A 144,179-nucleotide genomic window follows, 5' to 3' on the forward strand; every position below is an offset into this window, starting at 1 on the left:
CCCCTGGTGCCCTGCAACTGTTGTGACGATCATTTCGATTACATACGCACGTTATGAACCATTGATTAAAATATGCACGTGCGTGGTGATTGTGTTGGGCAGACAAAATGTTTGATAAAAACGCTAAAACTGGGTCAATTTCAATACTTTTTTTTCCCATTCTTCATGAAAGTCACTGTTGGCCTAGTCCACATTGTTTATTGAACAAAAATACAACAGAAGGTTTTGTAGATACAGTACTGAATTCTGCCATCCGGACACATGCAATTTGAAATATGATTATAGAATATAAAATATCAGGCCTAAAATGGTTATGCGGTTAAAATGCGATTAATTAGATACATTTTTTTAATTGCCTGACGGCACTAGAAATAACCTTTTTTGAAGTTTATTTGTGCTTCACTTACACTTATTTTGTCTCAACAGTTTGGATTGCAGTTCCGCTTCATCAGTTGCAACATTTAGCCTAACTGTATACACAAGTTTGCTAAACACCAATACCTTACTTGTTGTCATATCCATACACATGCACACACACAGAACTTCCTGGAATTGTTAGATGGAACATGAGATTTGAGGGAATACTTAACTTCTGAAAAATGCCTGGTCATACATGTAAATGTAAGTCCTGTGGCCTGTCATTCAAATCGCTTAAACGTTATGTTGACCATCAGTTACTTCATAGACATGAAGCAAACAAGCAATTCCCTTGTGGTGTGGCTGACTGCAAACATCAGTTTCTGAAGTATACTGCTTTGAAAACACATATGTACCGTGACCACAGGACCATCTCTGCTTCACAAAGAAATTATATAGGATGTTCATTCAAATGCGAGGCCGCAAGTTGTCAGGAGCAATATACTAATCTCAGGGATGTCATTGCACATCTGAAATTGCATATATTGAAAAAAGAGACAGTAAAATGTCCATTTGCAAATTGTGACAAAACCTATAAAGTAAAATCATCATTCACTAGCCATATCGCACGGTTGCATATGAATCAAACAGAGTTGTTTGTAACCCCTGGCCCTACACAATCGCAGTCTACTCAGGATTCCGCTGAGGTGCAAAGGGATTTAGATGAAAGTCATGTAGCAAGTTCATCTGACGACATGCCAGATGACACTGAAATGAGAGCCCTGTATCAAAAAAATCTATGCCTTTTTTACATGCGTCTGCAGGCTAAATGCCTCATTCCATCATCAACAATACAGATTATTGTTGAAGAAATTGACAGTTTGAATGATACGTGTCATCGGTACACTAAGAAGGAATTCAAAAAGTTAATGGGAGCTAAAACAAACTTGTCTGAGACTGATATTGACAGTGTTTTGAGTATTTTGGGAGAAGCAGATTTGCATTCGCTGTGCAGCTCTCACCTTTCCACTGGGCACAGAAGAAAGATGTTCTTCCAAAAGAACTTTTCATATGTGCACCCACAGGCTATTTATCTTGGCACAGACGAGAATAGAAGGGAGTGCTATGCACAATATATCCCACTTCAGGATACTTTACGATCCATGTTAAAAGACCCAGTTGTGTGGCAACAGTGTGTGAAGCCACAAAATAATGCTGCTTCTACTAATGTGTTCACTGATATTTGCGATGGATCTGTTTTCAAGTCCAACGACTTATTCATGGAGCCAGGTATAAGCTTAAAGCTTATCTTGTACCAGGATGCATTTGAGGTAGTGAACCCTCTTGGATCATCAAAGAAGAAGCACAAAATTGTAGGAGTTTACTTTACACTTGCCAACTTCGAGGCCATCTATCGTTCTAGTGTTGACAACTTGCAGCTTTTGCTTCTGTGTCCTGAGAGGTACTTTAAGTACTTTGCACATGAAAAGTTGTTTGCACGGATGCTGTCAGATATTAGAGAACTTGAGAGGCATGGACTGATCACTTCATCTGGCCAGGTGGTGCGGGCAACAGTCGTATGTATTCTTGGGGGACAATTTAGGCTCTCACTCGATCGGTGGCTTTACTGAGAATTTCAGTACTGCAAGTCACTGCTGCAGGTATTGCTTAGTCCCTACAAATAAAATGGACAACCCGACAGACCGGTTTCCGGTAAGAACAGTTGAGACCTACAAGGAAGCACTGCGACAACTACAGGACTCTGAGGCAACACATGTAAAGGGACTCAAGTTTGACTCTGTTTTCAACTCTCTTAAGTATTTCCATGTATGCCAGCCAGGGCTCCCACCATGCATAGGCCATGACTTGTTTGAAGGCGTAGTAGCCTATGACCTTACCCTTTACTTGAGGTATTTTGTAAAGGTGAAGAAATGGTTCACATACACACAGCTGAACCGACGAATCGCACAGTTCAAATATGTGGGTTCTGATGCTGGTTCTGCTCCTTGTGAAGTAAGTATAAGTGGTATGAAGATTGGTGGTCAGGCGGCTGAGAATTGGTGTCTTTTGAGACTTCTACCAGTGATTATTGGGGATAAGATGTCGGATACTAAGGATCCAGTGTGGCAGTTACTGATCTTGCTGAAAGAGCTTTGTGAGTCGGTCTGTGCCCCCAAGATATCTGTACCTCAAATCTGTTTCCTCAATGTTCAGATTCAAGATTATCTTGAAACAAGGAAACAACTATTTCCCACAGAGAAACTCAAACCAAAACATCACTACCTCGTCCACTATCCCTCTTTGATCGTGAAACTTGGTCCGCTCATACGGTTGTGGACAATGAGGTTTGAGAGCAAACACTCATACTTCAAAAGATGCATAAGGAGGACACAGAACTTCAAAAATGTGTGTAAGACACTTGCAAACAATCATCAGCTGCTTCAGTCATATCTGAACTCCAGCTCTTTCTTTCCTGCAACTTTGCAAGTAAAAAACATGTTTCCTTACCACACTGACTTGTACAGTGACCAAGTGCGTGATGCGGTTAAAGCAAGCTCGCTCCCACATCCTGAGTTGGTGTCCACAGAAGTGCAGTGGAAGGGTACCCTGTATAGGAAAGGCTATTTTCTATGCATTAAGAATGAAGAGTCAGTGGAATTTGGACAAATTGAGCTCATTCTGATGAAGGAAAACAAGTGTGTGTACTTCCTGGTGATACCACACTCGTCATCCTATCTGGCAGAGTATGGCCTCTATAACCTTGGAGAAGCAGCTAGACAAATGGTTTGCATCAATGCTGAACAGTGTTTGGACTTTTATCCACTAGCTGCATATAGTCTATGTGGAATGACAGTCCTGTCCCTTAAACACAGTGTTCTGGATCAGTAGCTTACTGAATTCGCTACTGACGATATATGGGGTGGCTGATTAGTTGGGGAGGGGATGGGAATCTCAGTTATATTTGATCTTGATTCTTGGGAGTAATGATTCGATTCATAATTGATTGGGTACATACATTCTAAATTCTAAATTGCTGCACGAGGCATATATAACATGTAGTATAGGCATCCAAATCATTCTCATACACACACACACACACACACACACACACACACACACACACACACTGAGGACAGACTCAGGCAAAGTGGCAGGATAGGTGTCAGCAGTTGGGCGTTCAGTGTCTTCACACACTTCCACACACTGCAAGGAGGAGCTGGCATCAAACAGCTGTGCCCCTCAGCCAATGGCACCCCAGGTGAGCCAATAAAAACAGCCGTATTTATTTAGCATTGAACTACCATCCTAAACAGCTTTCATTACTGTTTTTTTTTTTTTTTTTTTTTATCTACTTTTTCTGCCCTTTCTGTGATTTTTCTCCCCATCCCAATTTACCTCTTGTGCCAATTCTCCCTCCCCTGTCCTGATTGTTGCTTGCATATGCCCCCCACTGGTCGGTTGTAGGGAGGATCGAAGCCTTGCATCACATGTCCCCTCTGATACATGTGGAGGCAGCCTGTCGCATCTTTTCACCTGCTAGCTTTTAGCTAAATCTGGGCTCAAGCTGTGTTTATCTTTCTTTGTAGTCATGGGTGACCTGGCCAGTTACATAAATGCCGTGCTTCCAGGCTCTGGACTACAACCTTTACTACTGGATTTACTTGACGGCCTCGGAGTGACTAGTGTGGACGATCTACAGTTTTTGCAACCGCATGAACTTGAAGGTGTACTGAAGCCGGTGGAATCCAGAAAGTTACTTGCTCATGCCAAGCGTAAGTGAAACATTGACTGTCACTCTATTTGAGCATGTCTTAATTTTTATATAGTAGAGTGTATGTCAAACTGACTTTTGTTTAACAAAATGGGATTAATAAAGTATCTATCTTTAGGTTACAACCGCAGAGAATCGGAAGAAGATTCCAGTAGCCCGTCTACAGCCTTTCCTGCCAGTTCAGGCATTTTTTCTTCTAGCGGCAGTAAGTAAAACCATTGTGCACACTTTCCTTTCAAATGACAATACTTGAGAGGTCTGTTACGACCAGAAAGGAGATTGCACTGTGCTCATTACATAATTAGCTGCTGCCTTAATGAGGTACACATGGAATGAGTTCAAGTATTAGGGTTCTAATGGGTTCTCCTATTAAGGGGGGGGGGGGTAGGCTCCCAGATATACACAGTACATTTCACAGAGTAAATTTTACTCAAACTGAGTAAATTGTACTCAAACTGAGTACATTTTACTCAAACTGGTTTGGGTAAAATCTTACTCAGTTTGAGTCAAATGTACTCAGTTTGAGTAGAATTTACTCTGTGAAATGTACTGTGTACTTTTTTTTTTGTTATAACCTCTGCATTTGTCATGTCTCGATGGTAATCAATAAATTATGATGTCAAATCAAAATCCATAATGGATAAGGGGTCAGGGGAAGATTTACCTCCACCCAATCAAAACTCAAACCAGCAGGTTTAATTGGACGGCCTAGTTGTGCGTCAGAAGCCGAACCAGAATGCACCTATCATCATAATCTATTGATTACCATCGAGACATTATGACAAATGCAGAGATTATAATAAAAAGTACATAGAAATCTGGGAGCCTACCCCCCTTAAATACACTGATTTAAGCTTCAAATTTGAGTTTCATATTGTGGGCTCAATTTGTTGCCGTCTTCACTGTTAACATCCAACCATGGTCGCACTGAGTAGTGTACTTGCAGAGGTGGTGGTCCAAACAATATGATAATACTCCTCTGTGCCTGTTTTGAAAATAACGTTATCATTCACTACCATTTTGGACCCCTCTACAGACTTTCCCAACAACACTCCAGACAGAAATGCGGATGCGCTGTTTGACTCCTGCTCGCCTACAAGCTCCTTGTCACCTCCGTTCACGCCAAGACTATGCCCCATCACAAATAAACGTGCGTACATTTACCATGTATACTATTGGGGATGTTGAATTCAATTGGTAAATGGTCGGCCCAAAACTGTTCTTACTGACTATGTAAATGTGTTTAAAAAAAAATAAACACCTGTCATACAGAATGGCACTATTCTAAAATGGTTCAATGTATGTTAAAAAACAACACATGAATTGAAAGCAGACATTCTGAACTTTTACCTCATAGTTCATTGTTTCATTTAAAATATAAATGATATTGTCTCAGAGGCAAAACAACCAATCTCTCATATCTGTGCTAATTATGGCTTACTGTATTCCAGGTCTGCCGATGTCCTCATTGTCCTCCACCAATGAGTGCTCCATCAGCCGTGAGAAGGGAACAGCAGCACTGGACAATAACTGGCACTTCAGTTTCAAGATACAGTGGAACATCATGCCGTCGAATATACAAAAAATATTGGAGAATAAAGAGCGGCCAACGGCGAGGGATAGAAGAGAAATAGTCAGGTTGATTTCCGCAGAAATCCTGGTTGTCTGCAAACATCCTCAAAAGAAACATTTGAATGAAATTGCCCGCAAGATGGTACAAGAGTATCCTAAGTCATTCAAGGATGTGATTGAGGATCAAGTCATAGGTAGTGGCTACGATGCTCTAGCAAAACAACTACAATGCAGAGTGGACAACCACAAAAGGATAGGTCCACCAACGATGACTCCCAGCAGTGTTGACAAGGGAAAGACACGAAGGAAAATGTCTTATGGATGTGTGAACCCAGAACCTCAACTGCGTGCTGCAAATGACGAATCACAGAGGAAGATGAAAGAGGACCTACATAAAATGTTTGAGGAAAATGAGAAAGATGAGAAGAAAATAGAAGCATTGATGACTAACACGTTTGCCTCCCAGAGAAGAGATGTCCTAGATGAGAAAGACACACGGACTTTGAAAAAAGAATGGCCCTATCTTTTCAACACAACTGGCTTGAAGGCTCATTTCAATGAACTGACTGGGGTCCAGATAAATGAAGAATTCCAAGAGGCCATGAATGTAAAATACAAAAGAGTCCTGGGATTTTTCAAGTGTCTGCGCCCAGAAAGAGATAGTGTTGCAGGAAAACTCCAACCTCAAATCCAGGCTGCAGGTTGTGATGACTCCGTTGGGACTGTGTTACTGCTTTTAGCTCACTTCAAAGAAGACCAAAACAAGATGCTCATAAATGTTGACGATACCGATCTTGCAGCAGATGTGAACTCTCAGGATCTTCCCACAACCCCATGCATATTGCTGTGTGGTAAGTTAAGTAAAGGATAATGTATAGCTATACTCTGTCATTGTCGCAAAATAATTGACAGACACTGCGTTCTGGAACACCGAGGCACAGCCGAGGTGTTCTAAACCCAGTGAAGGTCAATTATTTTGCGACATTGACAGAGTATAGCTATACATTATCCCGCTTATTACATGGCTAACTTACTAACAATATACCTAATTAATTTTACACCATCGACAAGATGAGATCAAATGCAGACTCAGTTGTTCTGTGGCTCCTCTGTCATCGCCGGCACCCGGCAGGTGTGTGGACTTGATTGCACTGATGTAGTGCAGTTGTGCATAATGGTAATGCTTAGCTTTCGTGACTGCGATCAAAATGCTTGATTGCTTGATCACAGCGTGATCTCTCAGCGGCGAGGGTCTGCGTGGGAGAGACACGCCGCCCTCGTTGCTTCCTGATTCTACTGCGCAGGCGCACCAACCGACCTGTAGGAGTCGCTGTCCACAACGTCCAATCCCCACCCACCAGCTTCCCACCCCCTAATACTGCCAATTGTATTAGTATGAACAACCAGCCAAGCTGGTAGCAACGCCGAGAGCTGGGCTCGAACCCAGCATCTCCTGCATTGGTGGCGAACGCCTTGCCCACTGCGCCACCTAGCCGCCCGCATTTTGGCTAATGTTAAAACTTGTCAGCTCAGTTTTGTCTATTTTTCTGTGTGTGTGTGTGTGTGCGCGTGTGTCTGTCATACCTTCACAGGACAAAGCCCACTGACTGCATCTGTCTTCATGGTAGCAGTGGACCAGGTGGTGGTCAATGATGGAGTCTCAACGTTCACTGAAGCAGTCAATGCCATGTTCATGATCTATTATGCCCTCAACATCGACTATCCTGTAGAGCTGGGTGCAACAATGGAGTTTCTTCAAAGGTAATTGTATATTTTTTTCATCTTTTTATTCATTTACCAGCATAATGATTTTTTTTTTTTTTTTTTATCTTTTTCCCCCTCCATTTTCCTCCGATTTTCTCCCATCCCAATGTTAGTCGTATGCCAATTCCCAGTCCCTTCCTGGTCGCTGCGCACTTACCCCCCACAGTCAGATCATCTGGGAGAGTGGAGGCTACCACGTGCTTCCTCCGACACACGTCCAGCCAATCACCGCTTCTTTTCACCTGGCAGCGCGGATTCTCATCGAGAGGGCGTAGCGTGTGGGAGGATCACACTATCCCCCTCAAGTCCTATCCGCGCTTAGCAGGCGCCCCGACCGAACTGTAGGAGTCGCTGTTTACAACGACCCGGACCCACCCCGCCAGCTTCTCCCACCCTCTAATACAGCCAATTGTATTAGTGCAGACGGCCAGCCAAGCTGGTGACAACCCCGGAGCTGTGAGCTGGATTCGAGCTGGATTCGAACAGGCGAATCCAGCTCACAGCTCCGGGGTTGGTGACGAACGCAATCTCCGCTCGGCCACCTAACCGCAGCATAATGAACTTTTAATCATAAAGTCCTTGTAGCAGTTTGAGAGTGAATCAATGCAGTGCAGAAGGCAGGGCATGAGTGACAGAGCCCATTCTTTCAAACATTCATTGAGAGCAGCACACACATAGGCTATAGCAGTATCACGGTATGCAGCCAAGGCCCACCAATGTGAGAATGAACGGAATTGTGTAAATGTACACCATTTGATAACGATGTCAATCCTTTTATGTACCACTCCTCTACAGATGCATGTTCAAGATAAATCCGGACAAGGGCTCAAAAGTCCACAAACAAGGCAATAAGAAGTGTCTCGCAGTCAATCCCAAGGTCCTGTCACTCATATCGAAGATATCAGAGCATGACTGGCTGGAATGACTGGTGAGTTTGCTGTTAATTCATTTGATTACTTGTGATTTATTTCATGTCCCTTTTTTCAAAACTATTTGGCAGGTGATCGGATCAACCTCTATTCAGGTAAATCTAATTCTTTCCACCACAAGGTCGGGAGTAAAGCGAATACAGTTTCCACAGGAAAGAAAACCTTCAGTGCTGTTCTTTGCTCTTCCAATTAAGAAACTCATTTCATTTCAGATATAACTAATGTTAATAGCAGCATCTACGCTAACCTCCGCCATTGGTGTTTTGAAATGAACAGTTGCTTCTCACTGTTGTCACACCTAAACCACCTCTTCTCGTAGATTACAAACTTCTCTCTATGGAGATTTGCCAGAATGATGTGGGCAGTGAAACGTGAGCTCACAAGATCAGAATGGTCTCATGTCCAAATTCTGAAGATTTGGACATCAATCTGATGCAATTTCTTCTTTATTTCTCCATGAGGTTGATTGAAATAGTATTTCTGTTTGTGTGTATTACAGAGAATCCAGAGCCATCAGGACTAAAATGAAGCGAAACAAGATACAGCAGCACTGGAAGAAAGAGGATGAATAACATTCTTGTTTTCAGTTCAGTTAATTTTTATATTGGACACATGACAATGGTCATAAATCGCAAGTTTTACCAGCTGCTGTTGCAGCATTGTCCGAAAAGGGCTAGGGAGAAGCACTATATAGCTTGCCGGGCCTACGCCTGAAGACTCCCATTTTTTATACACATATATACCTGCACATATTCATACATGATACATATTCATACATGATGTTTATAGCATTGTTCTGTATATACTGTATACATACACATATACACACACGCATATATATTTATCCCATAAATACTGTATCATATTATAAATAATAAGCTGTACACCAACTGGGGTGCTCTTTGCCATGGATATGTATGTGTGTGTATGTATATATATATATATATATATATATATATATATATATATATATATATATATATATATATATATATATATATATATATATATATATATATATATATATATATATCCATCCATACACACATGGCAAAGAGCACCCCATAGTTGGTATACACAGCTTATTTACAATATGATTAATAAATTAGTGTTGGCATGTATATAAAGTGATATACAGTACATATACACATTATAGTATATTATGGTTGAGCACTTTGGTTCCGCACGGACGTTTACACTGTTATAGAATACAGCACTGACCATCACCAACCGTAACTTAGGGGTTAGAGTTAGAGGTGGTCTAGGTCTGGTTAGGGGTTAGAGTCAGAGGTGGTCTAGGTCTGGTTAATAGAGGCCATAACCAGACCTAGACCACCTCTAACTCTAACCCCTAACCAGACCTAGACCACCTCTAACTCTAACCACTAACCAGACCTCTTCCATGTGGCACTTTAACAGTACACTGACCTCAGAATGTATGTTTTTATGCAAGCAGATTACAATCAGTGTGTACTACTGTGTTTAGTTTACAGTATCATGTTGTTATAGAATAAACCGCTGCCAGCAGCAGCCCAGCACTGACCAATGACCATCACCAAACTTAACTTGGGGGATAGAGTAAGAGCCTAGGTGGTCTAGGTCTGGTTAGGGGTTAGAGTCAGAGAGGTGGTCTTGGTCTGGTTAGGGGTTAGAGTCAGAGGTGGTCTAGGTCTGGTTAATAGAGGCCATAACCAGACCTCTAGACCATCTCTAACTCTAACCTCTAACCAAACCTAGACCACCTCTAAATCTAACCCCTAACCAGACCTTCCATCACCATGTGGCACTTTACACAACAACCTCAAAATGTGATTTATCATTTTATGTTTATGCAAGCAGATTGCAATCAGATTGCTACTGTGTGTACTATACACTATTGTACTGTACTATTATCTACTCAAGTTCAACTACTACTGTGTTTGTTTGTTTACAAAACACAGTATCCTGTTAGTGTTGTTGACACTGTTACACTGGCTGCTGTTACTGTTATTTAATATTTTCAAATAAATCGCTGCCAGGTGAGCAAGGCCAGACATAATGTGACTGTCTTATTAAGTTATTTCTCCATTCACAGATCGACAGTGAGTGCTGCACCCTTCCTGTTTATTACTTGTGCCGCCGACTCAGATTCCCCTATAGGTTAAAAAATAAATACGCAATTTAAATCAGAATATGTTCCATGTTGACTATTTCTGACTTCTGCCAAGTTTTTTTCCATTGACTAAAAATAGACAAAAATGTCATCCGTTTACTAAAATGCTCAGACATTTTAGTTGACTAAAACTGACTAAACGAAAAAAATAAATGAAAATGACTAAATATGATAAACGAAAAAGGAGCACTTGACACATTACTAAGACTAAAACTAAAATGAAAATAGCTGCCAAAATGAACACTGGTTTACAGTGACATTCCATATAAATGTTGTGATTTCCATATAAAATGTTGTGCTAATAAATACCGCTCTCCTTCGAGACACCACCACCGACTCATCTCTCAGCACTATACAATATTATGCTAGATATAGTCGTTTCCTTTTCACCATTGGCAGATTATCATCCACATTGGAGAATAGAGCTTTTAAATGCTTATTTCTACTTTTGACACATTAACTGTACTGACTTTTACAAGGTATATCAACTGTATATATCAACTGTATGTACTCCAAATATACTGAGAAGAGTGCTTGCTTGTGGGTTGTTGAACTGGAGTGCAGCTGAGACCATGCAAAATGAATACTTAACCCATTTAGACATAAAACGCCTGCTAAAAACTCCTATTAAAACCTATGCAATTAGGGTTTTTTGGAAAGATTTTCAGAATTGTCAGTTAATAAAACCTTTTATATCAGCCTCTGGAGCAGATTGAAACATGAAATGAAAACCGATAGATTAGAACTTGGGCTTTTATTTGAACATCATTCATTTTCCCTAATGTGCATTGACATTTAAAAAAGAAAAATGTCTTGTCCAGATACTTTTAAAGGGATTTCAAATAATAGGTAATTTGAATGTAATTTTGAATTTGTATACAGCAGTTGGGCTGTAAAAAATACAGAGAATATATAGCAAATATATGTAAAAAAAAATTCACTGCTGAACTTTGTGTTCTGTCACTTAATTGAAGGAGTTTGATTGTAATCATTTTGGAAAAACCTGTAGAATAACAGTGTTTCACTGCTGAACGAAGTTCTGTCACTTAATTGAATGAGTTTGATTGTAATAATTATGGGGAAACCTGTAAAATAACAGTGTTTCACTGCTGAACGTTAGGTTATGACTATAACCAAGTTCTGTTAGTTAGGGGCGATGCTTGGCTTCGCCTTCTGCACTATCTCGCGTACGTGCACGCGTACTGAATAAACCACAAATGTACCTCTAATACCAGTATTAGTCTGACCACACCCCTCATCAGCTTACCTTCATAAGCAGGTGTGTGGTCACCTGCTCTCCTCCTTCCCAAGCTTTCACCACAAGGTGAGGTCAAGGGCTGCAGCGGCCGTCCGAAGCCAAGCATCGCCCCTAACTAACAGAACTTGGTTATAGTCATAACCTAACGTTCTGTATCGTTAGTGGCTTAGCTTGGCTTCGCCTTCTGCACAAGGGAGGCCAAGCGGAGCCACTTGGCTGACAAATACACCCCGCTGACAGCCCCCCAAAACCATCAGAACAGGGAGGGCCGAGCCCCCCCGACCCCCCCTAATGGAGGGTAGCCCCCCTATTAGGGACGTCACGGGAGGGCGACGGACCCGACCGTGCGAAGAGGCACTCAAGCAACTCAACGCACAGGGTGAGCAGACCGTGGCTTGACCCACGACTACACACACGCACAACCCGCATGCCACCCGGGAACGAACGGAGGAACAACCTCGTTACTGCCCCCAGAATCACGGGGTCAAGGGCAAACCCAACCCCGTGGCAAGGCCGTAGCAGCGGAGCACGAAGGAAGACCCAGACCCACCAAAAGGACTGGACTCCCTGGAATGGGGGCCCGGAGAAGTCCATGATGCCAGCATCAAGACCCCACCAGGTGGGCACGTAGTGCCCCGCCCCCCACATCGCCAGCGTATTCGGACAAAGGCCCCTCAGTTACTGCACCTGGTATTCCCAGGCGGAACCAACCAGGCCAGTAAGCCGAGCGGGCCCCGTCCCCCCAATAGTACACCGCCTGGCACACTGACCCTGCAGAATAGGCAGTCAGCATGGCCGTAAGCACACAAAAAAGGTTAACCAACGGAAGCAGGCAGCGCACCGGGGAAAAACCAGGCAACAGGCTGTTAACCCTAGCCTGGAGACTGCGGACGAGACAGGCGCCAGAGGGGACAGCTGAACACAGCCGCCCCGGCGGAAGGAGCGTAAGCTGGCGGCGTTGCATGACCAAGCCTCCATTTAACAACCCCCACCCAGAGGGGTCGAGGCAGAGAAGGCTGACACGATTGGCAGACGTCATGAACGTGCAGGGGCACCCTCAACCGGTGAACCCGGGAGTTGACACTGCTCCAACACACCAGGGAATCAACCACCTCGGTGTTACCCAATGCGGTGGTTGTTCCTATAACCCCTCAAGAAAAAACTCCAAAACACACCTGCGGGTATACACCGGCTATACCGCAGTACAAGTGTTTCAGTTTCCAAAAAGGGTTAACCCAGGCCTACGGGTCGCAAACATCACTTCGGACCGGGCCTGGCGGTACGGGAAGCACAGGGTCACCAGAGGAGGTCAAAAAACCACCCCCACAGGCCCCTCTTCGCCATGCGTGAGAGAGGAGCGAAAAACAATGGAGAACCAGCCCCTAAGCACACCGTACCTGGTATTCCCCGGCGGTCTCCCAACCAAGTACTAACCAGGACCAACCTGTGTAGCGGCCGAGATCCGACGAGATCGAGCGCGTACAGAATGGCATGGCTGTAAGCCATGACGACAGTGCTGAGTAAAAACATACCCAACCAGGGTCTCCATAGCGCTTAACCCTGTGACACCCAGACCGACCTGGCATTTTTCCCCCTGAAAAAAGCCCAAGTCCCTCAGGGTACCAGAACAGCAGATCTGCATCCCCGGCGGACAACGGGTTCAACTGATCTGGACCAGCGTGACCAGAACCAGTCCCGTGCCCTAACCACGCCGACATGCCCCAGGAGAAGGGCAGATATGCGTGTTGATCTTAACATGAAAAGAAGGCGCCACCCAGACGTCGGGACGAACCGCGCCTGGTGGCCCACCCCAAGGGCGTGAGACCCCACTACATATGTTCAGATCCATCCCGTCATCATCCCCCAGACATGAACGAGGATCCGTCGACAACCCACCCAGGTCATGGGATGTGGTCGCCGGAAGAGGAAAAACCCCCATCTCAGTTGCTTTATAAAAACGCTGTTTCAACCACAAGCAACTAAGGCGTGCCAGTCAATCGCCTGTTTACAGCGAGCTAGCACTATACGTGCGTCGGGACACACCCCCATCAATGAACAGGCTATTTAGACCTGTCATTGAATCCCCAAGGCGCCCAGGGGAACGACAAGAGGGGTGTGACACTCCCTAACTCCAACACTTCTGGAATAGAAAGAAGGAAGCATCAACAGTATGTATCCCAGTCTACACAGCCGGGGTAAAAAATGTTCACATTTTTACATCCCACCACCCTCCCATAGGAAAGAAACGGGGATCCCCAGAGAGACTTCCCACGCGAGCTGTACAGATTGAAAAGAATATATTGCACCTTGAGCCATGTAAAAAACTGGTTTTAGGGCCTCCGGGGAAGAGGCACCGAACCCATACACACTCAATAAACGAATTGAATCGAATATACATACAATAGAAAAGGACCCTTCTAGAGGGTCCACTCACTTTGACAATCTGAGGAGGAAGGCTCTGTACTCTGATGGAGGCTTCCTCACATGGATCACATGGAAGAAGGAGTCCGAACTCACAGAAGGCCTGAGTAGGCGCTTGGTGAGGAGGAGCCCTGACCACCCCCCCTGAAAACAGATCCATCACATGGACCTGAACAGCACACGGAAGTCCTACCAACAGAGACGCGCACGGTGACGTACTCTATGGCGGGGGAATTCCTGCGGTGCACACGCCCAATATACCAGGCCGTGGGACCAGGAACTCCCTCCCCCCCCCCCCCCCCCCCCCGTAACGTGCCGAACCGCCACGTGACGGGAACCTTGAAGGACAGGGGGTGTACCCCTGACCGACAGAACAATGGGGAGAGGAAAGGTTACCAGTTCACCCCTTTACGACCCCACACCCATGATACGACGTAACGACAAAAAGAGAATATGACACAGTCATAGTCAGCTCTATGAAGCGTTTCACAGCTCCACACAGCGCACGAGCTAACCTGCTATCTGATTTTTACTAAGGAAAAACACAGAAAAGAGAGGGCTCTAAGAACCCCGGTCCAACATACACATGTGCTTCTGTGGCCAGTACAACCCAGTTGTAGGTCACATGACACACACAACCCATCATCATCACAATGAGAGAATACATCATTCTTGATTAGTATCGACCACAGGCCTTGCTAAGCACACGACAGCAACCAAACCAATTTCCCTTTAGGAAATAAGTTTCTCCAGCAGATTTAGCACAACCTCAGCAATCAAGCTGAGAGTTACATCGTATCCCTACCACACAAAAGACACAATTAATGCACAACATGTCTGATAGGAGGTGATAAAGTCCCCAGGGAACCGGGGGGGGAAAAACACAATCCTCCTATTTCACCCTCAATACGGCCAGTTAAAACAGGAAAACCTGTTAATGTGTGAACTCACTGTCCATTGTCATTACAGTCTGAGAAAGAACATTCTTTTACTCACTCGTCACCAAGCATAGCTTCATAGGTTAGTTGCCTTAGTAGTGAGTACACGGTACACATAAACACCATGATGTTTCTCACACAACAACCAGATCAATACATCACGACCTGCACGGAGAAGCTACTGCCAGTGACAAAAACAGCTCACACACAACCCGCAACGTATCTCAAATGCATTGCAACAACACACGTTTTGGGAAAAAACACCGTCATTCACAATACATTTAGCAAGGTAAAACCAGAAGACGTGTTATGAGGGTCTGGCCAACCCCGTACCTGCCCGGAACGCAGATCAGCGAAGTGCAGTCATAAGCCACCGTAGAACACAGCCCTCTTTGTTGACGCAATCCCCGTCTAGGCTCAGGCAGGGTTGACGAACATCCCCTGTCAAGGATGACGTCGTGGTCAAGAGTGTAAAACATGTTAAAAATCAAAGCACGTTCAACAGAATAGCACCAAGCTAACGGCTGCTCCAACCGTTCGGGTGCTATCGCTTCCGCTCGCGAGACGCCGATCTACGACGCACGCGATCAGGAGCGAGCTCCCGGCGGCGCGCGAGAAGCCAAGCTACCCCGCGCCAGGCCACCGACCGGCTAACCGTAAGCTATGAACATGTAAACAATGACATAACACTCACCCAGACAGGCCGCCGTTCTGAACCCTCCTCACTTTTTAAGAGAAAAGAGAAAACAAGACGTCAACACCGCTTCACAACGGTGACATTAACACGTCCGGCGGAATCAGCACAGTACCAACTGGCCTGTATAGCTGACTTTGAACATGAATCTGCCGCTATCGCACATTACATGCACATATCCCCTCGTGAAGGAATACTCTCATTTGGATATGAAAGATGGGGTCTTAACACGGTGACAGAGAGAATCCACTCGTCCAGAACACACAGGGATCACCAGTGTCAATGGTCGCGGCCCACTAGTTAAAACTATAATGGTCGCCAGACCAAGGCCTTCTGTCGCCTAGACGGCTAAACAAAGGACCCTAGCCTGGGGCCGGTTTCCATAAACTTTGTCTAGTAGCCCCCATAGCACTAACAGACAAGTGGAGCCCGCCAGCAAACACTACTCACCCAACCTGGAACGCACCGCTCCTCACAACAGCGGCATGTCCGACAGTTCAGCTGCGGCCTGACAGGTTTCACCCCAACAAACACAGCAAGGAACTGCAGTTGAGAAGCATGCAGCGGCGTGCTCCCAATACGAAAACCGGTGGAGGGTTTGTAGAATGATCATCATCTTCTAGACACTCCAGTACGAAGACAATATCGCCGTATTTTCTCGAAAATAGTGAGAGAGAAAATAAAGACATGATGTCAACGTATCCTTGTTTCCCAAGCTGTTCCTAATCCAATTTCTTCCATCATGGTGTCAAGTGTGGGGATCTACCGAGGCACCTCTTCCTTGTGGTGAAAGCGAGAAGGAGGAGAGCAGGTGACCACACACCTGCTTATGAAGGTAAGCTGATGAGGGGTGTGGTCAGACTAATACTGGTATTAGAGGTACATTTGTGGTTTATTCAGTACGCGTGCACGTACGCGAGATAGTGCAGAAGGCGAAGCCAAGCTAAGCCACTAACGATACAGAACTTAAGTTATGTCACTTAATTGAAGGTGTTTCATCGTAAATGTAGGAAAAACCTGTGAAATAACAGTGTTTCACTGCTGAACTTTAAGTTCTGTCACTTAATTGAAGGAGTTTGATTGTAATCATTTTGGAAAAACCTGTAGAATAACAGTGTTTCACTGCTGAACGAAGTTCTGTCACTTAATTGAATGAGTTTGATTGTAATAATTATGGGGAAACCTGTAAAATAACAGTGTTTCACTGCTGAACTTAAGTTATGTCACTTAATTGAAGGTGTTTGATCGTAATAATTTAGGAAAATACTGTCAAATGACAGTATTTCACTGCTGAACTTTTAGTTATGTCACTTAATTGAAGGTGTTTCATCATAAATGTAGGAAAAACCTGCCAAATAACAGCGTTTCACTGCTGAACGAAGTTCTGTCACTTAATTGAAGGAGTTTGATTGTAATAATTATGGGGAAACCTGTAAAATAACAGTGTTTCACTGCTGAACTTAAGTTATGTCACTTAATTGAAGGTGTTTCATCGTAAATGTAGGAAAAACCTGTGAAATAACAGTGTTTCACTGCTGAACTTTAAGTTCTGTCACTTAATTGAAGGTGTTTGATCGTAATAATTTAGGAAAATACTGTCAAATGACAGTATTTCACTGCTGAACTTTTAGTTATGTCACTTAATTGAAGGTGTTTCATCATAAATGTAGGAAAAACCTGCCAAATAACAGCGTTTCACTGCTGAACGAAGTTCTGTCACTTAATTGAAGGAGTTTGATTGTAATAATTATGGGGAAACCTGTAAAATAACAGTGTTTCACTGCTGAACTTAAGTTATGTCACTTAATTGAAGGTGTTTCATCGTAAATGTAGGAAAAACCTGTGAAATAACAGTGTTTCACTGCTGAACTTTAAGTTCTGTCACTTAATTGAAGGAGTTTGATCGTAATAATTTAGGAAAATACTGTCAAATGACAGTATTTCACTGCTGAACTTTTAGTTATGTCACTTAATTGAAGGTGTTTCATCATAAATGTAGGAAAAACGATAGGTTATGACTATAACCAAGTTCTGTTAGTTAGGGGCGATGCTTGGCATCACACTGCACTATCTCACGTACGTGCACGCGCACTGAATAAACCACAAATATACCTCTAATACCAATATTAGTCTGACCACACCCCTCATCAGCTTACCTTCATAAGCAGGTGTGTGGTCACCTGCTCTCCTCCTTCCCAAGCTTTCACCACAAGGTGAGGACAAGGGCTGCAGCGGCCGTCTGATGCCAAGCATCGCCCCTAACTAACAGAACTTGGTTATAGTCATAACCTATCGTTCTGTATCGTTAGTGGCTTAGCTTGGCATCACACAGCACAAGGGAGGCCAAGCGGAGCCACTGGCTGACAAATACACCCCGCTGACAGCCCCCCCACAACCATCAGAACAGGGAGGGCCGAGCCCCCCCGACCCCCCCTAATGGCGGGTAGCCCCCCTATTAGGGACGTCACGGGAAGGCGACGGACCCGACCGTGCGAAGAGGCACTCAAGCACTCAACGCACAGGGTGAGCAGCCGTGGCTTGACCCCACGACTACACACACGCACAACCCGCATGCCACCCCGGAACGAACGGAGAAAAACCACCTCGTTACTGCCCCCAGAATCACGGGGTCAAGGGCCAACCCAACCCCGTGGCAAGGCCATAGCAGCGGAGCGCGAAGGAAGGCCCAGACCCACCAAGGACTGGGCTCCCTGAAATGGGGGCCCGGAGAAGTCCATGATGCCAGCATCAAGACCCCACCAGGGGGGCACCTAGTGACCCCGCCCCTCACATCGCCAGCGTATTCGGACAAAGGCCCCTCAGCCGAGCGGGCCCTGTCCCCCCCAACAGCACGCCGCCTGGAACACAAGCCCTGCAACAGGCAGACAGCATGGTCATAACATACAAGAGTTAACCAACGGAAACAGGCAGTGCACCGGGGAAGACCAGGCAACAGGTCGTCAACCCAAGCCTGGAAAAAACTGCGGACGAGGCAGGCGCCAGAAAGGACAGCTGAAACAGCCGCCCCGGCGGAAGGGGCGTATGCTGGCGTTGTCGCATAACCAAGCTTTCAACAGCACGTCAGAAGCGGGATCCGTAGACCACACGGCCCCTGACAGCTGCCCACAGAAAAGCCCATACGATCGGCAGACGTCATGAACGTGCAGGGGCACCCTCAACCGGAGAACCGGGAGTTGACACTGCAGCAACACACCAGAGAACCAACCACCCAGGCATTACCCCATGTAATGGTTGGTCCTATAACCCCTCAGGAAAAAAACCCGAAACGCACCTGCGGCACCGCCGCAGCCCGCGTTCCGGTTCCCAACAGGGCTATCCCGGGCCTACAGGTCAACGGGCATCACCCCGGACCGGGCCCGGCGATACGGGGAGCACAGGATCCCAAAGGAGGTTAACCCCACCCAACAGGCTCCTCAGCGCTAAAACGCAAGAGAAGAGCGTAATATGGAAGACCAGCCCCCAGCACCCCGCACTCGGTATTCCCAGGAGGTCACCCAACCAAGTACCAACCAAGACCAACCCGCACAGCAGCCGAGATCCGACGAGATCGGATGCGTACAGGTCGGCACGGCCATAAGCCACTATGACAGTGCAGAATACATCAAACAAGGGGTCCCATAACGCACAACCCTGTGACACCCGGATCGACCTAGCATTTTTCCCCCCTGAAAAAACCCTAAGTCCCTCAGGGTACCAGAACAGCAGATCTGCATCCCCAGCGGACAACGGGTGCACTGATCTGGACCAGCGCGACCAGAACCAGTCCCGTGCCCTAATCACGCCGACCTGCCAACCCCAGGAGAAGGGGCAGATATGCGCGTCTGATCCCAACATAAAAAGAAGGCGCCACCCAGACGTGTCGGTATGAACCGCGTCCGGCGGCCCACCCCTAGGGCGTGAGACCCTTCCCATATGCCCAGACCCATTCCGTCATCATCCCCTGACATGAACGGGAACCCATCGACAACACACAGGATGTCGGAAGAGGAAAAACCCCCATCCCAATTGCTCCATAAAAACGCTGTTTTACCAAAGCAAACGAGGCGCGCCAGTCAGCAACGGCCAAAGCACATCCTGAGCTAGCACTATGTGTGCGTTTGGACATACCCACATCAACAATAGGCCGTTTAGACCACCATATTGAATCCCCAAGACGCCCAGGGAAACGACAAGAGGGGCGAGATGCAATCAACTCCATGAATGAATGAATGAAAAAATATACCCAACAGACTGCAGTACAGGAATACATACAAAAAGATAAGGGGAGGCAGACCTGAGAAGACGTTAGTCTTGTTCCATCAGGGACCCTCATTTCATATCCATCAAGACACATTCAACTCTTTATAAAATAAAGAAAAGGCATCACATGTATGACCTAACTGCACAGCTGGGAGTAAAAAACCCTGTTTTTCACATGATTTTAATCCAGTCACTCTTTTTAATCAGAGTGTAAGACCAGATTCCCCCAGAAACACCTTCCCACATGAGACCACGGTCAAGAAAAAGATATGTAAACTGTGAGACACGTGACCAACAGACTCAAGTTTGACACAAAAACGAGCGCAGCAGGTTAAGTCCTGCGCTTTAACCTCGACATCTTTACGACACCAGCTCATGGAAGGCGTCGCCATAGCAACAACGCTATAACGGGCGGGGAAAACCCACCGGATCCTGTCATAACAGGAGTCGGTAGAATACCCCTCCCCCCCCCCCCCCCTCCCCCGTCAAGCACTGGCTTGGCCCTGACTGGCTCAGCAGAAAAGTCAACAAACCCTCTAAACCAATCAAGTGGGAAAAAGGAGGGGTTTATCCGACACCCCCTCCCGAAAAACACACCTTCTATCCCTACACACAGAAAACAACCGTAGCCATTTTGAAAACCTCCGGTAGAACAAAATATATAGCATAAGCTAATACAATGTTAGCTACCCACAAAGTGTAAAAGGGTTTACAACAAAACACAAGTCGCCTGTGCGTGAATCCCATACCCGCAGCCTATGCTACACATAGGAAGACGTTGAACGAGAGTAATGGCTAGGCCATGAAAAGTGTGTACGAGCATTACTGCAACTAACAACACAGCGTTGTGAACACATATACTTAGTTAAAGCAATGGAATACCACCAGTTCTAATTGCATGTGGAGCATCAAGCTAATAGAACCTATTACCGAGTGTAAGTTGCAGACCTTGCTTAAAAACTCGTAACACAACACAACTCATTCCCCCAACGTAACAGGGTAGATTCATAAAACACAACCCCACCACATGATTTGTATTGAAGAAACACACAGTTTGTTCGGCCAAACACAGTCCCCCTTATGTCAGGGAACTTTTTATTAATAAATAAATACGTGTTCAAGGCACAAAATCATAGAGGGGCCGGGGAGGGTGTAGAGGAGGGGACACAGAGGGGGAAAAGTCACTCTCAACGGCGCCTGCCACCTCGCGCCGCTCGAGTCTTGCCACCCCGGGGAGCCCCGGAGGGACGATAGGTAACAGTCTGCTGGACACGACGATCCCTACCGTCTCCTCCGGTCTGGGATGGGCCGGCGGTGGCCGAAGCGCCGCTTCTTCCCCTGGCCCTCTTGGCAGGGCCAGCAGTGGCGGTGGAGGCAGTGGTAGCGGCGACGGAGACAGCTCGACGTCGCGGAATCCTTCTGCCCCCACCGGCAAGGACGGGAGGCGGAAAATGGGGTTGGAGAATGGACCTCTCCTCTGCCATCTCTCTGCATGTTGAGGTCATCAATAGCAGGGCCTTCCCGAACAGGCCAGCGTCGGAGAGGGCGGCCGTCAGAAGAGGGGTTCTCTTCCGTTCCGGCACACGGGCCTGCTCCAGCCAAAGATGACGCTGGCCCAGGGTGGCCAGGGCGCGCACTTTCCCCATGGCTATGGCTAGCACCTGGGAGAGGTGCAGCACAGCTCCCGCAGCCTGGGTGATCTGATCGCACCTCACCTCGTTCAGATCCGCGCCGCCCGTCATTATCCCCGATACAAATCTAGCCAGGTGGGCGATGTTAGAGGCCGCAGCCAGCGACTGTGTACCGGCGATGAATGACTGGTCACCCCAATAAGCCAATCGCCTAGCCGACCTCCCCTGGAGGACCGGCTTGCATAGGGGCTCCCACACCATATCCGGACAGAGGAGCGCGGCCATCGTATTGTCAAGCCGAGGTACGCCCTCCCCCATACCTTTGACCAACCCCGACACCCGCGTAACTGGTACGTAGGCGGGAGTTAGTCCCATGATGTTGGAGACCGCCTGACCCCGACGAACATAGGCCCCCATCGATGGGAAAAATGGGTAGACAACGTCCACCCCTCTCACCGGGGGACGCTGCCAGGGATGGCCTATGAGGTCATCAGGGACAGGTGCAGGCAATGGCTGCGGCAGCGGCACACCGTTTGCAGCGGCGGCTACCGCCATGAGCTCGGGGAACAAGGCCCGCAGTTCCCCCTGCGGACCCTCCTCCACCGACCCCGCATCCCTCGCATACAGCAGGCTGCGACTGGTCAAGGAGCCACAATCCGATGCGGCTGACAGTAGGGCATCCTGTCGATGAGGCCAAGGTGGTTCCCCGACATCCTCGAACAAGGCGCCCCGTGGAGCCATTTCTCCCCCCTCCGGGGTCTCCGGAGGAGGGATACTCCCCTCCACGGGACCATCATACAAGAACCCGTCCGCCTCCTCCATGAAGTCTTCAGTTTCCATCAGAAATCCAGAGTCGGACGCGGCCTCGCTGGTCTCCAGCAATTCCCCAAACCCAGGCCGTTCGCGTCTGCACGCCACCATGTTACGACGTGAGCGAGCAGACGCAAAAAGTTTTCGTCGCAAATCCTCTGGCTCTAAGACAATCCCCCGTTCATCAACGGGCGATTCCCCAGAAACAGAGGAACCAGAGTCGAGATCAGGCCATCGCCGGAGCGACGGCACCGAACCCTCGGCTCGTCGGTGAGGAAAACTATCCACCGGCAGTCTCCCGGGCTGGGTCAGCAACCACGAGAGTGGCAACAGCCCAGCACCGGAACGCACGACGGAGGCGGGAATGGAGAATCGGTGGTGAAGAGTAGGTCTAGCGGGTCTACTCTCCGCGGAATACATTATGACCCAAACCTTTTTCTTATACAAACAAGTGAGAGAAGAAAAAGGTTAGGCACAATGTAAACCTAGTCACAACTCTTTTCAACTATCAACGACACGTCAAGTGGGGTACTACCGAGGCACTTCCTTGTGGTGAAAGCGAGAAGGAGGAGAGCAGGTGACCACACACCTGCTTATGAAGGTAAGCTGATGAGGGGTGTGGTCAGACTAATATTGGTATTAGAGGTATATTTGTGGTTTATTCAGTGCGCGTGCACGTACGTGAGATAGTGCAGTGTGATGCCAAGCTAAGCCACTAACGATACAGAACCTGCCAAATAACAGCGTTTCACTGCTGAACGAAGTTCTGTCACTTAATTGAAGGAGTTTGATTGTAATAATTATGGGGAAACCTGTAAAATAACAGTGTTTCACTGCTGAACTTAAGTTATGTCACTTAATTGAAGGTGTTTCATCGTAAATGTAGGAAAAACCTGTGAAATAACAGTGTTTCACTGCTGAACTTTAAGTTCTGTCACTTAATTGAAGGAGTTTGATCGTAATAATTTAGGAAAATACTGTCAAATGACAGTATTTCACTGCTGAACTTTTAGTTATGTCACTTAATTGAAGGTGTTTCATCATAAATGTAGGAAAAACCTGCCAAATAACAGTGTTTCACTGCTGAACGAAGTTCTGTCACTTAATTGAAGGAGTTTGATTGTAATAATTATGGGGAAACCTGTAAAATAACAGTGTTTCACTGCTGAACTTAAGTTATGTCACTTAATTGAAGGTGTTTCATCGTAAATGTAGGAAAAACCTGTGAAATAACAGTGTTTCACTGCTGAACTTTAAGTTCTGTCACTTAATTGAAGGAGTTTGATCGTAATAATTTAGGAAAATACTGTCAAATGACAGTATTTCACTGCTGAACTTTTAGTTATGTCACTTAATTGAAGGTGTTTCATCATAAATGTAGGAAAAACCTGCCAAATAACAGCGTTTCACTGCTGAACAAAGTTCTGTCACTTAATTGAAGGAGTTTGATTGTAATAATTATGGGGAAACCTGTAAAATAACAGTGTTTCACTGCTGAACTTAAGTTATGTCACTTAATTGAAGGTGTTTCATCGTAAATGTAGGAAAAACCTGTGAAATAACAGTGTTTCACTGCTGAACTTTAAGTTCTGTCACTTAATTGAAGGAGTTTGATCGTAATAATTTAGGAAAATACTGTCAAATGACAGTATTTCACTGCTGAACTTTTAGTTATGTCACTTAATTGAAGGTGTTTCATCATAAATGTAGGAAAAACCTGTGAAATAACAGTGTTTCACTGCTGAACTTTAAGTTCTGTCACTTTATTGAAGGAGTTTGATCGTATTTTTTTTAAATACTGAAAGTTGCCTTATTTTCACATTCAGTAAAATGATGAGTATCTTATGTGTTTTTACATACAATTCAATGTAATTTAACATTCAACACAATTAAGCAAATACATGTATTTAAAAAGAATTACCTGTAGAATAACTGAAGGTTTTTACTGTTTTTTAATTATATTATTCTCTTTTTTAACATTATTTAACATTACATTTAAAGTTTAACAGCAAAAAAACTGAAAGTTGCCTTATTTTCACATACAGTAAAATGATGTATATTCTAGGTGTTTTACATGTAATTTAACATTCAAGACAATTAAGCAATGGAATAATCCTGTAAAAAAAAGATAATTTCTTATTAAATCAATCTACAGATTACAACCTTTATTTAATGGTTAATATTTGTATTAAAGGTTATTTACTGTATTTTTATGGAATTTCCTGTATTTTTATGGGATTTACACTTAAAGTAGAAAAACAAAAGTAATCTGTAAAATAATACATTGAAAGTCCCGTAAAAATAATTTTTTTTTTAAGAGTGTAGGCTGGTAAAGATATGCCTCCTAAAACGGAACTACAGGAAGTACAGGCTACAGGCTTTCCGGTTTCAACAAAACAATTATAGAAACGTGAAGTGCAATATTTCCTCGTTTAAGCCACTGCAACGCCTTTGCCTGAAGAATTTACTACATGACCGGGACGATCTAGCTTGTTTGCCGACAGGATTCGGGAAAAGTTTGGTCCGTTCGGAGGCAGCTTCCAGGGGAAGTACATACACCGGAAATTCTACCCCATAGACACTTTCGGCAGTAGTTCTTTACCAGGCTTTATCTCACGGAGATAAAACTGGGAACGAGGTTATCATTGTCACTCATGGCGCCGATCCAGGCAAATTTTGCTCACAGTGACTGAAGTGCTCTGCCTTTACTTTTTGGCCACTCTGAGCACTTTAAGTTGTAAACCTGTCAGAAAGCTGCTGTCGCCATCACCACTGTGCCCGAGGATAGTTCTAGTCAATATTTGTGAGCATGCACTACTCTCTCCTATAAAGCTAGAAAATGAGAGAGAACCCTGTGATGTCACCAGGATGTAAAATATGGCCTTTATTCATAGACAATGAATGGGGCACTGACCATGTGGGTGTGTAAAATGTTCACGTGAGCTCTTGCACCCAAACAAGGTTTAAATCCTGGTTCAGATATTTTGGTAGGCAAATATATTAATCTCTTAGATTTCTGGCTTTAGGAGAGAGTGCTGCATGTAAAAAATAACTGACTGATCTGTCCCGGAATTCTTAAAATGGGTGTCATTCCCATTTAACTAAGTATAATCAAACAATTATTATCATCAGCATGTAGAAAAGGCAAGTGAACCAAATGGTAGCTTATAGCATACATTTATTTAGGAAGAAAGGTAATAGTACAGAAACAAAGTTAAATCTCAAAACGTACATAAACACACTGGGGCGGCATGGTGACGTAGTTCAATTCCCCCCCAATGGGATTAACAAAGGTACAACAACAACTATCGTGAAACAACAGGTAATCTGCTTTCTAAAATTCAACTCAAGCCTTAAAATGTCATTGATCATAATCAAAAACAAATGCATGTAGTTTGACGACAGCCATAAATTGAACTTTGCTCACACTCACAGAAAACATAAATCGATGTTAAAAATGTTTTTCCATCACAATTACTATTTATAACTTAGGTTCAATATCTGGTTCTTTTGGACATTGATATAAAAAAAAAGATATTGATATTATTGATATTTTGGACACTTGAACAAAAGCATATAAAAATACCACCAAAAAAGGTGTTTTCGCAATAAAGCTTTACATTTACAATACATTCATGGTGTAATACAAAGCATACAAATGATAATCTGGCAATAGGTTATTAAGCTTTTTCTGCATCCTCTTACCCCGCATCTTTCAACTCCTGTCAAACCCCTTCCATTGTGAACCTCAAGAAGTGTGTTGAGACAAAGCAATTTTAAAAGAGTAAATACATTCTTGTTATAGGCCACTCCCACTGCCACACCCCCTTTTTGCCAATTGGCATGAACAGTTAACAAGCTGTCCTTTGAGTCGACCAACCGTTCCACACAATCTTGTGCAAGTCTGTGAATCGATTTGGAAGTTATCTTTTTTGTGATAGGCTACTCCCATTGCCATGCCCCCAAAACACACACACACACACACACACACACACACACACACACACACACACACACACACACACACACACACACACACACACACACACACACACACACACACACACACACACACACACACACACACACACACACACACACACACACACACACACACACACAAGGCTGGCTGTGGCTACTGTACTGTATGTGCATCTTGCCCATATCAAAAGTAAAAAAATATATATGTATGCGTATATATGTTGTTCAGCCAATGGAAAATGTTTACAGAAAATACCAATACTGTTTCTAACTTCTGATTGGGTGAGCAGCCTACAGCCCGCCTCCAAAGTCGCCCACTCCCTACCCCCTCTTTTGTTTTGTTTTATACATTTACATTATATTTAGTCATTTAGCTGACACTTTTATCCGAAGAGACTTACAAGTTTTGTACAGCAAGTCAGCAGGAAGGGTACAACGCTTTTGTGGACCGGGCGACCAACCTACAGAGCTGTAGAGCTGCTGGTCGCAGTTAAAAAGTAGGCAGTTTCTCCAAATTTTTTTTTTATAGCTTTGTCCTATGCATGGGCATATGCCTATCCCATTGTCTCAATAACTCTAGGTCAAACTGAGCAAGGGGCGTGGTTCACTTTTGGATTTGTTTTGGATTCTGGGAGATGGATCCGAAATCTAAACAAGAGGTGCTTCCTTACATCGAATACAAATATTTCATCATGTTGGAAGAGTCTCTGTCTCTCTCTCTCTCTCTCTCTCTCTCTCTCTCTCTCTCTCTCTCTCTCTCTCTCTCTCTCTCTCTCTCTCTCTCTCTCTCTCTCTCTCTCTCCCCTCATACTTCCAAAGTGACAATGGGGTCTTTGCTAGTCTCCTCTGATGGCATCTTCTCAGTGGCGGGCTCTTTGGCTGTCCCCTCCTCTTTTTCATCTTCCAGTTTCTCCTCCTCTTTCGCCACATCAACCAACAGCGGAGTGATCTCCGCCGCCACCTGCTCGTTGACCATCTGGACGGAGTCGGTTCCCACGTCAACGGCCGCAGCTGCCTTCACGTCCCCGTTCTGAACTGGGAAGGCCTCCTCCAGAGCCTTGTACAGGTAGTGGTACTGCTCCTGTGAGGCACACACACACACACACACACACACACACACACACACACACACACACACACACACACACACACACACACACACACACACACACACACACACACACACACACACACACGTGCACATGCACACACACACACACGCACACACACAAACCCACACACACACACATATACACACACCCACACACACACACGCACACACACACACACACACACACACACACACACACACACACACACACACACACACACACACACACACACACACACACACACACACACACACACACACACACACACACACACACACACACACACACACACACACACACACACACACACACAAAATGTCCCTGTTCCAAATCAAATGAATCCTACAGATTCTGGTTTTAACCCAGTTCCGGGGTCAGAATGGTGGCCGGGGTGTCTAGTCTCACCAGGCTGGTAATGGTGTCCTGTCTCTCCTGGCGCAGGGCATTGCACACCTGGAACACGTCCACCAGCTTCTCCGTCTCTGCGCTGTCCAGCAGGTTCCACAAGGCGCAGAACACGCCGGACCGGGACGAGCCGTCACTGGGAGGAGAGGCGCGAACAAGGTCATTTCTTTAGGTCACAAATAATCCATGAAAAACATGGGAATCACCATTTTTCTTCATTTGAATAAAAAAAAATCTTCCAAAACAATCCGTTTAGCCATGTTTATTTCATGGTTTTAGTCATTGACAAATACCATTTACCTATTTTTACCATTATAATGCATTTCTATTGAATTTTATTTCTATTTTTATCATTGTAGTTTTTATTAAAGTAGGTTGTAGGTTTGTTTGTAAGTTTTATCATGGATGGGTGGCTGCACCTGCAATGGACCACGACTGGCGTGCTCCTGTCTGATTTGCTGTTGCCATAGTCGCAGGTTCGTTTGATGTTCTTGATCATGTCCGTCAAATCCTGAGGCTTCTCTGGGAGCTCTCGGCTCGTCCACTTCAGGAAGTGGAACTGTTTCACCAGGCGACTCTCTTTCCTCTGTGGGTGGAAGCGATAGTGTCATTACATAGTGCTGTGTAGCTCGACGGGGAGAGACGGGGAGGCAAGGTTCCAGATTCAAGATATTTATTTGTCATATGCACAGTTAAACAGTTTACACCGTACAATGAACATCTTACTTTGCTAGTCCCCCCTTCACACAAAATCACAAAATATAGACTTAAACTAGGATTACAATTTTAAGAAATTTTTTAATGCTAAAATAAAGAATAAAAAAAAATAAAAAAAATAACAGTAACATAACAGTAACAGTATTGCACATTTAGTTCACCGTGTAGTGGTAGAAAGGAAGTGCACTATGCATTGTTGCAAATAATGTAAGTGGAGGTGACAGTGACGTCACAGCAGCAGGTATGGGCAGGGTAATAGTAGAAAGAAAGACATAAATATAGGCAATACAATTAGATCTGAATATAAAAATATGAGAAAACAAAGGTGCAGATGAGGGTCTGTATGCCCTATATATATATAGGTAATACGAAAATGTAATATATACTATGAGTGTTACGTGTGGGGTGTGTTTGTACCCTGATCAGGTGTTCGCAGTATGTGATGTGTTATGTCTAGTTGTAGTTCCCTGTCCTGGTCTTGTAGTCCTTATCGTTTCCCTCCCAGGTGTATCCATTTGTAATCAACCCAGGTGTGTCTTGTCTCATCATCCCCTCCTGTATAACTGTCCTGTTCTCCCCTGTGTGAGATGCTGATCCTGTTTGTACAGTTCTGTGTTTTGTTTGTCGTTACTTTATGTTACTCTTCTTTTACAAAACCATGCTAAATATAAATTAAATATATTTTGTTGGTTACTTTGGCTACTGTCTCCTTATTATGTTACATTGACAAAGTCAACGAGCACTCCTTCAGTCAATGGTAACGTAATAATGAGTATGAGTAAAAGTAAACAGTATACACAAGGTGCAGTATACACAAGGTACCCTCACTGGCATGATATATGTCATACGTTGTAGTAGGTTTCGGTGGTTAAGAGTCAGACACACTTAGGGGCGGCTACGTGGCGTAGTGGGCAAGGCGCGCGCCACAAATGCGGAGACGCTGGGCTCGCCTGTTCGAGCCCAGCGCTCCACATTGCTTTCAGTTTAGCTGGTCGTTTATACTAATACACATTGGCCGTATTAGGGGGTAGGAAACTGATGGGTGGGGATCGGGCGTTGTGGACAGCGACTCCTACAGGTCGGTTGGTGCGCCTGCGCAGTAGAATCAGGAAGTGTCGGGGGCAGCGTGAGCCTCCCACGCGTTACTCCTCGCCACTGAGAGATCGAGCTGCGCAGGTGAAAAGATGCGACTGCTGTTACCTCAAGTACCGGAGGGGACTTGTGCTATGTATGACTTAGTCCACATTGCAGCCGGCTTGTGGGAGGCAAGAAACGGCGTTCGTGACAGGGGAGGGTTGAATTGGATGATACGAAATTGGGATGGGAGAAAAATATAGAAAATGGGAGAAAAAGTGGATAAAAAAAAAAAAGAGTCAGACACACTTAGTGGTCAGAATTGAACTGTCCTTAATTATTCCGAGGACCACCACAACCCCCCCCCCCCCCCCCCCCCTAGGATCCCTTGGGGTCCCAGACCCCACCTTGAGTTGCACAGTGCAGCAGTGTGTTCAGTTACCTTGGTATGATGTATCTGCATGGTGCGCACAGTGAACGTGGAGGATGTTTCTGTGTCTGTCACCTCCACCTCAATGTCCCCAAATGTCTTCTTCTCCGACCCCCAATAAGAAGAGCACGTCTCCTGCACACAGAGAAGGGTCACACGATTGGTGACAGGTGATGACAGGCCACATTTCTTCATGTGTTCAATATTTTTTATTCAACCTTTATTTACACATGGTAGGTTCGCTGCGCACGGATGCTCTATTTCCCTGTTTCACACTCTCACTGTTATATATAGATATTTAGTCATGATGAATACATTTATACAACATACAAAATTTGTATTATACATTTCTGTACACACTCTTTCTCTCTCTCTGCTTATAAGGTAACATTGATTGATTGATGTTTTTTTATTTTCGTGTCTTACATACAGATGTACTGTATGCCCAGCCCATATGGGCTTCCAAGACACATAAACAATAAGTATATAATAGTATACTTGACAATAAGTTATATAGACCAAGATGGCCACAAAAAAAATAAAATAAAAATAAACGTAATATAACAAGCTGTAATGTATGTAAACAAAGAAACAAGAGGAATTCATATACAATTATATATAGGATATAGTGTGTTTTGTCTCAAGTGCCATGCTTTCTCCAAAAATCCTGCAAAACTGAAAATCTCCACAAAAAAACAACTCAACATACAACTCTCAGACTGCCAAAACAAATCCGGATTTACAACTGTAACAAGGTTTATACAACGGCATGCAAATTTCTCGATTCTGATTGGCCATTTACACGTCTTTATTGGCAACAATCCACGGTCCTGGGCTCAGGACCCGCCCACAACCGAATCACATATCACTCCCCGGCTCACTCCGGGAGAAAACAAGATCGCGGACAACAAATGGTTATGTTGAAAGCACCATAACGACTAAATATGAAGCGATTCTGTCAAGGGGAATGTGTTAGTCCTTTAAACAATGTTGGATGATGTAATTGATGGGTCTTGAGTCAATCTAGAACAAAAGAAAAATCGCGGATTGATTGATTGATTAATTGATTGATTTAAATTTCTTCCTTCCTACTTTCTACTGACTGCAGCGTTCTCTCTCACACTGTCCGACGCTGGCGTACCCACAAACACACACACACACATACACACACACACACATACACACACACACGCACGCACACACTGTGACACACACACACACACACACACACTCCTGTCTGCAACAGCGGGGGAGTCAGACTGAGAGAGAAGCAGCGCTGTTTTAAGTGAGCATGGTCTATTGAATTGATTGATTGGTTGATTGCTAATTTTATTACTGTACCCCTGGTTTCCAACTGGTTAAGTTTAGGCTAAAAGAAATAAATAAAAAAAATAGGGCAAAGAAAACGTTTTTTTCCTATAGGGCAAAGAAAACATTTTAATTTGTTTTGCCTACTTTATATAGAAGCATCTAAGAATGAAGTTCTATGGAAAGTAGGTCTGCATTCCCTTAACAATTGTGTGTATTGAGCCGTACTGTATTGTACCCATTCTGCATCTGGTAATAACATTTTCAATCAATCATTCCAATAATACACAGTTGGATGTGTTAGTTGGTTGGATGCACTTCAAGCTGCTTCCACATGAGGCAACTTCTCTCAATCATTCCAATAATACACAGTTGGATGTGTTAGTTTGGTTGGATGCACTTCAAGCTGCTTCCACATGGAGGCAACTTGTCTTTTTTGTAGTTGTGGGAACTACTTTTTCTGGCGGATGGTTTTTTCAATAAATCTTCGATTAATGTGTGTTTATTGTATAGAAATAAGGTTGGATGAATCTGGCAGTTGTATAAAAGCTTTACATCACGCGCAGGAGTGGTTTGTGACCAATAAACCATGCCTAGGGGGGTCTAACGACCCTCGGCTGCGCCTCGGGCCTAACGACCACCCCTAGGCATGGTTTATTGGTCACAAACCACTCCTGCGCGTGATGTAATGCTTAAATATAAGCTAGCAGATGTTGAATACATTTTCCCTGATGCACCAGTAAACCTTCATAAAATGTAAACATTTTGTCTGGACATCTTTTATTCAAACATAAACCCACTGAATTCAGTTTTAATTGTATTTTGTCATTTCTCTTGATGTTTCTCCTACATTACACAAATGCACACCTGGGAGCTGCCCAGTACAACCAAAGTTTGCCACTGAACAGCTCCACTGGAGCAGTTGGAGGTTAAGTGCCTTGCTCAATGGCACTTCAGTGATTGAACGACGGGAGGGAGTTTTTCATTCACTTCTTCCGCCCTGATTTTTCCTGCCGCTCCGGGGGATCAAACCAACAACCTTTCAGTCACAACTCACAAGGCCACTTCACCTTTAGGCCACAGCTGATACACTACAGGTAAGTGGGTATGCATGTATGTATTAATATCTATGTATGTATGTATGTATGTATGTATGTATGTATGTATGTATGTATGTATGTATGTATGTATGTATGTATGTATGTATGTATGTATGTATGTATGTATGTATGTATGTATGTATGTATGTATGTATGTATGTATGTATGTATATACGTATGTATGTACTGTGAATATTACATTTGAGTGAGACAAGTTGTAATTTAACTTAGTAATTAGTAATTACTGTACTGTATTGGTAAAATACCGTTTTAGAGTAGTTTCTATGTACACTGTGTATTGTATGTATATAGGGGCGACAGTGGCTCAGGAGGTAGAGCAGTCGTCTGGCAATCCGGAGGTTCCCGGTTCGATTCCCGCTCCTCCCGTGTGTCAATGTGTCCTGGAGCAAGACACTTAACCCCTAATTGCTCCCGATGAGCAGGTTGGCACCTTGCATGGTCGCCTCCAGCGTCGGTGTGTGAATGCGTGTGAATGTGTGAGTGAATGGGTGAGATGTGACTGTGAGTAACAAATTGTAAAGCGCTTTGGATAAAATATATAAAAAAGCAGCCATTTACCATTGATGTACATTATGTATGCATGGTTGAATGCATGTACAATATGGATGTATATACTATGTATTCATACAGAGGATTAGGGTATATTTGTGTACAAGTCTCGGCAGTATTCCAAGCACCCACCATATCATCTTCACTGCAGTCAGACAGCATGACGATAGCTTTAGCTTTCTTCTGATAGACCATGTGCCAGAAGTCGTCTATGGTGTCTGGCAGAGGTCCCTGGGCTGCTATAAAACTGCGTGGACACCAGTAGCCCTGTGTGCGAAAGGCACATCACAAGTACATCTATTATTACACCGTACAGTACACAGATATAGTCTACATGGGCTATATTGTCAAGGTACAGTAGCGGTCTGACAGCAGCAGTAAAATATTTAGAATCTCTTTATTACAATGTATATTTGTACATAATGGGTTTCATTCACCAATGGACTTAAGACAACCTCTTCCCCCTGTGCGGTCCGTCGGCGGACCGCAAATGACATCATGTCATAAATCAATATCCCCAGACTGTTCTACAAAAGTATAGTTTTTTTTGTCAAACGTATTCAAGTATAAACATCATATAACCATGTCACAACAGCATTTATAATGTATATTATCATCAATATGTTAGTTTAGGAATAGGTTAAAGTGTTATTAGTTAGGAATTGTAATTTTTTATGTGGCCACAATTAAGAACACATTCTTATATACAAAAGCAGCCTGTCCAAAAAGCAAAGGCCTTTTGTGGGAAGGGGGGGTGGGAGGCTGTAACAAAAACAAGGTTATGTACATGCATACAAGTAAATAAAATACAAAATGACAGTAGCAATAGTGTACAAGGACAACAATAAATAAGGGAGAGAAAAAGAGAAAGGGAAAAAGAGAAAGGAAGAGTGAGAACCAGAGGGAGAGAAAGGGAGAGCGAGAACCAGAGAGGAGAGAGAGAAGAAAGGGGGAGAGGGAGGGAGGTACTGTAGGTGAGGAGGCTTAGGGGGCGGAGAGAATAGTCTCAGGGCTATGAGTGCGATTGGGAGGCAGTGATTGCAGATTTTGTTTAAAAGCAGTGAGCGATGTGAGGGCAGTGAGTTTAAGGGTGTTTTGTAATGTGTTCCAGTCAGATGCAGCAGCAAATCGGAAGGCGTTGCGTCCAGAAACCGTGCAGGCTTTGGGGATGGTGAGTTTGATGAAGTTGCTGGACCTTAGGTTGTAGTTAGAAGTGGAGACGTGCAGAAGGGAGGAGAGGTAGAGAGGTGTTTTACCAAGTATGGTTTTGTAAATTATTTGAAGCCAGTGAAGAAGCCTTCTGGTGTGAAGAGATGTCCAGTCCACCAGGTTATAAAGGTCACAGTGGTGAGTGGTGAAGGGTGCACTAGTGGCAAAACGGATGGCGGAATGATGGAGTATGTCGAGTTTTCTGAGGGCACGCTGGGATGCCATTCTATAGATGGTGTCGTCATAGTCGAATATAGGGAGGATGGTCATCTTGACAAAAGTGTGTTTGGCCGAGCGGGTGAAGGAAGCTTTGTTGCGGTACAGGAAGCTCAGACGAGCTTTGACTTTGGCCTGCAGGTGTCTAGCCAGAGGCCAAGGTATTTATAAGAGGTAACAAACTCTAGCTCGGAGCCGTCGGCACAGGTGATTTTAGGGGTGCTAGCAGTGTCATGCTTTCTGTCAAATAGCATACATTTAGTCTTCTTGGAGTTGAGAAGAAGGTCGAGACTGTGAAAGGACTGTTCAATAGAGGTAAGACTATTTTGAAGAGTGGATGCCGCAGAGTGGAGTGAAGGACCTGCTGAGTACAAGATGGTGTCGTCAGCATATAGATGGATCTGTGAATTTCCAGCAGCCTTGGCTACATCGTTGATGTAGATAGAGAACAGCAAGGGACCCAATATGGAGCCCTGAGGCACCCCTTTAAAGATGTTGACAGGGTCAGACAAGATGTTCTCCGTCTTCACCTGCTGAACACGATTAGCAAGGTAGCTGGCAAACCAACTGCAGGATTTTGAAGAAAGGCCAATGCTGGAGAGCCTCTGTAGGAGGATGGAATGGTTGACTGAGTCAAAGGCTTTAGCTAAATCAATAAAGGTGGCGTTGCAAACCAGCTTAGAGTCCAAGGAGGTGATGATGTCATTCAGGACCTTAAGGGTAGCTGTGATGCACCCGTGGCAAATCCGACAGCGATTAATTGCACAGATGTAGGATGAATAAAGCCTTTAAATATGAATTTTATTTACTTGACGTTGTTACTATTATTAGATACAGTTTACATTTTCTCTCAAGAACTAAACACATCACTTCAATAGTAATACTCAAACAAAGTTGTCAGAGAATACACGTGGCACCGCTGGTGGACAGGGTGCCCCTCAGCCCCGACGCGTACCCATGGCAACGTGGTCCAGGCGATGCTGGACAGCCAGGAGAGGGTCGCCAACAGCCTGGAGAGGTTCGCTAACAGCCAGTAGAGGACCGCCGTGGCGATGGAAGCTCTTGGGCCACCCTTGCCCAAATAAAACGCACAATTACTCTTATATATTTTATACCCAGTTTAATCACCTGTGCATTGTTACTATTGCACTTTACTGTTACATTACTGGTTAGATGCCAAACTTATTTTCGTTGTATTGTACTTGTGCTGTATGATGACAATACATTTGAATCTAATTGAATTGTGATCAGTCGCAAACCGCTTCCGTGCTACCTGTTGAATACGGGGGTCAGCATAGGAGAGATGCAATGTTGAGCCTCTCGCTTTCGTTTTGCACACAGCCCTCGCCTTATAAGGAGCTGGCGGGGCGTGTCTGTATGCAAATTGAGGTGTACGAGAACGCGCTTCCAGTTTATGAATGAGTGACGTACTTCATTCAAGAAGTTTGCAGCTGTGATCATTTTGGCAACTTAAGAGAACCTCTCCACGTGTTGATGAATCCAGGGGTAACTGTTGTAGCTTTTCTCTTACGAACTTCCAACGAGGTTATTTAAGAGGAAACTTATAACAATGTTGCTGAATGAGGTCCAATGTCTAAAGATATATATCTTGATGTATAGCATACATTTACATATTATTTTTGTTTCATAACTGTCAATTTGCAAGTTGTTTGAAAGATGAATAATGTTTAGTTATTTTTTTTATCAAATTTAGCGTTTTCTTTGTTTTTAGACAGATTAATGAATTATCGAAACAGTTGTTAGTTGAAGCACTACTAGACATTGCACCGCGATGCCACCTCCGAGTGACTTGGTGACAGTCAGAGAGTACCAGTATGTGTGAGGGATCACTCCCACCCCCCCACCCCCCCCCCCCCCCCTTCAGCCCTGTAACAACCCCAACCCACCCCCCCTCCTCCCGTACATGGTGCTGCCTAGGCCGGCTGCCAGTCTGTTTGCGGTGGTGAATACGCATATGTCTGTCTCAAGGCTAGCCCTACATGCGTCATCAAAGCGCATGTAGGTGTTTTTATGCTCTGTACCATTATTACTATCTAAACTGTAATAATTGTGGAATATTACTGTAATGAGCTGTATGTGTATGATCCAAGCGTCCTATGATCCTCATAGGACGCATAACAGAAAAAAGCATTCCATGTGAAGGTATTCTGTATTTTTGCATGTCAAATAATAAAGAAACTTGAAACTTGAACTTACCAGTATGGTAACGTACATCGATGTGGTGACAGTCAGAGAGTACCAGTATGGTAACGTACATCGATGTGGTGACAGTCAGAGAGTACCAGTATGGTAACGTACATCGATGTGGTGACAGTCAGAGAGTACCAGTATGGTAACGTACATCGATGTGGTGACAGTCAGAGAGTACCAGTATGGTAACGTACATCGATGTGGTGACAGTCAGAGAGTACGGGTAGGGTACCAGTAGGGTAACAGTAGGGTACCAGACAGTAGGGTAACAGTAGTGTACCAGTAGGGTAATAGTAGGGTAACAGTAGGGTAACAGTAGAGTAACAGTAGGGTAACGTTCATCGATGTAGTGACAGTCAGAGAGTATCAGTAGGGTAACGTACATCGATATGGGAAGCGTTGATGTATTTGGTGAACTCCTCATCCTTCTCCTTAGACGACTCGTCCTCATCCTTCTTGTGGTCGCTGTCATGGCTGCTGTCATCCAGCTTCACCAGTACGCGGTTGAAGTCATCTAAAAAAATAAAAACACACACACACACAAGAAGGAACAGACATCTCAATCTCAATAAGGTTAATTTGCACATAATTGAAACAACAAGAAAGCAATGGAGAGGATTAAAGAAGTGGGTGCAGGAAGATAAAGAAACAGAAAATGGCTTGTTGGGCGGCTCCCCTAAAATGCTAATGAAACTGACAATAATAACAGGGGAAACTAAAAATACATTTCCAGACAGCATTAGGGAATGAATAACACCTACAATAGAGCTACAAATATAGCTACAAATGGAGCTACAAATAGAGCTAAAATAGAGATACAATAGAACTACAAATAGAGCTACAAATAGAGTTACAATAGAGCTACATAAAGAGCTGCAATAGAGCTACAAAGAGAGCTACAAAAAGTGTTTGGGGAGAGACCCCCAGTAAAGAAGCTGGTGAGTGTGTCAAAAACAAAAGAAAACAAATGTCTGAAGTCGTTATTCATAAGGAATCCTTCCAGAACGGCCACTACTTTGCTTCCCAACAACACGGTCAAATAAAGAACTATCCATTTGACTCTCAAATCCACACTTCCTACCTGATTATTCTAAAAGGTTTACTACAATTTAAATAACATTATTTCCTACACTTTATTTACATATAGTTCCTGTGCAATGTTCTGATCTGCTACTCACAAGGGATGATAGATGAGACACGATTCTTCTTCCTGTTCTCCTCAGTGATCCCTGTGTTGAACGTCCTGCAGTTCTTATACATGGGAACTCTCTGTATGACAGAACAGAAATAAATAGTTTAGTGTATCCTTCTGTAGTGTGGTAGTGAAAGGGTTAACCTTCTGTAGTGTGGCAGTTAAAGGGTTAACCTTCTGTAGTGTGGTAGTGAAAGGGTTAACCTTATATAGTGTGATAGGGTTAACCGTCTATAGCGTGTTAGTGAAAGGGTTAACCTTCTGTAGTGTGGTAGTGAAAGGTTAACCGTCTGTAGTGTGATAGTTAAAGGGTTAACCTTCTGTAGTGTGATAGTTAAAGGGTTAACCTTCTATAGTGTGTTAGTGAAAGGTTAACGACAGGTTATGTATATAACCTAGTTATATGAGTACTGGCTAAGCGTCCCGCTCTTAAGCCATACCGAGATATACCTCATCTCATGTACCTAGTGTACTCCATCAACGAATAAAACCAATACACCCAGCACCTGCCAGGCCCCGCCCTACTGCCGTACTATATAGTAGTAGGCGTGGCCTCCACTCACTCTTCCTCGGAAAATCGTTTCCAAAGAAAAGTTTCCCCAAGGGAACTCAGGGCACGCTAAGAGCGGGACGCTTAGCCAGTACTCATATAACTAGGTTATATACATAACCTGTCGTTATATATTCGTACTGGCATCGCGTCCCGCTCTTAAGCCATACCGAGGTATGGGGTAGAGCGGACGCGAGGCCCGACAAATGCACCCCGAGGACCCGTAAGCCCACATCAGGGGGGAGGGGAGTCCCGTCACCCCATCCTTCCTAATGAAGAGGGTGCGGCAGTCAACTCCACCCGAGTGCGAACAAGAGGGAACTAGAACCTCTTGAACACACAGCACAGGCGGAACCACGTGTGACCCAACACATTGTGGCCCACACCCACACACTCCTGCTACCCCACCAAAGGACGGGAAGCAGGAGAAGCCACAGACCTCAGAACCGCCTGGGAGACAGAACCCCCGGTCATGTCCATGAGGTAAAACCTTAGGAAGGGACCCGGGGAGGACCATGAAGCTGCAGCACAGATGTCCTCCACCGAGGCCCCACCCAGCAGAGCGGCAGAGGCTGCCACCCCACGAGTGGAGTGCGCCCTGACGCCCCCAGGGGGAGCCAGCCCGGCCAACGTGTAGCAAAGGGCAATGCCCTCGCACAACCAATGGGACAGGCGCTGTTTCGACAGTGCCTTACCAGCACGAGAGCCACCGTAACAGACAAAAAGCTGATCGGTAGCCCTGAGGCCCTGAGTACGGCTGAGGTAAACCCCCAAAGCCCAGACCGGACATGACAGGTGAAGGCCCGCCTCCAACTCACTAGCGTGAGGAGGCGGATGAAACGCCTGAACCATAATATCCCTGGAGCGGAAAACACTTTTTTAGGCACGAAGGCTGGATTAGGCCGCAGAGTGGCACCGCTATCGGAACGAAAAGACAGGCACTCTGGCCGTACCGAGAGAGCACAAAGCACACCCACGCGTTTTAGCGGAGGTGATGGCCAGCAAGAACGCAGTCTTGAACCACAGCCGTCCCAACAGCGCTTGCTCAAGAGGCTCAAACGGGGCCAAGGACAACCGACCGAGGACCAATTGAAGATTCCAGCTCGGAGCCAAAAAGCGTTTCACCGGCTTAAGGCGTCGAACGCCAAGCAGGAAACGCTTCACAAGAGGGTGGCCTTACACCACTCTTGGAAAATATGCCACCTACCCGCGTAACCCGCGATAGTGGAGGGAGCATGCGCGTTCCGGATGGTACCAACCACAGAAGGATCCATCCTCTCCAGACTCACCCTCTCACCAGCCAACCCACCAGCAGCTGGCCCAGCACAGGGAAGTAACACAGAGACCCGTGCGCTTGAGAGAGGGCCCGCGATGACCAAGGAACAGGCCATGACGGGATACCAAGAGCTGGATCAGGACCGGAACCACACAGCTGCGCCCCGGTCCGGCGCAATCAGGATCAAGGACCTGCGCTCCTCAACGTACCCGCCCCAACAACTGACCTAACAGATGTATGGGGGAAAGAATCCCAGGCGGCACGGCATCGGTCCCAGACCTGCCTGACTATGTCCGGACGTAATCCCCACCCGTCAGGGTGAGGACCGCCCCGCGACATTACACCTGTACCCACATTCACCCTGCCGGGGATGTGGAGAGCCCTCAGGCCGCGCAGATGGAGAACGCCCATAGCCAGCCGCCCGGTGCAGATGGGGGGAGCGTACTCCTCCCTGTCTGTCGATATACGACACTGACGTCGTATTGTCCATCCTGATCAACACCGTTTGAGGACCAGAAGGACCGCTTTCAATACCAACACATTGAACGTAGCGCAGACCGGGCAGCATGGCTTGCCAGCTGCCCCCTACTGCGTTGGCCCGACGCGTCTCCAGCAAGGGAGGCGTCGGTGAAAAACGTGACGTGTGACAGCCTACTGCCCATGGGGACCCCCCTGGTGAGGACCCCAGGCCCTCCCCAGGGGCAAGGTCCCCCAGTACTGACACGGGAACCTTAGCCGCTTCCACTTGCCTCTCACCGGGTCTATTTCCATACTGGAAAACCCACCTCCGTAACCCCCTCCTGGGGTGAAGAGGAGGCCAAGAGGGACCACGGAATGAGCAGATACCATCATACCGAGCAGGCGTATCACGGACAGCGCCGTAACCGTCCTAGGACGGAACCTCCTGAGCGTGTCGACAACACGCTCTGAGAGGGATGCCCATAGCACTCCACCCGTTGACTGGGAAGAGGAGTACTCTACTTCCAGTCTACAGCAAACCCCAGGCTGGTAGGAACCTGCCTGGTACGAGACCTGACGATCCACCTTGACCGTCAAGGACCAGAACGTCGTCAGGGCAGAATACACTTCGTAACCCCTGACGATGCAGAGGCCCCAGTGCGGCCTCCACGCACTTGGTGAAGATGCGGGGAGCCAGAGAAAAGCCGAACGGCAGCCTCTGGTACACATACGCTAACCCTGCAAGGAAGCGTAGGTAAGCCCTAGGATGGAAGATCGGGGATGCGAATACGCATCCTACAGGTCTATGGAGGAGAACCAGACCCCCACGTGACAGTGTTCAACAGGTAGGAGACGATCCAAAAAATGCTGAACCTTCCCATGGGACAGGTCCAGCATGGGTCTGACACCCCCCCTCCCGATTTCTCAGGCACCAGAGAACACCGGGAGGAAAACGCCACGACGATGGCTTGCTTCGTCCACAGAGATTGGATCTCGTTGACCAGAGCTGTCACTGCTGGTGACCCTGACAATAGGGTCTGTACCAAACCCGAAAACGGGTGGGGTTGTGTAAATACAAGTCCCCGCCTCAGCGTTCTCTCCATCCACCTCGACATATGGTACCATGTGGCGCAGGTCCGCTAGGAACTGTAGATAGGCGGCCCGGTCCCACCCGCTGTGCGTAGCCAACCCTGGACCCGTGCGAGCAGAGCGTTCCGTGTCGGGACATCTGACCCTGACACTACCCACGAGGCAATCGCACCCAAGGGGGGAAGAAAGGGCCGGTTTGATACGGGGGAAGCTGACATCAGTTCTAGGTGACAAAAGCTCCCCCACTGAACACCCCTCCAGAACATGCTGAGGAGTTGTTCTGCAGCCGGACATGCAAGGTGTGAGGCCCCCATGGGTTCCTACACACCGTAGCCCTGCAGTGATATTACTACCACCCAAATCACGCGCGCCTGCGAGACCACTGCCAATCTTTCAGGAGTGGGAGGCACCAACATGATACCTGGCCTGGCAAAGGCGAGGTCGGGGAAGCCCGCACTGTGTGCCTCAAAAAGGTTTTGAGCCCCCCTGCTGACAACACTTATAGTTGACAGACGTAATACCAGGCTCAACCAACACAGCTTATGGTGTGGGAGCCGCTTGACAGCACAACATTCTCACGGACAGACCCAGGCTCAGCCATCAACTGGGTGTCAGCCCCTGTCCCCATGAGAAGCGAAAAGTGGGGCCGCACGCGCTTCAACGAAGGCACGCGGCCCGCAGCCAAAGGAAACAATCAGAGCCCCTTTTCCGCTGGTGTTGGGGGAGGGAGTGATCGGAGAGCGGGCTGCTTGCGGCAGGACGGCGACGGCTTGTATATTCCAAGCCGAGCTCATCCAACATGGCCGATCCCTCGGCCGCCAAGGCTGTCGGCCTTGTGGACACCTGTCGATTCAACGCCCAGGATACCTCTGGCGGGGGAAAACATGGCCGCCTGTCGAGGGCCTCGTCATCGCCGCTGACGAGGCCGTGCTCTCTCTTCTTCTGGCTGCGCGGTGTGAGGCGGTGTGGGGCCTAGGACAATACCGCCCGCGCTCCAGCGGAAGACCAAGATCCTCTGCGAAGAGGGGAGCCCTGAGCGGTTATAGCTTGCGGCTAGGTCAAAGCTAATAACGTCAACAACCAATGTGTTGACGTCGGCTGGCCCTCAAGGCCCCGCCACCAGACACAATTTTTTTATAGAAAAAACAGCAATTCGAAACACAGTTACTAATCGCTGCCAATTCCATACCGTGGCGGTACAGGCTTTAGCAGCCCACCAGCCACTCGCCGGGCCGACCCACCTCATGGCGTCGGCCGGGCGGGGCACTGTTTCAACATGTCAAAAGCAAAGGACTGATGCTAACACGGAGCACCAGTGGTGGTTGCAACCAGCAACCTCCACTGTGGTGTGCACCATGAAGGGGTTAATGAATAAATGAACTAACACCACGAATATACTGTAGAATGGGCAAGCCCATGCACACAACGTTAAGGGGTTGCGGACCAGAGAGAACCAGTCCCGCATTCATTCATAATATTCACAACAGCACACCAGCCCTAGACCTCAGCCCATTTACCCATGAAGGTAAACAAAGCCCCCCCTGCAATACTCCCCCAGTAGACATTGATTGACCGTCAGCATGAATGGTTGAGAGGAGGGAAGACTGTAGTATAGACCGACATCCCCGTAGCAGAGAGACAGAACAGAAACAGTAGCCCAATATAGCATAGCGTTAGCCGCGCGCTCCAGGATAACGGGGAAAACAACAACGTTTACCCAGATATCCCGCCGCTTGCGCCAATACACACTCGGTTGTCTCTCGGGACAACTCGAGCACATCACAAACGCCAGCATTGTCATGCCTAGTGACATCCCACAGCGGGGAACAGTAGAACATTGACCCAGCATTTATAGCATCTAGTATTAGCAGCGCGCTCCGAGACAGCCTGGGAAACCTCTTAGAGGGACGTTTACCCAAACATCCTGCCCCTGGCGCAAATATACAACTCACAACAAGCAGCATTTACTAACACCAGCGATAATGCCTAGTGGCGCAAGTCCTACCTTGTGCGAGGTAGCTCGATAGCTACACCTCACACGCTGTCCCTCTGTCTGCTGTCAACAAGACAAGGAGACTACAGAACTTGACACTGAAATGCATCAAAATGCATCCCGCTGCAGAGTCGCAGAACCGCCAGAACATGCCGCGAAGATTTCAGGGGTAGGCAAATCTTCGGTAAGCACTCAACCTAATTTCTCTAAACTTTTCATATCAACTAGTTGCATAGGGTGTCTCATGCATCCGCTATGATGGAAATGAAAAAAGAGGAAGAGTGAGTGGTGGCCACGCCTACTACTACTGTATATAGTACGGCAGTAGGGCGGGGCCTGGCAGGTGCTGGGTGTATTGGTTTTATTCGTTGATGGAGTACACTAGGTACATGAGATGAGGTATATCTCGGTATGGCTTAAGAGCGGGACGCGATGCCAGTACGAATATATAACTGTCTGTAGTGTGATAGTTAAAGGGTTAACCATCTATAGTGTGGCAGTGAAAGGGTTATGGAAAACTATCCTGGCAATGTGTTAATTTGCTGCACAGGAAAAACTAAATGAATGGGGATAGAAGGATAATATAAAAGAGGGAATATTACAGGGAAATAAAGAGAATAAAAAATTATCTGTTTTGATTTATGATATATGAAATAATAATTCCAACTATTAATTGACCAACTAATTGCAGGTGTGGCAGAGCAGCCACACCTTAAGCCTAGTATACAGTACTATAGTATATCATGTAAAATATATACTGTAGTATAGTTTCTATAAAATATAATATCTCCTTTGGCTGACTGATCTTTGGTTTCACATGCGGTCAGTCGGTCGGTTTATACTCTGCAAATGTAAACAAATTTCTCTCCGCAAAAACTACGTAGTGCACCTTTAAAGACCAAAGCTCTGACCTGAAACTCGTCATCCAGCCCCTTAAACTGTCTGAGCGCCCCCAGTGTGCTGTGCAGCTCGGAGAGCGGGATCTCAGTCTCCCCAAACCGGTTGTACTCTGACAGTGCCTGGTGGATCAGGATGTACTGGGCCTGTGTAAAGCCACGTGCACACCCAGAGGCGCACGCACATACACACACACGCACACGCACACACACATTTTCTTTTTACTTGATGTCACAATATATCTCAGCCAGGCCATTGTGTTGGCCGTTTTGCATCCCATCCAGTCCAGTAAGAATTCTGTTAAATTCATTTGGGGACCCAAATGGCATGACAGCAGTCCATAATCAGTGCAGAGTCACAATGAACATATAGGCATGAATACGTACATAAAACAGACCTATCACACTATACAGTTTACTTCACACGCACAGTTTCACACAGTTGCACTAACACACACACGCACGCACGCACGCACGCACGCACGCACGCACGCACGCACGCACGCACGCACGCACGCACGCACGCACGCACGCACGCACACACACACACACACACACACACACACACACACACACACACACACACACACACACACACACACACACACACACACACACACACACACACACACACACACACACACACACACACACACACACACACACACACACACACACACACATACACACACACAAACACACAAATCTACTCAATGATATTTTACCTCCACTTGTACCATGAAGCACCTCTGCCTACGGAGTTGGACTATGTAGCCATAGATGTCCACTCTTCCCTCCGTCTCCAGTGCTTCTATCATGGCATCGATGCTGATGTAAGTACCCGTCCTGCCCACTCCCGCACTGCATACATAACACCAACATGTTACCACATATTCATGGCAGAGACCTTTCAAAGGGGACACTACTGACCAAGTCATTCTCACTTTTATTTATTATTAACCGTTAAACAAATCATCATCATCTTTTTATCAGGGTGGGAGGGTGTCTTAGTCTAGTGGTGAGAACACAAGACCACAACCATTGTTAGTTTGACTCCCGATTGCTCTGTTTCTTTTGTTTCGTTTTCTTGCGACACCCACCAAAACAAAATGCTCAACACAAGGGAAGAAAGAGGTGCTGAACAATAAATACTTAGAATAAGATTTAGACTAATGTCTTTGAAAAAAACCTATACAGTACTTAGAAAACCTATTATACACATACCTGCAGTGGATGACTATGGGGCCACATACTGTACCTACAGTGGGTATCTATGGGTCCACATACCTGCAGTGGATGACTATGGGTCCACATACCTGCAGTGGATGACTATGGGTCCACATACCTACAGTGGGTATCTATGGGTCCACATACCTGCAGTGGATGACTATGGGTCCACATACCTGCAGTGGATGACCACATACTGTACCTACAGTGGGTATCTATGGGTCCACATACCTGCAGTGGATGACTATGGGTCCACATACCTACAGTGGGTATCTATGGGTCCACATACCTGCAGTGGATGACTATGGGTCCACATACCTGCAGTGGATGACTATGGGTCCACATACCTGCAGTGGATGACTATGGGTCCACATACCTGCAGTGGATGACTATGGGTCCACATACCTGCAGTGGATGACTATGGGTCCACATACCTGCAGTGGATGACTATGGGTCCACATACCTACAGTGGGTATCTATGGGTCCACATACCTGCAGTGGATGACTATGGGTCCACATACCTGCAGTGGATGACTATGGGTCCACATACCTGCAGTGGATGACTATGGGTCCACATACCTGCAGTGGATGACTATGGGTCCACATACCTGCAGTGGATGACTATGGGTCCACATACCTGCAGTGGATGACTATGGGTCCACATACCTGCAGTGGATGACTATGGGTCCACATACCTGCAGTGGATGACTATGGGTCCACATACCTGCAGTGGATGACTATGGGTCCACATACCTGCAGTGGATGACTATGGGTCCACATACCTACAGTGGGTATCTATGGGTCCACATACCTGCAGTGGATGACTATGGGTCCACATACCTGCAGTGGATGACTATGGGTCCACATACCTGCAGTGGATGACTATGGGTCCACATACCTGCAGTGGATGACTATGGGTCCACATACCTGCAGTGGATGACTATGGGTCCACATACCTGCAGTGGATGACTATGGGTCCACATACCTGCAGTGGATGACTATGGGTCCACATACCTGCAGTGGATGACTATGGGTCCACATACCTGCAGTGGATGACTATGGGGCCACATACCTGCAGTGGATGACTATGGGGCCACTGAAGAGGTTCTTGAAGGAGTTGACGCGGCGCCTGAGTTTGAGCAGCAGGTGAGGGTGTTCAGGCACACCGTGGTCCGGCCAGCTGGTGAACTGGATGTGGGTCACCTCCCTCTCTGTGCTCTTGTCTCTCTTCTGAACACACAGACAGACACACACACACACACACACACACCAAAGTACCTCAGATTGGATTAATCAACTGCTTTTGACATATCAAAAGATTTTCTATAAATAAAAATAATAGCCTAACTTGCTAATTATCTTTGAATGGGAGACAAGCATTTAGCATTTAGAGACTGTTTTTAAAAAGAGAAAATCCCCCGGGAGGGGGGTTATGAGTGACCCCCGACCCCCCCCCCCCCCCCTAGAGGGAGCATGTATTTCTAGATGGTAAGTACCTCTATAGACCACCGCAACACTTCCGGTATTGTGAAATCATGGGAGAGAGAGTGGGGGGAGAAAATTAATGAATGTGGATGAGAGCCTTGACATTAAGTGGTTGTAGCTACGGCTGTGGGGGGGGGGGGGGGGAGGGGCTGGAGACATGATCCAATAGACTTTTATACACCCGAGTCTCCTGAACACGGAGAGACCAATCCCAAATCGGTCAGCACTTTCTCAGCCGAGCTACAGTATAGTCACTTTTCCACACCCCCACAGAACATAGCTACAACCACTTAATGTCAAGGCTCTCATCCACATTCATACATTTTCTCCCCCCACTCTCTCCTCCATGAGCTCAATGTAACACGGAAGTGCAGTGGTCTATGATCGGCAATAACACTAACTCGCTCACGCATTCATTCAATTACGCAGTAATTCACTACTTAGCCACTCTGCCCCCTAGTGGCGTCCGGCAAGTATCAGCTTGCCATCATGACAACAACAATCACACCTCCATGTGTGCAAGACGGAGCCGACACAGGCCAGAGTCAGCACGGTATGAAGGCTCCTGCTGGAACACCACAACATTCTTTGACAGTTATAATCGCCTGTGGATGTATATGTACCGCTGTGCTGCGCTGGTCCCCGTCTGCAACCAGCAGTCATACGTTCAAGTTCAAGTTTTGTTTTATTTGTCACGTATAAAGTACATGTACATTACAGTGAAATGCTTTGTTCTGTATGAGCCCCCTGAGAATGTGTTCATACAGTAAAAAAGTAAAAAGAAGAATAAAGTCCCAACACAAATATACAATATACAAACTAAAGTACAACCTAAAGTACAATGAAGTAAAAATGCAGACAATGAGGTACAAAAATGCAAACATAAAAAAAGAATAATAATAATAATAATTAAATTAGGTATGGATGTAGTGCAAATCTTTTTGTAATAAATAGATCAAATATGGTGTAGTGTTAAAAGTGTTTAAAGTGACGTAACGTTACGCTTCGCATCTATAAAACTAGCGCATGTGTCCTTGTTGACCCGGGCAGAGACTCACGTTGGTGAGGCTGAGGCGGCGTATGATGTAGTCCGGACAATGGTCTTCTCCATTCAACTTCACCACAAACTCCTCAAAGATCTTTGCTTCTCGCTCAGGGCTTGGCCAGTATTGGTCACATTTGATGATCTAGTACAAGTTAGCAACAGTTTCTGTGAGATGATACTTATATATATATTATAATATAATAATAATAATAATAATAATAATAATAATAATAATAATAATAATAATAATAATAATAATAATAATAATAATAATAATAATAATAATAATAATAATAATAATAATAATAATAATAATAATATTATAATAATTTTGTTGTCTGAAGTGGAAGTAATTAACATTAAACATTTATCAACATAGCCTATGAAACGACTAAAACCTACTTGTGCGGAACAGGGTCCACCTAGCCAACGCCAGATTATACCTCATATCCAGAAGATATAAAACTGTATTGTTGTTCTCACCTTGTTCTCCTGACAACGCGTCACCATGACGATGATGGAAGACTGTTGCTCCCATATCATCCTCCAGAAGTCACTCGTGGTTTCCGGCAACGGCCCTATGATGCATGCCATATACACACACACACACACACACACACACACACACACACACACACACACACACACACACACACACACACACACACACACACACACACACACACACACACGCACGCACGCACACACACACACACACACACAGTCACACACACACACACACACACACACACACACACACACACACACACACACACACACACACACACACAGTCACCCCTTCCTGTGTACTTAAGTGTGAACAAAAGAGTGTACAAAGAATAAGATCATTGCTTTACCTTGAGCTGCGATGTACTCCTTACTTTCCTTGAATCCCTGTTATAAGAGAGTGAGAATCATTTTAGTTTCCGCAGCTGTGTTTTTGTCTGTGTTTAAAAAATATATTATAATAATAACTACAAGAGTGCACTCAGTAGATTGCAAATCTCCACCAGGAGGTAGTCTATGCCCGCTATCAGAAATGCCAGCCGAGGCCACAATGAGACTTAAAAAGGTCTCAATCAGGCGTTCCAGTGTCTCAATGAGTTAACTATACTAGAAGACGAAGGGCAACTTTCTCTGATCAGATCTTTGTGATCACGGTTAATGCGAAGACAAATATATGGCAAGAGTATGCAGGAAACATTGTTCCTTTAAACAGGAATGTGCAATAATTGTAATATTTAGTAGCTGACATAGCAACACTTGCTAAACAACAAAACAGTAAACATGATGTTAGACGCTTTGCATTGTGGGGTACAGTACCAGTCAAAAGTTTGAGTACACTAGGTGTCAAAAGGAAGCTAGGTTTTTTCATAATTATCTCCACTAGCTGGAAGCCTGGGGAGATTATATGTTTGGTCGTGTGTGTATCTGTCTGTTTGTCTGTCTAATAATAATAATAATGATAATAATGATAATAATAATGATAATAATAATAATAATAATAATAATAATAATAATAATAATAATAATAATAATAATAATAATAATAATAATAATAATTTAATAATAATAATAATAATAATAATAATAATAATAATAATAATAATAATAATATATAATAATAATAATAATAATAATAATAATAATAATAATAATAATAATAATAATAATAATAATAATAATAATAATAATAATAATAATAATAATAATAATAATAATAATAATAATAATAATAATAATAATAATAATAATAATAATAAATGGGACTTATATAGAGCTTTTCTAGAACTCAAAGTCACATTACACTAAGAGACAGTGGTAGTGAGACAAACAACAGACAAACGTGCGTGAGTCTCTCTGTCCTCAGCTAACCTTGCAAACTACAGGGCTGATTTGGATGAACCATTGCACATAGGCAGACAGTACAGTAGGCCAGGGACCTGGAATATCTGGAATCTTTTTCATATTGATCAACAAGTATTTTACTTGAATGCATTTCCATCGTTGTCCATTGAAATACATAATCAGTATGAAGTTATATCCTTTGACTGCAAGAGGGCGATACTACACACGTTTTCTGCTCAGCTCTCTGGCTCCTGTTTACTACATGGACATACGATAATAAACATATTGTCGTTGATATACTTATGCATTGCAAATATTTATAAATGAATTCATTTCCATCATTGTCCAAATAAGCCCCATCCCCTTTCATATCTCATGAATTGTTTGTCCTAGAGACTTATGGGAGGTGTCACTGAACTCAGTACAGACTACTATTTTCATTGGTCTAGGTTAACCACACCCCCATACTTAAGTGTGTAATAGTGTTATTAGGATTAGCATTAGCATGCTAACAATAGACATCAGTAAGAGTGATTCTGCCTGTGCCTCTTCGTCTTCGTTTACTCCAAAAATCTGTACCAAATCCGGACATCCGTGACCAAAATAATTTGAAAGAAAATTGGCTATAATTTTTTATTAGGTGTATACAGAGTATCACAAATAACAATAAATTAAGCTTGGCTGAACATTTATGAGGTATGCAGGGATGTAGTTATCAGAAAAGTAAACAGACTCTATTTTTTGCATAAGGAAACCATACCTTAGGGTGGCTACGTGGTGCAGTGGGCAAGGCGCTCACCACGAATACTGGAGACGCTGGGTTCACCTGTTCGAGCCCAGCGCTCCACATTGCTTTCAGTTTAGCTGGTCGTCCGTACTAATAGTATTAGGGGGTGGGAAACTGATGGGTGGGGATCGGGCGTTGTGGACAGCGACTCCTACAGGTCGGTTGGTGCGTCTGCGTAGTAGAATCAGGAAGCGATGGGGGCGGTGCCCCTCCAAAGCACAGATCCCTGACGCTGTTACCTCGAGTATCGGAGGGGACTCGTGCTATGTATGACTTAGTCCACATTGCAGCCGGCTTGTGGGAGGCAAGAAACAGCGTTCGAGACAGGGGAGGGTTGAATTGGATGATACGAAATTGGGATGGGAGAAAAATTGAAAATGGGAGAAAAAGTGGATAAAAAAAAATAAGGAAACCATACCTTTATGGCTGCGTTCATTGTCGTTTCCATGAAGACAGTGAATAAACAAGGCTGCACAGAAGCTGTGACATTTTATTATTTAACTTTTTTCTACAAATAGTTTGTTCTTATTTATAAAAGAGACTACAAATATGGGGAGAACAATAATATAGTCTTATTTATTATTATTATATTAATCTGAAATATTATTCAATATCTTAACTCATTGACCGCCACGCCCATATGACCAAATTAGGGCTACCATGCCACCGCTTTAATTAATGGGAGGAAAGGGAAATTTGCGAGTGCTTAAAATATATCTTAAATTATGGCTATGGGTCTAATACACCCGTCGCTTATCAATGACTTGCTTGCAGTCAACATGTACAAAACGGATTGTTTTTTCATCTGTACATTTCCGTTTTATACCGTTTTGAATACGAGTATAGTTTTGGAGATTTCTAGTAATTCCAGAGAAATACACGATAATAGCCCTTTAGTGGAATACATTTTTCGGCTGATTCATGAATCGTTTTCAAATAAACGCTAGATTATCGATAGTATATGTGTCCTTATGCATGATACAAAAGCGGGCTGTAAAATCGCTTATCCGTGCCTTGCTCAGCGCCAACGGCACGCACGCACGCACGCACACACACACACACACACACACACACACACACACACACACACACACACACACACACACACACACACACACACACACACACACACACACACACACACACACACACACACACACACACGCCGTGATCGCTATGAAAAAAACATCTGATTAACCCAATACTGGTAACATAGAGTCCTTACCTCACATCAGATGTTCTGCAAAAAGATTAATCCAATTCCTGATCGCCATTCCAAATATCGATCGTGTCCATTGATCCAACGTTATAGTCCAAAACACATAATCCACGCTGCTCCCAGTCCCCACAGTCAACGTGGTACAACGATACTGTATGCCCGAGAAGCAAAACCCGGACCGGACTTCTTTTTTTAATGCACAGTCCCAGCCAATCCAATCCAATGATGTGCAATACCATCCGGGAGACGATAGGCGGCGGTATTTGCCCTTTTGCAAGCTCAGACCCATTCCCAACAATAACATCAGGTTGGATGGATGAAAATGAATGGATATCGCTAATAAAATAAATAACGATTAAAACCCGATTGGCGCTGAACGGTTGGCTAGTTAACCCGACTATACTTGTGACTGGCATTGAATGAGTTAAGGTAAAATAATATGAGTTTAGTTTACTTCCTCTTTTGACAGTGGAACGCAAGTGGAACGTGATTTGATTAAAATCTGATTTGACTAGAACTAGAACCTTTCTAAATACTTGAAAATGTTACATACGTGGGAGTTTTGAACCCGGGTCTCCCACGTCATGGGCAACAGCACAGACCGCTATATCAAGAGGTGAATTCACTGCTTTGTAACATGTCTATGTGTCTTTTGGCGATGAGAGTGAGTTTAACTCATAGTAGCGCTACTCACCCCAGTCACTTCACAACATCTGAAGTCCTTTGTGACTGCGCTTCGCAGTACCATCCGTTACACTCACCCTCCTTAAACTGACTCCACTCCACCCAAGGCATCCGGGTCACGGCACCAATATAACGGTTGTGACATTGTCACCTTAAACTTCGATGCCCCGAGGGAGTTTCGAACCCGGGTCTCCCACGCTGCGGGCAACAGCACAGACCGCTATACCAAGAGGTGAATTCACTGCTTTATAACATGTCTATGTGTCTTTTGAGGATGAAAGTGAGTTTAACCCATAGCACCGATACTCACCCGAGTCACTTCACAACATCTGAAGTCTTTCGTGACTGTGCTTCACGGTACCATCCATTACATATATATATATATATACGGTATATATATACAGCACCATTGTACTGTACATGCTGTGACAGGGATTCTTTGCTTACATCAATGAAGCTGGCGTTGATGTAGTCACACCCTGGAGCTCCGTTCCCACTGGTCAGCTGCACTCTGGTAGAATCGTCTGGAACCACAGAAGAGACGAGGTTAAGCACAGAAGACACCTTTATGCCCTTCACACACGTGTGTGTGTGTGTGTGTGTGTGTGTGTGTGTGTGTGTGTGTGTGTGTGTGTGTGTGTGTGTGTGTGTGTGTGTGTGTGTGTGTGTGTGTGTGTGTGTGTGTGTGTGTGTGTGTGTGTGTGTATGTGTGTAGGTGTGTGTGTGTGTGTGTGTGTGTATGTGTGTGTGTGTGTGTGTTTGCATGTGTCTCCATTGCTTCCAGTTCTGTGAGTGCATGTGAATGGTCGAGGGGAAAATAATAATATTATATAGTATGGTATAGTCTCGGTGAACTACAAGCAGTCGTAGTGCTCTACCATCTGAATTTAATATTTTTTTGTCTTTATTTATTCTTTATTTAATCTTTCACTAGTGTGGTAGTGAAAGGTTAACCTTCTGTAGTGTGTGTGAAAGGTTAACCCTTTGTAGTGTGGTAGTGAAAGGTTAACCTTCTGTAGTGTGGTAATGAAAGGGTTAACCTTCTGTAGTGTGGTAGTGAAAGGGTTAACCTTCTGTAGTGTGGTAGTGAAAGGTTAACCTTCTGTAGTGTGGTAGTGAAAGCGTTAACCTTCTGTAGTGTGGTAGTGAAAGCGTTAACCTTCTGTAGTGTGGTAATGAAAGGGTTAACCTTCTGTAGTGTGGTAGTGAAAGGTTAACCTTCTTTTTTGTATCCACTTTTTCTCCTACTGTTTTTTCTGTGTTTTTTTCTCCCATCCCAATTTTTTGTCGTTATGCCAATTCCCCCCCTCCCCTTCCTGGTCGTTGCTCGCATGTGCCCCCCACTGGTCGGTCTAGGGAGCCCAGAAGTCTATCAGATGCTTCCTCCGAGACATAGGAGACAGCCAGCTGCATCTTTTCACCTGCCAGCGCGGACTCTCATTGGTGAGGTGTAACGTGTGGGAGGTCACACTACCCTCACCATCTCCCTCCCTCGCTGTGCAGGCGCCCTGACCGACCTGTAGGAGTCGCTGTTTACAACGACCAGAATACCACCCCACCGGCTTCCCTCCCACTGACTCTGCCAATTGAGCCAGTATGACGGCCGGCCAAGCCGGAGGCAACGCTGACAGCCGGATTCGATACCAGTGTCTCTCGCGTTGGTGACGAGCGCTTAGTCCGCTGCGCCACCCAGCCGCCCCGAAAGGTTAACCTTCTGTGTGGTAGTGAAAGGTTAACCTTCTGTAGTGTGGTAGTGAAATGTTAACCTTCTGTAGTGTGGTAGTGAAATGTTAACCTTCTGTAGTGTGGTAGTGAAAGCGTTAACCCTTTATAGTGTGGTAGTGAAAGCGTTAACGAAAGGTCAACCTTCTGTAGTGTGGTAGTGAAAGCGTTAACGAAAGGTTAACCTTCTGTAGTGTGATAGTGAAAGCGTTAACGAAAGGTTAACATTCTGTAGTGTGGCAGTGAAAGTGTTAACCCTTTGCAGTGTGGTAATGAAAGTGTTAACCCTTTGTAGTGTGGTAAGGGTTATATAGCGTACTTGCATCGCGTCCCGCTCTTGCCATACCGAGATATACCTCATCTCATGTACCTACTGTACACCATCAACAAAAAAACAAATACACCCACCACCTGCCAGGCCCCGCCCCTATAGAGGCGTACTATAAAGTACTAAGCGTGGTCACCACTCACTCTTCCTCTTTTTCGTTTCCATCATAGCGGTCGCAAGTCGCCCTATGTAACTAGTGCTATGAAAAGATTAGAGAAATTGCGTAATGTTGAATGCTTACCGGAGGTTTGCTTACCCCTGGAATCTTCGGGGCATGTTTCAGCGACACGTCGGGCCTATTCTGATGTTTCCTCGTCTGGTGGCAGCAGATCAAGGAGCAGCGTGCAAGGTTGGCTATCGAGCCGGCTTGTACACAGGTAGGCCCTGTGTCATCAGGCATTGATGTTGGTGTTAGTAATGCTGTGGAGTGTGTGTCGGCGCCAGGGGCGGGATGGCTTGGTGAACGTTCCACTGCAGTGGACGATTTCAGAGCGATCCTGGAGCATGCTGCTAACACTAATGCTACTAATGCTACTGCTAATGCGAATGCTAATGCTGAAATGGGTCGTTGTTCTAATATTCCCCGCCGTGGGACGTTGCCGCTTTTCCCTCCTCTTGCCCGGTTCATTAATGAAGGTCAGTCGGTAGCTAATGTGGGGGGTTTCGCTGAGTCTTATTTACCTTTTTTACGGGTAAAAGGGCGGACAACAGGGTGCAGGCCGGGTGTACCGTGGCTAAGTAGCCAGGTAGCTTTGATCCTGTGCCCCGGCGGGGATGAACGATGTCCCACCCGGCCGATGCTTGAGAGCGAATCGGCTCGGAGGGTGGCAGTATGGACGGATGAGTGGTATACTGCTGCAGGATGGTTTTTAGCGGCGGCCAGTGTTATGGCTCAGCTGTCTATTTTCCTATCCACATTGGCGTCGGGTAGTGGGGCTATGGGTCCAGCCGACATTATAAACATGTTGCATGTTTGTGGTGTTATAGAGATCTTGACTCAGTCGCAAGCTATAACTGTGGGGAGGATTAGGATGCTATCAACGTTGTTAATAGGCATGTCTGGTTGGAGCACTCTCCTCTTGGGGAAGAGGATAGGTTTTCTCTCCTCACGACTCCTTTTTCCACGGAAGGACTTTTTGGTCGTTCTGTGGAGGCGCAGGCGGTTGTTGATCTGGGTCCCACACCGCCTCACGCTGTGCAGCCAGAGGTTGGAGCATGGCCTCGTCAACGACTGTGGCGAGGCCCTCGACAGGCGGCCATGTTTCCCCCACCAGTGGTACCCTGGGCGGAGAGTCAACAGGGATCCACAAGGCCGACAGCCTTGGTGGCCGAGGGATCGGCCATTTTGGGTGTATTCGGCTTGGATCAAACAAGCCGTCGTCAATCTGCCGCAAGCAGCCCGCTCCCCGTTCAATCCTCTCTCTGTTACCCACGGAAGCGGGGCTCTGATCGTTTTCCTTTGGCTGCGGGCCGCGAACCTTCTTTGAAGCGCATGCGGCCCCACTTTTCACTTCTCATGGGGACAGGGGCTGACACCCAGTTGATGGCTGAGCCTGGGTCTGTCCGTGAGAATGTTGTGCTGTCGCGTGGCTCCTGCACCACACGTTGTGTGATGGGTGAGCCTGGTGTTACGGCTGCCACTAGTTACAGTGGTCAGCAGGGGGACTCGAGGCCTCTTCAGTTGAATGCATAGCAAGGGTTACCCCGGCCTCGCCTTCGCCAGGCAGGGTGTCACGCTGATGCCTCCCACTCCCGTGAGAGCGGCAGTCGTCTGCAAAGAAGAGGCAAGCGTGATTTGGGTGATAGCAATATCACTGCAGGGCTACGGAGTGTAGGAGCCCATGGGGTCTAGAGGGGTGTTCAGGGGGGGGGGGGGGGGTGTCAACCAGTTTGATGGCAGCTTCTCCCGTATCAAACCGGCCCTTTCTGTCGGGGTCCCCCCTTGGGTGCGTCGCACAGCGGGAGGGACCGGGCCAACTATATACTGTTCCTTGCGGCCCAGCGTCAGTTGACGGCGGGTGCGCTGTGGGATTATTTTCACATATGGCGACAAGAATGCCGTTTGGAGGGGTGGATAGAGAGAACGTTGAGGGAGGGGCTTGTTTTGCAGTTCGCACAACCCCACCCTCCGTTCTCAGGTTTGGTGCCGACCCTATTGTCAGGGTCAGATGCAGTGACAGCCCTGGCCGACGAGATCCAATCTCTGTTGGCGAAGCAGGCCGTAGTCGTGGTCCCGAGAGAGGACGCAATGTCAGGCGTCTACTCCCGTTATTTTCTGGTGCCCAAAAAAATTGGAGGGGTCAGACCTATATTGGATCTGTCCGCGTTCAATCGTCTGATTGTAGCGAGACCATTCAGAATGTTGACCGTCAAACTCCTGCTGCTTGCTGTCAGAAGGGGAGACTGGTTCACCTCCATAGACCTGAAGGATGCGTTTTTTCACATCCCGATTTTCCCTCCTCACAGGAAGTTCCTGCGGTTCCTGTTTCAGGGCGTAGCGTACGAGTACCAGAGGTTGCCGTTCGGCTATTCTCTGGCTCCCCGCACATTCACCAAGTGCGTAGCGACTGCGCTGGAGCCTCTACGTCATCGGGGAATACGGGTTCTATTCTATCTCGACGACATTCTACTCCTCAGCCGGTCGGAGGAGGTTGCCAGGTCTCATACCAGGCTGGTGGTGGAATTCCTCACCAGGCTGGGTTTTGCTGTGAACTGGAAGAAGAGTACGCCTCTTCCCAGTCAACAGGTGGAGTACTTGGGCTTGACGTTGAGGTCAAGGCCCATGATTTTAACCCTCTCGGAGCAACGGAGGGTGTCTATCCTACACGCGCTCTGGGGTTTCCATCTAGGAGGGATGGTCACGGCGCTGCAAGTGATGCGCCTGCTCGGTATGATGGCATCTGCTCACACGGTGGTTCCTCTTGGCCTCCTCTTCATGAGGAGGATACAGAGGTGGTTCTTCTCTATGGGAATAGATCCGGTGAGGGACAAATGGAAACGGTTGACGGTTCCTTTGTCGATATGGGGAGATCTCGCCCATTGGAAGAGGCTGGGTATCCTCACCATTGGGGTCCCCATGGGCAGCAGGCGCTCACACGTCACGGTCTTCACCGACGCCTCTCTCACGGGTTGGGGAGGGACGTGTCGGACCAACGCAGTGGGGGGCAGCTAGACGAAGGTCCATGCTGGCCCGTCTACCCTGCACATCAATGTGTTGGAATTGAAGGCGGTCCTCCTGGTCCTCAAACGGTTCGACCACCTGGTGGTAGGCGAGCACGTTCTGGTCAGAACGGACAGTATGACGGCAGCGGCGTATATCAACAGGCAGGGTGGGACTCGTTCCATCCGCCTGCACCGGGCGGCGGTCGAACTCTGGCTATGGGCATCTCGCAGGCTGCGCAGTCTGAGGGCGCTCCACATCCCTGGTATGGAGAATGTGGGCGCAGATATGATGTCTCGGGGGGGTCCTCGTCACGACGAGTGGGAACTCCGCCACGATATAGTCAGGCAGATCTGGGATCGCTTCGGGGAGGTTTGCGAGCCGACGTTCTCACAAGTGCCCATTGTGGTTCTCGGTCAGTCGGGCAGATCATCCCCCCTTGGGGGTGGATGCCTTCTCGATCTTTCCATGGCCGCCCGGCCTTCTGTACGCCTTTCCTCCTGTACAGCTGTTGAGTCAGCTGTTGGAGCGGATACGGAGGGAGCGCAGGACGGTGATCCTGGTCGTGCCGGACCGGGGCACGGCAGTGTGGTTCCCGGTCTTGATCCAGCTACTGGTCGCTCCGCCTTGGGTTATTCCTTGGTCGATGACGGCCCTCTCTCAGCAACACGGGTCGCTGTTTCAGTACCCAGTGTTGGGCCAACGTCTGATGGTGTGGCTGGTGGGAGGGTGAGTCTGGAGAGGATGGACCCTTCTGTGGTTGATACCATCCGGAATGCGCATGCTCCCTCCACTGTCGCGCTTTACGCGGACAGATGGCGTATGTTCCAAGAGTGGTGTAAGGCGGGGGGCCGGGACCCAGTCTCCTGCCCCCTGGATGCTGTCCTTGGTTACCTCCATTCTCTCCTTGATAGACTGTCGGCTTCGACGGTGAGGGTATATGCAGCAGCTATATCCTCCTATCATGAGGGATTTGAGGGGGATGTCTTGTTCAGCCACCCTCTTGTGAAGCGTTTCCTGCTTGGCGCTCGACGCGTTAAGCCGGTGCAACGCTCTTTGGCTCCGAGTTGGGATCTTCAATTGGTCCTCGGTCGGTTGTCCTTGGCCCCGTTTGAGCCTCTTGAGCAAGCGCCATTGGGACAGCTGTCGTTCAAGACCGCGTTCTTGCTGGCCGTCACCTCCGCTAAACGCGTGGGTGAGCTCTGTGCTCTTTCGGTACGTCCAGAGTCTTTTCGTTCCGATTGCGGTGCCACTCTGTGGCCTAATCCTGCCTTCGTGCCTAAGAATATCTGGAGTTCCTTCCGCTCCAGGGATATTGTGGTTCAGGCATTTCATCCGCCTCCTCACGTTAGTGAGTTGGAGGCGGGCCTTCACCTGTCATGTCCGGTCCGTGCTTTGGGAATTTACCTCAGCCGTACTCAGGGCCTCAGGGTTACCGATCAGCTTTTTGTCTGTCACAGTGGTTCTCGTGCCGGTAAGGCACTATCGAAACAGCGCCTGTCCCATTGGTTGTGCGAGGGCATTGCCCTCTGCTACACGTTGGCCGGGCTGGATCCCCCTGGGGGCGTCAGGACGCACTCCACTCGTGGGGTGGCAGCCTCTGCTGCTCTGCTGGGTGGGGCCTCGGTGGAGGACATCTGTGCTGCAGCTTCATGGTCTTCCCCGGGTCCCTTTGTAAGGTTTTACCTCATGGACATGACCGGGGGTTCTGTCTCCCAGGCGGTTCTGGGGTCTGTGGCCTCTCCTGCTTCCCGTCCTTTGGTAGGGTAGCAGGGGTGTGTGGGTATGGGCCACAGTGTGTTGGGTCACACGTGGTTCCGCCTGTGCTGTGTGTTCAAGGGGTTCTAGTTCCCTCTTGCTCTTGCTCGCACTCGGGTGGAGTTGACTGCGCCCCCCCTTCATTAGGAAGGATGGGGTGACGGGACTCTCCTTTCCCCTTGATGTGGGCTTACGGGTCCTCAGGGGCCTCGCGTCCGCTCTACCCCATATCTCGGTATGGCAAGAGCGGGACGCGATGCAAGTACGCTATATAACGATAGGTTATGTATATAACCTAGTTATATGAGTACTGGCTAAGCGTCCCGCTCTTAGCGGCCCTGAGTTCCCTTGGGGAATCTTTTCCTGGAAACGTTTTTTTCCGAGGAAGAGTGAGTGGTGACCACGCCTACTACTTTATAGTACGCCTTTATAGGGGCGGGGCCTGGCAGGTGGTGGGTGTATTTGTTTTTTCGTTGATGGTGTACAATAGGTACATGAGATGAGGTATATCTCGGTATGACAAGAGCGGGACGCTTAGCCAGTACTCATATAACTAGGTTATATACATAACCTATCGTTAAGCCTTGGAGACACGTTAAGGGGCAGCTAAACCTTAATTTATAATGGTGCAGAGAGTAAAAAAAAAAAAAAGTCAGATAATACAGGGAGGGATAATATTTACACTTGTAAAAAAAATAAGCTCAGAGTTCTACTCACAGGGCAGGATGTCCGAGTAGCGGTTCTTTTTCTCGTTGCAGGGTTTCTTGGCCTCTCTCACCGTGTTCCGGGTAAACACCTTGGGGATGCTCTGAATGCAGGAATAAACTGTGTGAGAGGGTCCGCCCTTCTTCTATAATGTGTTATATATATTTATATGTCAAAACAAAACAATTGAGTTTCTTTTAGTTTTATATAATGTCTTTTTATTTCTATATCCTATCTTTCCGAGGCACTAATACCTGGTCGGTATTGTTAACACATATAGAAATATAGTCCAAAAACTGTGTATTGTATCCTTAAAAAATTGCATTCTGCAAGACAAATAAATAAAAAATCAGATAGGATGTTTTGCTCTTTGGCCATCGATATATGTCAAAACGTTTTATATATATTTATATGTCTAAACAAAACAACTATATAGATGTTTTGTAAAAAAAAAAAAAAAAAGGAAAAGAAAAAGGAATGTGAGGCTGATAACATTTCTCTGTTGTAGACTGTAACCACAGTTAAGAGAACACAGCAAACATTTTGATTAGCCAGCGATTCCAAACAACGTCCTAAAGAGGCATCAACATTTTGTCAGATGTTGGGTTTTATACTAATGTTTCAACGCTTAGATAGATAGCTTATTCGATTTGTATTAGGTAATAAATAATCGTTGGCCTGGACTCAGGTCAGCCAGATGCTTGGCTTGCTGGGTAATTTAGTAAAGATGAGGCAGCTCACCAATAAATGAGCACATCCCATAACCTATTATCACAGACCCTTCTGTTCTCTGAACTGGATTTATGTTCTATATTCTGAGGCTATATGATTCATCACAGTCTCATCAGAAAACATAAATAATGTTATGGTTAGGGTTCGATCCCCAGCAGGAGAACTTAAATGTTTTCTGAAAACGTCAAAAAGTTAAAAAAAAATTTAAACGTATTTGTAGTACGTACACACACATTTTCGAAACCATATGTACATATATTACTTATGGCTATAACATAACATGACATTAGGGATGTCCGATATTATCGGCCGATATCGGCATAAAAATGTGATATCGGAAAATATCGGTATCGGTTTAAATTTTTTTTCTTTTCTTTTTTTTATACATTTATTTCACCTTTATTTACCCAGGCAAGCAAGTAAGAACAAATTATTATTTAATTTATTGTCAAAGTATGCATAATGTTGTGTTAATTACACGACAAGAGATAATTATGTAATGTTAATTACCTGAAATTATTCAGTTTTTTGGGGGGGGAAACCCTGCATATATCGGTATCGGTTGATATCGGTATCGGAAATTAAGAGTTGGACAATATCGGTATATCGGTATCGGTAAAAAAGCCAATATCGAGCATCCCTACATGACATACATTATGTAACTTTTTTCCTGTGGTTGATACCACAGTACAACTTTATTTACATTATTTGAAGTGCTGGATTTGTGGGCAGTTCAGTCCTCCAAATGAAATAAAGCGTTTGAATTCACCTGAAACTCAGCCCTTAATAGCCTTGCCTCATCAGCAAACTTCCTGTTGTAGGAGTCCAGCAGAACCTCAGCTGCAATTGGGTCGATATTCAACAGGTTCTCATCTTCACCTAGCCAATGAGAAACGGTTAGAAGAAACCTCTTAGGTTTCTGTGGCTTGACTATCCTTGTTTCTGTTTATTTTATGACGGCTGAATAAATAGTGATAAAGAGTGATATCATACAAGGAGAGGAAACAGCTTAAAAGTAAACAGAAATGAATACTGTCACTTATTCTGGTGGTGAACATGTCTACTCAAAGACGGTAAAGACCCCTATGCTAAAAGAAATAAGGAAGGTTATATTGACGTACTTGGATGTGTAATAAGGTTGACAATGTCATTGATGTTACTGTGGAGGAAAAAAAAGTTTAGTTTGTTGCGATATATATGTGGCTGGGCAGTAGTTGTTAAGAGAGACTAGAAAGTAGAGCATCATACAGTATGTAGTTGTAACTGTCACGTCTTTGAATGAAGTTTAACTTTGAATGTTCCGGAATCTCCATTGTTTCTATAAGGTAACAACGATTTTGACCATCCAACACGCCAACTTTTTGTGAAAATGAGCTTATTTGCCGTTTTCCCCATAGTCAGACAAGAAGATAGGTACCCTTCTCATCTCTGTGCGTGAAGTACAGAGAGAAAGACCCGCAGCACGCTAGCTAGTTTACACATTATGACTGGAAGTGGATGCAGACCATTAGCCTACCATCAAAAGTAATGAAATTCACTTTCCAGCAACTCCAAAACAGTCTTATTTACATGTTGTGACTTGTGTATTTACCACGTGTAGAAATAACAATGTAAAATGAGACGTTGTAATGTAAAGCAGATACATTGTCCTGACAATTTTCTTGACGAACAACCGCCGGCTGGGCGCAGTGATATGCTGCAGCACCTCTAAAGCCCTGTTGTAACTTCTGTCAACAAAACCAATGTGTAGCTAGCCTACAGGCAGGGGTGCGTTGGTCATGGGACGGGGTAGCAAGCCGTTCCACCGGGTCCGTGAGCAGGAGCGCGCACACGCACATGCGCGGATGTGCACGGGAGTGCACACAAGAATGCGCCGCACTCGACTGATGCGCCAACTCGCCAAGTACCCATGCACCTGGCTACTTTGCATAACAATAGCTCAGGTCGTCAGGTGTGTTCAAATACGTCCTCAGATACATTCATTAGACCTTACTGTAAATTGTACCTAAATTGTACCTCATCCCATTTCTGCATTGTACTGTATAGTATATAGTATATTGTATTGTAACTCAGTTACTTTTCTACTCTGCATTGTATATTGAACACTTTTGTCTACGTACTTGACTTCTATTTTATACTTATTATACTTATTTTATACTTATCTATTTTTATCTAGCACAATCTCTGGAGCAAAACAGAAAGAAGCATTTTATAAGTATTCTGTACTTTTGTATGACAACTAATAAAGAAACTTGAAACTTGAACTTGAACGAAAGGTTATCCTATAACCTAGTTATATGAATACTGGCAGAGCGTCTCGCTCTTTGCCATTATGAGATAACTCTTATCTCCTAGCACCTACTGTGCTCACAAACAAACAATTTGCACCCACATGCACGTGACCAGGCCACGCCCCCACGTCCTGCTATAAGACGCCGGACATGGTCACATTCTACCTTCCTCGGAAAAAAGTTTCCAACACTGAAAACCCAACCAAGGGACCCCAGGGCGCTAAGAGCGAGACGCTCTGCCAGTATTCATATAACTAGGTTATAGGATAACCTTTCGTTATATTATCATACTGGCCATCGCGTCTCGCTCTTTGCCATTATGAGATATGGGACAGAGCAGACGCGTGGCCCGGCAAGTGTACCCCCTGAGAGCCCATAAGCACCACTACCAGGGAGGAGGGGAGTCCCGTCCACCCGCCCGTCCTAACGAAGGGGGGGAGGCAGTCAACTCCACCAAAGTGCGGAAAAAGGGGGAACCAAAGACCCTGAAAACGCACAGTACAGGCGAGACCACGTGTGACACAGCACCCCGTGGCACACACCCACACACCCCTGCTAGCCCACCAAATGGCGGGATGCAGAGGAGGTCCCAGACCTCAGAACCGCCTGGGAAACAGAACCCCCAGTCATGTCCATGAGGTAAAACTTAACGAAGGGCCCCGGGGAGGACCAGGAGGCCGCAGCACAGATGTCCTCCACCGAGGCCCCCCCTAACAAGGCGGCACGAGTGGAGTGCACCCTGACACCCCCAGGGGGGACCTGTCCAGCCAACGTGTAGCAAAGGGCAATGCCCTCGCACAACCAATGTGACAGCCGCTGCTTGGACTGTGCCTTACCCACGCGAGGGCCACCGTAACAAACAAACAGTTGATCGGCAGCCCTGAGATCCTGCATCCGACCGAGGTAAACCCCCAATGCACGGACAGGACACGACAGATGAAGGCTCGCCTCTAACCCACTAGCATGAGGAGGCGGATGAAACGCCTGAATCACAATATCCCTGGAGCGAAAAGAGCTCCGGATATACTTTGGCACGAAGACTGGATTAGGCCTCAGAGTCGCACCGAGAGAGCACACAGCTCACCCACGCGCTTAGCGGAGGTGATAGCCAGCAGGAACGCAGTCTTGAAAGACAGCTGCTCCAATGGCGCCTGCTCAAGAGGCTCAAACGGGGCCTCCGACAACCGGCCCAGGACCAGTTGGAGGTCGCAACTCGGAGACAGAGAACGTTCCACCGGCTTGAGACGCCGAGCGCCAAGCAGGAAACTTTTCACAAGAGGGTGGCTGAACAACGTACCGCCCTCAAAACCCACATGACAAGATGATATAGCTGCGGCGTATACCCTCACCGTCAAGGCCAACAGTCTACCCAAGATAGACTGAAGGAAGGAAAGAACAGCGTCCAGGGGGCAGGACACCGGATCCCAGCCATTCACCTTACACCAAATCAAATCAAATCAAATTTATTTATAGGGCCCGACAACACACGTTAATGTCCCCATGGGCCGTACAGGTCTTCTTTAAACAAGTCAAGAAGAAAACATAACAATAAGTCAAGAACAGAACAAGAACACCATAAGGTCCAAACATTTTTAGATGAATGCAAATAAAAGAAAGAATGCAAGCACTCCCAGACATACCCCACGCGAAGGTAAGGAAAAACTCACTAAAACCTAACAATAGGGAAAAAAGCTCCACGGGCAGTGTGGAGGAGAGAAACCTTAGAAGGGCCATTCAAGGGGGGATCTCCCTTCTTAGATGTTGGTGATAATAGTGTTGCAGACGGACAGTTGGTAAGCATGCACTCATGTGTGTGGTGAAACACAGATGAGTGCATGCAATAGCAACTGTACATTTTGAAAGATTAAAGATAGAGCTAATAGCGATAGCAACTGAACATTTTGAAAGATTAAAGATAGAGTTGATAGCGGATCTATTTGAGGCACAGGGGCGGCGCAAAGAGGGTCACGTCCTCCCCGTCTTAGTCACGGGACATTCAACACTCCGGTCGTTGCTCAGGGACAGCCGGAGACAGGGAGATAGGGGGTGGCGCAGGGAGGGTCGCGAACTCCCCGACATCATCGCGGGACATCCGGCACTCCGGTCACCACTACGAGACCTCCGGAGACAGGGGGGCACGCAGAGGGGGTCGCAATCTCCCGGCCTTCGTCACGGGACGTCCAACACTCCAGGACAGCAAGTCATAGGGAGACAGGGAGACGGGACAGACGTTGAAAAGCACGTCACTTACCCGCGTAAACCGCGATAGTGGAGGGAGCGCGCTATCCAGACTCACCCCCTCAGCAGCCAAACATTCAGTGGCTGTCCCAGAACAGGGAACAGACACAGAGATCCGTGTGCCTGAGAGAGGGCCCACGGTAACCAAGGAACAGGCCACGGCGGGGCTACCAAGAGCTGGATCAGGACCGGGAACCATACAGCCATGCCCCGGTCCGGCGCGATCAGGATCAAGGTCCTGCGCTCCCGACGTATCCGCTCCAACAGCTGAGCTATCAGGTGTATGGGGGGGAACGTGTACAGAATCCCGGGCGGCCATGGATACATCGAGAAGGCATCCACCCCCAGGGGAGGATTGTCCCCCCGACTGACCGAGAACCATAAAGGGCACTGGTGAGACTGTCTGCTCGCAAACAGATCCACTGTGGCTTCCCCGAACCGGTCCCAGACCTGTCTGACTATGTCTGGACGTAGTCCCCACTCGTCGGGATGAGGACCGCCCCGCGACATCACATCCGCGCGCACATTCTCCTTGCCAGGGATGTGGAGCGCCCTCAGGCTGCGCAGATTGAGAGACGCCCATAGCCAGAGCTCGACCGCCGCCCGGTGCAGACAGACGGAGCGTACTCCACCCTGTCTGTTGATATACGACGAACCAAACCGCTTGAGGACCAGAAGGACCGCCTTCAACTCCAACACATTGATATGCAGTGCAGACCGGGTAGCATGGCACGTCCAGCTGCCCCCTACTGCGTTGGTCCGACACGTCCCCCCCCCATCCCGTGAGGGAGGTGTCGGTGAAGACCGTGACGTGTGACAGCCTGCAGCCCATGGAGCTCCTGCTGGTGAGGGTACCAGTCCTCCCCCAGTAGTTGAGATCCCCCAGTATTGACATGGGAACCTTCAGTCGTTTCCACTTGCCTCTCACCAGGTCTATTTTCATACTGGAAAACCACCTCTGTATCCTCCTCATGAAGAGGAGGCCAAGAGGGACCACAGAGTAAGCAGATGCCATCATACCGAGCAGGCGCATCACGGACAGCGCCGTAACCGTCCTGCCAGGACGGAGCCACCTGAGCGCGCCGAGAATATCTACTCGCCGTCGCTCTGAGAGGGTTGGCCTCATGGGCCTTGAGCTTTGAACCAAGCCCAAGTACTCCACCTGTTGACTGGGAAGAGGAGTACTCTTCTTCCAGTTCACAGCAAAACCCAGACTGGTGAGGAATTCCACCACCAGCCTGGTATGAGACCTGGCGACCTCCTCCGACCGGCTGAGGAGCAGAATGTTGTCGAGATAGAAAATAACTCGTATCCCCTGACGACGTAGAGGCTCCAGCGCGGTCTCTACGCACTTGGTGAATGTGCGAGGGGCCAGAGAATAGCCGAACGGCAGCCTCTGGTATTCGTACGCTACACCCTGAAAGAGGAAGGGAAGGAATTTTCTGTGAGGAGGGAAGATCGGGATGTGAAAGTACGCATCCTTCAGGTCTATGGAGGTGAACCAGTCCCCCACTCTGACGGAGCTTATCAGCTGTTTGACGGTCAACATCCTGAACCGCCTCGTCACAATCAGCCGATTGAACGCAGACAGATCCAGAATAGGTCTGACACCTCCCGATTTCTTGGGCCGTGGGAGGCACTAACGTGATACCCGGCCTGGCGAGGGCGGGGCTGGGGGAACTCGCGCTGCGACCCCCTGGGCCTCGAGTTCCCCCGCTGACAACCTTCGTCGTTGACAGACACAACACCAGGCTCACCAAACACAGACGCAGAACGTGTGGCATGGGAGCCGCTTGACAGCACAGCATTCTCACGGACAGAGCCAGGCCTAGCCAGTAACTGGGTGTCAGCCCCTGTCCCCATGAGAAGCGAAAGGTGGGGCTGCTTGCGCCTCATTGAAGGCATGCGGCCTGCAGCCAAAGGGAACAAATCAGAGCCCGTATCCCGCTGGTGTTGGGGGGGGGAGTGACCGGAGAGCGAGCTAGACACAGCTAGACGGCGACGTTTTTTTATGGCGTGCTCATCTAATGTAGCCGATCCCTCGGCCGCCAAGGCCGTCGGCCTTGCGATCACCTGTTTTCTTTGTGTCCAGGGTACCTCAGGCGGGGGAAACATGGCCGCTGGTTGAGGGCTTCGCCACAGTTGTTGGCAAGGCCGAGCCCTCACCTCTGGCTGTATGGTGCGAGGCGGTGTGGGGCCTAGGTCAAATACCGCCCGCGCTCCTGCGGAAAGACCAAAGAGTCCCTCTGTGGAGAGGGGAGCCCTGAGGAGAAGAAGTCTTTTGTCCTCCTCAAAGGAAGACTGCTCCAACCAAAGATGCCTGTGAATAAGAGTTGACAGCATCCTGGTCCTCCCTGCGGTTATAGCTTGCGACTGAGTTAAAAGCTCTATAACCCCAAAAACATGCGCAATGTTTTCGACGTCGGCTGGCCCTAAGGCCCCACTACCTGACACGATTGTGGACCGAAAAGCAGTCAACTGAGCAATGACAGTCGCCGCTAAATTCCGTCCTGCGGCGGTATAAACTTCATCAGCCCATACAGCCACCTGCTGGGCCGACTCGCCCTCTGGCGTCAGCTTCCGGGTGGGACACCGTTCAACCATGCCAGGGCAAAGGACCGATGCTACCTGGCTCTCAAGCCACGGCACACCTGCCTTGCGCCCTGTTGTCAGCCCATCCACCCATAAAAGGGGTAAATAAGCCTCAGCAAAACCCCCCACATTAGACACCGATTGACCTTCAGCAATGAACCGGTTAAGAGGAGGGAAGAGTGGTGACACCCCACGGCGAGGAACAAAGGAACAGTGACCCAGCATCGTAGCATTAGCATTAGCCGCACGTTCCAGGATAGCTGGGAAAACATCCAATTCAGAGTCATGACGACCATGTTTACACAAATATCCTGCCCCTCGCGCCAATACACAACTCGGCTGTCTCACGGGACAACGAGCAGTATCACAAATGCTAGCATTAATGCCTGGCAGCGCAGACCCTACCTGTGAGCGACGTAGCTCGACTACTAGCCGCCGCGTGACGTCCCTCGATCCGCTGTCACGAGATGAGGGAACCCCAGGACAGGTCCGATGTGCTGTTAGGATGTGCCGCGAAGATTCCAGGGGCTGGTGAACCTTTGGCGAAAACCCAACATTGTGTAATTTCTCCCTGCGTTTCATAACAACTAGTTCACGGAGTGCACTGCAACGTCCATGTTGGAAACAAAAAAAGAGGAAGGTAGAGTGTGACCATGTCTGGCGTCTTATAGCAGGACGCTGGGGCGTGGCCTAGTCACGTGCATGTGAGTGCAAATTGTTTGTTCGTGAGCACAGTAGGTGCTAGGAGATAAGAGTTATCTCAAGTTTCAAGTTTCTTTAATAGTTGAACTTGTCATACAGAAGTACAGAATACTTTTATACAAAATGCTTCTTACTGTTACGCTCCAGAGACTGTGCTAGACAAGATAAGTATGAAATAAAATAAAGTAGCATGTAAAAAGAAGTAAAAATAGAGGTCCCAGTGTTCAGTATAGACATATGTACAATGTTCGATGCAGACTAGAAGTAACTGAGTTACCATACAATATACAATATACTATGCAATATACTAATATACAATACTATATAGTGCAAAGCAGAAATGGGATGAGGTACAATTTAGGTACAATTTACAGTAAGGTGTACGAGTTGTAGTGCAAATCCTTTACCAATAAATATAAAGTGTGTTTAGGTGATCTAAAGTGTGGAGAGTGGGTGCTGCAGTGTGTTGTTTGTTTAAAGTGAGTGTGTGCGTGTGGATGTGTGTGCTGTGTGCATTTGATGGTTGTTGCATAGTGTTTATTGTTCGTTGAGCAGCCTGATGGCCTGGGGATAGAAGCTTCTTCTGAGTCTTTCTGTGCTCGCCTTGAGACTCCGGTATCGCTCATAATGGCAAAGAGCGAGCCGCGATGGCCAGTATGATAATATAACTTGAAACATTCACACAAAACTTGTGAATGAAATGTGTTACATTCCATTCCTAGAGGCAATTAGGCTGGTCTTTATTCTGTGTGTGCACGCGAGGGAACATTTATGCGCATCAGCGCGCAGGAGCCCGGGAGCGCGCAGGAGCCCGGGAGCGCGTGTGCTCATCATTAAAACACAGTGCAACCAGGTATGAAATCACCAACGCACCACTGCCTACAGGAGAACAACTGCTAATCATGGATGACTTTGTTAGAGAGGAAGGTGATGATGAATTCTGGACAAACAATGATCCAGAACCGTATCTAATTGAACCAGAATTTACAGAGGAGGAACTACAGGTTCTGGAAACGGAGCGGGCAAGAAGGGAGGATGAGGAACGGTTATTTCTAGTGGTAAATAGTACTAATGGTCCGAATCCACTCCCAGTCATTGTGTAAACTGTAAACATGAATTGATATTAATAACAAACGACTGGCCATTTTCTTGTGCTATAAGAAGGACAAGTGATCTTTACAGTGGCTTCTTCCAGTGCAGAACGTAGATCTTATAGAGAACGAAGAGGAGGGCCACAGAGGTGAGGAGGATGAGGAAAGACAGGATACCAATGACAGCGTGACGGTTATCTGTAAAAGCAGATATAAAATAAGGATGCAGGACAGGAGGTGTTAATGTTGAAATGGAAGTTAGTTACTCTGATTTGAGCTTTGGTAGGGACACTTAATATTGAATTCAATATAAAAAAAATAAAATAGCACAAATTTGAGCGAGCCATTAGGTCCCCCTATTGGGGGACCCTGCTGTAACCCTATCAAAACAGCAGTCAAATTGTATATTTTCAGCACTACGTTTGTTTATGATGATGAGTGTTATTGGCGAAATATGAGTTTAAAGAATTCTCTGTGCAACTGCATTGCATCGGAAACCGGCGGATATAGACGTGAGGAAATTACGGCGTCATTAGTGTTTGTAGTCCTAAGAGAGAGGAGACCCACGGCTTTCGAATTTCCTAAAACTACACTACCCAGCTCACACCAGCCCCTGTCAAACTTAGAGCCGTCTGGTGTGAATTTTTTTTCGTAATAATGAAACAAACGTAGTTCTGTGAATGTCTAGAAAAAAAACACGTCTCAATCTGATGAAAAATGGCGGAGCATCTTTCATTATAAAAAAGTTACTGTACAGTAGATTTCATTCACAGTCTTTGCTGCCCTGAAACGGGCGCCTGGTGGTACTAAATCCAGATTGAACTCTGCCGTTGGAAAGAGGTGATTTGGCCCGAGCCATAGATGTACTGTATGACTTGGCCACAATAAGGTAATTTATAGGCCTGATATTCTATATTTTATATTCATATTTGAAATTGCATGTGTCCGGATGGCAAAATTCTGTACTGTATCTACAAAACCCCCTGTAAATCATCTGCCCTTTATTAATTTGCTTAGATTTTTTGTACAATTGATCTCAAGAAGGTGCTGAATGAGCTGAATTTTTCATGTCATCTCCTTTGGTTCATTACAATCTACTCAAGCATAGTAACATACACAATATTTATGACACTGGGAATACATTCCCTGAGGTCCATAGATGTCCCTAGATACCAAGAAGATGCAAATGGACCTTGTAGAAGTGGAGCAATCCTTTTTAGGCAGATTTTCAGAAAATATGGCTATGGCTTAACAGGCGTTAATACTGCTTTTTGAGTTACAAAGAGCATCAGATGATCCTGGTGACATGTGCACTTTGCATCCAAAAAACCTTACCAATAGGTTCTTGATGCAGCTGTCAACGTACACTTTTGCAACAGATAAAAAGGCTCTGTTTTGCAAGACTGTGATTTTCACTCTGCAATTTCTTTAGTAGAGACAAATGGTGTTTCCGTGGCTTTAGTAGGGACATGTCCCCAGCGTCCCTATATAAAACTAGCTTTAGTAGAGACATGTCCCCAGCGTCCCTATATAAAACTAGCTTTAGTAGGGACATGTCCCCAGCGACCCTATATAAAACTAGCTTTAGTAGGGACATGTCCCCAGCGACCCTATATAAAACTAGCTTTAGTAGGGACATGTCCCCAGCGTCCCTATATAAAACTAGCTTTAGTAGGGACATGTCCCCAGCGACCCTATATAAAACTAGCTTTAGTAGGGACATGTCCCCAGCGTCCCTATATAAAACTAGCTTTAGTAGGGACATGTCCCCAGTGTCCCTATATAAAACTAGCTTTAGTAGGGACATGTCCCCAGCGTCCCTATATAAAACTAGCTTTAGTAGGGACATGTCCCCAGCGTCCCTATATAAAACTAGCTTTAGTAGGGACATGTCTCCAGCATCCCTATATAAAACTAGCTTTAGTAGGGACATGTCCCCAGCGTCCCTATATAAAACTAGCTTTAGTAGGGACATGTCCCCAGCGTCCCTATATAAAACTAGCTTTAGTAGGGACATGTCCCCAGCGTCCCTATATAAAACTAGCTTTAGTAGGGACATGTCCCCAGCGTCCCTATATAAAACTAGCTTTAGTAGGGACATGTCCCCAGCGTCCCTATATAAAACTAGCTTTAGTAGGGACATGTCCCCAGCGTCCCTATATAAAACTAGCTTTAGTAGGGACATGTCTCCAGCATCCCTATATAAAACTAGCTTTAGTAGGGACATGTCCCCAGCGTCCCTATATAAAACTATAGCTTTAGTAGGGACATGTCATTATTATCATCATCATCATCATCATCATCATCATCATCATCATCATCATCATCATCATCATCATCATCATCATCATTATTATTATTATTATTATTATTATTATTATTATTATGTCCCTAGCGTCCCTATATATAAAACTACACATATAAAATGTACTACTTGTGTCGTACAAGAAATGTACTACCTGAGAATAAATGTGTGAAAATGATGTATCTAATCAATGGGAGATTGGTTGTTATTGGTTACTGGTGTTATTTTATGTGTCTGTACTGTACATGCAAAATGTCCACGGTCGCCCCCCATTCCACTTGCTTGGCTCCTGACACTTTACTGTAGCTGCATTGTCTGTAAGGATCACTTGCAGGTCCCTAATGTTGCCAGGTTCTGTCAGAAACAAAGATGCCTTTAACATGCCATTCATACATTGGACTGGTTCCACAATATCTAATTAGCTCATGCAACTGATAGAACTCACGATTCAAACATGATAGAAATCTAACAAATTTAGCATCTTTTCTGGTCTGGATAGCAAACAAAGGTCATGGTGATATTTATTTTATTCAATTCATTTGTTTGTTAGCATGTTGGTCAAAAGTACATTGTCATGAAAGACATTCTTTCAATGACTTACTCCCAGCATCAGTCTTGATTGTTTTTGGAGTTGTTTTGGGAGGTTTAGGAACAGCCTTATTGTTGTAATATGGCTTTACTTCACACTCATATTTAGAGAAATATTCCAATCCAGAAACCAGGCAGACATCTTCCTCTGCTTCACCAGATCTTGCACCTGAATCTGGGGTTTGCAGAGAAAACATATTATAACAGCTCATTTGTTCCGTGTCTTAACAAACAAACAAACAGGAAGACCAAGAAAAGCAAGTTAGACTGAACAGTTCAAATGAAGACAAACAAAAAGGTTGAGTATGGTGATTTTGAGGTTAAAGGAGAATGTGGATTTACCGGGAGTAGCAGTAGGCACACAGTTGCATTTGTAGGAGTGCTTCTGGACTTCAGTGTCTCCACAGTTGCTACTGTTTGTAGTCCATTTCATTTCAATGGAGGTCCCGGTTGTTTCTTCATTTATTATGGTTGTTCTCACACCTGTTGGATACAACACCAGTGATCAGCCATTCAGATCTTCAGGACCACCCATTCATGTGACTTATGATAACAGTAGAAGAAATTATATTATATATTATATAGTGCTGTCAATAGATAAAAAGAAATGTACTAATTAATCTCACAATTTTCTGTAATTAATCTAGATTAAAAAATCGCATTTTTCTACTTAAGACCGAAGCTTGTAACAGATATTTACTTGAGTAAAATCTTGGAATTAATGTAAAATCAACACAAAGAAAGTACATTTAGATTCAAAAACTATTTTAATAGCTTTCTTTTAATACAGTTTCTCTCCTGTGAAATACAAATGTTCAACAAAACCATCAACATTGACTCAGCTAGACCTCTTTCTTATATCCGCGGCGCTAACAGAAATAAAAACAACCCAGGCCTATGTTAAAGTGCAGATTGGCTTGTATGAACTACCAGTAATATAAATCATATTAACAACAAAAATGTGTTCCATCTTCATGTCAGATGATTTTCAAAAAGGTGCATGAGTTAATGCAAAAAAAGAACAAGGAAAGATACTGCTGAAAGTTCAGAACGTTGGAAATCTTTCACTCCATAGATTAACACATCAAGTGGCGTTCAGCAGCGGGCCATGTGGGCCGTGAGAGCCAGCGCTCTGTTCAATGGGGATAAATGCCGGTTGTTGCAGTGCTAAACCTATATTAAATATTATAGCTATGGATCTAATAACAACGTCGATTGTCAGGTGGCGTAGCGGAGATTGTGCTTGTCACCAATGCAAGAGGCTGCGGTCTCGACTCCCGGAGAGTCAGCATTGCCTTGACTCGGGCTGATCGCTAATACTAACTCGTTTGGCTGAGTTAGGGGGAGGGGAGCCGTGGGTGGGTCCTGGGCGTTGTGGACAGCGACCCCTACAGTTCGGTCGGGGCGCCTGCTCAGCGAAGGTAGGATCTGGTGAGAGGTAGTGCGGCCTCCCACACGTTACACAATTTTTAATAATAATAATAATAATTTTTTCATCCATACATTTCAGTTTTATACCGTGGTGAATATGAGTAGTTTTAGAGTGATCCTGTGTAATCCCAGGAAACTCCGGTAAACAGCGCTTTACTGCATTTCATTATAAATCGTGCCATTTCTTGCCTGATTATTGAATCAATCTGAAATCAACGCTATATTATCGGTATTATGTTTCCTCATGCATGCATGAAATGGTGGGGGGGGGGGGGTCGTTTTCTATGCTTTGAGCACCACCAACGGCATACATTACACAGTATATTACAGACACACGCTGCGATCGCGGGGAAAAAAATATCGGATCAATGCAAGATTGATAATATATAGTCCTTACCTTGTCTATGATGTACTGCAAAAAGAATAATCCAATTATCTGATCACCATTCCAAATACAAATCGCGATCGTGTGTCCAGCATTATCCACCAAAGAAAATGAATGGGGGGGGGGTGGGGGGGGGGGGGTGGAGCCTCGTCGATGCATCTGTTGTAACCGCTTGTCTTGCTGGAGTGTTTAGACCCCACCTGCACGCTGCAGCTCGGCCCAGAAAACAAACTACATTGTTTCAAATGGAGTGCAATAGCGGCCGCAAGGCATTAGGCGGCGGTATCGGACCGTTGCGGTCTCAGACAGAGTGCCACTGAGTCCTACAGCATAGCAGGATTAATTATGAATGGAAATAGCGAATAAAAGAAATAACGACACAGATCTACGTTTCCGGCACTCAACCACTAGGCCACAGAAACTTAGATCTACGTTTTTGGCAATCAAAGTGTTAATCTAGATACTTTTTTTTTAACGCTTTAAATAATAAAAATGAATCTCCAAAATTAAAGGGGAACTATCTTACTATTCCTTTCACTATTTGGCCAATTTTACACAATTCCTGTGAGTCTATGGAACACATCTGTACGTTTTTCCCCCCAAAAAATTAATTGTTTTGTATTTCTAATCAAGTATTCTAAAGCAGCATTTTTCCACTTCAAGATTTCAAGCTGTTTTGGGCTGGGCTCCGCCCATAAGCGCAGCGTCACCCACAGTCTGCACTGGCAGACAGAGAGATATAGAGAGATTGAGGGGGATACTAATTCATTTCGCCGCAGGGGGGGGGGGGGGCATAATCCCACGGGACAATGCATTGGTAACTTGTTTCAAATGACAATATATACCCCTGTGAATATTATTGCACGGATCGGAATACGGGCGCGCGCGTGCGCAATGATATTTTGACAGTGATATGCGAGTGGAGAAGCTCCTGCCCCGCATGCGCGGTTGGGAGGTTGTGTGTAAATGTGTGTGTGTTTCCCCAAGAGAGAGAAGTTCAGGGGCGGCCGGGTAGCGCAGCGGACTAAGCGTCTGTCTACCACCACAAAGACAGTGGGATCGAATCCAGCTGTGGTGCCTCCGGCTTGGGTGACCGTCCATACTGACACAATTGGCAGTGTCAGCGGGTGGGAAGCCGGCGAGGGTGGGTCCTGGTTGTTGTAAAACAGCGACTCCTACAGTTCGGTCGGGGCGCCTGCACAGCAAGGGAATGATCTGGGAGAGGTAGTGTGATCCTTCCACGTGTTACACTCCCCCAGTGAGAGTCCGCGCTGCCAGGTGAAAAGAAGTGGGGATTGGCTACACATGTGTCAGAGGAAGCATGTGATAGTCTCCGCCCTCCCAGACCGACGGTAGGGGGCAGAGCACGCAACAACCAGGTAGGGGACTGGGAATTGGCATAATGACTAACATTGGGATGGGAGAAAAACGGAAAAAGGAGGGGGGAAAAGAGAAAGTAAAAAAAAAATAAAAAAAGAGAGAGAAGCTCCTGCCCCACACGCGGTCGGGAGGTTGTGTGTAAATGCGTGTGTGTTTCCCCAGAGAGCGAGCGAAGCTCCTGCCCCGCGCGCGGTCGGGAGGTTGTGTGTAAATGCGTGTGTGTTTCCCCGAGAGAGCGAAGCTCCTGCCCCGCGCGCGGTCGGGAGGTTGTGTGTAAATGCGTGTGTGTTTCCCCGAGAGAGCGAAGCTCCTGCCCCGCTCGCGGTCGGGAGGTTGTGTGTAAATGCGTGTGTGTTTCCCCAGAGAGCGAAGCTCCTGCCCCGCGCGCGGTCGGGAGGTTGTGTGTAAATGTGTGTGTGTTTCCCCGAGAGAGAGAAGCTCCTCCCCCGCGTGCGGTCGGGAGGTTGCGTGTAAATGCTCCGTGTCCCCCTCTCTATCTCTTTCTCTCCCTCTCTCTCTCTCCCTCTCTCCCTCTCTCTCGCTCGCTCGTTCTCTGCTGTCTCTGTCGGCACCCGCGCACGTCAACCCGTTTGAGGAAGTGTTCTGTTGTTGAGCGAATGGTTGCGCTACAACCATAGAGGGGGCATTATTATGCAGATGAGAATTGTTGGACGTCCAAGGTACGCTAAGTTTCAGATGACTCAGTTCAGTGAGGGAGAATATTGTGAGATGTGAATTGGAAAAATGTGCCAAAATGAGAATTAGAGACATAGACCCCATTAATATAAACCCAAATAGCTAGAAAACAATGCTAAACACTGAAAAAGGCCATTTATAAGATAGTTCCCCTTTAAAGCATTAACTTTGACAGCCCTAATATTATATAATTGCACTGAAAGACATCCACATTCTTGCTGATAAGCGATCATTGCTGTTGCATTTTTGCCCTGAATTGTCTTACTTTCCATTTATAAAATCCATGCTAAGTAACTACTGACGTAATCTTCTATTCATTCCAAACAAACTGCTGTTGCTGCTGGTGACATAAAACGCATCACTTCCTGAATGTGCCGTATGATTTTCCTGCCAATGTCCTGCCAGATGTTTAGGTGTTTAGAACAGCCAAGAACAACACATGTAAAAGTGTTTATGAACATAATGTGTATAGGTAGGATCACTATTGTGTTCTATCAACTGGTGATAGAGAGTGGCAAGATAGACATCTATTTATATGAAAGTGTTCAAGATGATTTACCACAGTCAATGTAAACTCGGACATCAGGAGTCGGGATGTTGTTGGGCTTCATTTGACCAGTGCATGTGTAGTTTGTGTAGGGTTCCAACTCCAATATCTTCAATATCGTATTGTTTTTACCAGGTTCTGACAGAGGCGGAAGAATGACAAAGTTAGTGATTCTACATCTACTGGTTTCTGTGAAGTTACTATTAACAGCTACCCTCCCCCTTACGAAAAGGTATCATGGTCATTTCCAAATAATATTATGGTATTTCCATCATCTGATATTACCATTGATATCATGGTTATACCATGGCATTTTTTATTGCAAAAGTTGTACCATGGTGATACATGACTTTTACCATGGTGGTAACATGGTCAATTATCTATACAGTGGCCGGTACCGCTACCGGTAAAACTTAAATTACTTTAAATTACTTATTTTTAAGGGCTTGAGGAAAATATATTTTTATGGGACATTTGGTGCTTCGGAATTCATATACTACATACATACAGTATGTACATCATACTACATACTGTTGGAGCTTACTGTTCAGTACAGGTACATGGAGTGCAGTATACAGTATGTGACATACAACATACTTGGAGGACCTGAGTTTGTAATAGCAGAAGAAGAAATAAATACAGTCACAGCTGTTTCCACTTGCTAGCTAATCAATCAGGTGGATATACTAAGTTTAGCAAGAAAACACACAAACAGTGTTTCAGTGGCATTTTTATGTTTGTTTGGAACAGCTTTGCTGACCCGGAATCAAAATGGCACTGAATATGACCTGGCGCAAATAATTGTGGGATTGAAACGATCATGTAGCACCCATCCACTCCATACTTCAAATGTTGGTGCATTTGGTTTGCAGACAAATCTCTGTCACACACATTATTTGCATACTAACAGATCACATACTAAAAATTGCATACTATATGTAGCGTGGAGAAATCAGAAGCAGCAATTGTAACTGCTAAGAAAAGTCCCTTATTCAATTACTTGAAAGTATACATTTTAGTCACGTTTTTCAAATTTCAATGTTAGACATTATTGAGAAGTCAAGTCCAATCTTTCCACTTACCCTTACAGGTGTAATCAATGGATAGATCTTCTTTACAGTCTTGTGGTTTATTTAACCATTTAATGTCAACAGGGAGTTGAGTGGGATATGACTGTTTTATTTCTCTTGGATCTAAGAAATCTATGAGGGCGGAAAGAAAACAATCCCAGTTGATTAGAAGTTGTTGAATTACTGAATTATAAAGTCAAATCAAGTCAAATTTATTTGTATAATCCTGTTCCACAAATACATGACTTCACAAGTGGGATTACAACCTACGTGGGATTCCACAAAGTGGGATTACAACATATGTGGGATTCCACAAATGGGATTACAACCTATGTGGGATTCCACAAATGGGATTACAACCTATGTGGGATTCCACAAATGGGATTACAACCTACAGTATGTGGGATTCCACAAATGGGATTACAACCTACAGTATGTGGGATTCCACAAATGGGATTACAACCTACGTGGGATTCCACAAGTGGGATATTATTATAACATCATGTATCCCATGGTGTTGCTGAATACCTTGTGTCTCCATCTCAACCTCTAGGCCCTGACTGCCTTAGTGCTGCCTGAGGAAGAACACTTGTTTGAAACACGTTGCTACAACTGCATGTCTATCTACAGCTATCTGTGTTCCTGGCTTCTTAGTGTCTGTTTGATTCTGTGCACAATAGCTATAACTATAGCTTTAATACATATTTTGCTGCATTGGGAATTCCTACTTCCCCATTGTCCTATTTCACAGTGACATCACTATGGCCCAATGATAATGATAATTACTTGCACAGCTCATTCAGGGTAATGTAAACCTTAATTTCAGGTGAAAACATGACAATAATCAATACTCAAAATACAAAACTCATACTAAAAGTTGTTAAGCGTCAGAGCTGTGATACGTACCTGGTGTGATGTCTCTAGTTAGATTAAATCCTGGACAGTTTCCGGCCAAGTTTATAGTCAAAACAGAGCAAATGTAATCGATACCCGGCTTGATACAGAACACTTGTCGATATGATTTGTTACTTTTGCAAGACAGGTGGACAGAAGTAGCATTTGTTGTGATATCCCAGTCACTAAAATAACAAACATGTGCAGGGTCTCCACATTTGACTTGATCAATTTCATCTTCCTCTGGAAGCACAAATGTAAGAAGAATATTAGTGACATTAAATGACTATTCCATTCCAAAATATAGTTTCTAACTTAATAAAGATAAAGAAAGAAGCCACATCATATAGAAATTGTGCTATTTTCTTTTACTTACTCATCTCATTGGTATCTATGTCCTCAGTGTGGATACAAGGACTACTGGTAGGTGTATCAATGAATGTCACATTGAGTTTGTAGGTGGTACATGGCTTCAGGAACTTCAGTAGCATTGGTTCAGAGGAATTTGATGGTAGTGCTGAATGATTAATATGTCTTGGCATGAAGACAGTTCCCTCACCAGTGAGCTCTACTGTGTATATACCATCAGAGACACTGGTGAGTTGCATCTGAAAGCCAAAGCTGGTTGGTGTAACAGTCCAAGCCTTAGGACCTGCATACAAAATAAAAATCAAGAATCACTACTTTGTTGATAAATTTTTTTTATCTACTTTTTCTCCCCATTTTCTATTTTTCTCCCATCCCAATTTCGTATTATCCAATTCTACCCCCCCCTGTCTCGAATGTTGCTAGACCATGCCTCCCACTGGTCGGCTGCAATGTGGACGAAGCCTTGCATCACGTGTCCCCTCCGGTACACGAGGAGGCAGCCGTCGCATCTTTTCACCTGCACAGCGCAATCTCTCAGTGGCGAGGAGTAACGCGTGGGAGGCTCACGCTGGCCCTGATACTTCCTGATTCTGCTGTACAGGCGCACCAACCGACCTGTAGGAGTCGCTGTCCACAACGTCCAATCCCCACCCACCGGCTTTCCCACCCCCTAATACTGCCAATTGTATTAGTATGAACGACCAGCCAAGCCGGAAGCAACGCCGAGAGCTGGGCTCGAACCCAGCATCTCCTGTGTTAGTGGTGAGCGCCTTGCCCACTGCGCCACTTAGCCGCCTTTGTTGATTCATTTGAATAACCTGGGAGGTTGTTCCAGAAGGCAGTAATACACAGTTAGCCGAAACACTGTGAAAACAATGTAGCTAAATCTGTATACGTGTATAGCATGTACATATTTCTATTAATCAGTCAAATTAACATTGAATTTTAGGTTGTGAAATGTCAATTAATTATAAATATCTATATAAATACAGTTGTTGTATGCCTTCTGGAATACCCCCTGCTTTCATTTTCACCCTCAAATCCCTTGGTTAAATCTGATAGTACAAAATGTATACATATATATTATTTTATTTTATATATACTGTATATTCTAAATATATTATTTTATATTTAGCCATATTAATTTTAGGCAGACTATATTCACACACGTACAGCATATTCTTGAAGAATCTGATTTGAAAATGAAAAATAAGAATGGCAACTGAGAATCCTGCCAGGTCTTTTCTACTGTACTTCAGTATATACAAATATTACTATGTAAAGAAACCTTGTAGATCATGTTATTATTATACAATCATTACATGTATAAAAAAAGAGAGCATGTTAATCTAACGTTTAGCTCACAAAAGGTCAATCCCTGTATCAGACTAAAGTCAATCTGAGAAAGATACATGTCTTCAATTAATCATAACGTTAATAAATTGGTAACTAGGGCAACAGTGGGTCACACTGCAATCATAGATGACTGCAATCCTAGATTGGGGTATTGTGTTATATGTATATGTATACTTTTCTGTTTTAATACCAGCAAGATAACATGTATACACAATGCAGGCTTTCTGTGTGAATCCATATCAAACACAATGCAGGCTTGCTGTGTGAATCCATATCAAACACAATGCAGGCTTTCTGTGTGAATCCATATCAAACACAATGCAGGCTTTCTGTGTGAATCCATATGAAAAGCATTCATTGAGGGAAAGAAAACGAGAAATCCATCAGATGGAATCTAATATTTACATAATTGTCTGTTAGTGTTGAAAATAAAGTTTAAACTCACACTGTGTTTTTTTTGTGCCTGGAGGATACAGTAAAACAAGAGATTAGAACACACCACCAAGTTTAATTACATTTACATTTAGTCATTTACCTGACGCTTTTATCCAAAGTGACTTACAAGTTCTGTACGACAAGTCAGCAGGAAGGGTACAATTCTATGTTATACACTTAATTTAAGCCAAGGAACACTTTAAATCATTTGCCTCAAGGCTATGAGTGTGGAGCAATTCTCTTTACAAACCAATGTAAAGTCAATGGGGTCAAGCTCCTGTCTGTACAAATGGAGGACAACTGAAATATACTCCACAGAGCACACACAGTAGATGTCAGTTGTCCTCTGTCAGCTTGTACAGACAGGAGCTCGACCCCATTGACTTTACATTGGTTTGTGGCCAAAGCTAGTATGAGGAACACCATGGATTGTGCTTAGAAAGGACTACCAATCAACAACATCATTTGTATAATAGGTCTAGGGTTCCAACAATCAGAACTATCCCTTTACTGTAAGGGTTGCTGCTCTGTGGTCAGCACCTCTGCAATTCTAGAGTGCGTTCTCTCTTTTACCCTCATTCAAGCACCATGCTCTACCCATAGAGCTATAGGAGATCACATTTACCAGTAGCCCGATGTTTTCATAGACATACTGTAGTCATATAACATCATATCAACATCACAACAGAGTAGACAAGTCACAACTCACAAGTGTGCCCTCATTCCTATGGAACCCGTTCTAGTGACTGACTGGTTCTTAAGTTCTTAAGTCACTCGAGTCTGCTTGGAACAGGGTGAATCTGCATTTTGCTATGAAGCCTCTATCTAGCTCATGGAATGAACTCCAACAGTCCTTAAAGCTTGAGATCCCCCCCTCTGTCGCAGAGTTTAAGACCTTGATCTCCAACCTTTGTCAATCAAGATGTTTTAATTGATTTGTTGTCCTTTCTCTTTGCCTCGTCTTGTTGTTTTATTGTTATGACCCCAATAGTTTTCTCAAGGTTCATGGTTCATCTATAAACTGTTGTTGGTTTGTACTACAAGGCAAATAATGCCCGCCTAAAATGCGCTGTCTAATTTTCAGACGTTCCATTCCAATAAATCTGTCAACATTATCTTATAGATCAGATCTTGATGAACATGCACTGTGAAAAGTCAGATGAGTAATGTACTGCATTTTAAGCAGGGCTCTAGACAAACTTTTCCACTAGTGGCTCTGGTGTGACCAACTTTCTCAGAAGGTGGCACCAACACAACATTTAGTCGCTTTTTTTTTTATTTACTGTGCAGTAGCTTTTACAGCACCTTAATTCAGGGCTTTATACTGTGAGTAAAATGGTTGCATATGCATGTGTTCATATTTGATTTAGTGGCACTAGTTTGAGTGGGGGAGAAACCACATATGGCGATGCAACTGTAATTCGACAACATCGGATGAAGTTTCTTGTAAATTTACGACTTTAATCTCAGAATTTTGTCCTGAAGTTTACCAAATGATAGAAAAGTTTAAATTGTGTTTAAAAGGTTTTTAACTAAGAATTCTTTGTTGAGCTTTGTACGCTTTGATTTTATTTTATCTAAAAGAAAATCTAAATAAAAAAACATGTTAATGGTGAAAACGCTTCTGTAATTATTGCTGCCAAGTGACGTCTCCACTCTGTTCATCTAATTGAACTAATCTCATTCTACTCCTCTAATACAACTCATATCATTCTACTAATCTCATTCTACTCATGTCATTCTATTCATCTAATTGAACTAATCACATTCTATATATCACACTCTATTCTATTCTGTACATCTCATTCTACTCAACACAGTCTATTCATCTCATCCTATTCATATAATTATTCTCATCTCATTCTATACATCTGACTGAAAAACAGAATATATAAATATTCATATATTCATCTCAATATTCTCATCTCATTCTACTTATTCTATACAATCGTATCCCATGCGTCCATTCATTTCAACCTACCCCTCCCTCATAGTGACCCGCGCTGAACACATAAACATGCATATCAATCTTGGACCAAATAGCATATCACAAAAGTACATTTGCATAACCACAACACAGTACAAATTAGATAGATGTGATCCAATCAAGTCGCCCATCATGGACCCAGCAGCATTCTCACAATACCGTTTGATGATGAAGGTGCAATGTTTGATGATGATTGTGAAGGTGAGGGTGATTGAGGTTTTGGCACCAATGTTGTTGTTGTTCTTGATGATGGTGTGGCTGTAATGATGAGACGGTAGGATGTGAGAGTGGAGGTTGCAGGTGGAGGTAGAGTAGGAGAGAGCCGATACAGGTAGGCCTGTATGTAGTAGAGTTGGCCTGCCTGAAGCCTAGTAAGCCTGATATCTCCCTTACAGGTAGGCCTGTATGTAGTAGAGTAGGCCTGCCTGAAGCCTAGTAAGCCTGATATCTCCCTTACAGGTAGGCCTGTATGTAGTAGAGTTGGCCTGCCTGAAGCCTAGTAAGCCTGATATCTCCCTTACAGGTAGGCCTGTATGTAGTAGAGTTGGCCTGCCTGAAGCCTAGTAAGCCTGATATCTCCCTTACAGGTAGGCCTGTATGTAGTAGAGTTGGCCTGCCTGAAGCCTAGTAAGCCTGATATCTCCCTTACAGGTAGGCCTGTATGTAGTAGAGTAGGCCTGCCTGAAGCCTAGTAAGCCTGATATCTCCCTTACAGGTAGGCCTGTATGTAGTAGAGTTGGCCTGCCTGAAGCCTAGTAAGCCTGATATCTCCCTTACAGGTAGGCCTGTATGTAGTAGAGTAGGCCTGCCTGAAGCCTAGTAAGCCTGATATCTCCCTTGATACACACACACAAGCACACACACACACACACACACACACACACACACACACACACACACACACACACACACACACACACACACACACACACACACACACACACACACACACACATACACACACACTCACCTTGATACACACCTTGATACACACACCTTGATACACACACACACACACACACACACCTTGATACACACTCCTTGATATACACATACAGTACACAACAGTGTATCACAGGACCTAGCATGTCCTACCATGCTCTGTAAAAACTCATGTACATATACCGATATGCCCTACTTTGATTACTTGTATTATTGCACAATGTCGTTCTATTGGATTCTTATTATATTCTTATTATTGTATTATGCACAATCGTTGCGGGCAAGACCCCCCGCATTTCATTGTATACTTGTATGCCGTGACAAATACAACTCTTGACTTGACTATACCTTGATACACACACCTTGATACACACAGGTTAACATTGGGGACAGGCTTCTGTTTTGTGAAATCCATTATACAATATAGAATTTCACATTTCAAAATTCCTGTAAATACCCTTTCCCCAAATTTCATAAAGTTGTGATTAGCTGGTGCCTTTTCATTCTTGGTGGGGGTAAGAAGCAGAGATTTGGGCACATCCAAAAGGGTCTGGATGTGCTGAAAATGACTAAATGTATGGATTATATTTATCAACATTAACATCTGTTAATAAGTTGTGTCTAATTGAATGGAACTTACCTGTGGTGCCTGTTTCCACACCTGGAAAAAGGAAAAAGCAGAAATAAATTTGTGAGTCATCCCATAATTTGAATAGGCGTATTTAAGCATTTTGGCAAGGAAGAAAGATATTAGAAGACCATGATATGAAATGGTTTTATTTTAAAAGGTTATATGCTATGACGTGAAATGGTTTTATTTAAAAATGTTATACACTATGACATGAAATGGTTTTATTTAAAAATGTTATATGCTATGACATGAAATGGTTTTATTTTGTATATGTTATTCCAAATTATTTTAAGTAACCAGAACGGAAATGAACTATGGTAGAACCTATAGTATTCCTTTAGTTTTTCCGTACATACTGTAGAGATATACCACAGAATACCTGTTTTTTGTTTTGTTTGTTTTTTACACAATATATTTCCTTTTAGAAATACTATAATGATTCACCATAATATTTCTATAGTGGTCCTATTTAGTGGAAAGACGAGATTTGCACTGGCATTGATTTTGATATAAAGCCATAATTGGAGAATGTCCAAACCTTTTTACAAACTACATTACTTCATTATTGGAATGGACCTCCGGACTCTATGGGACACAAACAAATGACTGTCTTACACTAAAAGCGCAGAGAGTTTATACTGAACTTGGTAGATCTGCCTTTGGTTTAGGGAACTTTATACTTCTACTCCACTACATTTCAAAGGGAATATTGTACTTTTTACATTTATCTGAACCAGTTACTAGTTACTTTGGGAAAAAAAGATTTTGCATAGAATACATGGCAGAAATATATGAAGATTATGTACTTTCGAATCTGAAGCCTATCAACTTCAAGAGGATGTAATCAGGGCACCCTAACTGGACCATGTACCACTTTAACATTAACCTTTAGACGTCAGTCGATGGAGGTTTGAACGCTCCCAAGCATTTGAATACACAAACGTCATGTAGAATGCATACTTTTACTTTAGATACTTAAGTACATTCAATTGCAAATACTTGAACTTGAGTACTCATTTATCTGGGTATTTCTACTTTTACTTAAGTAAAGGAACTGTGTACTTCTTCCACCACTGGGTAGAGGCTATAGTATGAAGGAAATGGTGTTGTTCACAGTGACGATTTTTCAGCAGAACTTCTGCTTGTGAGTGTGGTATAACCTGGTTGCCATGGCAACGTGGAGAGGAACGCCAACACTTGCTATTTCAGAGCCCTAACCACAGTTTCCTGCCTGGCGTGGAAATGCAGATCCAGACTTACAAAATAGGTTTGCTTTCAATTCTATCAGATCTCTGATAGAATTAACTTACATCCTCTAAAATGTAGGCTAACTGGTTTATGAGAACTCACAGAAGTGACAGAAATACATTTAAGGTAGCCAATAACTCACACCAACTTTCATATCAGTGATACCTTTGTAAGAGTCACACTGTTTAAATGATGGATGACTAATTTAGCAATACAAATATTCAAATACACAGTATGGTTTTTATAAACACCCAGACAAATATTGGTCTAAATGGTTTCACACAAAGAGAGAGAGAGAGAGAGAGAGAGAGAGAGAGAGAGAGAGAGAGAGAGAGAGAGAGAGAGAGAGAGAGAGAGAGAGAGAGAGAGAGAGAGAGAGAGAGAGAGAGAGAGAGAGAGATGGGCCGAGGGTATAAACAAAAGAGAGAAACAGAGAAAGAGAGATAAAGTGAGAAAGAGTGATAGATATAGCCAGGACAATTAGAGAGACAGTGCGAGTGAGAGAGATGTAGCCAGGATGAGAGCGAGACAGAGAGACAGACAGAGACAGAGACAGAGACAGAGAGAGACAGAGACAGAGACAGAGAGAGAGAGAGAGAGAGAGAGAGAGAGAGAGAGAGAGAGAGAGAGAGAGAGAGAGAGAGAGAGAGATGTACGCAGGATGCGTGAATGCTTTACCCAACCCAGTTGTGTTTCCGCGTCTCTGATTGGCCAGGTCATTTCTGGTCATGTGACATGTACACCCAATCGTGGGTCCGCGGAGATCCGTTCGACTATGAAGGCTCAAAGAGTCCAGTGGACCTCCGCAGAGTCCAGTCCGTGTACAGTCCGCTCGACTATGGGAGCACCTTTAGGCACTCTTTCGAAGTTGGTTAAGGTTAGCGTTTGTCTTAGAACATGGCGATAGAACGCCAGGTAGTTTGCAGGCTGTTAGACCCGGAAATAGGCGCAGAACTTGCTGTCCCACGATTGGCCAATGACCTGGCCAATCAGAGCGCAAAACTCGCACCCGGAAACACAACTGGGTTGGGTAAAGCATACACGCAGCCAGGATGAGAGAGGGGTGTGGCCAGTCATAGACTGAAGGTTAGATAGGTTGTGGGGGTGATCCCTGAACAGACAGGAAAGATGTGGTAGAAAATACTATAAGTGTTGTCTTGCATGATGTGCATTTAACCAAAGAGACCTCTGTGCGCTGAGACACACACAGCCGAGTATTGTATTGTATTACATAAACAGGGAATCAAATGTATCGGGGCCAAGCAGCACTGAACACTTAAGGGTACACATAGCACCTCCTTCTCCACGTGGCTAAGCTGCCAATAATAGCTGAGACAGAGCAATATTTGGCAATTTGTTTGGCTTTTCTTTTAGACATTGCAGCAATTCTCAGACCGGTCATGGTGCATTTGTGTACATGGCCAAGACTTCCGAACACAAGTACACTATATCTACACCTATACCCAAGGTCAGCCATCACACTGAGCAGTGGTTGGTATTTGATATACTTGTCCCGGAAGGCCTGGTCCATGTACAGATCAAAGGTACAGCCTACTTCTATGACCAGCACCTCTCTGTGGCTGGTGTCAACAAAAACAACGTCCGGTGTATTTGGTATGTTAGCAAAAACATCGTTGGTAAGGCCAAACCACTCTGGTTTCACTCTGGCATGTTTGTACATTGCTGCACTAGATGGTGATATGTTCCGTACCACATCAGACACAATGTCCACAATACGGTCACGACGAGCTATGTACAGGTGTTTGTATGCATCACATCCGTTTGTTATGTGTGCAATGGATTCTAGGTGTTGTGAATCCTGATGCTTTAAACAGAATGGACTGTGAGTTTGAGGATACCAAGTGGACAGATTGTATTGAGTGGGTAATACCTGCAGTCTTGCTTTGATGGTAAATTTTAAAACATCCTCACCAACAGCGGCGTTCGTATACACTGAGTGTGAGACTGAGTGGTCAGCAAACTCCAAACAAGCTATAGCTTTCCCTGTAGTCTGAGTCCACACCAGTGCTGCCTGATCTCAGACTGCTTCATGCTAAGCAGAACCCTCCTTGCAGAGTCTCTGTGCAGTTCGACAGTCTCTTCCAAGCTCTTTCACAACCAGATCAGCTCATACAGAGGAAATTAAAAACATATCTGGCAAAACGTACCACTGAGATAGGAAAAATAACAGAACATCTGGTAGAGTTGGCAAAAACAGACACACACACACAAACAAATAAACACACACACACACACACACATGTAATCCTTTTTTCAAAGAGAGCTTCTCACTTAAAGGGAGATTCCACTCAAATTAAGATTGTATACTACTGTATGCACATGGCCCAATACTGTCCAACCGTTTTTGTGAACAGGAACAAGAAGATGATGTCAACAATCATCTTGATGACACCACAGTTCTCAGTGGCTTTGAAAGAGTTGTTCATGTTGTTCATGATTGTTCTACACCATAAAAACTACATACATTAATTAATATATTTGTGTGGTATTCCTCTTGTGTGGTATACTCCTGGCTCTAACTGAGACCTGGATAACTCCCAATAACTCATCAACACCTGCAGCATTATCTACAAACTATAACTTCACTCACACACCTCGACCCTCCAGACGGGGTGGAGGCACTGGCCTCATGACATCTCCTTCATGGGCTTCAAACCTAACACAACTCCCAGAACTGTCACTCTCCTCCCTCGAATATCATGCAATATCTGTCTCTAATCCTTTCAATCTCACCATTGTTACACTCTATCGCCCTCCAGGTCCCCTCGATCACTTCATAGATGAGCTGGACATGCTTCTAAGCTCCTTACCGGAAGATGGTACCCCGCTCCTTCTATTGGGCGACTTCAACCTGCCTGACTCATCTCAGTCGGTCCCAGTGGTCTCCCTCCTACAACAATTTGACCTGACTCCCACTGCCATGCCTCCCACCCACAAAGCAGGCAACTCCTTGGATCTCATATTTTCCCGTAACTCCAGCATCATTAACACCACGGTAACTCCCCTACATGTATCTGACCATTCCTTCATATCCTTCTCACTAACTCTCATGCTTAACCGAAAGGTCTTCACCCCAACTCAAACCGTCTCACTCAGACGTAACCTGGCCTCCCTATCCCCCTCCACCCTCTCCTCTGACATAATATCCGCTCTACCTTTGAGTGACACCTTCTCTGCTCTCCCCACAGAGATGGCAACCTCCACCCTCCTCTCAGCCCTTGCAACCTCCTTTGACAAGCTCTGTCCCCTCGTTGAGAAACCTGCCCGCCGTTCCCCACCCAGTCCATGGCTGACGGATGCAGTGAGAGAACAAAGACAGGTCCTGAGAGCGGCTGAGAGGAAGTATAGAAAATCACGCCTCACTGCTGACATCGACACATATCACAACCTCTTGTTAACATTCTCCAAAACCATTACTAATGCCAAAGCTTCTTTCTTTCACCATAGGATCGAGGCCTCTGCCAAGAATCTTCGCAAACTGCATGCTACCATGTCCTCCCTCCTCACTCCCCCCCCACCCCCTCCTCCCTCATCTTTTTCTGCCGAAGACTTTGCGATCTTCTTTGAGGAAAAAGTGGAGAACATCCGCAGCTCCTTCTCCCAACCCCCACCCATTCCAAACGCTGAATCGAGAACCTCATCCTTCACTCTGTCATCTTTCTCTCCCATTACAGAAGCCGAGACCCTGACACTGGTAACGTCGAACCGTCCGACTACATGCCAGCTGGACCGGCTACCCTCCCCACTCCTCCAGACCATAGCACCGGACATCCTCCCATTCCTAACTGCAACCATCAACTCCTCACTCAACTCGGGGGTGGTCCCCACCTCCCTAAAACAAGCCAGAGTCACGCCCCTCATAAAAAAACCAACCCTGAACCCCACCGTCATAGCCAACTATCGTCCTGTCTCTCTTCTCTCCTTTCTTTCTAAAACACTTGAACGTGCTGTATCCAACCAACTTACTGCTTATCTCTTACAGAATGACCTCCTAGACCCCAATCAGTCTGGCTTCCGGACTGGCCATTCCACAGAAACGGCCCTCATTGCGGTCACAGAGGCACTTCACTTAGCAAAAGCGAAAGGCCTCTCCTCTGTCCTGATTCTCCTAGATCTATCTGCAGCCTTCGACACAGTCAACCATCAGATCCTCCTCGCGGCCCTCGCAGGAATGGGAGTGGCTGGATCTGCGCTGACATGGCTGACATCATACCTCAACGACCGCTCCTACCAAGTGTCATGGAGAGGGACTCTGTCGGCCACCCGCCCCCTCCGGACGGGTGTCCCCCAGGGCTCGGTCCTAGGACCCCTTCTCTTCTCCCTCTACACTAAATCACTGGGTAACATTATCACGTCTCATGGCCTCTCATATCATTGTTATGCCGATGATACTCAACTTTTCCTCTCCTTCCCTCCCTCAGATATCCACGTCTCTGAGCGGATCTCGGCCTGTCTGTCCGACATCTCCGCCTGGATGACGACCAACCACCTCAAACTGAACCTAAGCAAAACAGAATTGCTCCACCTGCCGGCCAAATCCTCCCCCCTGACCGACCTCTCCATCACAGTCGAGAATGCAGCTGTGACCGCGTCCCCGACCGCCAAGAACCTCGGTGTTGTCCTCGACGACCAGTTGAACTTCTCTGCTCACATCGCAGCGACAACCAGAACCTGCAGATTCCTCCTGAGCAACGTCAGAAGGATACGCCCCTTCCTGACAAAAGAAGCCACCCAACTCCTCATCCAATCAACAGTCATCTCCCGCCTCGACTACTGCAACGCACTGCTAGCTGGCCTCCCGGCCACTGCCACCAAGCCTCTTCAACTCATTCAAAACGCAGCGGCCCGCCTGATATCAAACCTACCGAAGCCGGCCCATGTCACCCCACTTCTTAGGGACCTGCACTGGCTCCCCATTGCTGCACGTATCCGCTTCAAGGCCCTCGACCTAGCATACCGTGCAGCAAAGGGAACCGCTCCCGCCTACCTCCGGTCAATGGTCTCTAACTACACACCCTCAAGACCCCTACGCTCTGCATCTTCTGGCCGCCTCAGACCTACTCCTATCCAAGCTCCCGGAGGGTCATCAAAGAGAAGCCGCCTATTCTCAGTCCTTGCCCCACAATGGTGGAATGAACTACCCATCCCAGTTAGGACAGCCGAATCCCGTCCAATCTTTCGCCGTCGACTAAAGACTCACTTCTTCAACCATTATCTGAAATGAAAAAAAAAAAAAAAAAAAATCTAACCCTGACTAACCTTACTGTCATGCACTTGTCCTAATAAACTAACCTACACTGTAACACGCAACACTTGATGAACATTGTTACTCAGCTGATAGAGTTGTACCCTTCTTGCTGTCTTGTCGTACAGAACTTGTAAGTCGCTTTGGATAAAAGCGTCAGCTAAATGACTAAATGTAAATGTAAATGTAAATGTATACAAAGTTTTTGCCATTTAGTGGATGTTTTTTACAGCACCATGTGAATGCATACATTTTCAGCCTGGGTGCAGCCCAGCCCAAACCCAAATCCTGACAGTGTTTGTGTCGTGCTCTACCCACTGAATCCCAATCTCTTTATTGCCAAGCAACACATGATACACACAGTACAATCTAACACATGATACACACAGTACAATCTAACACATGATACACGCAGTACAATCTAACACATGATACACACAGTACAATCTAACACATGATACACACAGTACAATCTAACACATGATACACGCAGTACAATCTAACACAGGGGTGGGCAATTATTTTCCCCAGGGGGCCGAATGAGCAACTGAAAATATGTTGGAGGGCCGGGCCAAAATTCCAAACTCAATTATGCATAATATACATTTTATTTCTATATAAAAAGCAGTAAATGGCATTGTGAGGTTAGCTTTCAAAAATATAATTTATTCAAATAGAATTTATTTCCAAAATGATAAACAAAATGTGAAACATTAATAACAACAGGCATTTTGAGTTTCATATACTATTGAAACAAGGATTTTCTTAGCTTTCTAAAGACATCACATCATCTTATAGCCAAAATAAACAAGACATGTCACTGAACTGTGTAAAGATAAGTGTCCCAGTTGTGTAGCCTTTTTTACTTTACATGCCTATATTAAACATTTAATGTTTTCAGAACTGTGCAAAAAAAAGAAAAAAAAAGATCAAGTGTCCCATTTCACTTGTTATATTTCCACATTTTAGTGTTCTTCAGTTCTTTTTTTTCATTCAGTGTGAGAAATCCAGTCTCTGTTGAGCTTTAACAAGTCCATCAAAGTCAGGTTGCATGTCTGAGGTGGAGATGCGAAGCACAGCTGCCAGATGTTCATCAGTGAGAGAGGATCTGTACCTGGACTTGGTAAACGTCATGACTGAGAATGTCTGTTCACATATGTAGGTGGATCCAAAGAGAACCAACATCTTCTGAGCATGACTCCTCATGTTTGGAAAGTTCTCCTCCTTGAGAGCAGAGTAGAACTCTAGCAGTGATGCTGACTTAAAGTGCTCTTTCAGTAGTGAATCAGACTGCAGGTCAATGAGTTCAAGCTGAACATCAGTGGGTGCACTATCAACACTGCAGGTAAAGGGAGAGGAAACCAGCTGCATTTCATCCTCAACCTTTTTGAAATCTTGAAAACGCCTTGAAAATTCATCATGCAGTGCTCCCAACATGGATGAGTACCTGTGCCGGTGATCAGCTGATGGTTTGACTTCTTTCAGGGTTTTCATGTGTTTGAGATTGTTGCTGCCTAGTTGCCTTGAAATTAATTGCAACTTTGTCATGAAGGCTTTCACATGGCTATGCATTTCATGAGCAAAAATGCCCTTGCCCTGCAGTTGTGTGTTCAGTAGGGATGGGTACCGTTCACATTTGAACTGATACGGTACCGGTACCTGTGAATCGATACCGGTACCCAACGGTACCTTTTTTCTGTACTTTAGTCTCTAAAATTTGTATCTACCTACCTCAGTTGTGAAAAAAGAAATCCAAACTTCAAATAACCACACTTTCGACCGTTTTCGGCTTGCCCCGACTGCTTTGTTGTTGAATCAAGTCAAATCCTAGGTAAGCGTATATTGTGCGTGTGAACGTTGACATGAAAAAAAAAAAAAAATGGGGGGGGGAAAGGGAAAAAAAAATTATTATCATGTAAACTTTCGCGGGCCGGTCAGAATCATCCCGCGGGCCGTACAATGCCCAGGTCTGATCTAAAACATGATACATGCAGTACAATCTAACACATGATACACGCAGTACAATCTAACACATGATACACACAGTACAATATAACACATGATACACTCTAACAAGTGTACTCTCAGAAAGGTACATGTGGGTAGAACACACTTTCAACATCATCATGGAGAAATATATTATATTCTTACTTGGGATAGCATATATACATTAGATAATGGGCTTTACATCACAACATACAGAGTTTGGACAGTACACAAACACCTGATCAACAGACATGGAGCTCAAAGTACCGTTGCTACAGTACCCTCCTCAACTTTGAAACTTTGAACGTTGCTTTTAGAGGATGCTTCTTTGTATGAAAACCTAAATTTTCATTTAGTTTTCACCGAATCAGACAACATATACACCTGATAATCCACACCATAGAAAGACAACAGGGAGGGCGGCTAGGTGGTGCAGTGGGCGAGGCGCTCACCACCAATGCAGGAGACGCTGGGTTCGAGCCCAGCTTTCCGCATCGCTATCAGCTTGGCTGGTCGTTCATACTAATACAATTGGCAGTATTAGGGGGTGGGAAGCTGATGGGTGGGGATCGGACGTTGTGGACAGCGACTCCTACAGGTCGGTTGGTGCGCCTGCACAGCAGAATCAGGAAGCGACGGGGGTGGCGTGCCCTCCAAACGCAGACCCCCGACGCTGAGAGATCGCGCTGTGCAGGTGAAAAGATGCGACTGCTGCTTCCTCGAGTACCGGAGGGGACACGTGATGTAAGGCTTAGTCCACATTGCAGCCGGCTTGTGGGAGGCATGGCCTAACAACGTTCAAGACAGGGGAGGGTAGAATTGGATGATATGAAATTGGGATGGGAGAAAAATAGAAAATGGGAGAAAAAAGTAGATAAAAAAAAAGACAACAGGGAGTCTTATCTCACAAAGCTTGTGGACCATGTATATCTCTCACGTCACGTCTCACCCTTAATGTGATGCTACAAAACCTTAGTCGTTCAACACTGTAGCCACTAAATACAGCATTGGAAGAGAACATGGGTAAAATGGGTATTTATTTGGGGTGGAATGGTTCACAAAATCTACGGTTCGGTTCGTATCACGGTCTTGGGGTCACGGTTTTCGGTTCGGTTCGGTATACGTTGTTTTTTATTTTAAAAAGATATAACACTCCAAAAATACCATACATCAGCATAAGATATATAGCCTAAAAATAATGCAACTTTTCAGTTATTCTCAAGGACGTACTGTAGTCATGCAAAAACTGAAAGAATGAGGCAGTTTGACATCAGGCACATCATTTTGACAGTGACCGGGTTAGAGCTAGGAGAGATTTTGGTACAGCAAGAGCATTGCTGATTTATACATGCTTCTCAATTATTTTGTAAAAAAAAGTTTACAGCAGTTTGCCTTAAATAATGTTTGACACACAAAGACCAAACTGAAAAATATAGGCAACATTTGTCAAAGTATTAACTTAGTGCAAACAAACAAAATAATTAAACCTTTCTATTTTTGTGGCCACATTATAGACAAAGGCCATCAACATAAAGTATGCATATGCTCAACCAGCACTAGACTTTCTTATCAAAAAGGAAAAGTCACTGTGTTATTTAAAATAAATAAATCATGTGTACTAAATATATATTTACTTTTCAATTGCATGAAACATTATGAAGTATTCTCTTATGCCACTTTTCACTGCATGGTACCTAATCGACTCGACTCGCTTTTGCTTTTTGAGTGTCTTGGTAGCCGTATTTGAAGTGACGTCACGCGAGGAAGTAAATAGTCAACAGTAACACTGCGTTGGAAGGAGAAGCCCTGATGATATAATATAAACCAACAGCCAATAAATGTGAAGTTATCTTTGAACCTCTGTTGTCAAGCCTCGTCAATATACCCCCCCTTCCCCACTAATGGAACTGGTGTCATGGAGTCACTTCGCTGTGAGCGTTTCCACGGTTAGCTCGCGGCTAATGCTAGTTAGCTTGCGGCTAATGTAACGTTAGCTACAATACACACATGCCCCGAACCGTGGAGGTCGTACCAAACGGTGTACGGTTCGAATGCGTACCGTTCCACCCCTAGTATTTATTGTATGTTTTAGTTAATTGCTTTGTTTTTTATTTGGTTTATCTATTTATTTATCATTTATCTATAGCATCTGTGAAAGTAGCTTACTTGCTGTATACTAAATCCTTGTTTTTATCTTTTGTATCGATCTATGCATTAATTGTTTTATGTATTATCTTGTGTGGACCCCAGGAAGACTAGCTGGGAGCCACGGCACCAGCTAATGGGGATCCTTAATAAAAACAAAAACAAAAACAAAAACAAAACATCAGATAAATATACATGCAAGTCTAAGGATACCATGAGGTACTATACCAAGAAATACCATGAGGTACTATACCAAGAGATACCATGAGGTACTGTACCAAGAGATACCATGAGGTCCTGTACCAAGAGATACCATGAGGTCCTGTACCAAGAGATACCATGAGGTCCTGTACCAAGAGATACCATGAGGTACTGTACCAAGAGATACCATGAGGTCCTGTACCAAGAGATACCATGTGGTACTGTACCAAGAGATACCACACATTAAAAAACATATTACTTTAACACATCCAGTGCCGTTCACCAGAGGTCGCTGTGGGGCATGAGTGCCAGCGCTTTGTTCAATGGGGATAAATGCCGGTGTTTGCAGTGCTAAAACAATATAAAATATTATAGCTATGGATCTAATAACATAGTCGATTGTCATTGAGTTTCTTCCGGTCGAGATGCAAAAAACAGATACTTTTTTCATCCATACATTTCCGTTTTATGCCGTGGTGAATATGAGTATAGTTTTAGAGTGATTCTGTGTAATCCCAGGAAACGCCGCGAAACAGCGTTTTACTGCATTTCACTATAAATCGTGCCATTCCTCGCCTGGATCAATAATAAATCTGAGATCAACGCTAGATTATCGGTATTATGTTTCATCATGGATGCATGAAGGGGGGGGGGGGGGGGGGGGCGCCCCTCCGTGGTTTGATCGCAACCAACGGGACACGGCCCACACACACACCGCAGACACACGCTCTGATCGCGGGGAAATAATTATCGGATCAACACAAGATTGATAATATATAGCCCTTACCTTGTCTATGATGTACTGCAAAAAGAATAATCCAATTATCTGATCGCCATTCCAAGTACTGATCGCGATCATGTTTCCAACGTAATCCAGCATTGAACATGAACTGGGGGGGGGGGGGTAGGGCCTCGTCGATGCAACTGTGGTAACCGCTTGTTTTGCCCGAGTGTTTAGACCCCGCCCCCACGCTGCAGCTCGGCCCAGACACCTTTACATACCATCATCTGTCTGGCCACACCCCCATCCGCTACCTACATAAGCAGGGGTGTGGCCATACATGGCTCAGGAGGTAGAGCAGTTGTCTGGCAATCCGGAGGTTCCCGGTTCGATTCCCGCTCCTCCTGGGCAGCGTGTCGATGTGTCCTTGAGCAGGACACTTAACCCCTAATTGCTCCCGATGAGCAGGTTGGCACCTTGCATGGTCGCCTCCGCCATCGGTGTGTGAGTGGGTAATATGTAAGTAACAAATTGTAAAGCGCTTTGGATCAGCTCCTTCTTCAATTTTCACCACGTCAAGTGCCTGCAACGTACCACACTTTGAAGTTTGCTGAATTTTTTGAAGAAAGTAGAAGATCAAGGAGCTACGTTGACATTATATCTTTGTTTTCTCTCTCACAATTTTAGAGAAAATACGGCGATAATGTCTTCGTCACTGGGGTGTCTGGAAGATGATGATCATTCTGACCTCCACCGGCTTTTTCGTATTAGGGGCTCGCGTCGCTGGTCTAATCCCCACCTGCAGTCCTCCAAGCTGCAGCTGGACAGGTATTACCTTCGGTTCTGCAGCTGGACTGTGCAGGAGGAGCGTCGGCTGTTGTGAGAAGCGAGCTACCTTTCTCTGGGTGAGTGATGATTTTGCGACGCGAGAGCCAGTTGTGTTGCTATGGGGGGATTAGCTGCACAATTTACGAAAGCCGGCCCCAGGCTAGTATCCTTTTTCTGCCTCTTATACGGCAGAGAGAGGGTCCTGGTTTGAAGCCCACGATAGTCAATCTAGTGGGCCATGACCAAGTTTCAAGTTTCAAGTTTCTTTAATAGTTGTCATATAGAAGTACAGAATACTTTTATACAAAATGCTTCTTACTGTTACGCTCCAGAGACTGTGCAAGACAAGATAAGTATGAAATAAAATAACATAGTAAAATTAGAAGTAAAAAAAATGAGGTCACAGTGTTCAGTTTAGACATATGTACAATGTTCGATGCAGAATAGACGTAACTGAGTTACCATATAATATACAATACTGTGCAGTGTACTAATATACAATACTATATAGTGCAAGGCAGAAATGGGATGAGGTGCAATTTAGGTACAATTTACAGTAGGTGTACGAGTTGTAGTGCAAATCCTTTATCAATAAATATAAAGTGTAAAGTGTGTTTGTGTGATCTAAAGTGTGGAGAGTGGGTGCTGCAGTGTGTTGTTTGTTTGAGTGAGTGTGTGCGTGTGGGTGTGTGTGCTGTGTGCATTTGATGGTTGTTGCATAGTGTTTATTGTTCGTTTAGCAGCCTGATCTGTGGTTAACGCCCGGGATCTTCGGACGAGTGGATTCTTCTCTGTCATGTGAAAGCCCCATCTTTCAAGTTGAAAGTTACCCTCACGAGGAAAAGTGGGTTTGGTGCATCGTTATCGGAAGCTCCACGCTCAAGTCGGCTGCAGCCTATGAGGGAATTGTGCTGACGCCGCTGTATATCTGTCAATCACCGTTCTGGAAACTGTGTTGATTTCTTTTTCTCTTCTCTCTTAGGATGAGAAGGGAGTCAGACGGCGGCTGTCTGAAGTGTTGGGTTTATTGTGTTCTCGTGTGCAGTTTCGGTGATAGCTGCTTAGCTTGCATGCTAGCTGGGTGAGCTAACTGTTAGCCAGTTAGCTGTTAGCTGCGGCGCTGGCTCGTTACGTTCACTAGGCCTGGAACGTTAGCTTGTTGCTACCAGTCGGCCTGAGTTGGCTGTTAGCTTATGCTACACCGTTGAACATTAGCCGCGAGAATAGCAGGCCTTAACACTCTGACTATGACGTCATCTTTGACAGAGGATGTAGTCGGGCCCTACACCGCGTTGCCCCGCCAGCGAGGACTTTCGTCAACATGGAGAGACCAGTGGTTGCAGTCCTCTCAGCCTGCGCTCATGGTGTAGGTAAGAGTCCTTCTGGACACTTAACGCCTCTTCCTTCCTTCCCTTCTAAATGTTTTGTAATAACGATGTTTTTTTTCCAAAACGTATGTTGCTTCACTACATTGGGGATACGACATGTGTTGTGTGTGAATTGTCTTGTCGCTGGTATAGTTTCTCTCTACCTAGAAAATCAGCGTTGTTTTTTACGTGAGTAAAAATGAACTGGTTTGGTTGTGATGAGTACTTGTGTGTTCATGTAACGTTAGTTAACGTGGTTGAGCTCACAACTAGTTGGGTTAATAACCCTGCAAAGCTATGCTTAGTGACATATGATCGAGGGGTGAGTCCTTCTCTCAGCCTGTGATGACAATAAACAGGGTAGGGCTGACCCCTATTAATCGATTAGTCGACTAATCGGTTGAAAGGGGCCGTAGTCGACTGGCCAACCTATTAGTCGAATATAAAAAAAAAAAAAAAAAAAAAAAAAACGTTTTTTTTCAAGAGAAAATAGGCCTAGAAGCGTGGCTAACGCTAATGGCACGCATACCAGAGGCTAACTGCCTAAGAAAACAGGCACAGAGGCACTGAAAGAGGAATTCACCCATCTAATGAACACACTAGACTAGACAAATATCAAGATGTATCCATCAGTGGACCAATTGCATGCTTTTACAGAGGACAAGAAGCCTTCAGTCGACTCCTTCAGACATTAAGCACCCCCACAGCCCAAATGGAATGAAAAAAAAAAAAAAAAAAAAAAAAAAAAAAAGGGAAACATTAAAAAATATTATACTTTTTTTTTTTTTTTTTTTTTTTTACGTCGACCAATAGTCGACTAACGGCAAATTTTGGCCAATCCTAGTCGACCATCCAAATCCTTAGTCGGGGACAGCCCTAAAACAGGGGTACCTGTTCAACCTAGTCGTATCAAGGGTAAGGTGGGGAGGGGTGATTCCCCCCGGTTCCCTGGGGCTTTCTCCCCTCCTCTCAAACATGTTTTGTTTACAATATATTGTTTCACTATGTTTGTGGGGATATGGTGTAATCCATCAGCTTCTGCTGGGGTTGTGCTCCTGCTTGGGAAAAGTTTTTTTCCTAGGGAAAAGATTGTTTTGGTCGCTATCATGTGGACTTAGCAAGGCCTGTGGCCAGTATTTAATCGAGGACTTGTGCCTTCTCTCGTTATGAAAAACGGCGTTCCTCTTTCGGTAGTGAGAGTGTACTTTTGCCTTTTTTGTTGTGATGGAGGGTTGTGTGTGTAGTTAAGATCCACAACTGAGTTAGGTGTTGGCCTATAGAAGTCACATGTGTAAGCTATGGTACCGGGGCTCTTAAGGGGGCCCTCTCTGGGTCTGTGTTTTAAAATTCAGATGGCAGGTTCACACATGAGTCTATGTGAAGCTGTTAAACGCTTCATGTAGCATGCTATGACTGGTGTCATGGCTCTACTTTGTCATTACATCAGGGGTGAGGGGTCATAAAGGGGTGAACTGGTAAAACCTTCCTCCCCTTTTTCTGATTGGTCAGGGGTTAAAACCCCCTGTCCTTCGGGCTTCCTGTCACGTTGCTGGATCAGCACGTTACAGGGTAGGGGGGGGGGGGGAGTTTCCTGGTCCCACGCCATATTGGGCGATGGACCACGGAAATTCCCCCGCCATAGAGTACGTCACTGGGCGCGTTTCTATTGGTAAGACTTCCGTGGGTTATTCAGGCTCCATGTTATGGACCTCTGTTACAGGGAGTTTCAGAGCCTCCTCCTCAGGGAGTTCATAGCCTCCTCCTCAGGGAGTTTCAGAGCCTCCTGTGAGTTCAGACCCTCCCTCCCAGTGAGGGAGCCTCCTCAGAGTTTCAGAGCCTCCTCCTCAGATTGTCAAGGTGAGTAGAACTTAAAAAGAAGTTCTGCTCTGTTGTATGTGTATTGAGCTTGATGCAACGCAGTAGAGACGTTTGTTCTTCTGCTCTGCTCCCTACTGGTAGTGTGTGTATTGGGTCAGAGCCTCCTCCTCAGGGTGTTTCAGAGTCTTCTCCTCAGGGAGTTCAGAGCCTCCTCAGTGAGTTCAGAGTCTCCCTCTCAGTGAGGGAGCCTCCTCAGAGTTTCAGAGCCTCCTCCTCGGAGAGTCCTAGTCCAATTGTTACATAGCTCAATGTTGCAATATGTCTTTTCAATCTATTGCTCACGTGGGAAGTCTCTCTGGGGGTTCCCCGTCCCCTCCTTTATGGAGCAGGTTGACGGGGTATTGTTTAGGGAGTTCCCTGACTCCTCGCCGGTAATGGTCTGTTGAGTCATGGTTTTCCCCCCGTCATAGGGTATGTCGCTCCCCGTCCCCTCTTTTATGGAGTATGGTTGACGGGGTGTTGTTTTTCCCTCAGCTGCGTCGTATGGGACCCGTGTCCGTATTTTTTTCTGTGAAAAAAGTGGCTTCTTGTCGTTCTCCCAGGCGGCTTGGAGGAACGGTATCTGGTGTCTTGTTAGACTATCCATTGATGTGTTTTGGGTCTCGACGTGTACATAGTGCTGGCCCTGGGTGCTTCTGATAGGAACCACGCATGGGCTTGCGCGCCTTGGTTGCTCATCATTGAAACAGCGTTTTTATGGGGCAACTGGGATGGAGTTTGTCTCTTCCAAGCGCCAGTTTACTAGGTTTGTCTCGACGAATTCTCGTTCATATCTGGGGGATGTTAATGGAATAGATCAAAGCATAGGTAGAGGGGTCTCACGCCCTTGGGGTGGGCCACCGAGCGCGGTACGAAAGGGACCGTCTGGGTGGAGCCCTCTATAATGTTTTGGATCGACACGCGTACCTACCCCCCTCCTAGTGTTGGGGATGTCGGCGTGATTAGGGCACGGGACTGATTCTGGTCGCGCCGGTCCAGGTCAGTTAACCCGTTGTCCGCCGGGTACACAGATCTGCTGTTCTGGTACCCTGAGGGACTTGTGCTTTTTTCGGGGGGGAAAATACCGGGTCGGCCCGGGTGTTGCAGGGTTTGACGTTATGGAGATGTTCGTGGTTGTGTTACTACGTATTACCCCTCACTGTTGCTTGGTCCACGTTGTGTTGTACCTTGCGCTGCGCTAATGGGTCTGGTCCTTCTCCATTCTTTTCGCCCCTCTCTTCTCCTGCTTAAGCATGGCTGGGAGGGGGCTGTTGAGGTGATTCTTATGGAACTCCTCTGGCATCCCTGTGTACGTCCCGGTCCACCGGGCCCGGTCCGAATTTGTTTCGTCGACCCGTAGGCCTGGGATAACCCCTTTTTGAAAACTGAAACACTTGTACTGCGGTATAGCCAGTGTATACCCGCAGTTGTGTTTTGGAGTTTTTTCTTGAGGGGTTATAGGAACAACAACCTCATGTTTGAACCAAGGGGGTGGTTGGTTCCCTGGTGTGTTGGTAGCGGAGTCAACTCTCGGGTTAGGCCGCTTGAGTGTGCCCCTGCACGTTTCATGACGTCTGCCAATCATGTCAGCCTTCTCTGCCTCGACCCCTCTAGAGAGTCTGGGGGTTTTTGTGGAGGCTGTGACATGGTGCGCAACAATGCCAGCATACACCCCTTCCGCCGGGGTGCTGTTTCAGCAGACCCCTTTGGCGCCTGTCTAGTCCGCAGTGCTCCAGGCTCAGGTCAAGTGCCTGTTGCCTGGATTGAGGGATCGACCTCTTCTGGGGGTCGTCTCCCCGGTGCGCTGCCTGCTCCCACTGTGGGTGTAGCCTCTTGAGTGCTTCGAGCTTATAGCCAAGCCGACCTGAACACGCCCGATCTCGTTCGATTTCGGAGGCTGTATAGGTTTAGGCCTGGGTTGTACTTGGATGGGTGACTGCCTGAGTATACCAGGTTCAGTGAGCTAGGTGGCGTGCTCTTGGATGGGCCCTGTCCAAATACGCTGGCGATGTGGGGGGCGGTGTCACTAGTGACCGCCTGGTGAGGTTTCGATGCTGTGGCGTTGTTGGCCTCACCAGGCCCCCTTTTTCCGGGGGGGTCCAGTCCCTTCTGGGTCTGGGTCTTCCTTTCGCGCTCCGCTGCTACGGCCTTGCCACGGGGTTGGGCTTTTGCTCTTGACCCCGTGTTTTTAGGGGTGGTAACGGGGGTTTGTTCCTTCCGTTTGTTCCCTAGTGGCATGCGGGTTGTGCGTTTGTGTAGTCGTGGGTACGCCCCACGGTCTGCTCACCCTGTGCGTTGAGTTGCTGAAGTCTCCTCTTCGCGCAGTCGGATCCGACTCCCTCCCGTCCTCCGCTAGGGAGGTTCGGGGGGCTCGGGTCCTCCCCGGTTCTGATGGTTGTGGGGGGCCTCAGCGGGTACATTTGTCGAGCCTCAGCTCTGCTCAGCTCCTGTGTTGCAATATGACGCTGAGCAGAGCTATGCGATATATAACGTACGGTTATGTATATAACCATAGTTATATGAGCATAGTGACGCTCAGCGTCGGACTCACTGAGGACCCCTTTATCTTGCCTTGTGGTGAAAGATTGGGAAGGAGCTGATGGTATGGCCACACCCCTGCTTATGTAGGTAGCGGATGGGGGTGTGGCCAGACAGATGATGGTATGTAAAGGTACATGTGAGAATTTATTTCAGTTCAATACTGGATATGGAGCGTCACTATGCTCATATAACTATGGTTATATACATAACCGTACGTTAACGACACCCAAAGTGTTAAAGGGGAACTATATTATAAATAGCCTTTTCCAGTGTTTAGCATTGTTTTCTAGCAATGTGGGGTTGTACCAACACTGTCTATGAGATGGCGCTGCTCCGACCGGCTGCCTCTCTGTTCGCTCCGTCGAGACTGTGTTTACTTTTGTTAATATTTATAGTTTTTAGAGTTTTGTTCGTACCAACTGTTGGTGCATTTAATGTATATGACCGTCAGTCACTCATAGACATTGGATTACGGGAAACTTACCAACTGGATTACTCACTGGATCAGCTTTCCGAACCGCATCAATGGCCTGAAGAAATTCTCCGGAGATTAGGACCAGATCCTTTGTTCCTAGACCCCAGGAACAGAGGAACCAGACGGCGAGGGAAGAGGGCTGGGATCCGTAACAGGCTGAGATCCAGACGCCACCGTACACCACTGCCCAGTATATTGCTAGCCAATGTACAATCAATTGACAATAAACTGGATGACATCCGAGCAAGGATTCAATATCAAAGAGACGTTAGGGACTGCAATGTCCTCTGCTTCACCGAAACATGGCTCACACCGGAGGTTCCAGACCACGCTATTCAACCAGCAGATCACTTCTTTATCCATCGCAAGGATCGGACATCAGCAGAGTCCGGTAAACAACGTGGAGGAGGTATTGCCTTCATGTTTAACAAAAATTGGAGCGATCCAACTAACGTGAAGGAATTATCCAACCACTGCTCCCCAGAACTGGAATATATAACCATCAAGTGTCATCCTTTCTTCCTCCCGAGGGAGTTAACGGCGATCGTCCTGGTCGGAGTGTATATTCCACCGCAAGCCAGCAACAAGGTTGCGCTCTCCAGACTCCACGACGAGGTAAATAGAATCCAAGTGGCGAATGTTAACGCCGCCATTTTAGTGCTGGGAGATTTCAATAGCGCCAATCTGAGAAAGGTATTGCCTGACTTCTATCAGCATGTGACTTGCAACACCAGAGGCGGTAACATCCTAGATCACTGTTACACGCAATTTAAAGGTGGCTACAAGGCTCATTCTGATAGTGGCTTTGGTAAGTCAGATCACGCGTCCATCTTTCTTTCACCAAAGTACAAACAGAGAATTAAAAGTACTCCCGTAGTCTCGCGAGAGGTGCAGAAATGGGATTTGACGTCAGAGGAGACGATCCGGTCAGTGTTTCACCACACAGACTGGAATGTGTTCCGCGACACAGATAACATTAATGTCTACACGGAGACAGTGCTGGACTATGTTTGTACTAGGGTGAAAGAAACAATCCCCACTACCAAAATGAAAGTTTACCCAAATCAAAAACCCTGGGTAGACAAATCCGTCCGTGAAGCTCTGAGAGAGCGCACCAAAGCATACAACGACGGCCTAGTGGCAGGCAACATGAATGACCACAAGGTGGCGCGATACAACGTAAGGAGGACAGTGTCAGAGGCCAAACGACGCTACAGGGATAAAATTGAACTCCAGTTTGAACAAGCTGACTCTAGAGCTATGTGGCAGGGGCTCAAAACGATGACAGACTACAAAGGCGCCTCCCTCAAACTGAACAGTGACATCTCCTTAGCAAATGACCTCAATACCTTCTATGCGAGGTTTGATGCTGGTAATAACAACACCAGCTCACAAGCCTCGGCAATGGGGGGGGGGGGGTCGGCTGCTGATGGAGGCGCAGTGTTCAGGGTAACAGAGCATGAGGTGAGGCGGACCTTTAAAAAAGTGAATATCAGGAAGGCAGCAGGTCCGGACGGCATCCCCGGCCGCGTCCTAAAAGTCTGTGCCGACCAACTGGCCCCAGTATTCACTGACATATTTAACCTGTCCTTAGAACAGGCTGTCATCCCCACCTGCCTGAAGAAGTCCACTATTATCCCTGTACCCAAAAAATCCAAGCCTGCTTGCCTCAACGACTACCGCCCTGTAGCTCTCACCTCCATAGCCATGAAGTGCTTTGAGAAGCTAGTAAAGGGCTACATCTGCTCCTCCCTCCCCATCAACATGGACCCCCTGCAATTTGCATACCGCCCCAACAGGTCCACGGAGGACGCCATATCCCATGTGCTGCACACAGCAGCATCACACCTGGACAAGAGGCAGGGGAACTATGTGAGAATGCTATTCATCGACTACAGCTCGGCATTCAATACCATAGTCCCCTCCATACTCATAGCCAAGCTCAGGGACCTGGGCTTGGGCTATGACCTCTGCCAGTGGGTCTTGGACTTCCTGACTGGCAGACCCCAGGTGGTGAGAGCAGGCAACTGCACCTCCTCATCCATCACCCTCAACATAGGGGCCCCCCAGGGCTGTGTTCTGAGTCCCCTCCTCTACTCCCTGTACACACACGACTGTGTGGCTCAGCGGAGTAGCAATACAATCATCAAATTTGCTGACGACACAGTGGTGGTGGGCCTGATCTCTGCCAACGACGAGAGGGCCTACCTGGAAGAGGTCAAGGTCCTGGCGGGATGGTGCCAGGAAAACAGCCTCTCCCTGAACGTCAGCAAAACAAAGGAGATGATTGTGGACTTCAGGAGGTCGGGGGTCAAGGACTACAGCCCCCTCAGCATCGACGGGGCACCGGTTGAGAGAGTCAACAGCTTTAAGTACCTCGGAGCCTACATATCCGAGGACCTGACATGGACCACACACATTGACAGTGTTGTGAAGAAGGCACGACAACGCCTCTACTTCCTCAGGCGCCTAAGGAAGTTCCAAGTCAGCCAGAAGATCCTTAAGAACTTCTACTCATGTACAATAGAGAGCATCTTGACCGGCAACATCACCTCCTGGTTTGGGAATAGCACTGCACAAGACCGAGGCAGACTACAAAGAGTGACACGTTCAGCCGAACGCACAATTGGAGGGGGGCTCCCCACCCTCCAGAACATTTACTACAAGCGTTGCAAGGGCAAGGCTAAGAGAATCATTAAAGACTCCAGTCACCCGAACAACTGCCTCTTTGAACTGCTGCGGTCAGGCAAGCGATACCGGAGTCTCAAGGCGAGCACAGAAAGACTCAGAAGAAGCTTCTATCCCCAGGCCATCAGGCTGCTAAACGAACAATGAATGAACACTACACAACAACAACCACCAAACGCACATAGCACACACATCCACACGCACACACTCACTTTAAACAAACACACTGTAGCACCCACTCCACACACTTTATAGCACACACCCACTTTAAACAAACACACTGTAGCACCCACTCCCCACACTTTATATTTATGGATGAAGGATTGCACTACAACTCGTACACCTTACTGTAAATTGTACCTAAAATTGTACCTCATCCCATTTCTGCTTTGCACTAGATAGTACTGTACATTAGTACACTGCATAGTATTGTGTATTGTATATTATATGGTAACTCAGAACATTGTACATATGTCTATACCGAACACTGTGACCCCATTTTTCTTCTTCTAAAATTCATGCTATATTATGTTATTATGTTATTTGATACTATCTTGTCTAGCACAGTCTCTGGAGCGTAACAGAAAGAAGCATTTTGTATGAAAGTATTCTGTACTTCTGTATGACAACTATTAAAGAACTTGAACTTGTCTCAAATTCAAAAAAATTCACGCACACGCACACACGTATTCCGATCCGTGCAATAATATTCACGGGGTATATATTGTCATTTGAAACAAGTTACCAATGCATTGTCCTGTGGGATTATGCCCCCCTGCGGCACAATTAATTAGTCCCTCTCTATCTCTCTATCCCTCTCTCTCCCCCCCAAAAGGTATCTGCCAGTGCTGTGCAGTGGGTGACTGTCACTCAAAGCGCATTGTGAGTTTGGGCGGAGCCCAACCAAAAACAACTTTGAATCAGAAACTGCTGCTCTCTACAGTACTTGATTAGAAATACAAAACAATGCATTTTTTTTTTAAAAACCTTACAGATGTGTTCCATAGACTCACAGGAATTGTGTAAAATTGCCCAAATAGTGAAAGAAATTGTAAGATAGTTCCCCTTTAAGACAGTTTGAAGTTTTCAGATGAACAGTGTTTTTAAACTAGAATGGCACTCACAGAGATGCCTACACCCACGTATGAACAAACAAATCATGTATGTATGTACAGTACAGTACAGTATGTATGTATGTATGTATGTATGTATGTATGTATGTATGTATGTATGTATGTATGTATGTATGTATGTATGTATGTATGTATGTATGTATGTATGTATGTATGTATGTTGCATGTATGTACTGTATGTATGTATGTATGTATGTATGTATGTATGTATGTATGTATGTATGTATGTATGTATGTATGTATGTATGTATGTATGTATGTATGTATGTATGTATGTATGTATGTATGTATGTATGTATGTATGTATGTATGTATGTATGTATGTATGTATGTATGTATACTGAAAATAAAGAACATTTAAAAATGTAAATAGAAAAGACAGTAGAGGTTCAACACTTGGTGACGTATTGCATTAACACTCTCAAGTGACTGGGGGTTGGTTTCACAACAGCAAATACACAGACTCATACTATTGTTCTTCGTCAGATTGGGTTAGATTCTAGTCGTGTAGCCCTGGTGGGACAGTGAGATGAGGCTGATGAAGGCTCAAGGTGTGGTTAAAGGTTCAGCCCTGTTGCACGCTATGCAGAGGAACATTAAATTCAATTAGATTCAAATGTATTGTCATTAGGCGGCTGAGTGGCGCAGTGGGCAAGGCGCTCGCCACAAAAGCAGGAGATGCTGGTATCGCGCCCAGCTCTCGGCGTTGCTACCGGCTTGGCCGGACGTCATACTAACACAATTGGCAGTGTTAGAGGGTGGGAAAGCCGGTGGGGATGGGATTGGACGTTGTGGACAGCGACTCCTACAGGTCGGTTGGGTGACGCCGGTACGGCGGAAACAGGAAGTATCGGGGGCAGCGTGAGCCTCCCACGCGTTACTCCTCGCCACTGAGAGTTCGAGCTGTTGCGGTGAAAAGATGCGACAGGCTGCCTCCTCGTGTACCGGAGGGGACACGTGATGCAAGGCTTCTATCCTCACTACAGCCGACCAGTGGGAGGCATAGTCTAGCAACGTTCAAGACAAGGGAGGGAAGAATTGGAAACACAAAATTGGGATGGGAGAAAAATAGAAAATGGGGAGAAAAAAGTGGATCAAAAAATGTATTGTCATTATACAGCACAGAACAAGAACAACAACGAAAAGCAGTTTGGCATCAGATGTATGTAAAATAAGATAAGATGATCCTTTATTGATCCCCTTGGGCAAATTCGGGTGTCAAATCAGCATGACAGGTGGGGGGATACAGGGTGGGGGATGCATAGCTTCACAGTCCTATATACACTATAGGTACACTTAAAGTATAGATACAAATACAATATAATATAAAAAAAAGTACAAACACAAGATAGTACAATGATGAGAGTCCAGTGATATGAGTCTCTAGTGCAAAATACAATATAGTCAGTACGGTGATGCGAGTCTCTAGTTCTCAAGTCCCGAGTTGTGACAGTGATAGTTCTGGCAGCAGATCCGGCCGCCCAAGCCCTTTGTTGTAGAGCCTGATGGCTGCCGGTATAAAGGACCGGCCCAGGCGGTTTGTGGTGTGTCGGGGGGAGATGAGTCTTAGGCTGAACGTGCTCTTCATTCTGGCTAGCTCCTCATAGAGGGGGTGAGAGGGGTTCTCCAGGATGGCTTCTAGCTTTTTCTTCATCCTCCTCTCAGCCACCACCTCTAGGTTATCCAGCTCACCACCCACTACTGAGCTAGCCTTCTTCACCAGCTTGTTCAGCTTGCTGGAGTCCCTCGAGTTGATGTTGCCCCCCAGCACACCACAGCAAAAAAGAGGACGCTGGCTACAACCGACTAGTAGAAGGATAGCAGCAGTCGGTTGCACACATCGAGTTGTAGTATTATTAATATGTACAGTGATACAGGTATAAAGACACTATGATAGTAAGTCATACTGGCCAGCAGCGTAACTAGTAAGAGTAGGTAAAGGATATGTACAGATATAGATATAGTATCTACACAGGATAATGTGCAGGTACTGTATGTACAGACAGGTTCTATACGGTAAGAATACATATATATACGGTATATAGGCCTACAGCATTATTGTACATGCTATCATACAGAGTTATGGGTTATATGCAGGTGTATAAGTAGATATATAGAAGGATTATATGCAGGTATATTCAGACAGATATGTAAATTTATATATATACCAATGTTGCTATATATACAGCACTGTTGTACATGCCATCATACAGAGTATATGGGTAGACTATAGTGGGGTGGGTTGTTACGATTATTATGATTACTATGTTACAGTGTAGGGAAGTTGTAGGTAGGTATACATTGAGTATTGGCAACAAAGTTAGTGTTAGTCCCTGCATCAAGAGCTCAATCAATCAACTCCAGAATCAAAACATGTCTCCTTCTACTTCTTATCTTTCGCGTTTGGTTTACCCAATAGACATTCCCAGCAGACATTTTGACTTCATAGATGGGTAAACACAAGAGAAAAACAACAGGTGTACATAAATTGTTGTACTTTCATGTTGTCTGATAGATGCCTCTCAGTTGAAAAAGAAATGCTTTTAATATCCTGATTGAATACACTTTTATACTTATGGAGAATGTTGCACCCATCTATCTTGCATTTTTATTTAAATTTTTTTAGCATTTATTGCTTTTTTCCTGGTCAGACATGACCGACAGATGAGGAGAGGATGAACGGGAGAAGAGGCGGGGAAGACATGCGACAAATGTCACCGGGAGCGGGAGGCGAACCCGGGACAGCCGTGTAGGTGTGCGATGCACTAACGTGGTGTGCCACGAGGGTGCCCCTTATCTTGCATTTCTAAACACAGGTATAACCATAGATATAGAACAATAAACTATATATCCATTCATTTAAAAATATGGCGTCACCTGTTTACCCATTATATGACAAGTCAAGTTGAAAAGGGCCTATTTCTTTTTTTTTATCCACTTTTTCTCCCATTTTCTATATTTTCTCCCATCCCAATTTCGTATCATCCAATTCAACCCTCCCCTGTCACGAACGCTGTTTCTTGCCTCCCACAAGCCGGCTGCAATGTGGACTAAGTCATACATAGCACAAGTCCCCTCCGGTACTTGAGGTAACAGCAGTCGCATCTTTTCACCTGCGCAGCTCGATCTCTCAGTGGCGAGGAGTAACGCGTGGGAGGCTCACGCTGCCCCCGACACTTCCTGATTCTACTGCGCAGGCGCACCAACCGACCTGTAGGAGTCGCTGTCCACAAGGCCTGATCCCCACCCATCAGTTTCCCACCCCCTAATACGGCCAATGTGTATTAGTATGAACGACCAGCTAAACTGAAAGCAATGTGGAGCGCTGGGCTCGAACAGGCGAGCCCAGCGTCTCCGCATTCGTGGCGAGCGCCTTGCCCACTACGCCACGTAGCCGCCCGAAAAGGGCCTATTTCTTTACGTTTGTGTTACGGACGGTGTCCTTATGTACTATATGTATAGAGGCAGTAATGTATAATATCTGTTGTGTATATATAGGCATGTTTTGTTTGTTGTGTTCTTTTGTCTCCCTCTTGTGTCTACATATCCTCATTCTCAGGTGTCTCCCAGTCCCAGTTGCAGCAGCAGCTGGTCAATCAGCAACTCACCCCAGTGCAGCAGCAGCTGAGGCTCATCAGCAATCAACCTTCTCTCTCACTTCATATGTCCCATTGTCTGCATTGTTAGCCAGAGCTCTGTCTGTGTGTTGGTGGTAACTATGTCTCTGTGCGTTGGTAGAGCTCTCTCTGTTTGTGTGGTAATAGAGCTGGTGAAGGTTCTGGCACTTTGTGCTGTTAGTTAGTTTAGGAGATATCTTTTGTGTTCAGCCTTATTGTAGAACTGTGGCTTTTGGAGCATTATTGTAATTGTAGAGCTGTGTGCTTTTGAGTAGGACCTTTGGTGAATAGTTCTTTATTGGAATCCTTGTGTCTTTTGGTGTTTGTAGTACATTTCTGTATTAATCCCTTGTATATTTGTTCCCTTGTCACCCAGCCTATGGTGATTCCTTTTTCCTTGTGTATTAATCTTTTGTTTCGCACACAGGGACATTGAGGACAGGAAGATACCCTGGGTCTACATTTTGCATCACATAGGTCAGTGGTTCCCAAAGTCGGGGTCGCGACCCAAAGGTGGGCCGCGAGCAGCCACGGGTGGGCCGCGAGATGATTTAAAAAAAATAAAAAATAAATAATTTTTTTTTTTTTTTTTATTTAATTTTTTTAATTTTTAATTTTTTTGTCAGGCCACTGAACTTAGAAGCAGGCCAGGACAGTGTTTCTAGTTGTATTCTAAAATTCTATTCTATTGTATTCTAAAATGTGACTATATGGTTTTATATTAACTTAATAAATAAACAAAAACGAAAAATCTACTTATTTCAACGAACATTTCAAACTAAATAACAGATTATGCACATAAAACGCTGAAAACAACCGAAGCAACAATAGTATTTTAATGAGGCTATTATTATTATCATTATTATTTTGCAACAAGTTAGCCCTCTCATAAATAGCACATATAAATGAATAACTACCTTGAACTAACTTAATAGGATTGAAGTGATATTTGGCTTAAAAAATCGGTCGCCTGGCAAAAAAAAAAAAAAAAAAAAGCCAGACGATGTGCATTGGGCCGCGGCTCTCTGACGCCTTATTTTCTGGGCCCCGGCCTGAAAAGTTTGGGAACCCCTGACATAGGTGATCTGATGTTAAAGACACCAGCTTTAGAGTGAGCACAACCAACTTTTGTGTTTATAAAAATAAATACTATTATTTTGCAAATTGTTTCCTTGGTTTTGTGTCACTGCACCCTCACCTACCCTGTCTGTGGCCTTGTGTTGCGTCTCCTTACTGGGGTACGTAACAGTTTGGATCAGCGTTTTTATTTTTTTAATGGCGGACTGGTATGAAATGGAGGCTTGCCGGTTCTCTGGACATTTGCCCTCTCGCGGCTGCATGCAGTCGAGGCGTGGTGGAAACATTCACACCACCACGAGAGAGAGAGAGCGAGAGAGAGAGAGAGAGAGAGAGAGAGAGACTCTCCCCTGCAGACCTTCAGAGAGTTATCCACGCTTTCATCTTGTCTAGATACTGCAATTCTCTCTATAGGTATCAACCGGTCTTCCCTGTCCCGCCTACAGCTAGTACAAAACGCCGCTGCCAGACTGTTGACCCGTAAGAAAGACCACATCACCCCTGTCCTTGCCTCCCTTCATTGGCTTCCAGTACGCTACAGAATACATTTTAATGTTCTCCTGTTCGTTTTTAAAGCCCTTAATGGTCAGCCCCCCTCCTACATCTCAGACCTCCTATCCCCCTATTCCAACACCAGGTCCCTTAGGTCAGCCGAGCAGAGGCCCCTGACAGTCCGGAGGTCTAACCTTAAGCTCAGGGGGGGGGGGGGGGGGGCGTGCCTTTGCTGTCGCAGCCCCTGAACTGTGGACCAGCATCCCCACCTCCATGAGGCTTGCCCCCTCGACAGATGCCTTCAAGTCTAGACTCAAAACCCACTTCTACTCATTAGCATTTCCCGATGTACACTGACTCATTCCCTGTTTGCTTGTGTGTCCTCCCTGAACTGAGATGTGATTGTTGTCTATATGTTGTCTAGATGTTGTCTAGATGTATCTATGTGTATCTACCCTCTGTACAGCACTTTGGTTGATGTGTCATATTTAAATGTGCTCTATAAATAAATCTGATTGATTGATTGATTGATTGATTGATTGATTGATTGATTGGTTGATTGATTGATTGACATAGAAATGCAGGTCAATGTAAATACTCTTATAATAGCTATGAGATACCAAGACCTCTAGTCCATTTGTGGAAGTCCATCCCCGCCCCAACCATGAATTATGATTAAATTGGCAGGTGCACCAATGTGTTCTGTCTCAGTGTTCTGTCTCAGTGTATTCTGTCTGAGTGTTGTGTCTCAGTGTTCTGTCTCAGTATTGTGTCTCAGTGTTGTGTCTCAGTGTTGTGTCTCAGTGTGTTCTGTCTCAGTGTTCTGTCTCAGTGTGTTCTGTCTCAGTGTTCTGTCTCAGTGTGTTCTGTCTCAGTGTTCTGTCTCAGTGTTCTGTCTCAGTGTGTTCTGTCTCAGTGTTCTGTCTCAGTGTTGTGTCTCAGTGTTCTGTCTCAGTGTTGTGTCTCAGTGTTGTGTCTCAGTGTGTTCTGTCTCAGTGTGTTCTGTCTCAGTGTTCTGTCTCAGTGTGTTCTGTCTCAGTGTTCTGTCTCAGTGTTCTGTCTCAGTGTTGTGTCTCAGTGTTCTGTCTGTGTTCTGTCTCAGTGTTCTGTCTCAGTGTATTCTGTCTCAGTATATTCTGTCTCAGTGTTCTGTCTCAGTATATTCTGTCTCAGTGTATTCTGTCTCAGTGTATTCTGTCTCAATATATTCTGTCTCAGTGTATTCTGTCTCAGTGTATTCTGTCTCAGTGTTCTGTCTCAGTGTTGTGTCTCAGTGTTCTGTCTCAGTGTTCTGTCTCAGTGTTCTGTCTCAGTATTCTGTCTCAGTGTTGTGTCTCAGTGTTGTGTCTCAGTGTTCTGTCTCAGTGTTCTGTCTCAGTGTTCTGTCTCAGTGTTCTGTCGCAGTGTTCTGTCTCAGTGTTGTGTCTCAGTGTTCTGTCTCAGTGTGTTCTGTCTCAGTGTTCTGTCTCAGTGTTCTGTCTCAGTGTTGTGTCTCAGTGTTGTGTCTCAGTGTTGTGTCTCAGTGTTCTGTCTCAGTGTTGTGTCTCAGTGTTCTGTCTCAGTGTTGTGTCTCAGTGTTCTGTCTCAGTGTTGTGTCTCAGTGTTCTGTCTCAGTGTTGTGTCTCAGTGTTCTGTCTCAGTGTTGTGTCTCAGTGTTGTGTCTCAGTGTTCTGTCTCAGTGTTGTGTCTCAGTGTTCTGTCTCAGTGTTGTGTCTCAGTGTTCTGTCTCAGTGTTGTGTCTCAGTATTCTGTCTCAGTGTGTTCTGTCTCAGTGTTCTGTCTCAGTGTTGTGTCTCAGTGTTCTGTCTCAGTGTTCTGTCTCAGTGTTCTGTCTCAGTGTTGTGTCTCAGTGTTCTGTCTCAGTGTTGTGTCTCAGTGTTCTGTCTCAGTATTCTGTCTCAGTATTCTGTCTCAGTATTCTGTCTCAGTGTTGTGTCTCAGTGTTGTGTCTCAGTGTTCTGTCTCAGTATTCTGTCTCAGTATTCTGTATCAGTGTTCTGTCTCAGTGTTGTGTCTCATTGTTCTGTCTCAGTGTTCTGTCTCAGTGTTCTGTCTCAGTGTTCTGTCTCAGTGTTGTGTCTCAGTGTTCTGTCTCAGTGTTGTGTCTCAGTGTTGTGTCTCAGTGTTGTGTCTCAGTGTTCTGTCTCAGTGTTCTGTCTCAGTGTTGTGTCTCAGTGTTCTGTCTCAGTGTTGTGTCTCAGTGTTCTGTCTCAGTGTTCTGTCTCAGTGTTCTGTCTCAGTGTTGTGTCTCAGTGTTGTGTCTCAGTGTTGTGTCTCAGTGTTCTGTCTCAGTGTTCTGTCTCAGTGTTCTGTCTCAGTGTTGTGTCTCAGTGTTCTGTCTCAGTGTTCTGTCTCAGTGTGTTCTGTCTCAGTGTTCTGTCTCAGTATTCTGTCTCAGTGTTGTGTCTCAGTGTTCTGTCTCAGTGTTGTGTCTCAGTGTTCTGTCTCAGTGTTCTGTCTCAGTGTTCTGTCTCAGTGTTCTGTCTCAGTGTTGTGTCTCAGTGTTGTGTCTCAGTGTTCTGTCTCAGTGTTCTGTCTCAGTATTCTGTCTCAGTGTTGTGTCTCAGTGTTCTGTCTCAGTGTTCTGTCTCAGTGTGTTCTGTCTCAGTGTTCTGTCTCAGTGTTCTGTCTCAGTGTTCTGTCTCACTGTTCTGTCTCAGTGTTGTGTCTCAGTGTTCTGTCTCAGTGTTCTGTCTCAGTGTTGTGTCTCAGTGTTCTGTCTCAGTGTTGTGTCTCAGTGTTCTGTATCAGTGTTCTGTCTCAGTGTTCTGTCTCAGTGTTCTGTCTCAGTGTGTTCTGTCTCAGTGTTCTGTCTCAGTATTCTGTCTCAGTGTTCTGTCTCAGTGTTCTGTCTCAGTGTTGTGTCTCAGTGTTGTGTCTCAGTGTTCTGTCTCAGTGTTGTGTCTCAGTGTTCTGTCTCAGTGTTCTGTCTCAGTGTTCTGTCTCAGTGTTCTGTCTCAGTGTTGTGTCTCAGTGTTCTGTCTCAGTGTTGTGTCTCAGTGTTCTGTCTCAGTATTCTGTCTCAGTATTCTGTCTCAGTATTCTGTCTCAGTGTTGTGTCTCAGTGTTGTGTCTCAGTGTTCTGTCTCAGTATTCTGTCTCAGTATTCTGTATCAGTGTTCTGTCTCAGTGTTGTGTCTCAGTGTTCTGTCTCAGTGTTCTGTCTCAGTGTTCTGTCTCAGTGTTGTGTCTCAGTGTTCTGTCTCAGTGTTGTGTCTCAGTGTTGTGTCTCAGTGTTGTGTCTCAGTGTTCTGTCTCAGTGTTCTGTCTCAGTGTTGTGTCTCAGTGTTCTGTCTCAGTGTTGTGTCTCAGTGTTCTGTCTCAGTGTTCTGTCTCAGTGTTCTGTCTCAGTGTTGTGTCTCAGTGTTGTGTCTCAGTGTTCTGTCTCAGTGTTCTGTCTCAGTGTTCTGTCTCAGTGTTCTGTCTCAGTGTTGTGTCTCAGTGTTCTGTCTCAGTGTGTTCTGTCTCAGTGTTCTGTCTCAGTGTTCTGTCTCAGTGTTGTGTCTCAGTGTTGTGTCTCAGTGTTCTGTCTCAGTGTTCTGTCTCAGTATTCTGTCTCAGTGTTGTGTCTCAGTGTTCTGTCTCAGTGTTCTGTCTCAGTGTGTTCTGTCTCAGTGTTCTGTCTCAGTGTTCTGTCTCAGTGTTCTGTCTCACTGTTCTGTCTCAGTGTTGTGTCTCAGTGTTCTGTCTCAGTGTTCTGTCTCAGTGTTGTGTCTCAGTGTTCTGTCTCAGTGTTGTGTCTCAGTGTTCTGTATCAGTGTTCTGTCTCAGTGTTCTGTCTCAGTGTTCTGTCTCAGTGTTCTGTCTCAGTGTTGTGTCTCAGTGTTCTGTATCAGTGTTCTGTCTCAGTGTTCTGTCTCAGTATTCTGTCTCAGTGTTCTGTCTCAGTGTTCTGTCTCAGTGTTGTGTCTCAGTGTTGTGTCTCAGTGTTCTGTCTCAGTGTTGTGTCTCAGTGTTCTGTCTCAGTGTTCTGTCTCAGTGTTCTGTCTCAGTGTTCTGTCTCAGTGTGTTCTGTCTCAGTGTTCTGTCTCAGTGTTCTGTCTCAGTGTTCTGTCTCAGTGTTCTGTCTCAATGTTCTGTCTCAGTGTTCTGTCTCAGTGTTCTGTCTCAGTGTGTTCTGTCTCAGTGTGTTCTGTCTCAGAGTGCTGTGCTCTGCCAGGAAGCACAGTCGGCTCAGAATGGAACAAGGAAGTGGTCAGACTGTGTCAAAGACACACTTCATCTCTGTCTGCCATAGGTTTATTATCAGCTCTTATTCTGTAGAGTCAAGAACACAGGGGTTCGAACACACAGGGCGTTTATTCTAAGATCTTAACTCTGTAACATCATACTGGCCAATTCCCTCAAAACTGAATCTTATTTTACTTTACTTTAAATTACATTGTATTACATTACTTTACATGACTTTAAATTGCTTTTCATTACTTGAAACTACATGCCTTTACTTTAAATTACATTACATTATTTTACATTGCTTTAAATTACATTACATTGCATTTACATGTAGCATCTCAGCTTTTGACTCCCCTGCATGCTGTAGCCAGACTACAGTATGTTATTTTCTAATCATATAAGATAAGATACACTCACACACACTCACTTTAAACAAACACTCACCTTACCACTCACTGTATTCACTTTAGACTCTTTAACACACTTTATATTGATCTATTATTAAAGAGATTTGCACCACATTCATACCTCATTTGCACCCTACCCCAAGTTTTGTACCTCTGCATTCTACCTCACTGTTACTCATTTTCACTCTGTATTGTATATTGTATAGTATATTGACTTTGAGGAAGTAGCTTACACACTTAACTATGGAAAGTAGCAGTCATGTTGATGGAAAAGTGAAGTAGCAATATTGTAACACTGTTTGGTGCATTGTACCACAATGACTAACTATACAGACTATTCTGAGAGCAGAAACAACTTATGGAGAGAGAAGTGCCACATATAGACTCTGATGCCCCACTGAAAATAACATCAATACTTAATTAATATAACTTGATTCCTATAAAGGCTAAACAGAGGGAAGGGCGGCTGAGTGGCGCAGTGGGCAAGGCGCTCGCCACTAACGCAGGATATGCTGGTATGGAGCCCAGCTCTCGGCGTTGCTACCGGCTTGGCCAGTCGTCATACTAACACAATTGGCAGTGTTAGAGGGTGGGAAAGCCGGTGGGTGGGGATTGGACGTTGTGGACAGCGACTCCTACAGGTCGGTTGGTGCGCCTGTACAGCAGAATCAGGAAGTATCGGGGGCAGCGTGAGCCTCCCACGCGTTACTCCTCACCACTGAGAGATCGCGCTGTTCAGGTGAAAAGATGCGACAGCTGCCTCCTCGTGTACCGGAGGGGACACGTGATGCAAGGCTTGGTCCTCACTGCAGCCGACCAATGGGAGGCATAGTCTAGCAACGTTCGAGACAGGGGAGGGGAGAATTGAAGGGAGAATTGGCGAGACGAAATTGGGATGGGAGAAAAATAGAAAAAATAAGGGGAAAAAGTGGATAAAAAAAAGGCTAAACAGAGGGAGAGTGAATGGAATGATATTGCGTAGATGTGTATAAATGCTGGAAATGGTTTGAAACTTTGAATGATTGACACACGATGGAGTGATGCTACAGGCAATGAGGAGGGGTTGAGTTCACACACACACACACACACACACACGCACACACTCACGCACGCACACACACACACACACACACACACACACACACACAGACACACTCATACATGTGCACATACTCACAGCTCTTTAATATACGAGAGGCAACATTTTAAGGGCTGCTTCCTTATAAACAGCAGTCTTTGAGCAAATCGTGCAGTTTACTATGTTGAATGTTTTTTTTTAACTAGGTCTGGTTATTTCTGCTAGAATCCACATGACAAATGATGAAATATATTTCTCGTGAACCGGGGTCCCAGAGCAAGAGTATAAGAAATCAGAAATCCTGCTTAATCGACCATAATCCACAGAAAACAATAAGGGATCTCAATTTGATGAAAAATTCATTATTAATATATTTAGTTGTGCCGTTTGCTGACCACATTTCATGATTTGGCAAATTTCAAAGAAACATTTTCTAAGAACAGGAAGGAAAGATCAAATATTTCCTTTGATGCCTCTGTCTCGGTGGAGACAGTTCAGCAGGTCTCTTGAAAATGATGATGATCACACCACCACCAACCATGCCACACTAGACCTTATGCTACAAAAATAATACAGTTCTTTACAATAATATCATCAATCACAATAAGACAGCAGATCACCTCCAACACTATATCCTCAAGTTTTTGGCATCCTTCAGTTTATTTCATACTATTTCATTCTTCGAGACTTCCTTAATACTAGGGAACGACTTCACATAAAAAAAAATAAGTCTTTCAGCACTGCTGTCACCTTCCCAATACACAGCTCCATTCATCCTAGACTGCTACTTACATTTGGCCAAAGCAACCAGTCCGGCACAAAGCAGCAGGATCTTCAGTGCGCGGCGTCCCGCCATGTCCAGGAGTTAGGGTGTGTGCTCCTAGACACCATACGTACTAAAGGGGACCAAGATGGGACATTCACAGACCATATAAAAGCTGCGTCTCCTGTTACTATTCTCCCAAAAATATGTCTAAATTGGAACAAAAAAATGTCAAGCTACGTACATTTTCTTTCTGGTGTTATCAGTCCTCACAGCTTTCTGGAACTCGTTCCCCCAAAGCCTACACCTTGTCTCTGGTCTCAAGGCAAGTGAACCGGAGTGATGTCACGCACACTGTCGCTTCTTGCTCTATACCTTTTTTTTTCTTTTATGACAGGAAGTTTCATTTCGGCGACACCACCAAGTAACAGGAAGTCTCCTCTCATCTAAGCTTTGCATCTTGTCCTTCATGTGTGCACTGCAAACCCTTCTGACTTATCGAGTGGAGCAAAAGCCTGGCTTTAGGGGTGAGGCACCGTGTCAACAGACTTTGAGTTGTCTTCAAAGGTGGTGTGGGTATGTTAGGCTTTTGGACATGAGCCAAACACACTGGTTGGTTTGATTTTGAATTCCTTGGCTGAAATGTGCACAAGAAAAAGAGGAATTTCAGTCCTGCACAACTTTTTAACATCTTCTGTCATGGTTTGGTTACAGTATAAAACCTATTCTTACTAAGGCTTGGGGTGTTGGGGCTTTACGGGTTGAGCCACGATTAGACATCATGAAACATCATGTCCTCCTTCCTACTCTCTGGCTCCTCCGCTGTGTGGCCTGCAGGCCTGCAGCTCTGTCATGTTTTGGATTAAAGGGTGAATTCAGAATTTTGGACCCTTAGCCCTGTTTCCTTGCCAATGGTGTTGTCGATTTAAAAAAAATGTATCCACTTTTTCTCCATCTTTCTCTGTTTTTCTCGCATCCCAATTTAGTCGTGCCAATTCCCCCCTCCCCTGTCTTGATCGTTGCTCGCATGTGCCCCCCACTGGTCGGTCGTAGGGGAGGTTGAAGAATCTATCGCATGTCCCCTCCGATACATGCAGAGTCAGCCAGCCACTTTTTTTCACCTGCCAGCGCGGACTCTCATTGGCGAGGTGTAACGTGTGGGAGGCTCACACTACCCTCGACATCTTCTGTCCTTGCTGTGCAGGCGCCCTGACCGACCTGTAGGAGTCACTGTTTACAACGACCAGATTACAACCCACCGACTCCCAGTGATGTACCCGAACGCGTTCAATGAACGTGTTCGTATTTTGGGCAAACGTGAACTGAACGTACTGTATATCCGCTAAATGAACGCAATTGAGAATGCGTTCATTCTCAGCGCTGTATAACGGCATTCAAACGTGCGTTCATTCTCAGCACTCTATTATAACGGTGTTCAAAGATGTGCCAGATTTCATTTTTTTTTATCCACTTTTTCTCCCATTTTCTATATTTTCTCCCATCCCAATTTCGTATCATCCAATTCAACCCTCCCCTGTCACGGACGCTGTTTCTTGCCTCCCACAAGCCGGCTGCAATGTGGACTAAGTCATACATAGCACAAGTCCCCTCCGGTACTTGAGGTAACAGCAGTCGCATCTTTTCACCTGCGCAGCTCGATCTCTCAGTGGCGAGGAGTAACGCGTGGGAGGCTCACGCTGCCCCCGACACTTCCTGATTCTACTGCGCAGGCGCACCAACCGACATGTAGGAGTCGCTGTCCACAACGCCCGATCCCCACCCATCAGTTTCCCACCCCCTAATACGGCCAATGTGTATTAGTACGGACGACCAGCTAAACTGAAAGCAAATGTGGAGCGCTGGGCTCGAACTGACGAGCCCAGCGTCTCCAGCATTTCGTGGCGAGTGCCTTGCCCACTACGCCACGTAGCCGCCCAGATGTGCAGATTTCATATGCATTTCAGCCGAAAACCCAGTTAAAACACACTGTAAACAGGCTTCAAATGTACAGTATGCGGAAAAACCACCCGATCTGGCAACGCGCCTGTCACCCCTGCTACGTCATCAGACTCCTCACAACAAACAGTGGAACCGCGGAAGCAAGCATTAGTATCAAGCCGAGAGCTGCAGCAGCACTCGCTCAGTCAGACTCTACTTCTAGACGTCGGCGTTTGAGCATTTAAAATAGTTTAATGTTAAAGTCAGTACTGACTCAGACGGAAACAATCTAACGTTTGTCTGTAAACTTTGTCCACCCGGTTTGAAGAAGCATGTCCGCACATCGACGTCGAGTCGTCGACAGCAACATTGAGAATATGCAAACGTCCTGTTTTAGTTTTCATAATAAAGACAATTCAAGCAAAGTTTTCCTCATGTTTTTGAAAATATACTGTAGAGATGAAAGCTGCAGCTACTAGTGTGGACTGAATGGGCGGCAGCAAAGCGTTATGGAAATGGCAGTATTCCGATTGCTGTCTGTGGTTCAATAATTTTTACAAATAATAGCTCGCAGCAACATATTGATAAAAGAACTAACAAAATGGGCCGTTCAATATTTCCTTTATGTTCGAAATGTCAAACAGACCTGGGTACCTATACAGTCTATCACTACTTTTGGGAATCTAAGTGTTTATCCAGGTTCTGGGGCCAAGTGATTGATTGATTGAACACTTTATTAACAGATTGCAGAATGGGTACAGTACAGTACAGTACAACTCAGTCATATATGATGAATTGAAAATGGGGGACCCTGATGTAAACAAGACGAAAGTCTTTCTCTGGTCTGCATCCCCTTAACAATTGTATATGAGCTGTACTGTACTGTACCGATTCTGCAATCTGTTAATAAACGTTTCAATCAATCAATCAATCAATCAATCAATCAAACATACAATTGTTAAGGGGATGCAGACCAGAGAAAGACTTTCGTCTTGTTTACATCAGGGTCCCCCATTTTCAATTCATCATAACATGACATACATGACATACAGATAGACAGTACTGCTACATCTATACATTTATGACATACCAGATTTGCAAAATACAGTACTGTTTGTGATACAAAAAGAGTCCAGAAAAGAGAGTATATACATTTGACGTAGAAACTGTACATTGGAGGAGGTTGGGTAGGTGGGGTGGGGGGGGCCTGTACATTGGAGGTGGTTGGGTGGGTGGGTGGGGGGTTGGGTAGGAGGGGTGACACCCTTTACAATTCAAACTATTTGATAAACGTCTACTTTCAGCCCGGAAATGCATTCTGATAAACTGGATTAAGGATAAGCCTCCATTTTTACAAATGTGGTATAGAGAGATCTTCTGTGTGCTACCCCATGAAAGACACTGTGCAATGCATAGAGGCAACGACGCTTCCTTTCAGGAGGTGTGGGCCCCACTATTAGACTATTTTCCTGATGAAATGTCTCGGATCCTTCTAAAGGCCCAGTGCCCCATTGTATGGACAGACCTAGGATAGGAAAAAATAAATATGTGAATGGGCTCGAGGCAAGTGCAATACTGTACAGTGCCTGTCTTGGTTTGCTTTCCTTTTTGCTTGTTTTTCTTTTTGTTTTGTTTTTGCTTGCTTATGGTGTGGATGATGGCATAGAGATGAACTGGAGGACCCCCCCCCCTTGTCCCAATGTGTGTTTTTGTAATGTAAGTAACTGTACGTGAAAAATCTATATAAAAAAAATTCAAAAAAGAACTAAAAAGAACTAAATTATTTCATTTTTGAAACCATGAACTTTAGTTAAAAATGTTGAATTATGAACTATGAACTGAACTAGTTCATTTGAAAAATTGTGAAATGTGAACTGAACTAGTTCATGTAGAAAGTGAACTTTCCCAACACTGCCGACTCCCCTCCCGCTGACTCTGCCAATTGAGTCAGTATGACGGCCGGACCAAGCCGGAGGCAACGCTGACAGCCGGATTCGATACCGGTGTCTCACACGTTGGTGACGAGCGCTTAGACCGCTGCGCCACTCAGCCGCCGCGGTGTTGTCAATTGTTAAACGTTTACAACTATTCCACAGTGCACCCAGTAGTTTCAATGTTTTTTAAGGGCTTACATACTGGAGCATGGCCCCATTGACTTTGTATTTGTTTTGTGGCTAACTAGCCAGAGCTATGTGTATCCAGTATGAAGAACAGCATGGAGTCTAGGAGGAGTCTACCTATCGACAACATCAGTGGTAATTAGGAAATCCGGCTAGGGGTCAAAACATGGTGTTCTGTTGTAACCCTTTGAGGTGTACAATCATATCAGAGAATAATTGAGAACGTAAGGTTATTCTATAACCCTAGTTATATGAGTATAGCGAGCGCTCTGCTCTTAGTGGAACTATCCCTTTATCCAATCTAATATTGAAAATAACTTTCACATGTACACACCCCTATTCACCTCCACCTGGCTACACCCACATCCGCTCCTACATAAGCTGGGTAGTGGCCACACAATCAGCTCCTTCCCAAGCCTTTCACCACCAAAGGAGAAGACCATGGGGTCCTCAGTGAGTCAGCGCAGAGCACTCGCTATACTCATATAACTAGGGTTATAGAATAACCTTACATTATAGATTGTATAGCTTACGCTCTGCTCTTAGTGGAACACAGGAGCTGAGCAGAGCGGAAGCTCGACAGATGTACCCGCTGAGGCCCCCCACAACCATCAGAACCGGGGAGGACCCAAGCCCCCTGGACACCCCTAGTGGAGGACGGGAGGGAATCGTATCCAACTGTGCGAAGAGGGTTTAGCACCTCAAAACGCACAGGGTAAGCAGACTGTGGGACTTACCTTCACTCAGAAGGACCCGCAACCACTCAGGCGCGCATGCCACCAGGGAACGGACGGGAAGCAAAAACACCTCCGTCACAGCCCCCAACATCACGGGGTCGAAGGTCAAGAACCCAACCTCGTGGCAAGGTCGTAGCAGCGGAGTGCGGAGGAGGTCCCAGCCCTAGGCCAACCTGAGGGTCAGGACCCCCCGAAAAAAGGGGCCTGGTGAGGCCAACGAGGCCGCAGCATCGGGGCCCCACCAGACGGTCACTGGTGACATCACCCCCCACATCGCCAGCGTATCGGACAGGGCCCAAACAAGAGCAGACCCTTCCCCCCTGGCACGCCGCTCTGAAGCACTCTAGCTTACTGCACCTGGTATTCCCAGGGGGTCTCCCATCCAAGAACTAACCAAGGCCGAACCTGCTTAGTTTCCGAGATCTGACGAGATTGGGCGTGTCCAGGTTGGCATGGCTGTAAGCCCCAAGAGGCTACCCCCCCACAATACTGTGGGGCCAGACGGTGCGCCCGGGAGACAACCCCCGATGGGGTTGATCCCTCAATCCAGGCAACAGGCCAGAACTCGACCTGTGCCTAGAGCACTGCGGACTAGACAGGCGCCTAAGGGGTCTACTGTGAGAACAGTACCCGGCAGAAGGGGCGTTCGGTATGCTGTGCACCATGTCATGACCTCCACAAACCCGACCCGCGAATCCTCCCCCAAACTCCGTATACTACCTCCTATTCCTGTACAAAGAGTCGTGTTGAGTGCTCTTGAGTTGAGTGCAGTCTCATGGAAAGGTTCCCCACGTTAATATCTGAGATGAAAACACTACGTTATTTATATTGATGTGATGCCGATTGATATGAAGAGATGAAAACACTACGTTATTTATATTAATGTGATGCCGATTGATATGAATAGCGTGTTACGTTAATATAGAGATGAAAACACTACGTTATTTATATTGATGTGATGCCGATTGATATGAATAGCGCATTACGTTAATATCTGAGATGAAAACACTACGTTATTTATATTGATGTGATACCGATTGATATGAAGAGATGAAAACACTACGTTATTTATATTGATGTGATGCCGATTGATATGAATAGCATGTTACGTTAATATAGAGATGAAAACACTACGTTATTTATATTGATGTGATGCCGATTGATATGAAGAGATGAAAACACTACGTTATTTATATTGATGTGATGCCGATTGATATGAATAGCGCGGTACAATACGTTATGTATATTGATGTGATGTCGATTGATATGAAAACAATACGAGGAAATGGGCGAGGACTTGCGTTGTGGAACTGAAAGCTAGGCGCAACGCGATTGGGGCGCTGAGAGGCCAATCAGGGCACGCAAACCGAACGCGGAAGGACAACTGCCTTGGGTAAAGTATTCACGCTCCCCGCCCAGCAGGGGGAGGGAGGGGTGAAACAATAGAGAAGGACCAGGCCCCCTAACACAGCGCAAGGTACAACACAGTATGGACCAAGCACGTCACTGTTATGGGCAACTCGTAGTGGCATACATATGACACACACATCCACGTCATCAATCCCCGCGAAGCCCGGACCGACCCGGCATTTTCCCCCCGGAAAAGCACAAAGTCCTTAGGGTACCAGAACAGCAGATCTGCGCCCCGGCGGACAACGGGTTAACTGACCTGGTCCGGCGCGACCAGAACCAGTCCTGCGTCCTATTCACGCCGCCATCCCCAGTCCTAAGAGGGGGATAGGTACGCGTGTCGATCTAAAACATCACAGAGGGCGCCACCAAGATGGACAGTACGTGAATGCGCTGCTCCTGGTGGCCCACCTCATGGGCGTAAGACCCCTCCGCCAATGTAATGATCTACTCCGTCATCTCCCCCCGGAGATGCACGTGAGTCATCGAGTCTAACCTAGTGCACTGGCGCTCAGTAGAGATAAAAATCTCCTTCCCAGTCGCCCGCATAAAAAACGCTGTTTCCATGAATTGGGCAACCAAGGCGCGCCGGCCCATAACGTGGTTCCACATTGGAAGCACCCAGAGCCAGCGCTATATGCACGTCAAGAACCCGAAACACATCAATGGTGAATTCTAATAAGAAACACCAGACAACATTCCCTCCATGCTGTCTGGGACGAGCAGCAGGAAGCCGGTCAATAAGACACAGACACGGGTCTCATATGACGCGTCTGAGGGCAACCCCGTCAATTCTGCTCTTTACATAAGAGGGGAAGACAGAAGTTCCCCCAGAGAGACCTCTACGTGAGTAACAATTGAAAAAGATACATGTAATAATAATTGGGCCAAGTGACCAACGGCCCAATACACACTGTAATAGAGAGCAGAGCAGAAAACGAACAGTTTTCGATTGCATCGCATCATCCAACTTTGACAATGACAGCGGTCTGCAGCACAGAGCCTGTAAACTCACGAATGTCTCATGGCCAATAGGAAAACGCGCCCAGTGACGTATTCCATGGCTGGGGGGAAATCCTGTGACCCATCCATCCTAACATGGAGTGGAACCAGGGAAACCCCCCTTCCCCCTCCCTGAGATGCGCTGACCCCTCAGCCGACAGGGAGACTGACAGGCAGGAGGTCCCACCTCCCGGCCAATCAGTAAAGGGGGGGAGGGATTTATTAGTCCACCCCTTATGACCCCTCACCCCTGATACGATGCAACAACAAAGCAGAGCCATGACACCAGTCGTAGCGCGCTACATGAAAGCGCATTATACCTGTTAGGGTAACAGCTTCACATTCTGCACGTCAGCCACAGACCTCGTTTGTGCAAAAACACGGCTTCAGGCTCATGTGCGAACTTGCCACCTGAATTTTTACACCTTTACCCTAAAGTAAGAAAAAACACAGACCAAAGAGAGGGGCCAAAGGCCTTGGTACAAGAGCTACACATGCAACTTCTGTAGGCCAACACCTAACCCAGTTGTGGACTCAATGCCACGTTTACTTAACGTGAAAACACGATACACACAACCCTCTATCACAATAAAAAAGGGCAAAAAGTTCACTCTCACTACTGCAAGAGGAACGCCGTTTTCTATGATGAGAGAAGACATAAGTCCTCAATCAAGTGCTGGTTACAGGCCTTGCTAAGTCTACATAATAGCGACCAAACAATTTTCAGAAAAAACTGCCTCTCTCTAAGCAAGAGCACAACCCCAGCAGTAGCTGAGGGATTACACCGTATCCCCAAAAATATAGTGAATCAACACACATTTTGTAAACAAAATCATATTTGAGGGGGGAGGGGGGGGGGAGGGGCAACCCGGGGGATAATTTTACCCACCTCTCACCACCTCACCCCTGATACGACGTCAAAAGAAAAAACAGAGCCGTGATACCAAGCGCATGGCGCACCAGATGAAGCACATACTTCTACCTGTAGAGTAAAAGCTTTACATCATGCACGCCAGCCACAGCCGATAACCTCGTTTGAAAACAGGTTTTCAACAGCTCTGCTTATGTGTGAAAACTTGCCACTCGTTTTTTTTATCATTACCCTTAAGTAAAGAATAACAAGCTAAGAGAGGGACCTCGATCATATGCCACTATGTACAGCGTTGTAGGGTAACACCCAGCCAGTTGTGGACTCAGCCACATTGTCTAAACGTTACATGAACACACACACAACTTCTCATCATACAACAAAAAAAAACAGTACATTTTTACTCACGTAAAAAAACAACGCTGTTTTTAGGTAGAGAGAAAGACATAAGCCATGGCCAATGCTAACCTAAGCTATACAAAAGCGACCAAGACCATTTTCACACCACACGTCGTATCTCCAAATGTAGTGAAGTAACATATGTTTTGTTAAACAAAGACATCGTTATTAACCAAAAACATTCGGGAGGGGGAGGAAGGAAGAGTGGAGCAATGTCCTACGGACATCTTACCTGCACCTACGTACGCAGGACGAAAGGCCGCAACACAGGTCTACCACGTTGACGAGGCCTCTCGCTGGCAAGGCCAGAAGAGGCGATGGCTGGAGCCTCGCTCCGGCGTGACGCCCCCCTCCTGCAGCCGGTCATGGCGCAGGCCCGACAACATCTTCTGCCAGAGATGACGTCGTAGTCAGAGTGCCAGGGCCCGCTATCCTCACGGCTAGCGCCAATGGTTGTAGCATAAGCTAACAGCTAACTCCAGGCTAACTGATAGCATCGAGCTAACGTTTCCAGCCGAGCATAGCCGCCAGCTAACGAGAATAGTGATACAGGCCAACACTACAGACAGACGCTGTCTTTTCCTCTTTTATCCAAAAGAAAAAAGGGGAAAAAGGCAACACACGTCCCTCTCACAGAACGGTGTTTACCAGCAGCGGCATCAGCAGAAAGCCCTGTTGCTTACTCGGGTTGTAGCCGTCCTGAGCTCGGAGATATTCTCATAATGAAACACCAAGCCTGCATCCTTCGTGCCGGGTGTTTTCGTTTTGAAAAACTGGGCCAGCGCAGTGGCAGAGGATATCCGTTTTTCAGAGACCCGGGGAATTGAACTGCAGACTCGAAATCACGGCCCCAGGAAAACAAAGCTACGACTTCACGGAAGAGGAGTCTATGTTATCGTGGGTCATCAGACTAGAACTCCCTCCATGCCGCTATGAGGGCAACAAGGGATTCTAGCCTGGAGCCGACTTTACGCAAGCTGTACAGTTGTCCCCCACAACTGACACACCTGAAGCTTGCGTCGCAAAAACATCACCCGCCCAGAGAGGCCGTCAGCCCTCACACAGCCGACCGCCTCCCGAAGCATAGTATCCAGCTGCAGAGCCGGAGACAATGCCGGCGGGGATTGCTCAGCGATGCGCGCCCCTAATGCGAAGCGCCGGTGGAGGTCAGAATGATCATCATCTTCTAGACTCTCCAATGGCGAAGACATTATCGCTTTATTTCCTCGAAAAATAGTGAGAGAGAAAACAAAGATAGAATGTCAACGCAGCTCCTCTTCTCTTCAACAAACTACTTTGATCACTAAACTAAAGTGGTGTATACAGACACTTCTCATGGTGAAAGTAGAGAAGGAGCTGATTGTGTGGCCATGACCCCGCTTATGTAGGAGCGGATGTGGGTGTGGCCAGGCGGAGGTGAATAGGGGTGTGTACATGTGAAAGTTATTTTCAATATTAGATTGGATAAAGGGATAGTTCCACTAAGAGCAGAGCGTAAGCTATACGATCTATAACTGAACACTCTAAACAATGACGTACAGTAACAATGGCTGCTACTTCTGGTCATTGAAATCTATGGAGTTCAATCATTCCAAGTAATAATTCTGAGGGGAAACTATGGCGTTCAAGAATTCCAACACAAAATACATTTCCTGGTATCCTGTTCTCACTTTATCCAATCAGGAGAGAGAACGAAAGGTTATTTCATAACCTAGTTATATGAATACTGGCTGAGCGTCTCGTTCTGCCAATGAGATATCCTCTTATCTCCACGCACATATTGTGCACACGAAACAAACAAATGCACCCACTTGCACGTGACCAAGCCACTCCCATGCGTCTCCCTATATGACGCCGGAAATGGTCACGCTCCACCTTCCTCAGAACGATTTCCATAAGCGGAAACCCATCCAAGGGACCTCAGGGCGCTAAGAGCGAGACGCTCAGCCAGTATTCATATAACTAGGTTATGAAATAACCTTTCGTTATATAGCATACTGGGCTATCGCGTCTTGCTCTGCCAATGAGATATGGGGCAGAGCAGACGTGCGGCTCGACAAGTGTACCCCCTGAGGGCCCGTAAGCCCCAGCCAGGGAGGAGGGGAGTCCTGTCCACCTGCCCGTCCTAACGAAGGGGGGGAGGCAGTCAACTCCACCAAAGTGCGCCCCTGAACGCACAGCACAGGCGGGACCACGTGCGACACAGCACTCCGTGGTCCACACCCACACACCCCTGCTAGCCCACCAAATGACGGGATGCAGGAGAGGTCCCAGACCTCAGAACCGCCTCGGAGACAGAACCCCCCGTTATGTCCATGAGGTAAAACTTAACGAAAGGACCCGGGGAGGACCAGGAGGCTGCAGCACAGATGTCCTCCACGAGGCCCCCCCTAACAGGGCAGCAGCCCGGGGGGGGGAACTTTCCAGCCAACGTGTAGCAAAGGGCAACGCCCTCGCACAACCAATGTGACAGGTGCTGCTTGGACAGCGCCTCACCCGCGCGAGGGCCACCGTAACAAACAAACAGTTGATCGGAAGCCCTGAGATCCCGAGTCCGACTGAGGTAAACCCCCAGTGCACGGACAGGACACGACAGGTGAAGGCTCGCCTCCAACTCACTAGCATGAGGAGGTGGACAAACGCCTGAACCACAATATCCCTGGAGCGAAAAGAGCTCCGGATATTCTTTGGCACGAGGACTGGATTAGGCCTCAGAGTCGCACCGCTATCGGCCGAATAGACAGGCACTCAGGCCGCACCGAGAGAGCACACAGCTCACCCATGCGCTTAGCGGAAGTGATGGCCAAAAGGAACGCGGTCTTAAAGACAGCCGATCCAATGGCGCCTGCTCAAGAGGCTCAAACAGGGCCCAGGACCAGTTGGAGGTCCCACTCGGAGACAGAGAACGTTCCACAGAATTGAGACGCCGAGCACCAAGCAGGAAACGTTTCACGAGAGGGTGGCTGAACAAAGTTCTACCCCCACACTCGACCATACGCCACTTCCCAGCGTAAGCCGCGGTAGTGGACGGAGCGCACGTGTTCCGGATGGCGTTAACCACAGAAGAGTCAAGACGCATCCCCACCAGATTCACACTTTCAGCAGCCAAGCCTAGAGGCTGCCCCAGAACAGGAGGCAGAACAGAGTTCCGCACGCCTGAGAAAGGGGCCGCGGTGACCACGGAACAGGCCACGGCGGGGCTACCAAGAGCTGAATCAGGGCCGGGAACCACACAGCTGAGCCCCGGCCGGGCGCGACCAGGATCAAGTCCCGCGCTCCCGACGTACCCGCCCCAACAGCTGAGCTATCGGGTGTATGGGGGGTAATGCATACAGAATCCCGGGCGGCCACGGAATCGGTCCCAGACCTGTACATGGGTACCTTAGTCGTGTAGTGTATCTTGTAGACGAGGCCCATTGCAAGTTGCTGTACTCTGTCGTCTACTCTAAGCCATCCTAGGTTGTCAAAGTGGACAGACGTGGACAAATGAGGTAAAAGCCCTGATAGAAATATGGTCAGACGAGCTAATTAAACAGCTGCTTGTGGCCACTCACAAAAACAACGAGGTGTACAAGTTGTTTAGCGAGAGAATGATGGCAATGAGCTTCAATCGAACAATCGACCAATGTCACATCAAAGTAAAAAAAACTGCGTCAGCATTTCAGCAATATATGAGAATAATGTGTGTGCGCTGGGCTGCTCCCGGGAATAATGTGGTGTGTTTGTGTGCATGTGTGTGCGCTGGGCTGGGCTGCTTTGCAGAATAATGTGGTGTGTGTGTGTATGTGTGTGCGCTGGGCGGGCTGCTTCGCAGAATAATGTGGTGTGTGTGTGTGCGCTGGGCTGCTTCGCAGAATAATGTGGTGTGTGTGTACGTGCGCTGTAGAGCTGTCCCCGAAGCCTGTTTTTGGGATTCTATATATCGAATAGACGAGAACGTTTGGTGCACTTGACAAATTGCAGTGTGAGAGCAAACCGAACCAAATGAAGAATGCAACAATGTTGTAACTTCACCCCCCCCCCCCCCCCCACCCCGCGTGAATACTTTACCCAAGGCAGTTGTCCTTCCGCGTTCGATTTGCGCGCCCTGATTGGCCTCTCAGCGCCCAATCGCCTATCGCCTAACTACTCGCTCAATATACTGCTTTTGTTTTGAGCTGACGCTAGTTTTCAACGGAGAGACACACACACAGGAGGAAGAGCTGTGGATTTAATCGGCAGGAGAGAGAGAGAGCTCAAAGCCGTATATAATATAATAGCCCCGTAGTGCGGCCAGAGGCTGCTCAAACTACCTGTGTTGTAATAAATTAATTGATTGATGTTTAACTTGTCCGTGTGTGTCCAGTCGTGTGTCCAGTCGCTGATAACAAACTATCATTACACATGGGCAAAACAGAGTCCATTCTCTTCGGTTCAAATAACAAACTCAGCAAGACCGACGGCTTCTCAGTTACAGAAGGAAAGATGAAATTACCTACCTGGGTTCCATCCTAGAGGCTAATCTCTCCTGTGACAAAATGGCATCCAATGTATAAAAAAAGTCAACCAACGAACTCGATTCTTGTACCGGATCTCCTCTATGGTAAATACCCTGAAGACTCTGGCAGGAGCACTCATTCAAGGGTACTACGACTATGCTTGCACCTCATGGTACCAAAGCACCTCAAAGGCGCTAAAAACAAAATTACAAACATCTCAAAACAAACTGGTCAGACTACTGCTTGACCTTACTCCTAGGAAAACAGCCTCTCCCTGAACGTCAGCAAAACAAAGGAGATGATTGTGGACTTCAGGAGGTCGGGGGTCAAGGACTACAGCCCCCTCAGCATCGACGGGGCACCGGTTGAGAGAGTCAACAGCTTTAAGTACCTCAGAGCCTACATATCCGAGGACTTGACATGGACCACACACATTGACAGTGTTGTGAAGAAGGCACGACAACGCCTCTACTTCCTCAGGCGCCTAAGGAAGTTCCAAGTCAGTCAGAAGATCCTTAAGAACTTCTACTCATGTACAATAGAGAGCATCTTGACCGGCAACATCACCTCCTGGTTTGGGAATAGCACTGCACAAGACCGAAGCAGACTACAAAGAGTGACACGTTCAGCCAAACGCACAATTGGAGGGGGGCTCCCCACCCTCCAGAACATTTACAACAAGCGTTGCAAGGGCAAGGCTAAGAGAATCATTAAAGACTCCAGTCACCCGAACAACTGCCTCTTTGAACTGCTGCGGTCAGGCAAGCGATACCGGAGTCTCAAGGCGAGCACAGAAAGACTCAGAAGAAGCTTCTATCCCCAGGCCATCAGGCTGCTAAACGAACAATGAACACTACACAACAACAACCACCAAACGCACATAGCACACACATCCACACGCACACACTCACTTTAAACAAACACACTGTAGCACCCACTCCACACACTTTATAGCACACACCCACTTTAAACAAACACACTGTAGCACCCACTCCCCACACTTTATATTTATTGATGAAGGATTGCACTACAACTCGTACACCTTACTGTAAATTGTACCTAAATTGTACCTCATCCCATTTCTGCTTTGCACTATATAGTACTGTACATTAGTACACTGCATAGTATTGTATATTATATGGTAACTCAGAACATTGTACATATGTCTATACCGAACACTGTGACCTCATTTTCTTCTTCTAAATTACATGCTATACTATGTTATTTGATACTATCTTGTCTAGCACAGTCTCTGGAGCGTAACAGTAAGAAGCATTTTGTATGAAAGTATTCTGTACTTCTGTATGACAACTATTAAAGAAACTTGAAACTTGAAACTTGAACCCACCTCACCCCTGCCAACTTTGACAACCTAGGATGGCTTAGAGTAGACGACAGAGTACAGCAACTTGCAATGGGCCTGGTCTACAATGTACATGTCAAAATACTTCCCAAAGGTCAGTGAATACCACGATCACAACACCAGAGGGAGCTCCACAAATCATGTTAAACCCAGATTCGGCTCAAACAAGGGACTAAACACGTTTCGCTATTATGCCACATCAATGTGGAACGCCCTATCTAAAGCTGTAAAGGAATGTGAATCACTACCCACTTTCAAAACCACTCTCAAAGAACACCTACGGGAGACTGCAATTCGAAACTGGCCCCTGTAAATGTCCTAACCCAACCCCCTCCAATGTACAGTAATTGACCTAGTATGGTTTTGTCAATATTCCAATGTACAGTTTTGCTTGTTTGTACAGTGTTCCCCCCCCCAACCCCCTCCAATGTACAGTAAATTACCTAGTATGGTTGTCAATATTCCAATGTACAGTTTTGCTTGTACAGTTGTACAGTGTCCCCCCCCCCCCCAACCTCTCCTACCCAACCCCCCCCCCCCCCCAACCTCCTCCAATGTACAGTTTTTACGTCAAATGTATATACTCCCTTTTCTGGACTCTTTTTGTATCACAAACAGTACTGTATTTGCAAATCTGGTATGTCATAAATGTATAGATGTAGCAGTACTGTCTATCTGTATGTCATGTATGTCATATATGTCCTGATGAATTGAAAATGGGGGACCCTGATGTAAACAAGACGAAAGTCTTTCTCTGGTCTGCATCCCCTTAACCCTTTCTCCGCCGATGACGTGTTAACACGTCATTCCTCGCCATGCGTAATCTGCCAATGACGGGTTACGGCGTCTTTGAGATCAATATTTCATATTTTCGTCATGGTATTCACATTTCACCCACGGAGTCTTGACTGGTGTTGTAGGACTCCGCTCAACTCTGCAACGCTTCAATACCGCCATCTGGTGGCCGATCGGCGAGTTGCCAAAACCGGAAGTGGTCGGAAGTGCTTAGTCCGTCCCCTATTCCGTCCGGCCACTCGCTATCGCTCGCGGGACTCTATCCAGACACCGTGTATATCGATCCGTTGCCATAACTCAATAAACAACATGATTGGACGTATATTAGTATTATACAAACCGGAACTGGATCACCTAGATCAGTGGTGCCCAACCAGTCGATCGCGATCGACAGGTAGATCGCGGGCTGATTTCAAGTAGATCTTGATTAATAAAATTTGATTATTAAATTTTTTTTGTTGTTGTGCTAAATCAACTCTTCCTCTCCTTGTTAACTACAACAAGCAATGCTGTTTGTTATTTAAGATGAGGTCGGACTCGGCACTGACAGATTTGTGTTCATTATGCTGCTTTTATAAAGCCTCAAATGACGGCTTACAATATACAATTTTGGCTGGTAGCTCTCGGGCTAGGTGGTAAATAAAAAAGTAGATCTTGGTTCAAAAAAGGTTGGGCACCCCTGACCTAGATCAACATCACATAACTGGGACCTGTTTGCGCCAGTGTGATCGCCCAACGGTAAGAGAACGCTGCTGTGAGTTTCAGCGTTTTTGATTATTATTATCCATACAAACTGCTCTGATCTATATATCACCCATACTACATGAATCATTTAACGTCGGTCATTGCATTATAAACGACCCCCCCCCCCTCCGGTCACCAGCAGATGATCAGTCATGACGTTTAGGATCATGTACAGTTGAAATTTTTAATATAACGTTGATCGGTATCAAACTGCATTTGATCATCTAATACAGTGCTTCTCAAACTTTTTCTGTCAGGCCCCCCTTTGGCGGACCAAAATATTTTGGGCCCCCCCCCCCCCCCCTCGCCACAACAAAATAGTCATGAAATGGGTCATGTTTAAATTTATTGAAATAACACCAATATCGTGACCTTTCAAATTGACAACACCTTCCCTCGCGAGAGCCACCTTGCCTCGCTGTGAAACAGCACTGCAGAATGGTCAGCTCCCATCTCCTCACACAGCACAGAGAACAGGCGCGCTTTCAGAGGTCGGGTTTTGATGAAATTTACCACGTTTATAACTTCTGTCAAAACCTTGACTGGTGTTGTAGGACTCCGCTCAACTCTGCAACGCTTCAATACCGCCATCTGGTGGCCGATCGGCGAGTTGCCAAAACCGGAAGTGGCCGGAAGTGCTTAGTCCGTCCCCTATTCCGTCCGGCCACTCACTATCGCTCGCGGGACTCTATCCAGACACCGTGTATATCGATCCGTTGCCATAACTCAATAAACAACATGATTGGACGTATATTAGTATTATACAAACCGGAACTGGATCACCTAGATCAGTGGTGCCCAACCAGTCGATCGCGATCGACAGGTAGATCGCGGGCTGATTTCAAGTAGATCTTGATTAATAAAATTTGATTATTAAATAATTTTTTTTTGTGCTAAATCAACTCTTCCTCTCCTTGTTAACTACAACAAGCAATGCTGTTTGTTATTTAAGATGAGGTCGGACTCGGCACTGACAGATTTGTGTTCATTATGCTGCTTTTATAAAGCCTCAAATGACGGCTTACAATATACAATTTTGGCTGGTAGCTCTCGGGCTAGGTGGTAAATAAAAAAGTAGATCTTGGTTCAAAAAAGGTTGGGCACCCCTGACCTAGATCAACATCACATAACTGGGACCTGTTTGCGCCAGTGTGATCGCTCAACGGTAAGAGAACGCTGCGGGGAGTTTCAGCGTTTTTGATTATTATTATCCATACAAACTGCTCTGATCTATATATCACCCATACTACATGAATCATTTAACGTCGGTCATTGCATTATAAACGACCCCCCCCCCCTCCGGTCACCAGCAGATGACCAGTCATGACGTTTAGGATCATGTACAGTTGAAATTTTTAATATAACGTTGATCGGTATCAAACTGCATTTGATCATCTAATACAGTGCTTCTCAAACTTTTTCTGTCAGGCCCCCCTTTGGCGGACCAAAATATTTTGGGCCCCCCCCCCCCTCGCCACAACAAAATAGTCATGAAATGGGTCATGTTTAAATTTATTGAAATAACACCAATATCGTGACCTTTCAAATTGACAACACCTTCCCTCGCGAGAGCCACCTTGCCTCGCTGTGAAACAGCACTGCAGAATGGTCAGCTCCCATCTCCTCACACAGCACAGAGAACAGGCGCGCTTTCAGAGGTCGGGTTTTGATGAAATTTACCACGTTTATAACTTCTGTCAAAACCTCATTCAGCTCAGGGCTAAGCTGTCTTGACGCTGGCGCCTCTCTGTGAATTTACAGTGCGTCCATTGTGCGTTTGGCGAGACCCCCTTGATGAGCGCCTGTAGCCCCCTCCTTTTCCCTGCCATGGCCTGCGCACCGTCAGAGCAAAAGCCCACACAGTTCTCAAGTTCAAGTTCAAGTTTCTTTTATTGCCAAACGGCCAGGCCGGTGGAATTTGAGCACGGTGCAGGTGGTAGCTCCCATTTCAGTCCATGTTCTGTCAGGTAACTGTCAATAATTTTGAAGAGCTCATCAGCTGTCGCTCTGTTTTTGACATATTTGCAAAACAGCAGATCTTCACTCAGTGACTGGGAATTTACAAAGCGAACATAGGAAATAAGCAAACAGTCTTTATTGCTGTCAGTCTTTGACAAGGCAACACGCATGTCATCCTCAAGGCTCAACTTGGCCACTTGGCAACACCTTAACTGCTGCATCATGAGATACTTGGTACTCAGCACCACACTCTGAAACTAGCTCTCCAGGTGGTATCAGATGAGATTTCAATGAGTTCCTCCTAGAGTTTGGATGGAGATGTGTCAGGAAGCTTTGTCTCAATGTTGTCTGTAAAGGTTTTTTTTTATCCAGAGTAACTTGGTAATCCTTTTCTGTGTTTTATTAAATAATGATTTTCAGATTTTGAGAAATGGTCAAACTTATCCAAATATGGTATTTTCATGGAGAACAGTGCAGCTGCAACAGATAGCACTTTAGTGATAATTTTCTGTAATACAAAAATAAATAAAAAATTATATATTTTTTTAATCTCAAGGCCCCCCCTGTCATGCCTCTGCGCCCCCCCTGGTGGGCGCGCCCCACACTTTGAGAAACACTGATCTAATATATGCATTTATGGCTATATCTCACGTTCTATGAAATACAGCAGAAAACGATTAAAACATATTTATACTCTGGACGGTATTTTAGTATGAATGTGTGAATGAAAAAGTAAAACGTTCCTACATCTTGAACGATAATTGATGTTGAATGGGCCATAGTAATGTCAATTTAGCAATACAATTTAAAAAGTTATAGCCCTGCAAAGAAGGTGAACATCTCCATAGACAAATAGTGCTGGCAGAGAGGCTACAAGGATGGATATAAGCTCCGGCAGAGAATGGGTTCAATTGTGTGTATTGAGCTGTACTGTATTGTACCCATTCTGCAATCTGTTAATAAAGTTTTCAATCAATCAATCAATCAGTCCTTTCGACTAGCAAACGTTGTCTGTATTTAACGTTACCTCAGGATACCACTGTAATTGTAGCAAACGTTGTCTGTATTTAACGTTTACCTCAGTTGGTAAGCTATTTAGCTAATGTTGTTAGCATTGGATAGCATCAATGCTAGCTGGCTGCAGCTCAGCACCATGCCATGGGAATACTATACTAAATTATGGAGGCTTTTTAATCGTCAAGGTAAGAGAGGATGTTTGGCCTTTTTCTGAAAACCCAAGCACATATTGTTCCATAGCATATGCTTTGCTAGTCGAAAGGACTGGACACACACACGGACAAGTTAAACATCAATCAATTAATTTATTACAACACAGGTAGTTTGAGCAGCCTCTGACCGCACCACGGGGCTATTATATTATATACGGCTTTGAGCTCTCTCTCTCTCCTGCCGATTAAATCCACAGCTCTTCCTCCTGTGTGTGTGTCTCTCCGTTGAAAACTAGCGTCAGCTCAAAACAAAAGCAGTATATTGAGCGAGTAGTTAGGCGATAGGCGATTGGGCGCTGAGAGGCCAGCGCCCAATCAGGGCGCGCAAACCGGACGCGGAAGGACAACTGGCTTGGGTAAAGTATTCACGCCCCCCCCCCCCCCCCCCCCCGAATCGCACCGAGTCCACCAAACTATAGTGAAAGCGACACCCTCTTTCACACATGCCTTCAGCTCAGCAGCCATGTACCGCTCAAACCACGACCACGCCCAAGGTTCCCCATTACAAGAAAGCAGTGGTGGAAGAAGTACACAGTTCCTTTACTTAAGTAAAAGTAGAAATACCCAGATAAATGAGTACTCTGGTCAAAGTAAATGTCCTCCATTCAAGTTATACTTAAGTAAAAGTAGAGAAGTATTTTCTATTGAATGTACTTAAGTATCTAAAGTAAAAGCATTCTATATAATGTTTGTGTATTCCAGTGCTTGGGAGCATTACTGTAACTCCTCGATCCAGTGACCCCTAAAAGTTATGTTAATGTGGTACGTGGTCCAGTTATGCTGCTCTGATGAAAAGTTATGTTAAAGTGGTACGTGGTCCAGTGATGCTGCTCTGATTACAGTACAGTACGTCCTCTTGAAATTGACAGCTTCAAATGTGAAAGCATATAATCTTCATACATTTCTGCCATGTTTTCTATGCAAAATATTTTTCTTCAAAGTAACTAGTAACTGTTGGGTTCAGATAAATGTAGTAGAGAAAAAAGTACAATATTTACTTTGAAATGTAGTGGAGTACAAGCTCAAAGTTGTACTTAAGTACAGTAATTGATAAAAAAAATACACCCACATGCTGGAAGGTTCTATGATACTACGCACTACTAGGCTGGTAAAGCTATGCCTCCTAAAGTGTGAAAACGGAAGTACAGGAAGTACCGGCTACAGGCTTTCCGGTTTCGACAAAACAATTATAGAAACGTGTGAAGTGCACAATATTTCCTCGTTTAAGCCACTGCAACGGCTTTGCCTGAAGAATTTACTACATGACCGGGACGTTCTAGCTTGTTTGCCGACAGGATTCGGGAAAAGTTTGGTCCGTTCAGGGGCAGCTTCCAGGGGAAGTACATACACCGGAAATTCTACCCCATACACACTTTCGGCCGTAGTGCTTTACCAGTCTTTATCTCATGGAGGAGATAAAACTGAGAACGAGGTTAACGCACTACTGAGATTCTTGGAAAGTAAAACAATTGTGATTGGATGATCACGAAAAGAGGGCAGGGTTTGAGATTCAATTCAGGAGGTACATGTTATTCTATTATGTTCACAGTGAAGTTACAGCAAAGATGTTGATAAAGGAAGATGTTAGAACCGTTTCAGTGGGATGACAATGGAACAGTTCCTGTCTCATAGGTGGGTGGGACTTTTACACTGTGAGATCACTGGACAGGTCTCAAACAAACTTGTTTTGTGTTGGATCTACAGGTCAGAAAAACATCCAGCTAGTGTCAGAATGTTCTATCTATTTGTTTCTCAATGTCTTTTTTTTTTTTTTTTGTATTTTTCCCCCTCCATTTTCCTCCGATTTTCTCCCATCCCAATGTTAGTCGTATGCCAATTCCCAGTCCCTTCCTGGTCGCTGCGCACTTACCCCCCACAGTCAGATCATCAGGGAGAGTGGAGGCTACCACGTGCTTCCTCCGACACACGTCCAGCCAATCACCGCTTCTTTTCACCTGGCAGCGCGGATTCTCATCGAGAGGGCGTAGCGTGTGGGAGGACCACACTATCCCCCTCGAGTCCTATCCGGGCTTAGCAGGCGCCCCGACCGAACTGTAGGAGTCGCTGTTTACAACGACCCGGACCCACCCCGCCAGCTTCTCCCACCCTCTAATACAGCCAATTGTATTAGTGCAGACGGCCAGCCAAGCTGGTGACAACCCCGGAGCTGTGAGCTGGATTCGAACAGGCGAATCCAGCAGCCGCCGGAGCTGTGAGCTGGATTCGAACAGGCGAATCCAGCTCACAGCTCCGGGGCTGGTGACGAACGCAATCTCCGCTCGGCCACCTAACCGCCCGATTCAATGTCTTTGTTTTAATGATTACTGTGTGATTTATTGACATTCCATTTATTTATTATCTGATAAGTGAAACCAAAGGCAAATGTTTACCTTGTGTGGACAAAAGTTGTGTTCTGTTCTATTATATTTGTGTCTATTACTATGCTTTCGCTGAGGAGTATATAGACCCACACAACATTAACATTCTAAATTAACAAATCTAAATTCTAAAAAGTTGATCTCCTATTGCAGCGTTTGTTACTGTAACACTCAGAGGTCGCAATGTTTGTTACAGTAACACTCAGAGGTCGCAGTGTTTGTTACAGTAACACTCAAAGGTCGCAGCTAGTTTGTGATATTTTAGGTTTGCCTGGTTTAATTGTGTAATAATAATGCATGTAAAACATTGGCTCTACAGGTCAAGTCAAGTCAGTTTTATTTATATAGCACATTTACAAAGGACTAGCAGCCAAACCAAAGTGCTTCACATGATAAAAACACATACAATGCAATAAAATACACAGAAATTACAGGAAAAAAAGGTATAGTACAGTACATATAAGAAAGCAAGGGCAAGGTGCGGCCGGGTAGTGCAGCGGACTAAGCGTCTGTCTACCACCGCAGAGACAGTGGGATCGAATCCAGCTGCCACGGTGTCTCCGGCTTGGTCGGCCGTCCATACTGACACAATTGGCAGTGTCAGCGACAGCGGGTGGGAAAGCCGGTGGGGTGGGTCCTGGTCGTTGTAAACAGCGACTCCTACAGTTCAGTCGGGGCGCCTGCACAGCGAGGGAAGGATCTGGGGGAGGTAGTGTGATCCTTCCACACGTTACACTCCCCCAGTGAGAGTCCGCGCTGCCAGGTGAAAAGAAGCGGTGGGCTGGCTACACATGTGTCGGAGGAAGCATGTGATAGACTTCAGGGCTCCCTAGACCGGCAAGTAGGGGCAAATGCACGCAACAACCAGGAAGGGGAGGGTGGAATTGGCATAATGACTAAATTGGGATGGGAGGAAAATACAAGAAAAATAGGAGGAGAAAAAAGTGAAAAAAAAAAATAACTAGGCTCTGGGCAGATCTTATGTGGGGGGAGGCTGTTCCAAAGCCGGGAGCAGCAGCAGCGAAGGCTCTATCTCCCCTAGTTTTAAGCCTGGTCCTAGGCACCTCCAGCAACAGCTGGTCAGCAGACCTTAGGGCTCTGGATGGGGTGTGGTGATGCAGGAGCTCGGCTAAGTACAGTGGAGCCAGACCGTGTAGTGCTTTAAAAACAGTCAGTAAAAGTTTTAAATCGATACGGAAACGGACAAGGAGCCAGTGGAGAGAAGCCAGAACTGGTGTGATGTGGTCACGTTTCCTGGTACCGGAAAGCAGACGGGCAGCCGCATTTTGTACCAGTTGCAGGCGATGGAGCAGCAACTGGTCAATGCCGACATACAACGCATTGCACCAATCCAGCCGGGTCGAGATAAAGGCATGGATCACCCTCTCAGATCCTTCTGAGAGAGGTATGGTTTGGTCTTGGCCAGGAGTCTGAGGTGGAAAAAGCTGGTTTTTACCACCGAGCTAACCTGTTTGTCAAATAAAAAATGTCTGTCAAAGATTACTCCAAGATTTCTGACAGAGGAGCGGATATTTGAGCCCAGAGGGCCTAGGGCAGTAGGGTCAACCGAATCATTACTAAATAAAATGATCTCTGTTTTGCACTCATTTAAGTTGAGAAAATGTGCACTCATCCATATTTTTATGTCAGCCAGGCAATCTAACAGTGGCTGTAATGTAACCTTGCCTTTTGCTTTTAGGGGTAAATAGATTTGCACATCGTCGGCAAAGCAGTGGAAGGACATGTTGTGCTTTGCAATGATTGAGCCTAGGGGCAACATATATAATAAAAAAAGGATGGGTCCCAGTATCGACCCCTGGGGCACCCCACAGGTAAGAGGGGCCGCTGAAGAAAATAATTCTCCAAGCTGGACTGAGAAGGTAGGTAGGACTTGAACCAGCTTAGGGCCAACATATTTTTCCAGCCGCGACAGTAGGACAGTAGGTCTATAGTGTCGAAGGCGGCTGTGAGGTCTAAAAGCACGAGAATGGCGGGGTCAGTGCTTGTGAGCTCTAAAGGTCAGTGTTTGTGAGCTCTACAGGTCAGTGCTTGTGAGCTCTAAAGGTCAGTGTTTGTGAGCTCTACAGGTCAGTGTTTGGGAGCTATACAGGTCTGTGCTTGGGAGCTCTACAGGTTGGTGTTTGGGAGCTCTACAGGTCAGTGCTTGTGAGCTCTACAGGTCTGTTTGGGAGCTCTACACGTCTGTGTTTGGGAGCTCTACAGGTCAGTGCTTGTGAGCTCTACAGGTCAGTGCTTGTGAGCTCTACAGGTCAGTGTTTGTGAGCTCTACAGGTCTGTTTGGGAGCTCTACACGTCTGTGTTTGGGAGCTCTACAGGTCAGTGTTTGGGAGCTCTACAGGTCAGTGTTTGTGAGCTCTACAGGTCAGTGCTTGTGAGCTCTACAGGTCAGTGTTTGTGAGCTCTACAGGTCAGTGTTTGTGAGTTCTACAGGTCAGTGCTTGTGAGCTCTACAGGTCGGTGTTTGTGAGCTCTACAGGTCGGTGCTTGTGAGCTCTACAGGTCAGTGTTTGTGAGCTCTACAGGTCAGTGCTTGTGAGCTCTACAGGTCCGTGTTTGTGAGCTCTACAGGTCAGTGTTTGTGAGCTCTACAGGTCAGTGTTTGTGAGCTCTACAGGTCAGTGCTTGTGAGCTCTACAGGTCCGTGTTTGTGAGCTCTACAGGTCAGTGATTGTGAGCTCTACAGGTCAGTGTTTGTGAGCTCTACAGGTCGGTGCTTGTGAGCTCTACAGGTCAGTGTTTGTGAGCTCTACAGGTCGGTGTTTGTGAGCTCTACAGGTCAGTGTTTGTGAGCTCTACAGGTCGGTGTTTGTGAGCTCTACAGGTCAGTGCTTGTGAGCTCTACAGGTCGGTGTTTGGGAGCTCTACAGGTCAGTGTTTGTGAGCTCTACAGGTCTGTTTGGGAGCTCTACACGTCTGTGTTTGGGAGCTCTACAGGTCAGTGTTTGGGAGCTCTACAGGTCAGTGCTTGTGAACTCTACAGGTCAGTGTTTGTGAGCTCTACACGTCTGTGTTTGGGAGCTCTACAGGTCAGTGTTTGTGAGCTCTACACGTCTGTGTTTGTGAGCTCTACAGGTCAGTGTTTGTGAGCTCTACAGGTCAGTGTTTGTGAGCTCTACAGGTCAGTGTTTGGGAGCTCTACAGGTCAGTGTTTGTGAGCTCTACAGGTCGGTGTTTGTGAGCTCTACAGGTCAGTGTTTGTGAGCTCTACAGGTCAGTGCTTGTGAGCTCTACAGGTCAGTGCTTGTGAGCTCTACAGGTCGGTGCTTGTGAGCTCTACAGGTCGGTGTTTGTGAGCTCTACAGGTCAGTGTTTGTGAGCTCTACAGGTCAGTGTTTGTGAGCTCTACAGGTCGGTGCTTGTGAGCTCTACAGGTCGGTGCTTGTGAGCTCTACAGGTCGGTGTTTGTGAGCTCTACAGGTCGGTGTTTGTGAGCTCTACAGGTCAGTGTTTGTGAGCTCTACAGGTCGGTGTTTGTGAGCTCTACAGGTCGGTGCTTGTGAGCTCTACAGGTCAGTGTTTGTGAGCTCTACAGGTCAGTGCTTGTGAGCTCTACAGGTCAGTGCTTGTGAGCTCTACAGGTCGGTGTTTGTGAGCTCTACAGGTCAGTGTTTGTGAGCTCTACAGGTCGGTGTTTGTGAGCTCTACAGGTCGGTGCTTGTGAGCTCTACAGGTCAGTGTTTGTGAGCTCTACAGGGCAGT

General features: G+C 45.7%; 2 protein-coding genes across 2 annotated transcripts; both read right to left on the reverse strand.

Annotated features, from left to right (window-relative positions):
• Positions 1–25,777: 25,777 nt before the first annotated feature.
• ptprc (protein tyrosine phosphatase receptor type C) lies at positions 25,778–79,351 on the reverse strand. Its single transcript, XM_084309545.1, has 23 exons — positions 79,269–79,351; positions 78,375–78,494; positions 77,305–77,430; positions 73,196–73,336; positions 72,867–73,028; positions 70,050–70,158; positions 62,168–62,205; positions 61,816–61,925; positions 60,327–60,417; positions 53,089–53,165; positions 48,961–48,997; positions 48,587–48,681; positions 48,117–48,245; positions 46,646–46,803; positions 45,072–45,207; positions 44,362–44,493; positions 38,070–38,160; positions 37,275–37,405; positions 33,388–33,522; positions 30,290–30,412; positions 28,476–28,642; positions 28,057–28,192; positions 25,778–27,620 (listed from the first exon to the last, which is right to left on the reverse strand). The coding sequence occupies exons 3-23, from the start codon at positions 77,354–77,356 to the stop codon at positions 27,345–27,347; spliced, it is 2,526 nt and encodes an 841-aa protein (XP_084165671.1). The 5' UTR covers positions 77,357–77,430; positions 78,375–78,494; positions 79,269–79,351; the 3' UTR covers positions 25,778–27,344.
• A 273-nt stretch (positions 79,352–79,624) lies between these two features.
• LOC311225833 (uncharacterized protein) lies at positions 79,625–119,172 on the reverse strand (the record flags this gene model as incomplete). Its single annotated transcript, XM_084311226.1, has 5 exons — positions 119,069–119,172; positions 84,986–85,006; positions 83,563–83,661; positions 81,427–81,444; positions 79,625–79,908 (listed from the first exon to the last, which is right to left on the reverse strand). Exons 1-5 carry the CDS (start codon positions 119,130–119,132, stop codon positions 79,625–79,627), a joined length of 486 nt encoding a protein of 161 aa, XP_084167352.1. The 5' UTR covers positions 119,133–119,172.
• Positions 119,173–144,179: the final 25,007 nt, after the last annotated feature.

The sequence above is a fragment of the Notolepis coatsorum genome, assembly GCF_963971535.1.
Source record: "Notolepis coatsorum genome assembly, chromosome: 3".
NCBI classification, from domain to species: domain Eukaryota; kingdom Metazoa; phylum Chordata; class Actinopteri; order Aulopiformes; family Paralepididae; genus Notolepis; species Notolepis coatsorum.

What these genes read in the sequence shown, in the direction of transcription:
- ptprc (XM_084309545.1), bottom strand. Translation starts at nt 77,356, where the DNA reads ATGAAGCCCAACAACATCCCGACTCCTGATGTCCGAGTTTACATTGAC. An exon ending in CAACCTTATTACACATCCAA is followed by an intron (nt 61,926 to 62,167) that starts GTACGTCAATAT and finishes CTCATTGGCTAG; the next exon opens with GTGAAGATGAGAACCTGTTG. An exon ending in CCAGTCGTGGTCCATTGCAG is followed by an intron (nt 28,193 to 28,475) that starts GTGCAGCCACCC and finishes CTCTCCTCCCAG; the next exon opens with TGACGGCTCGTCCCGGTCCG.